The following is a 144179-nucleotide window of genomic DNA, read 5'->3' on the forward strand; positions in this document are numbered from 1 at the left end:
CCTCCCCTTTTGTAATATATAACGTAGAGCTTTGTGCTCCTAAACTGACCCTTTTATAATGCTCCTTCCATTTGGTAATGAGGGTTATGACGCTATCACCACAAGGGACTCTGTTTGTGCTGAATATGAAGGGTGTTCAAATCTCCTAAGCTGTCTTGGCTAAGTGAAAGGAGAATTGAAAGGCAATGTGATATCCAAATGTGGTTCTCATTCCAATTCCAAATTTCCTTTCACTAGTCAAAACAGCTAAGGAACTTTGGACTGTCAATTACAACCGAAAGGCAACACTCATCCCCCTTTTTGTAATATAACGTACAGCTTTTCTATTCAGTTTGTATGTATGTGCAAGTAGACTAAACTAACCCTTCCTTCCACTTGGGTTGTACTCGTGGTACTCTAAACTTGGTAATGAGGTTTATGATGCTGTCAAAACAAGGGACTCTGTTTGTGCTGAATGCATCATAAACCTATCACCATGTTTAATGTTGTTGTTACGATATCAAACCGAGTGGAAAGGAACATAGTAAGAGTATGGCTAATGTACATACATATCCCTTTATGTAGAGCTTGTTATTCAGTTCGTATGTATATGTATATTCTATCTAATCAAAATATATCTTATCATTTGCAAGCCATATCAGTACATGCAATTAGCCTAAATTTACCCTTTAATACATGCTTCATACATGCTTCATAAACGAATTGCATTCAGAATCCTTACTTATCATCATATGTCATGTTCAAATAAAAATGAGCCAGTTGAGTTCATAACATTTTCAGCTTTAAGAGTATGCCTAACATGCTATAACAAGTAGACAACTTATTCAAGTAGACATGTATATTCAAGTGAACATGCTATAACAAGTAGACAACTTATTCGTGCATGTCTATTCCTTACTTATTCAAGACAACTTATTCCTTACTTATCATCATAGGTCATGTTCAAATAAAAAAGAGTATGGTGATATCTTATCATTTGCAAGCCATATCAGTACATGCAATTAGCCTAAATTTACCCTTTAATACATGCTTCATACATGCTCAATGACCATTTTACAATGTTCCTCTAATACTTGATGCATGATGAATAAGCTACATGCCCAAATGAACAATCGTACACATACTCATACAGAACCTCAAACATAAACATCATACATAAACATGTTTCATACATATACACATACTCAATCGCTTCTAGTAGTATAACTCATAGGTGTAAGAGTAGTGCCAATCTCAATGAACATCCAAAGCTTTAGAGTATGCCTAATCAGCCACATGCTCAATGACCCTTTTACAATGTTCCTCTAATACTTGATGCATGATGAATAAGCTACATGCCCAAATGAACAATCGTACACATACTCATACAGAACCTCAAACATAAACATCAACATAACATCATACATAAACATATTTCATACACATACACATACTCAATCACTTCTAGCAGTATAACTCATAGGTGTAAGAGTAGTGCCAATCTCAATGAACATTCAAAGCTTTAGAGTATGCCTAATCAGCCGCATGCTTAATGATCATTCATACATAAACTCTATGAGTCCTAGCTTCCTAAACAGTTATATCTAACCAATCAGTTCATACCAATCATTTCATCATCCCCCACAACATCATACATATATGTAATCGTTCAGTTCAAACCCACATAACAATATATATACTAAATCAGGCTAGTTTCCTAAATCAATGAGTTCTAGGTTCCAAAACAGTACATCAAACATACACAATCACTTCTAAATGCATGACCAATCAGTTCAAACCAACATAACATTAATATATATTCAGTAAGTTAAAGAAATCTTCCCATATGCTAAAGGCATGAACCGATTGACAATCTCTTCAGTCAGCCTTCCCATGTACTGAAGCATTCTTACTATCTCTGCAAATAGTGTTCAAATAAAAAGGAATTAGATGAGTTCATACCATCTACTGTATCAGGCACTGTCTTGCCCTAGATTAAAAAAGATAAAGACCCAAGCTTTACATCAGTGAATCTAAATACAATAAAATCAGTGTAGCTAAGCGAGAGATCTAAACCTTTCAACGATAGGTCTGAAAATCACAAGATCATTATACCAGCTGCTGAAATCGACATACACCAAAGTAAATCGGATGAGGAAAAGATAGAGTAAGGAACAATGATACTCTAATACAGCTAGGAACGAAGAAAATATGGCTTACCAGTACCGTGCTTCGAGCTCACCCAGTGATTGCATGTTCAAATCAACCATGAAGATAGAGCGGGATGAGAGGGATGAGAGGGATGAAGCTTGCATAACCTAAATTGGGGTTTGGGATTGAGAGAGGGTTTATATATCAGCTGAAATTTCAGTCAAATGATATAGAGCGCCTAAAATTTGGTATGGCCGCGTAAGTGAAATTTCATTTGCCGCTTTTTTTGTTTTCGGCATACAATGACATTCATTTATTAGAAGTGTCATCTGTTGAGCCCATCAAATTTAACGAAAACGCGCGTTTTCTTTGGATGATAGGATTCTGTAATCGTAATGTCATCTGAGAATCGAGCGAATTTTTTTTCCCCTTCAAATGACATACAGTTAAAATACTGTCACGAAAAATATTCAGACGACACGAAAAATATCTGTCATGTATCTTGTGTCATGTGAAAGGGAAAATGACATAGTGACTTAATAATATATAAATAAAAGAATTGTATAATGAACAACCTAAAGCAAGTGTCCCAGCGGTAGTTGTGCACGCACTCCACTCCCCCTACGCCCCAGGTTTGAATCCTTCCTCCCTCATTTTCTCATTTAACTATTGATTAAAGGCGGTGCAGGTTTTGTTCTCACCTGATCCCTCCCCTATATATAAAGGTGGAGCAGTCCGGACCGGGCCAATTCGAGTTTTTGAAATAAATCCCAAGCCCAACCCATTTTATATGCGGGCTTGTACGGGTTCGGGCTTATATGTGTATGAGCGTTTTGCTTTTGGAACTTAAAAGATGATTCCCTTGATTTCAGCGTTAATATCGAGTCCAAATGAAGCTTTTGTTGGGGCTTTTATAGTGAAGCCTAGAAGATGGGTCATTTCAAAATTCCAAAAGACGGTTGGAGGGAAACTCTCCTTCTGTCTTTTCATCCTTCGATTCTAATACAAAAGCTTTCTGTGGAATAGCTTTTCCTTCTGTCCACAGGAGACATCACGCTTCTGATTCTATTGGAAGCAGTCTGGTGGTTTGCACAATTATGGTAAAGATTCTGAATTGTCCAGAGGGACAAGCAGCATGTTGCTTGTACTTCTTTCCTGATATAGAGGTGCAATGTCAGTGTGAAGAGTCAACGTTGATCTTCCTTGATTTGGTTTGATTCTTGTCTTTCAGAACACTTAATCTTCTGGGCTTGAGATAGGCTTCTGGATTCTTCCAGCTATTGGGCCAGAATTAAGTCTTGGGCTTTTAGCCAACCTTAAGCCCTTTGCTTGAGTTCTTTTCTTTCTCTTATTTAATCAAACACAATTAACAAACAATTAGTCCAATTAAATCAACATTTAATTTCTATACTTAAACTATTTATGGATTTTTTTTGAAACAATGGAATATTAATTTTCTTATAATATTTTTATCAGAATCAAAATTCAGTGTGGAAATTGTGTTTCAACACTATCCCCTAACTTCACTCCACTAACTACCAACTTCCCTTATTTTTAGTTTATTTAGTTACTAGGGAGATGGGTAGTTCAGTTGGTTAGGGTTAGAGTAGGGATAACAACTAACTTATCTATAAACTACCCATGTTCTAGGCATGTTTTCTAACTTCCGAACTTTAATTCTCCTTCCATATGGATTCGAATTCGGCCCACAAATATATTATGAATTCCTCGGGATGTCTAGTTTCTGAAACTTTTGACCTTGTGAAAAACTTTATCCGTCAGATACCCTAAAAGCTCAGTTGAAGTGACATTGGTACGACAGACATGTACTCTAACTTCAAAAATTTATTTCTTCATCCATATGCTGATGGCCTTCTAAAAATCGAGACGCCCAAAGTCATCTCATGGCCTTCTGAAGCAAGTTGATCTGTCACCAGATTCTGCTCTCTGTAAACATGGCAGAAGTTGATATTATCAAAAGAGGAGCAAATCCTTCTAATTGCCTTGACTAAATTTTGGCCCCCTAAGCACAGAGCCCTTTTATCAGAAATTAAATTGACTGCTTCGAGATTGTCTAACTCCACGAGCAGCTTCCTAATCCCCAGACCCTCTGCCATCCTAAGCCTAGAAAAGATACCCCAGAGCTCAGTAATAAACGAAGAGCCCAAGCCCAGATTCTGAGCAAAACCAGACAACCAAGCACCTCCAGCATCTCTCAAAACACCATCAGCAGCAATTCTTCCATTCTTTTTACACGACCCATCGGTATCCAACTTCACCACCCCTTCACCAGATCTATCCCAGCCTATCAGGTGAACATGTGTCCTTTGGATAGAACCTGCTAAACTATCAACTGTAAAACTCTCAACAATTGATTTAACTTTCCTGAAGAAGAACTCCAGCAAATTAGGAATGACAACTCCTCCTTCTCCCAACACCTCTACATTCCTCCAATGCCAAATTTGGTGGCAGACCACATCAAACAGAATTGCTCCATGCTCGAGCTCAACCAAAATCTTCCCTTCAACACCCTCCTTCCCTAAACCAGTCTTGTTCCGAATAGGAAAAGAAGGCAGAAGGACACTGTTCAGGCAACACTTTTATCCATACGGCCTTACTTCCAGTACAATCTCTAAGAACATGATAGCTAGTTTCCGCATGAGCTTTACATATACTATAAGCATCAGAGTCCACCAAATGTCGTCTTTTTCTTTCAACATTCGTCAGGAGCCTATTCTTAGTACAGAGCCAAAGAAAACTCATAATACGATAAGGAACCTTCAAGGACCAAATAACCTTCTAAAGGTTTGAAGGAGGAATATCCATATCCTGATTAAAGGCCTCAAAAGCAGATTTACAAGAGTAAGCACCGTTATTAGTAAACGTCCAACAGCGAGTATCGCCATCCTCCTCCATGTAGCAAACTTTAAATCCTCGGATTCTCAGGAGAGTTTCAAGGCTGAAAAAAAGATCAAATTTAGACCAATCCCACTCTCCATCCTCGGCCACAACATCCGCAATTCTCCAATTTCGAAACTCCGGAGGTGAAGGAATAGAAAAAATCTCCAACAAAGGCTGCTTCCCTAGCCAAACATCATTCCAAAAACTAATCGATCTCCCATTGCCAACTGACCATCCAATACCAGTGCAAAACTCAGAAAAAACCGCATTAACCCCTTTCCATAAAAAGGAACAAACCTGAACTTTTTCTTTATGCCCCCCAAAAATCCTATCATTCCTATACTTCCTGCAAAGGAGCCGGACGAACCCACAGAGCAGACGGAGATTGCCACATTCTCCAAAGGAGTATCATTAACAACACTTTGTTATTATCCTTAGCCTGTCTAATCCCAAGGCCACATATACCTTTAGGTTGGCAAACCTCCTTCCAAGGAACAAGATGAATTTTCCTACCTTCCACCGAGTCCCCCCACAGGAAACGCCGATTGATTTTATCTAAACCGTTAAGAACTAGTTCAGGAAGACGATTAGCTTGCATAATATGATTAGGTGTCGGGCAGTTCACTGACTGAATCAAAGTAAGACGACCTGCAAGAGAAAGTGATTTAGCCTTCCAACTAGCACACTTACTATTAATTTTGTCAAAAACATCCTTGAAAGACGCTTTAGACACTCTATCACTATGGAGAGGGATCCCAAAATAGATGCCCAAAGATTTTATAAGAGGAATGCCCGACAACTCACTTAGCCGTTTACAGAAATCATGTTCCATATTGTTAGAACAAAGCATCCGGGATTTTTGGACGTTAAGTTTTTGTCCTGAAGTATAGCAAAAACAATTGAGGATATCCATAATCACACCAATTTGCTCATCACTTCCTTCGACAAAAATAATCACATCATCTGCAAAAAACAAATGCGTCACCGGGGGCAAAACTTGTTAATGGACACGAGATGAAATCTCCAAGTGACCACAGCCTCCTGTATAAGGTGAGTCAACCTCTCCATAGCAATAACGAACAAAAGGGCTTATAGGGTCACCCTGACGGATGCCCCAAGAAGGAGTAAAATCATCGGACATATCCCCATTTATCATAACTTGAAACACTGGAGAAGTAATACAAACCTCAATTAACCTCCTCCAATTCTCCGGGATCCTATCTCTCCTCAGACTCTCAAGAAGAAAACTCCAGTTAAGCCGATGTAGGTGCCGCGGCCTCGCCCAGAAGACCCGGGGGGTGGACACCGTTGACGACAGATGCTGTGATTGGCGCCGAAAGCAACCAATCACAGAATCAAGCTGCTCGGCAGGGCCGGAGCTCGGAGTATGGAAGAGTCGCCACCCACGAATGGGAAATGAACACCTATGCCTTACGGGAGACCGGTGAGGGTTTGGGAAATTTGGGTACGAGCCGAGAAGGCTAGCTCCTTTCCGGAGAAAGGCTACTAGGCACCCCGACATCGCCCGGTTCTGAACCACCGGCCTCCTACTTAGCATGTTAGGCGCTAACGGACTAATCGCATATTTCTTTAAGTTTAAAATTCATTTGAAACCTTTTCTTTCTCGTTTTGAAAACCGTTTTGAGCATATTATGGAAAGCCATTTTAGTAAAGAATCACCCATTTACATGAATTGGGAAATGTAGAAGAAAGAGGGAGGTAGAAGGAAGAATTGATTCATTTACAACGTGAATTGTGTCTTAAGCTATACATTAAATCTAAATTAATCTCACTCCCCGAAAGAAGGTTTATTTACATGGTTCGTACCTTAATTACCATTGGAACGATTTAGATACGTTTCAAAACCCCGTTAATTTACATGTTTATCACCCGAATCGTCGTTGGAACGACTCGAGTGTTTGAAAACGTGAAGTAAGAAGTTTTAACCCAAAAAACGTGGTTAAGCATACAAGTCCATTTATTTTTTGTACAAAACCGTTTAGATAGAAAAACGATTCAAAACTCTATTATTTACAAGAAAAACGATTTTAATTACAAGGTTCGCTTAATCCGCCATTGGAACGGATTAAGGTTTCAAAACGTGATATTTTGGGAAGTCGTTTGAAAATGATAATGAACTAAAAACCTTTTATTTACATTTGGAACCTCTAGAAACCTTTAGTTTAAATAGGCAAATTGAAATCTCTTTTTGTGGTTTATTTTCCCTTTTTTTCACTCAATTAATCCTTACTTGGACATAATTACAACAATTCACAAATTCAATCCAAAAATTCACCCAACCAAACACATTTGAAATAGAAGTATTTTGGTAAAAATGGTATTTACACCTATAGATTAAAAATGAGATAAATAAAAGATACATATACTATGATAGTTAATAAGTAAAGATAATGATGAAAAATACTTTAATTAAAAAACAAGTAAAACTATGAACAAGTTTCACAAATAGAAAAATAACCTTTAATCCCCAAATAATTTTCACATAATAAGTACATAGAAAATAACCCCCCCAAAATACTAATTAATATGGTTTAAATGCATTTAAGGAAAACATATATACATACACTACGCCAAAACCCCCTTCAGATGATGGTTAAAAACCGTCGTCCCGCGAGATATAAATCTGTCACAGGGCTCGTTGCCGTCTATTGCACCTTCAGACGACGGTTAGGTTCTGTCATTTGAAGATATTATACATGACATCAGCCTAGTCATGTACTGTCCTATGAACATTGTTACGATGCATCTTTTTATTTATTAACGTCACTTTTAATGTCATCACATGACATACTAAGAATTAAAAATGTCAAGTCACTATATGGGAAATTGGCATATTGGTATTCGCGGTGACAGTTTTTATAATAATTTATGTCGTAGTAACTTGTATCAGATGGCATAGGTCTTAATCAATCATGTCAAGAGATCTGTTTTAGATGACAGATTCTTTTAATTTAATGTCTTTTTATTGTCGTTTAGATGATATTTTTTAAACGTAAATGTCACTCCTTGCCTTCTTCTTCGAATGATTCTGGAAATGAACAATAATTATCAAATGAACAAGAATTTCTGTATATCAATGATTTTAATTTTACTGGAGACTAATGCTCATAATCTGGTTACATTTGAACTACACAAAATAACTGAATGAATGTCTGATGACAAAAAAAAATATAAGCAATTAATGTACATATCCAAATCTGTATATATAGTCAGAGGCATGGTGGTGTTGATTGGAAAGCCAAATCCAACTTGAACTGAAGCATATCTAAGTCATCATCTCCTAGAATCCCCAAAGTCTTGGTGTCTGCAAAACCAATTGATGATGCTCATTAATTACACACCGTATACAGATAGACCTAATTAATCTCAATTTACCCTTTCTCCATTCTAAGACCCTTCACTTACCCACCCACATTATAAATAGGAAGAGTTTACCAATTCTCAATAGTCACCCAGGGCAACGTAACACTATACTTAAAGATTGTTATGTCGACTAGGAATAGAAGGAACCTCTATCGTAATGTTGAGTTTCAGATTGAACAACTCCGATATGAGGCACCTAGGTGGCTTGTCAATATACATGGTCCTGACCGGCAGCAATGGACTGTCGTGATGAATGGCCCTCCAAACACTCCTTATGAAGGAGGTGTATTCATACTCCTAATGGACTTCCCTGTCGATTTCCCCTCCACACCTCCAGTTGTAAGAACATGCATAAACTTGTTAACACACATAAATCAGTTCATATCTTTGTAAATACACTCATGATATTACTATTGTTCGCAGGTAATATTCAGGACCAAAATTTACCATCCTAATATCGGTCCCTTAGGGCATGTTTCTATGCCCCAGCTACTTGATCGCCCTGCCCATAGTATTGCCACGGTAAGATGTAAATCTATGTATTTTTTACCCGTAAATTTATCTATTCATGTCTGGGGTCTAGTTTATCTACTCATGTTTGGGGTCTAATTTAATTTATCTATGCATTTTATAGCTGCTGTGGAATATTTATGGACTGCTGGTAGAGCCCTTCATTGAGGGGCCATTTCTTGGCCGAGAGCGAATTGCTGAACGATACATCAGCAACAGGGCAGGTTATGTAGCAACTGCCAGGAGATGGACTGAAGAGCATGCAACGGATATATGATGTGCAAATAGCAAGCAAGGGGGGCATTATGATGTGACGTGCGAATAGCGTACAAGGGGGGGCATGATGTGCGAATAACAAGGAAATTTGGATGCTGGGCAACCATTGAGTTAGATGGTGTCGACTACTGGATGGGCATAGAGCCAATCTTGAAGAACAAAATGATTACTGATTACAAATGTACTTGGTAATCAATCTGATCTTCAATGTTGGCTCCATGACCCTCCAGTATTCGACGCCATTTAACTCTGATGGTTCCCCATCATCCCGATATCCTTGTTTACCATTTGCATATTCTTGAAGCAAGGAGATTTTGATGCTAAAGAAACACTGGAGTTGGATGGTGTGGACTACTGGATGGGCATAGAGCCAATCTTGAAGAACATAATGATTACTGATTACAAATGTACTTGGTAATCAATCTGATCTTCAATGTTGGCTCCATGCCCCTCCAGTACTCCACTCCATCCATCCAGCTCTAGTGTTTCTTTAGCATCAAAATCTCCTTTCTAATCGCGCATCACGACCCCCCCCCCCCTTGTACGCTATTCGCACATCACATCATAATGCCCCCCTTGCACGCTATCCTTTTTTGATAGGCAATACAAAGTAGACAACTTATTCAAGTAGACATATATATGTATATTCAAGTGGATGATAACATGCTATAACAAAGTAGTCAACTTATTCATTTATGTCTATTAAATTGAATCAGTTCTACTTCCTAACACATAACATGCTAAATAGATATGAAACATATGTCTATTTTTGAATCAGTTACTTCATAAACAGAACATAAAACGAGCCAACATATGTCTCATCAGCATAACTCATGTTAAAATAGAAAAGAATCAGGCAAGTTCATCATTTTCAGCTTTAAGAGTATGCATGATCAGCTACCTTCCTAAACATAATATCAAGTTCATAACTTATGCTGATAGCATCGAAAACCCATCAACATCCTGAATGGTTTCAATCAGATAACAAGCCAAGTGGAAGGTATATTGTAAACTTATCTCATCACTATCCTGAATGGTTTCATAACATTTTCAGCTTTAAGAGTATGCCTAACATGTTATAACAAATAGACAACTTATTCGTGCATATCTAAAACTTGGTCTCATAGTATCATAAAGCCACCACTACGTACCTTCCACTTGGATTGTACAGTTCATGATGAAGTTAGCATGGTGATGAAGTGTATGATACTGTCACCACAAGCTTAGTCATAAACTTGTGTTGTTAGAATCATACAACTTCATCACCATGTTAAACACTTTTCCATAAGCATAACAAGCCAAGTGACATGATACATAGTAATGGAGATTTAGGAGTATGCCTAACATGCTATAACAAGTAGACAACTTATTCAAGTGAACATGCTATAACAAGCATACAACTTATTCCTTACTTATCATCATAGGTCATGTTCAAATAAAAAAGAGACTGGTGATATCAATTAGCCTAAATTTACCTTTTAATACATGCTTCATACATGCTCAATGACCCTTTTACAATTTTCCTCTAATACTTAATGCATGATTAATAAGCTACATACTCATACAAAACCTCGAACATAAACATCAACAGAACATCATACATAAACATGTTTTATACACATACACATAATCAATCACTTCTAGTAGTATAACTCATAGGTGTAAGAGTAGTGCCAATCTCAAAGAACATTCAAAGCTTTAGAGTATGCCTAATCAGCCACATGCTCAATGACCCTTTTACAATGTTCCTCTAATACTTGATGCATGATTAATAAGCTACGTACTCATACAGAACCTCGAACATAAACATCAACAAAACATCATACATAAACATGTTTCATACACATACTCAATCACTTCTAGCAGTATAACTCATAGGTGTAAGAGTAGTGCCAATCTCAAAGAACATTCAAAGCTTTAGAGTATGCCTAATCAGCCACATGCTCAATGACCCCTTTCCAATGTTCCTCTAATACTTGATGCATGATTAATAAGCTACATGCCCAAATGAACAATCGTACACATACTCATACAGAACCTGAAACATAAACATCAACAGAACATCATACATAAACATGTTTCATACACATACACATACTCAATCACTTCTAGCAGTATAACTCATAGGTGTAAGACTAGTGCCAATCTCAAAGAACATTCAAAGCTTTAGAGTATGCCTAATCAGGCACATGCTTAATGATCATTCATACATGAACTCTATGAGTCCTAGGTTCCAAAATAGTACATCAAACAATATATATACTAAATCAGGCTAGTTTCCTAAATCAATGAGTTCTAGGTTCCAAAACAGTACATCAAACATACACAAGCACTTCTAAAGGCATGACCAATCAGTTCAAACCAACTTAACATTAATATATATTTAGTAAGTTAAAGAAATCTCCCCATATGCTAAAGGCATGAACCGATTGACAATCTCTTCAGTCAGCCTTCGCATGTAGCATTCTTACTATCCCTGCAAATATTATGTTCAAATAAAAAGAAATCAGAACATCTTCAGCAACCAGCAATGTATTACCCTAGGTTAAAAAAGATAATGACCCAAGAATTTCATCGGTGAATCTAACAATGAATACAATAAAATCAGTATATAAGCAAGAGATCTAACCCTTTAAATCATAGCTTTGAAAATCAATAGATCCTTATTCCAGCTGCTGAAATCGACATACACAAAAGTAAATCGGATGAGGAAAAAAGAGAGTAAGGACCAATGCCAATCAATAGATACTTACCAGTACCGTGTTTATAGCTCACCCAGTGATTGCATGTCCAAATCAGCCATGGCGATAGAGAGGGATGAGAGGGATGAAGCTCTTGCGTAACCTAAAATGGGGTTTGGGGTTAGAGAGAGGGTTTATATATCAGCTGAAAATTTCAGTCAAACAAGAGCGCCTAAAATTTGGGGATTGACCGCGTAAGTGAAATTTCATTTACCGCTTTTTTATTTTCGGCAAACAATGACATTCATTTATTATAAGTGTCATCTGTTGAGTAAGTGAAATTTAACGAAAACGCGCGTTTTCTTTAGATGACAGGATTATGTAATCGTAATGTCATCTGAGAATCGAGCGCATTTTTTATTTCGCTTTCAGATGACATACAGTTAAAATACTGTCACGAAAAATATTCAGACGACACGAAAACAATTGTCTATCATGTATCTTGTGTCATGTGAAAGGGAAAATGGCATAGTGATATAGTCTTTACAAAACCAAATTAATGAAAACAATACCCAAATGATAAGTAATCATTAGTTATATCCCCCAAAAATAATTTTGATAACCATATTACATATTTATACATATATATATATATATATATATACAAGAATAAATGTCAAAAAGATAGAGAAAAAGGTTGAAAAAGACATTTTTTAAGTTCCAGCAGCTTTACCGACGGAAAATCCGTCCCTAAACTGCTTTTAGTGACAGAAAAGACAGAATATCAGAAGCAGTCCCCCAACTTTCCAGATTTATTAAAAGGCTTTAGATTTACTCTATTCTATCATTTTGGTCCCCGAACTTCCCAAATCGGGTCATAGTCTATAGCGGAGCCTCCCAAAACAATGTTTTATTTAAAAACGTTAATTTAAAACATTTTTTTTAAATTCTATATTTACAACGTTTTAGTCCCGAACTACCCTTAAATCAGGTCACGGTTCGTGTTGGGACTTTAAAACGAGGTTTTTTATTTAAAACCAAAACGTTTATTTAATGTGAGACGAGAATTAAATAAATACGAGAAAATAAATAAATGTGATCAAATAAATAAACTAAATAAATAAACCAAACTAAAAATAAAATAAATAAACGAAATAAATTAAACGAGTCTAGTCCTCAGATAATACCTCAAGATCGACATTGACAGTCGAAGTCGGTTGATTCCACGATTTGTGATTTTTTGGTGTTTTTGGTGTTTTTTTTTGTCAAATATTTACTTTTTGGAAATTTCAATTTTTTAGGAAAAAAATGTTTTTCCCAAAAATTTACTTTCTCTCTCTAAAATAATTTTTTTTAGAAAGAGAAGCTCCCAAAATTCCTCCCCCAAATGCATGGGGATCCGTGCCTTTTATAAGCACGGATCCTGAGGTTGGGCGTGCGCCCAACAAGCGTTGGGCGGACGCCCAACCTCTGTTGGGCGCTCGCCCAACAGACGTTGGGCGGATGCCCAATGCAGGTTGGGCGATGCCCAACAGACATTGGGCGGACGCCCAATGCGGGTTGGGCGACGCCCAACCTCAGTTGGGCGCTCGCCCAACGCTGTCGGCCGTGCACCCGACACTCGTCGGGCGCACGTCCCACGTCCGTTGGGCGACGCCCCACTTTCGTCAGGCGTTTGCCCAAAGGGAGTTGGGTGGCCGCCCAACGAGCATCGGGCGTGCGTCAAACGCTCGCTTGGACGAGCGCTTGACGCGTCGAGTGCCGTGTCTGGCGTTCGTGGGACGTTCGCCCGTTAGTGGTGCGCTGTTAGTTGCCTGCTAACCGACACCCAATCCTCCGGGGCTTTCTTGTGATTTTTATTTTTAAACCAATGGAACCAACCGCTTTAACCGTCCGTTGTGGGTTTTCGTCATAGGTCCTCCGACTCGGTGTCTACAGCCGATCATAGGCTTTCTCCAGATCAAGTTTTAAAGCCACAAAATCACGCTTTCCCTTTTTAACTTTTATTGAGTGAACCATTTCCTATGCAATAACGACATTATCCATCATATATCTACCAGGCACAAATCTACCTTGATTTTGGCTGATAATATTCGGGAGAATATAACGGAGTCTATTAGCCACAATTTTGGTGACAGCCTTATAATTATAAAGAACATTGCACAAACTAATCGGCCTCATTTGTAAGAAAGATGAAGGATTCTCCACCTTAGGTATCAGAACAAGAAGAGTTTTATTAACCAGTCTAATATCCTCAGATCCTCTAAAAACCCCCTCGACAAAACTGCAGACCCCATCCTTAACTGTTTCACAATGTTTATGATAAAACCAGTCGGGAGCCCATCAATAGCTGGAGCTTTGGTAGCCCTGATACTAAAGATAGCTTGGCCAATCTATTTATAATTAATCGGGTGAAAGGCTTCAAGAATCTTCTCCTCACTAATCGAAGGAAAAGTAGCCCTTGTCTGAGCTCTTTCTAAATCCACTTGATCCTCCTGAAATAACTCTTTATAGAAATTTAAGGCCAAATGACAAATCTCCTCATTCTCATAAACCTACTCTCTATTAGGATTTTTTATAGCATCAGTCCGATTCTTTTACCTTCTAATAATCATAGAGAGATGGAAATACCTAGTATTTCGATCTCCGTCCTTAATCCAAGCTTTCCTTGATTTTTGAAACTAAAGCAACTCTTCCTGACGCAACACAGCTTTCAACTTATACTGAAGAGACCTGAGTAAACAATTTATGCTATGGTCAAACCTGATCTCCAAGGAACGTTGAATCCCAACAATCCTACTTAGAATTTTATGCTTCCTTCTGATAATGTGGCAAAAAGCGTTCTTATTCCAGCCCACAATGTTGCTTCTAAAACCATCCGCAACTTGTAAAACATTAGACTGAGGCTTCCAATTGTCATGAATAATTTTTTTGAACTCTGGGTGAGAATCCCAAGCCACCAAATACCGAAAAGGTCTCACCCCTTTAGGATGAGGAGCTCTAACCAGTCTAAATAAGATAGGACATTGATCAGAATGATGAGAGGGAAGATTCAGCACTGCCGCCTCCAGAAACCGACTGCAAGCCGTGATATTAGAATAGACTTTGTCCAGGCGAACAAAAGTGATATTACGTTTCCGTGTAAATTTATGACCCGTCGCACCAAGATCCGACACTCCACACAAATCCATATTCTGTTTATGGTTCAGACATCGATTAATATAATGATTACCTCCACCTCTTTAATCGCTCATAAAAGCAATATCATTAAAATCACCAGCAACAAACCAAGAATCCATCATTCTAGCACTAATACTATATAAAACCTCCCAAAGCTCTTTACGGTTGGCGAGGATAGGATCAGCATACACGATGGTGAGAAAGAAATGGTCTTTACCAGGACATATGAATTTATCATGAATAAATTGCTTATCCATCTTCACGATATCGAAATGAATAAGATCAGGCTTCCAGAAAAGCCAAATCCCACCAGCACGGTCAATAGCCTCCGACCGAACACACATCCAGCTTCTAAATTTCTTAACTACATCATCTGCTTTAGCTCCACTAATCTTAGTCTCCAGTAAAGCAAAGCAACAAGATTAAATAATTCACATGGAGACGGGTAGCGTTGCTTGCCGCTCCTGTTACATTCCACACAATAAATCCATCAACAAGGAGGACAACAAAAAACAGACCCGCCCCATTAGGCCAGATATTTATTAGGGGCTCCTATGAGCCTAGAAGAGGTCCCTGCCGCCCCCCGTTTCTCTAAGAATCCAAAGGAGTTTTGGTTATTCTTATGAGTACCTTTGAGTTTTTTCATACTCATCTTATTAATTCCAATGGCTTTAACATTCCTGGATTCATTGATAATTTAGGGATGATACCATCCCTATTCCTTTCAGTCTCCTGCAGATTTTGAGTCTGAGGACATCCCTGGACCTCTTCTTTAGACTCAAAAAGGGGGTTTACTGCATCCACGTTTCTCACCAAAGGTTTAGCAGGTTCCAAGTCTGGCATGCCCAGATTCAACTGCTCAGGAGGTAGACTAGGATCATCAACCAATCATTCATTTCCTTCATCCACAGGAAGAACCCCACATCTCGACCCTGAACTGAAATCCATAGGGCTGACATCAAGCTCTTTTGCCTTCAGGCTAGATATAACATTTCTACCATTACTAGTTTGAATCAGAATCTGTTCTTTATTAATGTCAGGCGGGATATTTTGGGTCACAGACGCACGCGTCCTCCGTCTCCCAGATCTTCTAGCAACCATCCAAGGGCCAAAATTATTACCCTCCCTCTGGATACCATCACTCCTAATCTCAACAAGTTCCTGCAAACCCTTGTTCACCTTTTTCTTGCTAGGACAACCTTCATAAGTATCTCCAAACATTCCACACTGATAGCATATATTATGGATTCCCTCATACTCAATATAGTAAATGGTATGTTGTAAGCAAAATTTCGATAGTAGAGGTTTAGATAGGTCAATATCAATGCATACTCTAGCAAACTTCCCCCTTTCCGCTCCAATAGTTGTCTTATCCAGATCAGTTATACTGACTTTCCCTTTTTTAGCCCACTGAGCCTGAATCATTTGTGCAAAGTATTTGAAACCAATTCTTTTCCCCAGAACTGTCACAATTAAAGACAATTTCCATTTTGAATGCAGGGAACGTTTAAAAGCCGAGAACAGACGAATCACAGGGCACAGCGGATCATCCTGCTTCTCATCCTCAATATCAGAATCAGACGAAATATCATCCAAACCTCCCTCCTTTGGACCTCCGTTCATAGATGTCGCTTCCTCTACCACTCCCATCACTATATCTCTGCAAGAAGTTTTCCTACTACACGGAAATTGCACAGAACCATCAACGGAATGAACGTCGACCACCGGATCGTTGCCCATCCCATTAGTCAAAACCAAATCTCTGTCTTCTACTAGAGAAACCAACGCCGACGACCTAAGAATAACACCGGTCAGACCTGAAGGGAAATAGGCAATCATAGGGAAGCAGAAATACAAATTTTTTTACCTATTTCCTTGAACCAGGATCCGTTAATCGTTATTTCATACAAAGAAGGATAGAAGGAAATACCTTTTAGTGATGAACTATCTACCATTGCTAACGAAGTGCCCTCAACTCTAGTTCCGAGTTCACGAGCACAAACAAAACACAAGATCAAAGTAAGTTAGAATCTCAACCAAGAAAACAATCGATAGAGATTGTCTCTAATAAATCAACACAAGATCAAAGAGAAAGAGGACGAGATAATATTAATCAAATGGAAGCAAAGCGGAGCGATTCTGTCGTCTACGGTAGACTTGGCCGAAATCTTCATTAGAGGGGGTATAAATAACCTCTTGTATCTAAACCCTAGTTAGATAGAATTAGGTTACTTATTAAGAGTTTATTCTAAATAATACTCTATAATTATTATCTATAATTATATCTAAATATAAAGATAATAATAAGTTATTTGATAAGATAATAATTAGAAGTAATTTAATCACATTAAACCTTCTAACTTAATTATCTTATAATTAATTTAAGGGTAAATTCCAAAAAAAAAACCATGTGGTTTTATGGATTTCAAAAAAAACCCACGTGGTTTGTTTTTACAAAAAAAGGACAGTGTTATACGCCGTTACCAGAAAAACGGAAAATGACTTAACACTGTTAAAATTGATGACGTGGCAAAGGGTAAAATTGGAAAAACAAATTTACAATCTGTCTCTCCCTTCTCTCTCCTTCTTCTTCCATGGTTCTTCTTCTTCTTCCTTCTCTCCTCTCTCCTTCTTCCATTCTTCTTCTTCTTCCTCTTCCTCCCCATTTCTTTTCTTCTTCTTCTTCTTCTTCTTCCTCTCTCTCTTCTCTTCTTCTTCTTTTTTTCTTCTATTTTTTTTAAATTCTGATGAAACGGATTCTGGAAATTTCCAGAATCTGTTTCAGCCATCACCGTCAACCGCCCCTGATTCTTCAACCGCCTCCACTTTTTCCTCCATTCCTTCTCCTTTAATTCCTTTACCGCCAGTTCCGTTTTCAACTCCACCGCCACCACCGCCTCTAATTCCGTCGTTCCCTCCATTACCACCGCCTCCACTTTTTCCTCCATTCCTTCTCCTTTAACTCCATTCCCGTCATTCCCTTTCCTTCCATCTCCTCCTCGTGTACCCGCCATTCTCTTTTCCTTCTTTCTGTTCTTATTTTTTCCTATAAAGATTATGATTCAATATGTTTGTCAATAAGAATGGAAGAAGAAGAAGAAGAAGAAGAAGAAGAAGAAGAGAGAAGAGAGAAAAGGAAGAAAAAGATGAAAGAAGAAGAAGAAGAAGAAGAAGAAGAAGAAGAAGAAGAAGAAGAAGAAGAGAGAAGAGGAAGAAAAAGATGAAATAAGAAGATGAAGAAGAAGAAGAAAAAGAAAAAGAGAGAAGAAGAAGAAGAAGAGGGAAGAGAGAAGAAGAAGAATCCATTTTAATTTTCATTTTTTATTTTTTTAATTTAATTCGGAACCAGTTTACCCTTTGCCATGTCATCAAATTAATGGTGTTAAGTCATTTTCCGTTTTTCGGGTAACGGCGTGATAACTGGTGTTGAACTCTTGATCGGAATCCTTCCTTGCGGGGGGCGTCGTTGGGTTCGACGGGGGGAAGCTCCGATGCCAAAGTCAGTATATAGTAATAGGAATAAACTGTAATGACAAAGAAGGGTTTAAGAGAGCGTGAATGTGTACCTCAATAGCTTGGGATACAAGCTATTTATAGTCATATAGTAGTAACTCCAAGTAACTAGAAAGTCTCCATTAATGCCTCATTAATGGCGGTTACTAATCTTATTCAAGTATGACCATTAGCTCATTAATGGTTCATTAACGTCTTTATCAGGAGTCAGCTCAGCCGCTCATTGGGCGGATCGAGGCAGGATGGCGGGTCTCCCATAGGTTTGACTATGGATAGCGTGTAGAGGAATCTCTGTGATCCGCCACTTTGGTATCTTGCTTGATACGCCATAACTTTCCCGATCATCCGAATACGCGGTTGTTTTGGTTAATATCCCTTTCGGTCCCGTAAATAATATCTTGATGTTATCAGAACCCCCCCCCCCAAAGTAACGTTAAAGTCCTTTAGGGCTTTTGCACTTCCTGGCGTGCCGTCATGATGCATCGCATTAATTACCGCTCTGTTCCAGACCATCCACCGCGCGACAGGTGTCCTGGACACATCGCTCGAGGTGAGTGACGCCACCTTTTCAGACTCTTTCTTTCTCTTTCTTCCTCATTTGCTAATTTTCCTTCGACCTTTGCTTGCATTTTTCCAGAGCTTTTCCTTTGTCAAGAATCTTTGAAGCTTCTGATTTTCCATGTAAGTTGACCTTCTTATTCTGTTTTTGTTGTCATCTGGGTTTTTATGAGTTCTTCCTCTAGTTCTACCACTGAACTCTTCGATTTGACTACCTACTCTGAACCTTCATTTAGTTGGACTTCTTCCGAGAACTTAAGTTCCTCTGAAAGTACCCCTAGTTGCGATTTGTCAGAGTTGCATAATATGGTGAGGGAGCGTAGGAATCATTGCCCTAGTTTAATTGAAATTCAGAACCCTTCCACCGCGGTAGCTTTTATTATGCCGGCGATAGACCTTAGAACTCTTTCTGGAATGGAGGCTTCTCCTTCAACCCCGATTAGAAAAAAGAAACCTCGTGCAGAGATTACTTCATCTCGTATGAGCCCCGCGGATCTTGTCGACTTGGCAGATCATTTTCCTTGGATCAAAAATTATGAGACCGCATTGGCGGCTGCCCATCAGCGACCCGCCTGTCCCCCTAGGGGATATCTTTCTGTATATAAAAGCCATGTTGAGAGGGGATTCCGCCTTCCCCTTCCCCTGATGATGGGGGATATTTTGGAATTTTTTGGGATCATTGTCAGCCAGCTACATCCGAATGGCTGGTTGGACATAGCTTTAGATTGCTTTCTAGCATCAAATCTGGGGGTAACTTGTACTCCCCGGGTCTTCTGATCTCTTCACAAGCCTTCAAAACGTCAAACCGAATCTTTCATCACTTTTGCCAAATTCAAAAGTTATTCGCCCTTTTGTGATAAAATGTCAAACGTCCATCTCTGGGACGAAAAGTTTTTCTTTGTCAAAGTGGAAGAGAGCGGATCTCTTGGATTCCCATTGAACTGGAACTTTAAGCCTCAACATATGGCTAGAGATTTGTGTATACTGACTGATGTAGATGAAAAAGTGGCAAATCTCATGAAGAGCATCAAAATGGATTTCTGGACATACGCCGATGCTGGAATTTATGATGAATGACATTCCCCTAGTCCGTCGAGTGGGGACCGAGATTACTTACGTGAAGTTTACTCAACTTGATGAAGGTAACCTTGTTCTTTCCTTCAACCTTGATTATTTTGTTGTTCCCTTGTCAGGGATTTGTCTGAAGCCAGTCGCGCCCTTGTAGAGAGGCGTAAGAAACAGAAGGAGCTAGAGGCTCAAAAGAACGCGCAGGTGGCGAATCCCAGCAAGAGGGACAAGAAACGCCCTTTAGAGGGCGCTGCGAACCCCCTAAGTAAGAAGACGATATCAGTCGCTGCCGGTGGAGAGAAATTACTGGCAAATGCTTTGAAAGCCGGGAAGCCTAGGATGGACTGGTTGAGTTCCAACCAAGAGCAGGTACGACCGCCTTACTTTTCCTTGTTCTTCGGCTTATAGATTCTAATCTTTTGCTTTCTACGTGTAGGTGATCAAACCTGATTTAGGGAAGTATTGGTCCTCCAAGTATGGTACCAAGGGGTCTTTGAGGAGCGAGGCGGTTGTGAATGACTTAGATGAAGCCATTGGCCAGCTTGGAGAGGTTAAGGAGAATCAGACCAAATTCTATGGGTCTGATCATGCCAAGATGGGGAAAAGGGATCTTCTTTCAGTAAGCTTTTCTCTTCTTGTTTTACATTTTTGGATGAAAGAGTGATCTCTATGAAAGAGACTTTGTTTCTAAATGGGCTTCTTACCTTGTCAGGCTTATGCTCACATGCGCGCAATAGAGGCGGATCTTCTCCAGGGAGTCGCGGATAAGGCTACTATTAAGAGGCTGGAGAATGATGTAGATGTTGCTAATGCAAATGCGGCTGCCACCATTGCCCTTAATCAAAGTAAGGATGACGAGATCCGCGAACTAAAAGAGAAGATGGAGAAGGACGCGGAGGATCACAAAGCTACACTAATGAGTACGGAGCTTATGGCGGGTAGTCGAGCGTATTATTATGGCGAGCGGATCATGGCTTACGTCAGAGTCGCCTACCTAGAGATTGACTTTGTGGATCCGGAGTACATGGTCCTCGAGGTTGAGGATGCCATTAGATATGACAGAGTGCCAAATCCCCGTGACTTCATCCGTGACCAGGTTCGGAAAGAGCTGAAAGGATCAGATGAAGAAGTCAAGCCAATTGTCAACCTTGACACGGATGACCTTGGTGAAACCTCTAAGGAGTCAGGGGATCAGGCGGGTGTAGCGAAGATCAATGACGTGGCTCCTCAAGCGGGGGTTGTTGATAAGGAGACGGAGGTCCCTTTGAAGGATGCACCTCTTGAGAAGGGATCCCAAGAGGATAATGTTGTGAACAATTAATTTTATTGTAACTAAGTACAGTTTTTGTTGAAACTTTTTGGTCCTTAATTTTAACTTCTATGCTTTATATCTTTCAGCAAGTAAATTGTATTTAGGACTTATTTTGCTAGTTCGAGGTAGGTGGCTAGCCATACCTCGGAATGTGAGCCTTTTTGGAGGCTTTTGAAGCTTTTTATTCCTTTTGAGGAAGTTAAGCTGCCTTAGGCGATCAATTTGCTTCCTATCTTTGGGGTGAATCGATCCGCCACCAGGTCTTGAAACTCTTCTTTGGGAAGAACATTTGAGGATGTAAAGATCTCACGTCTGAGAAATTTTTAATCCTTCTCCGATGGCGGTTAATCATTTCCTATCTTTGAGGTAGATTGATCCGCCATCCGAGTTTGATGCCCTCCTATCTTTGAGGAGAAGGTAGATGTGCTATAATAGCGTTGTTCTACCATGGGAATGCTTTTGTTGCCTCCCCATTTTTGAATCTGGAATATTTATATTTCTGCAAAAAGATACTTAAGAAGGAAATTGTAAATGAAAATTTCTCTTTATTGAATGGCGATCCGCCTTATTACAGCAAATTGGTCTTATGTGTGAGCCTTATTAAAACCTTTAATAAGAAAAACCACATGGGATAAAACCTTACTAAAGGAAAAAGAGTACTCAAGACCTTGGTTACATTTTACTCTCTGGCGAAATACTTGCGGAGGTTCTGAATATTCCACGTCCGTGGCAGTAAGTTCCCCTCCATATCTTGGATCTTGAAGGTGGCGGGTCCAATTTTGGTGACTATCTTGTATGGTCCCATCCAGGTGATTCCCAACTTTCCTTTGCCCTCCGTGGATTGAATTTTTTCCGCCTTTCGGAGCACTAGATCTCCCGGATTCATATCCACGAGCTTGACGTGTCTGTCATGATAGGCTGCAATCCGCTGTTTGTAGGCGGCCATTTGTGCATACGCTTTTTCTCTTTTCGCTTCTAGTTGATCGAGACTTTCCCTCAACCTTTGATCGTTCTTGTCTTCGCAATAGAATAAAATTCTGTCGCTAGGGACCTGGATCTCTATGGGGATCACAGCTTCTACGCCATAGGAGAGGGCGAACGGCGATTCACCTGTTGCTGTCCGAGGAGTGGTCCTGTATGCCCATAGGACATTCATCAGCTGATCCGCCCACTTTTTGTTATGCTCCCCCAATCTCTTTTTCATGCCTTTGACGATTGTTCGATTTGTAACTTCAGTCATCCCATTGGATTGAGGGTAGTATACTGAGGCGAACCTGTTCTGAATACCTTGACTCTCGCAGAATGCTCTGAACTCCCCACAATTGAACTGCGTCCCATTGTCAGTGATAATTGTGTGAGGGACTCCGAATCTTCCGACGATATTATCCCTTACAAACTCGACCATCCGCTCTGCGTTTATGGAGGAGACAGCTTCGGCCTCTACCCACTTCGTAAAGTGATCAACAGCTACTATCACATATTTCCTTTGTCTCTTGGTAGGAGGAAAAGGACCGATAATGTCGATACCCTAGATGGAAAAAGGTCGTCCCTCGATGATGGGATTTTGTAAGTGTTTAGCCGTGTGAGACTCGTTTGCATGGATTTGGCAATTATGACAGGTCTCTACCAGCTTCTGAGCATCAAGTTCCGCCGTAGGCCAATAAAATCCAAATAACCTGGACTTTTTCAGAATGGAGGCGGATGCTTCATGGGCTCCGCAAGCACCTTCGTGTAATGTCCCACCCAACCCTAGACGACCTCAATCGGCATCGGGCGTGACATAGACAGATCATAATCAATACTTAAGAGTCTCCAAATTATCCAACGCCATTATATTACAATTGAACTACCAAAGTTCTAACCATAATTCTCACAATAAGCAGCCAACTTCCAAACCCCGCCTAAACGGTCGGTAACCTTCTCTATATCCTGTACTTTCTCACCTAAAAACATTAACACATTTAAAAACGTGAGACAAAAATCTCAGTAAGAATTTATACCAAAATCAATCATAACCGAAAACATAATCCAAATGAACTTAAAACATTGAATCCATCATCGAGTTTCTCCCCTTAAGTATCAATACATAACCACATATATAATCGAGACGTCTCTTAACATTGCCTATCCCATATGGTCTTACCCAACACTTCGCTGCCATACCCAATAGGTCTTAAGACTGTGTACACATGACATGTCCCTCACTGAACATGGTCTTCAAATATAAAACCACCGATCCGGATAACTCTCGATGGATATAAAATCATAAAATCATAACGTGCTCAAATTTACACCTAAACCCATCAAATTAACTCCAAACTTTTTCCATAGCACCAAATTAACTTCACACACCCAATAATTATAATATATACTAATATCAAAATATAAATTTGAGAAATTTAGACACGGACGTGATATGTAACTCCTTGAGGATCTCCTGTCCCTCTTCTATCGCAACACACTTCAACCAGGGATGTCCAAAAGATTTCCTGTATAGGTGGCCGTTTATTATAGAGAAGTAAGCTGCTTTTCTTACCGTCCGCCTGGCTTCTTCTTTGTCTTGAGGCAAAGTTCCGTCTATGAGATACTGCTGGATCGGTGATCTCCAATCTCCCACGGCGAATGTAAGGAGAGCTACGACTTCTGGGGCGAATGCCGGTCTAGTTTTTACCTCGAATGGGCATTGCAGGTCCACCCACTGATCTTTGCTTGAAGCCAGTTTAGCCAGGTGATCCGCTTCTGTGTTTGATCCTCGCAGCATATGGACTAGCTCCCATTTGGTCTCTTTGATTTCCAGGAGGTTTAATAACTTTTTGACCTCCTCTACATATTTGACCAGAGTTTCATCTTTTACATCAAAGTTTTTGATCACCTGGTCGACCATCAGCTTGGAGTCGTTATAGATCACAACTCGCTCTGGCGTAATCTCCTTCAGCAGGCGTAGCCCCAATATCAAGGCCTCATATTCTGCGGCATTATTTGTTGCAGGGAACTCTAACTTCGCAGCATAATGTAACTTGATGTAATGAGGCCCCTTGATCACTATGCCTATCCCTGCACCTTCCGCTGAAGAAGCGCCATCGGTGTACATCGTCCATTCCTCCACTTTTGGCTTAGGAAGGTTCACGCCCTCTTCAGTGAATTCGTTCACAAAGTCTGCCAAGACTTGGCTTTTCAAGGCGGATCTGCCTTCATAACGAACATCAAATTCGCCCAGGCGGATTGCCCACTCCATCAACCTCCCTGACGTTTCTGGCTTTTGTAATACCTTTCTCATGGGTATGTTGGTGTGGACGATGACTGTATGAGCCTGGAAATATGGTCTATGGCGAATCGAGGTAGTGACCACAGCTAATGCCATTTTATCCAATCTCGAATACCGAGTTTCAGCATCTTTCAGGACTTTGCTTACATAATAGATTAGATATTGCTGACCATCTTCTTCCTTTATCATGACAGTACAAACTGCTTTATTTGTAACAGAAACATACATGTATAGATTCTCACCTTCTAAAGGCATGCTCATTAAAGGTGGTTCTGAGAGGAAGCACTTGATCCCTTCCAAAGCTTGCTTGCAATCTTCATTCCACTCGAATGCTTTCTGTTTTTTTTATCACTTCATAGAAAGGTTGGCATCTACGAGTAGAGCATGAGATGAATGGACCAAGTGCTATGATCTGCCCGTTGAGGCGTTGCACTTCTCTGATATTTTACGGCGCCTTCTCTGATGGGTAGTGATAACATCGAGTTATAACACGGTCCTTTTTTTGTAAAAACAAACCATAGGTTTTTTTTTTAAAATCCATGAAACCACAGGATTTTTTTTTTGGAATTTACCCTTAATTTAGTTCACAATTATAACCTAATTACAATTGTCTAAAATTAAATTAATTCCCACATGTGTGTTTACCACATGGAATTCGCCCCCCTCCCTTATTGGGCCTTAGTGGACTAAGTTGGGCTTCCATCTATTAATTATTATTCATTCCTCTTTTGATTCTAAGTCTTATGTGTGACCCATTAGGTTCTTATTGCTACTAGCCATATACAACCATTAAATTAATTTTCCAAAATTACATTTACTCTTTGTATAACGGAATGAGTGGGTGGACTGTGAATAGCAGAACCGTAAACATTCCCCAGAGCTATAAGAAGACAGGTTGATTCCGTCGTTGACCTTTTCGTATTAGTTGCAGTATAACTCGATCCTTTATCAACTACATCCTTGAACAGAATCTTATGACTATGGATTATGTCAAGTCACATATAGCGAGACGTTCGTTTTACTTGTACAGGTCGTGTTAACTCCGAATAGATAGGTTAAGTGAAATCTCTATTTCAATTCTTAAGCTATCACATTGCAAGGATTTAGAGTTAAGACTTCCACAAGCGATCCTTGGACATATCTCCTATTTATCAGGAGTGATAAATGTTCAATCCAATGTAAACTATTCGGTAATTACTTCCTGTGATACCCAATGCCTGCCCGCACACACCCTAGAGTCATCTCTGTTATGGATCGTATTTGAACATAGTCAAAGTATCACATTCCATAATCTAGAATCACTAATTAATATTACTTTGAGTCTGAGCATTACTTATACCTATTAATACCAATGTGATGAACAGGTGACAGGATAAATCCATTCATCCTGTTATCTCAAGTCGGGTCCCCAATCCTAATGAACTCTTTCACCGGATTCATGTAACTGTCCAGATATCCACATATCTGAAGCTTGTGAGATCAGCTCTCTGTCTCGACAGAAAACATTGTTACATGCAAGTCTCTACAGTATTATGTCAATCCCTATTCAAAACATATTACTTGACTTGGGGTGGTTTTAAGTTTATTAGTTTATTATAATGTTTTGTCTCACTTCATGCTTGTATGAACACTTTATAATCACTTTAAATAAACTCAGGGATTTCCTTTTATTAGACTTGTTTAGTTCTTAAAAGTAATTGCCTTTATACAGTTTGAAAACCATATCTTATTAAAAAAATGATATAAAGAACAATTCATTTACAGCTGGTTTATATCCTAGAACAATTGACTATAGGACACTAAACCCCAACAAGACCTTCAAGCCGCTCCCCGGATCTCCTTCCCTTGCCGCTGGACAGATCACAAAAACACTCCTCCACCTGCATGCCGCCGGCCGATTCCACCCCGCCACAGTCGCTCAGCCGAATCATATAATCCTCAACCGATCGCCCTTCGACGACCGAACATAGCGCCGCGGAACGAAGCACACCCACCAGATCTTCGCTTGTCCCACCCGTCGTCGATCCCCGTATCACAACCGCCGCCAAAGATGGCCCACCATCGCCCGATCTGGATCTCTTACGATTACGATCTCCTGCAGAATCACTATCCAACATCGCCTTCGCGAAACGAGTCTCACCCACCAGGGCCCCACCCACCGTCGTTCCTCGTCTCGCCGCCAGCGTTGTACCGCCGCCGCCAGATCTGGATCTTTCACGGTTCCTCACTCCAAGACTTTCGATCTCTATAGACGCTCCTCTAAACTGAAGCAAAATTTGGCGTTTGATGGCAAAGAGAGGTCAGAACGCAATCCAAAGAGAGGTGCTGGTGACAGATCGAGAGGGAAAATAGAGGGGTGAGGGGCTGGTGACACATATCGAGAGAGCAATGAGAGAGGAGTGGGGCTCTGGACATGCAGATCAAGAGAGAAAGAGGAGAGCGGTGAGGCGATATATTTCTTTATTACTACTGATTCAAAGAGAAATAGAGAGGAAAAAAAAAAGGAAATAAGGGTATTTTTGTTAGAGCAAAAAAAAGTGTAGATTAGAGAGGTGAAGGATAAGAAGAAGAAGAAGTGCAAGTAGTGTTAGGGCACATGAATATGCATAAAAACGAAGCTAAATCCAACTCACTCACCCACCAATCCACCATCCCGAATAAACTTCACCTTTTCCAACTTATACTCTCTCTTTCTCTCTCAAATATACAAACATTACATAATATAATATTAAACCTCCTTATATACCTAAAACCCATACCTCTCCACAATCACAATCGCAATCACAAGAAATGCCTTCAAATCCTCCCAAATCCTCCCTCCTCCTCCACCGGATCAATAGCAACGCAACCAACTCTTCCATCGCCACCACGGCTTCCGGTTGCCACAGACGCTGCTCTCCTCTTTCTTTCTCCACACCTGTTCCTGACAACGTCGCGCGCTATCATACTCACGGAATCGGCCCCAACCAGTGCTCTTCCGTAGTCATCCAGCAGATCTCCGCTCCTGTCTCCACCGTCTGGTCCGTCGTCAGACGATTCGATAATCCTCAAGCCTACAAACATTTCGTCAAGAGCTGCCACGTTCTCGTCGGAGATGGTGACGTCGGTACTCTCCGCGAGGTCCACGTCATATCCGGACTCCCCGCCGAGAACAGCACCGAACGCCTCGAGATCTTAGATGATGACCGCCACGTCATCAGCTTCAGCGTCCTCGGCGGAGATCACAGGCTGGCTAATTATAAATCGGTCACCACTCTCCACCCTACTCCGGCGGGTAACGGCACCGTGGTCATCGAGTCTTACGTTGTGGATATTCCTCCCGGGAACACGAAGGAGGAGACGTGTGTATTTGTGGACACCATCGTACGCTGCAACCTCCAGTCACTCGCTCAGATCGCCGATAACTTGGCCAGACGCCTAAATCCAATTCGCGAGTGAAAATCGTTAATTATTCATCTCTTATAATTAGTGTTAAAAACATCAAATCAAGACAAAAATGTAGGTTTTGGTAATACACGGTCGTTTTTGTGAGTAATGAGTTTGCCAATCGAAAACCTTTAATAGCTTCTTCCTTTCCCTGTAATATATCATCTGCACTTTGATTTTATTTTATTCAACTTTTATGATCAAGTTGTGCAATAGAATATAGTATATTGTATTGTATTGTATGATGACAAATTCCATTAATTCTACCTTTCTCTTAAATATCTTATCTTTGTTATCTGTCGTCATTACCGGCGGTTATTTTTATAATAATAATTATACCACATTAGGAATATGAAACTGTTTCCAAACCAAAAAAAAAAAGTGATTCTCATAGTAAAGGTTAAATTAAGAAACGGTACAATTTGTCGGAGATTGAAGAAGCAATAATAATATAAGTATATATATAGAGGTTGGTTCAGTTCAGTGCATGTGCTTGCCTTTGGGACCGCCGCATAAGTTAAGGCGTTTATGGCGGCTGACGACGGCCGGGTATTGGTGTTAGTTGCGGATTTCTAGTTGGGAAACCCCTTAAAAAGGGAATAATTATAATACAAAATTGACTTTTTTTTATTTTTTTATTTTTTTATTTTTGAAAAGAATCACTTTATTAATGAATAAAAGAGCCATCTTGAACTAAGATGTTTCGAATGAATACTCGACTAAAAGCTATGTAAAAAAGAATTAGCATAGGAACGTGTGGCATGAAATGCACCATTCGCTAACATTGAAACAAAATTCACCCGATATCTAAGATGATCTAAAAGAAGTTTTCTAATATCACTAATAACCTCACCATATTTTGTTAGATCCGTACGATGTGACGAGACAGAATCGATAACCGTCTTTGCATCCGATTCAAAAATAACCGAATTATAGCCAAGTGACACAACCCATCCAATTCTTTCTTTAAGTGTGAGAGCCTCAGCCATTTTTGCCGAGACTTCTCTCTTTGTATGTGTAGAGAAGCCTTGGAGGAACTTACCGTGCAATCTCGAAGAATCGCTCCTGCACAAATAAGTCCATCATACACAAATATGGCGGCGTCACTATTACATTTGACGGTGTCGCACGGAGGTGGCTTCCATATTTCCGGTGGTCTTCGTTCCTTGTAAATCCCACGGTGAACATGTTCATCGTTGTCGTTTCTGGTTGAACTAGAAGGATGGAAACCTCGAATCAGAGGGATGTTGTGATGCTCTCTCTGATCTTGGGCTTCACATGCGGTGCGCCTCTGTTGTGAGGGCTGTCTTTCTCCATTCTCACTGTCCCCGGGATAACCCGTCTGGTCTTACCGTCGTTGCACCGCTTGTTCGCCAAAGCCGTGTAATCCCGTCCGCTGGTTGTGCTCGAGTAAACCGCAGCCGACACTACCAATCTCGTGGTTCAGAATCTGCTGGTTGGTATCAGCACCTGCAGTTCCGTCGTAGAGTATGGCCGAATTGCTAGAGCTGCTGCCCGGCCTTTCTCTGATCGACGTCGTACGAGAGCCTTGCCTGTAACAGGTGCTGTCACCGATCCTTTCTGTAGCCGAAGATGTACCTGCAAAACAGAGCGGGTTAGATATAAACAGTGACTCCCTCCGCCCCTCCTTCAACCCGAACCCCTACCTCTCTTCCTAATTCTGCACTTCTCGCAGTCCTAACTGGGATTTCTTCTAGTTCCGGCCCCCTCCTCACTTCCAACGACCCAATCTCCTCTCTAATAATACCTGAACGACCCGTATCAGTTTCAAGGATCGAATTGTCCCCTTCATCGGTTTTCTGCTTAGAGGCATGTGCTTGTAACCATTCATCAACAAAACGGACAACCAGGTTTGTGTTTTCAGCGGGTCTACTCACTTTCTGGTTCCACAGAGCGTCATTCCTAGCCTTCCATATCGCCCATATAACTGTAACGCTTTTCTGGGCTATAACGGTTGTTGAGGATGCTAGCATCTGTAGAGCCCAGTCCTCAATATATTCCCATTCTTCGCCAGGAGGTGGTAATCCTACACTCTGCCAACACATCTTTGCGAAACCACAGCCTGCAAACAAATGCCAGCCATGTTCAACATCGTTTGGGCACAATAAACAACTAATTGATATAGGGATTCTTCTACTGGCAAGTCTAGGCCTCAACGGTAGTATGCCCGATGTGAGTTTCCACATAAACAATTTCAGTTTTGGCGGCAGAACTAGAGCCCATAAGTTTTTCCACCCTTCCTCTACACTACGAGAGGCACGAGCATCAGTTTGCAAATTATAACCAGATTTGGATGAGTACACTCCGTCTCCGGTAAAATGCCATATAAGTCTGTCATCTCTAGAAGAATAAAGGATGACCATCCTGCTAATTGCCTCTACAATATCCTCAGTAAAATAACCCGCCAACTTGCCCCAATCCCAGATTCTGGATCCTGGTACAAAAAGCTCGCCCACCAGTATGTCTTGACCCCCTACATTATTAATCGGACCGGATCTTAATCTTTCCTGACTCCAAATCCATGTATTCTGATGGGCAACAACTTTATCCCCTCTCCCAATACACCACCTCAACCCTTCTCTCAGCAGATTAATAGAACTCCAAATACTTCTCCAAAACAAACTGGGATTAGTGCCCAATTTGGAGGACAGGAAAGTGTCTCTAGGGTAGTATTCATACGACTTACCAAAGTGTAAGGCTCATTAATCAGCTTCCAACCTTGCTTCCCTAATAGGGCTAAATTGAAGTCTCTTAGATCACGAAACCCTAACCCACCTGTGCTTTTTCTCTCACACATATGATTCCAGTCAAACCAATGAATCCTGCTACTTTCATCCTTCTGAAGCTCATCACATGTAGATTTAGACAGCAAGAATGTGCTCATACAAAATGTAGGCAGTGCTTGAGCTACAGATTTCAATAGGACCTCCTTCCCAGCAGCTGACAGAAATCGGAAAGTCCAATTACTAAGCCGTTTCATCAACCTCTCCTTAAGAAAACCAAAAATGGACCTTTTGGATCTCCCAATAAGCGAAGGTAGGACCAAATATCGTCCCGTATCCAGAGGTGCATCCACCTGAAGGATAGTACTAATAGCTCCTCGAAGCTCACTTCTCACATTTGAACTGAAAAAGATTCCTGATTTGCTGAGGTTAACTGCTTGACCTGACACTCTTTCATACTCAGTAAGTAGTCCCTTGATCCGGGTCCCTTCTTCTTCAGTAGCATCAAAGAACAGGAAATTGTCATCTGCAAAAAAAAATAGGTGTGAAATGCTTGGTGCCCCTACACAAATTCGACATCCTTTGATATTACCCTCCAATTCTGCTTTGCTAATCATCTGGGAGAGTACCTCAGCACATAGTAAAAATAAGTACGGGGAAAGTGGGTCACCTTGTCTGAGTCCTCTTCCTGTAATAATGGGACCAACAATATCAACATTAATTGAAATAGAGTATGACACTGTGCTGACATAAAGTATAATCCACTTCACCCATTTGGCATAAAAACCCAATCTACACATAACTTCCCTCAGGAAACCCCAGTCCACTATGTCATAGGCCTTGCTTATATCAATTTTGAGGGCAACTTCCCCCTTGGCACCTCTATTTTTCCTCTTCATGTAGTGTATTAATTCAAAAGCCACTTGCACACTATCAATTAAGGATCTACTAGGGACAAAGGCAGATTGGCTCTCCGAAATCACCTCAGGCAGAATTAATTTAAGCATATTTGCAAGCACTTTCGCAATCAACTTGTACATCACATTACATAGAGAAATTGGCCTAAGTTCTATCATCCTTCATGGATTTTCACATTTGGGGATCAAGGTAATATTAAGCAATTTCCGCAAGTGCACGACTTTCGCTTGTAGTAATTAAAGATATCGAACCCACAGGGAACGCTTATTATAAAAAACTTATTTATTTTGATTAAATTCGTTTTCTCTAGGTTTAATTAGAAAATCGTTTATTGGTTTGAACGGAATAAATGGTTGTGATTCAGAATCCAATTCTGTCAACAGTTTGGATTACAATTACAGAAATTATGTTTAAGAACAAGTAGAATTCAAGACTTGCACACACAAAGCAAGAAAGCAACTTATAACTTTGATTAGATTATTAGTGTGTAACAATTTATCGATTAATTCAATTACTGGGCTTTGAACTGCAGACAATCTTTCTACGATCGGAATAGATTGTTACCTTAATCAAATTGGTGTTTTATATTTGATAAATCGTGGTCTCGCAGATACCAAACATAAATCCTAATTCTTTTAAGTGTTTAACAAAGTTTCCATTGAAATGTAATTTGTGTAAAAAGGTTTTTATTGAAAACACCGATTACTTTTAAGAATATCGCTAGATCAGACTCGAAAATAACAACAGTAGAAATGAATTGTATTGAAAAGATAATTTATAAATGTATTGTGAATCGTCACAAGTTAACAGAGAAGAAGAAGCTTGGATAGCATTTTAACTAATTTGAGTTCCGGGTTGTCAATCATTTCCTCAAACTTCGTAGGCTTGTCAGACCCTAGGGCGCTTCACCCACTGGTTCTTCTCGTTGAATCCTCGAAATAGAGACTACGATCGATCTTCTATAGAGTGTAAACTCGTCTTCGAACAATAGTCGAACTTAAACTATAGTATCTGTGTTTGTATCTAAACTAATTGAACAACTTGTGTACAACAAGTTTGCTTTTACAGAATTGTAAACTAGAATCTCTAACTATCTAACTCTCTTCTGAATTAGAAAGTATCAACAAAATATCCAACCCTAAATTCTGAAATGTGTGCTCTATTTATAATTGATGAAGAGTCTTGTTGAAGTGTTGTGTGATGTAAGAGCGCCTACAGTAGATCGGTAAACTATCGTGTGTGTGTTACGGTTAAGATCTTTCTACGTGTTTTAATTCTACTAGACGCTACGTAAGGGCAAGTGTACCCCGTCGTATCAAGTAATAAATCCGGTTAAGACCGGGTATCGAATCCACGGGATTTATAACTACAAGTATTAAACTACTCGGTTTTACACGTTATCTAAGCGATGAATACTTTAGACTTGACTTTGGTGACAACTACAAACTACTCCTAAACTATGGTGAAACAGATTTGTATAGTTCAAACTCTAAGGAAGTGATACGGGTGACGATAAGTTACAATATATAATAAACAATAATTCAGAACATATACGAATGACAATTTGCTTTTGTAAAGACGACTACGTGTAGACCAATCGACCCGTGAAGTGCTTAGATTACATGGTTTCTCCTAAAGGCGTGTCTAATGCGTGGGATCAGAAACTAGGGCCCGTAAGTTTCGTGGCTTGTCAATTCCTAAGGTTTCCGGTTTGTCAACTCCAGTAAGGCAACTCCTATATGATTCCCAAAGGGTTTCAGAATTCGTATCCCCCTACACAATAGTCAATTACAAATATCAAAACAAGCAATAAAAATCAACACGTATAGAGAAACTGAAATTGCAAATCATATATTATGAATGTGGAACGCGTAAATGCGAAATACAACCAATCCTAGTACATAGGAAGAGTGCAAGCTAATTAACAAGTAGAAAGGGAAGAAGAATCGATCTTTGGAACTAGCTAACCGGACTCAAAGCTGTCTCGTAGGACTTGGAGGTGGAACTCTCGAGCTTGGTGGAATAGGATGGAAAGGAACTTCGACGGAGTAACAGAATAAATGTACAAGCTCTCAAGGTGGTAGAGTTTTAGTATACAAAATCTGAATTTGATAGAGTTTTATTACACAAAAATCTTCATATCTAAATGAGTGCCAAACACTCCTATTTATACACAAATCAAGCTTGGGTCATAATTATAATTACATTAAGTAAGAAGACTTTGAATGTGGAGAGAAGACTTTGAAGGTGAAGGGAGACTTTGAATGTGAATGAAGACTTTGAATTTGATGTAAAAGATGGGCCCCACACAAAATAATGAAGCATATGATGCTTCATTATTTTCCTATTTTCTCCATTGCACACCTTGTCCCTTTTTTCTTGCCTTTTCCCTTGACTTGGGTGTCTTTTTCTCTCTTTGGTCTAAAAAGTTTATTCGTCGTCGCTAAAAGTCATTATTCTGTCGTTGAAAATCAATATTTTTTCGCTGAAATGAATTGTGTCGTCGCTAAAGATGGAGCTGCTGAAGTTCATCAATAATTTCTCAAGGTTCCACGCTCCGCGTGGACGTTGGAAATTAAACTTGTTTTCATCGTGTTTTCCGTCTCGTATATTTATCCTGCAAAGCACAACTATGAACACCGAGATTACTTGATTTATTTATTTACTTTATTTATAACAAAATGAGATTTAAAATGACGAAAATTAACTAGAGGTACATAATTTATTTATTTCTTATTGATTTATTGAAATATGAATAAAACTAACACTAAACCTAATAATTTAGCTCAAAAATAAACCGTAAATTATTCCAAAAGATAGGGATAAAATGTCCTTATCAACTTTCTCACACTTAAAGCTTTACTTGTCCTCAAGTAAACTAAACCAAACCCGTAAAAGGACTAACCAAACTAGCAAACCACTTGATTTAACTAAGTGACCGACCCCAACTAAGCATTTGTACAAATAAGCATTTGGAAAGCAAATATGTAAACAATGCTTAAGAAGCCGCAATCTGATTATCAATATTCACATTTTAACTAGAAGAGACATATTTAACCGAACAAACTTGAAGAGGATAGTATGTAAAACACCTCACAAATGGTGGTTCACTCAATCACACAAATTTTTTTTTGGGGGGGGGGGGGGGGGGGTCAGTGTTTATACTCTCTTCTTTATACTTACTCAAAATCATACCGAGTTTGCATGTTAATCCGGGTTTTTCCATTCTTGTTATGGTTTGACAATATTAAAAATGAGTTCGGATTGGGGTTGTAATGAAGGTGAGGCTTTTTAGTGGTTAAAGGTTAATTTCCGGGAACTCAAGTTTGAATGACGAATTGGTGGGTGCATCGAAATTTTTATTGATTTCCCTAGCAAGTGGAGATAATCTTGAAATTGCTCGGTGGAGCTTGAGAATGCCTAAAACTCCTTTTTTTTCCTTTTTATCTTGAGAGAGGCACAAAAACGATTTCAATGATGATTTGCATTTTCTTGCTAGGGGTTTTGCTTCTCTCTTTTTTCGGGTTTTTGATGCACTTGATTTTATTTGGTATTCGAACGAGAGGAAAAAGGGTTAAGTGTTAAATGGGTGTTAGCAAAGAAATTGATTAATAGGCTCGAGGGGGCTTCCTAAGGGTTTATGAAAAACGAGAAAAAATCAACAAGAAAGAATTAGACTAAGTGAGCTCATTTTATCATCTATTGTTCTTTTACCAAACGAATATACTTAACTCGGTATTTAGTGCAAACTCTGTGAATTGAGTGAAGCAAAAGCACACAAAATGTCAAGAAAAGTAGAGCTTTTTGATGTTCGCTCTTTAGGCTCAAAAATAGCTCGCATGATATTTAGGTTCTTTTGTGTTTTTCAAACTTCCCTAAAAGTTAAGGTTCGATAGTATATGCCTTTAATAGTTAACATATGAATTAAAGAATCGAACATAAGCTAATTATCACAAAGTAAACTTAGTGCAATCCTAGTGTTTTAAGTGTATAAATAACATTGCTCGGGTCTTACACTAAAACTAGTTGGCATGCCAAATCCAAGTTCGAGTTTAAATCTACATAAAGAGCAAATAATGAAGCTTAATTTCGGACGAAGTATACAAATTTATTTTTTATTACTTTTTTGTCTTTTTTTTAAACACTAAACTAATTTTTTTTTCTATTTTTCTATTTTTTTTTATATATGTGGGTTGTCTACCCTACTCCTCCTCACACTTAAAAACGCAATAAGTTCCAACATTGCGGAATTAAAATTTATGCATAAAACGAAAGGAAATAAGTAGGGTGGAGAAGACTCCCTCTATTGTCGCTCGCTGGTGGTGGTGGTCGTGGCCATGGGAGATCGAACCATTGGCAATAGTCCTCTACCACATATTCGATGTTGGACAAGCGTCGTCTTATGTCTTGGTGGAATTGAGTCGTGTTTTGGCACAATGTTTGGACTAATTGATATGTGTCGACATGGAGGTTTCTCATGCACTATTGCCATTTCGATTCCTTACAAACGGTCATTATCCGTGGGGATATTGTCTGTATGCACCTCTTCCTCTTCGGTTTCCTCTCTACGACGTCTTATTTTCCTTCTTCTTTGGCTACCCTCGCCTCTAACCGTTGTGTTATGTGTTGCTTCATGTGTTCCTTGATTTTCTTCCTACATAAACTGATTAAACGTGGTTCTAGAAAGAAAATTCTTAGTCATCATAATTGGTCCAAGAGAGAGAAGACCCTCAAAATTTTCATTTGGGAGCTCATCCATGACAAGCAAAGTAATAATATGACCGACAAAAGATCGTATCCTAGAGGCCATTTCACGAAAAGTTTTAAAAATAACACTAACGGTATTGGGAATTAAATCTTGTGATATACAATATAACATAAAAAGTTCAGATTCATTGACCCGACTACTTTCCTTTTTTCCCAAGAAGGCATGTGCAATGAATTTATGAAGGATGGCGATAGCGGGGTCCTGAATAGAACGAGCGAATGATTGACTCGCATCATAATCTGTTTCCGCCGTGAGCTTTTGCCACGCGGTTTCCCGATTGACCCCCTCCGGCCAAGTATGAGTGATATTTTCCCTTGCTACGAAACTAAAGCGAGTCGAAAACCAATCAATCCTTTTATTGTTAAATGGCCTACCACAAAGCCTAAAAGAGTACTTAGGGACCTCGGGTACACCGAAAACTTTCAAAGTGCATAGAAATTCATTTGTTAGCGTCAGGTACCCTTTGTAATTTCTTCGAGCGAGGTTGAACCAATTCATTTTTTTCAATATATTTATTACTCTAGTCCCATACTCAACACTTTCCAAGAATTCTATATCCAATGTATATAAGGGAATGTGTTGCAATGTGGAGTAATAAATATAATTTTTTCCCTCATCATCATTTATTAACCCAAAAGGACACGAATACTTACCTTGAAGGCGGGGATCAAATTGTTCATCCGCCTCTTGTTCCTCGTGTGCCGTTGAGGATTCCACAATCGTCGTCTTCTTTGTGCTCTTTTTCCTTCCCATTTTGTTAGAGCAATAGAAACTTGAAGATGTGTTAGAGAGATTGAAGATGAGGTTATGGAAAGGATGAAAGTTTAAATAGAGAGAAAATGAAGATGGAAGAGCAAATTTATTGAAAAAAAATGGGTTTGAATGTATTGGGAATCTAAATTTATTGGGAAAAGTGGATTTGGATGTGTTGGAAAAGAACATTTATTGAAAAATAAAGGTTTAAATGCATTAGACATGAAAATTTATTAAGAAATGATGTTTGAAAAAAAACTTATTTATTGTTGAAACATGTTTTTATTTGATTTTTATTTTTTAAAAAAAATTTGTTATTTTTAATTTTAATAAAAAAAATTTCAATTCGACGGGCCACGTAGCAGCCCATCGAATCGAGAGCAGGGGCAGCGCTGGGCGCCCCTGCTCCCAGCACAGCGTGCTGGGAATTCCAGCATGTTGTGCTGAGGAGCCAGCACGTTGTGCTGGGGCAGGGCGCCCAGCATGGGAGCCCCTGCCTCCCAGCACAAGGTGTTGGGAATTCCAGCACAATGTGTTGGGCAATGTGCCCAGCACATAAAAATAATTAGGATCGGGTGAGTAATGAAATAATTAGGACAAAAGTAGGGGTTACATCTATTGAAAATAAAATGAGAGAAAATCGACTAAGGTGGTTTGGCCATGTGAGACGTAGAGCGCTTGATGCGCCGGTTAGGAGGACCGAAGAGTGGCAAAGGGATGTAGTGGTGAGGGGTAGGGGAAGACCTAAGCAAACTTGGAGGAGGGTGATCGAGAGTGATATGAGTCTACTGGGAATTGAGGAAAATATGGTAGTGGATAGGACGGAGTGGAGGGAGCGAATTTGTGTCGCTGACACGACTTCATTTTAAGGTTTTATATGATGGTTCATGTTAGCCGATCCCGAATCATTTCGGGACTAAGACTTTGAAGTTGTTGTTTTTGTATTGCTATGGTAAAATAAAATGAAAATAACATAAATATATACATTTCTTTTTTATATATTTTTTTCTACTTTTATTTTTTTTCACTTTTTATTTTATTTTTGCTAACGTCAATACTTACTATTCTCTTCCAAATTGACGCGAAACTACACAAACATCTACTTCTTCCAAATCGTCACACCGAATCGACATGAAACAACATGAACACCTAAAAAACATGAGAAAAAAATAATAATCAAACACACAAAAATAACTTAAATGTAAAAACTTAAAAGGTAAATAAAAAAAATTAAAAACATAAAATTAAACTTTATTCGAGCTTGGGTTGCCTCCCAAGAAGCGCTACTTTATAGTCGGTGAGCTCGACTTAGAATTTCCTCCTAGGTATATGCTTCCATTCGCGTTAGGAATTCAAATTCTTGAATAAACAACCCGTACCTGCAAAACGGGTTATTAGTTTCAAAGAAATTTAACAAAAACCAAAAACTATATTTAAAGAAATTATTGAAAAGTTTAGTTTGCTCCCTTTTTGACTCTTTTGGTAGTTCAAAAAGAGTGAAATATTCCGAGCTAGAAGGAAACTCAAACTCTTCTAATTTTGGATTCTTTTCCATGGGTTCACACTCAACTGGCTCATCGATTAGAATCTTCGTTTCCTCGCAATTGAGACAACCTTCATTATTTGGAGAATTCTCTTGAGAAATCTCAATTAACTCGAGCTTTTCATTTTGACCAATCGGGTTGGCATCTCTAATTGATTCGTCCGCAGTTGAATCAATAGGAGACTTCAATCTGGCGATTTGATTTCCCAAATCCTTGCAATATGCCTCAATGTTAGATAATCTCACAAGAATATCTTTAAGCATAGAGATTACCACATCAGATTGCGATGTTGATTGTTGGTGCGAACATCCGTCATCCTTATGGTCATCCCACAGATGACGATTATAAGACATCATACCATGAAAAAAATCATTAGTAACAACAAGAAACAAAATAAATTATTCATAAAAAGAAAGTAATATTTACAAATGCTTAGACTAACAATAAAACATTTTTGTCTAATATTGTAAGAAAATATAAATCCCCAGCAACAGCACCAAAAACTTGATATGAAGAATATAGTAGGACGGTAAACTATTGTGTGTGTGTGTGTGTTACGGTTAAGATCTTTCTACGTGTTTTAATTCTACTAGATGCTACATAGGGGCAAGTGTACCCCGTCGTATCAAGTAATAAATCTGGTTAAGACCGGGTATCGAATCCACGAGATTTATAATTACAAGTATTAAACTACTCGGTTTTACATGTTATCTAAGCGGTGAATACTTTAGACTTGAGTTTGGTGACAACTACAAAGTACTCCTAAACTATGGTGAAACAGATTTGTATAGTTCAAACTCTAAGGAAGTGATACGAATGACGATAAGTTACAATATATAAACAATAATTCAGAACATATACGAATGACAATTTGCTCTTATAAAGATGACTACGTGTAGACCGATCGACCCGTGAAGTGCTTAGATTACGTGGTTTCTCCTAAATGCGTGTCTAATGCGTGGGATCAAAAACTAGGTCCCGTAAGTTCCGTGGCTTGTCAATTCCTACGGTTTCTGGTTTGTCAACTCCGGTAAGGCAACTCCTATATGATTCCCAAAGGGTTTCGAAATTCGTATCCCCCTACACAATAGTCAATTACAAATATCAAAACAAGCAATAAAAATCAACACGTACAGAGAAACTGAAATTGCAAATCATATATTATGAATGTGGAACGCATAAATGTGAAATACAACCAAGCCTAGTACATATGAAGAGTGCAAGCTAATTAGCAAGTAGAAAGGGAAGAAGAATCAGCCCTTGGAACTAGCTAACCGGACTCAAAGCCGTCTCGTAGGACTTGGAGGTGGAACTCTCGAGCTTGGTGGAAGAGGATGAAACGGAACTTCGACGGAGTAACGGAATTAATGTACAAGCTCTCAAGGTGATAGATTTTTAGAATACAAAATCTGAATTTGATAGAGTTTTATTACACAAAAATCTCCATATCTAAATGAGTGCCAAACACTCCTATTTATACACAAATCAAGCTTGGGTCATAATTATAATTACATTAAGTAAGAAGACTTTGAATGTGGAGAGAAGACTTTGAAGAAAGACTTTGAATGTGAAGGGAGACTTTGAATGTGAAAGAAGACTTTGAATTTGATGTAGAAAATGGGCCCCACACGAAATAATGAAGCATATGATGCTTCATTATTTTCCTATTTTCTCCATTGCACACCTTGTCCCCTTTTTCTTGCCTTTTCCTTTGAATTGGGTGTCTTTTTCTCTCTTTGGTCTAAAAAGGTGATTCGTCGTCGCTAAAGGTCATTATTCTATCGATGAAAATCAATATTTTGTCGTTGAAACGAATTACGTCGTCGCTAAAGATGGAGATGCTGAAGTTCATCAATAATTTCTCAAGGTTCCACGCTCCGCGTGGACGTCGGAAATTAGACCTGTTTTCATCGTCTTTTCCGTCTCGTACGTTTATTCTGCAAAGCACAGTTATGAACGACGAGATTACTTGATTTATTTATTTACTTTATTTATAACAAATTGAGATTTAAAATGACGAAAATTAAATAAAATTAACTAGAGGTACATAATTTATTTATTTCTTATTGATTTATTGAAATATGCATAAAACTAACACTAAACCTAATAATTTAGCTCAAAAATAAACCGTAAATTATTCCAAAAGATAGGGATAAAATGTCCCTATCATCGTGTCCGCTGGTGAAGAGTCGTCTCTATCTGGATGAATAGACGTGTCGTTTTGAATTAAAAACATGTAAAATATGTGCTGTATTCTTGCTGTTTATGTCAAGATAATGAGAATCTCGGCCGTGTCTTTGGATTGAGGGAGATAACCGCACGAACTCGCGTTTCCTTTTCAGGAAAACGCGTGTCGCGATCGAGATATTGGGAATCTCGGTCGCGATAGAGACTTTTGTCTCTATTCCAAGGTCGTTCCCAAGTCCTTCGTCACGTCCTCTAAATCGTACGTGCCTTTTAACTTGTAAATGTGATTTCTCTCTCATTTTAGCTCCTATTTGGATTTTTCCAAATAATTTAGTACCTTGCACAATAGAAACAAATATAGACGTAAAAGTATTCTAAATAAATAAAATTAACATGATTTCAATACGAAACTGACGTAATTATTGATGTTATTTTAGGTATATTTTGGGCTTATCAGGTAACAATAGTATCATTCAATTGAGCAGGAAACTCCCCTCTGCCCAGCCAATCAACACAAGCCAGATACAGGTCGTTCCCAATCAGGGACCAGTAATGTTGAAAAAAACCCGGGTTCAGCCCGCCAGGACCAGGTGATTTGTCCGGGTGCATCTGATTAATTGCTTGTGTAAACTCCTCAAAAGTAAAGGATTGGATCATGTTGGGGTTTAGTGTCCTATAGTCAATTGTTCTAGGATATGAACCAGCTGTAAATTAATTGTTCTTTATATCATTTGTTTTAATAAGATATGGTTTTCAAACTATATAAAAGCAATTATTTTTAAGAACTAAACAAGTCTAATAAAAGGAAATCCCTGAGTTTATTTAAAGTGATTATAAAGTGTTCATACAAGCATGAAGTGAGACAAAACATTATAATAAAGTAATAAACTTAAAACCACCCTAAGTCAAGTAATATGTTTTGAATAGGGATTGACATAATATTGTAGAGACTTGCATGTAACAATGTTTTCTGTTGAGACAGAGAGCTGATCTCACAAGCTTCAGATATGTGGATATTTGGACAATTACATGAATCCGGTGAAGGAGTTCATTAGGATTGGGGACCCGACTTGAGATAAAAGGATGGATGGATTTATCCTTTGTCACCTGTTCATCACATTGGTATTAATAGGTATAAGTAATCCTCAGACTCAAAGGAATGTTAATTAGCGATTCTGGATTATGAAATGTGATACTTTGACTCTATTCAAACACGATCCATAACAGAGATGAATCTGGGGTGTGTGCGAGCAGGCATTGGGTATCACAAGAAGTAATTGCAGAATAGTTAATATTGGATTGAGCATTTATCACTCCTGATAAATAGGAGATATGTCCAAGGATCACTTGTGGAAGTCTTAACTGTAAATCCTTGCAAGGTGATAACATAAGAATTGAAATATAGATTTCACTTAACCTATCTATTCGGAGTTAACACGACATGTACAAGTTAAACGAACGTCTTGCTATATGTGACTTGACATAATCCATAGTCATAAGATTATGTTCAAGGATGTAATTGATAAAGGATCGAATTATACTGCAACTAATACGGAAAGGTCAACGACGGAATCAACCTGTCTTCTTATAGCTCTGGGGGAATGTTTACGGTTCTGCTATTCATAGTCCGCGCACTCATTCCGTTGTACAAAGATTAAATGTAATTTTGGGAAATTAATTTAATGGTTGTATACGGCTAGTAGCAATAAGAACCTAATGGGTCACACATAAGACTTAGAACCAAAAGAGGAATGGATAATAATTAATAGATGGAAGCCCAACTTAGTCCACTAAGACCCAATAAGGGAGGGGGCGAAATCCATGTGGTAAACACACATGTGGGAATTAATTTAATTTTAGACAGTTGTAATTAGGTTATAATTGTGAATTGAATTAATTATAGGATAATTAAGTTAGAAGGTTTAATGTGATTAAATTGCTTCTAATTATTATCCTATCAAATAACTTATTATTATCTTTATATTTAGATATAATTATACATAATAATTATAGAGTATTATTTAGAATAAAACTCTTAATATGTAACCTAATTCTATCTAACTAGGGTTTAGATACAAGAGGTTATATATACCCCCTCTAATGAAGATTTCAGAAAACCCTAAATAGGAGAGAGAGAGAGAGAGAGAGAGAGAGAGAGAGAGAGAGAATTCGGCCAAGTCTACCGTAGACGATAGAATCGCTCCGCTTTGCTTCCATTTGATTAATACTATCTTTTCCTCTTTCTCTTTGATCTTGTGTTGATTTATTAGAGACAATCTCTATTGATTGTTTTCTTGGTTGAGATTCCAACTTACTTTGATCTTGTGTTTTGTTTGTGCTCGTGAACTCGGAACTAGAGTTGAGGGCACTTCGTTAGCAACGGTAGATAGTTCATCACTAAAAGGTATTTCCTTCTATCCTTCTTTGTATGAAATAACGATTAACGGATCCTAGTTCAAGGAAATAGGTAAAAAAATTTGTATTTCTGCTGCCCTATGATTGCCTATTTTCCTTCAGATCAGTGCTTCGTTCATCTCAACCGACACCTTCGTAGGTAAGAAGTCGATTGCATCATAATTACTTTCCTCACTGCCTTGGAACACTTGTTCAAAGTAATGCTTGACCACTGTTCTTATCCCCTGCTTCCCTGTGACTTCAACTCCCTCATCATTGTTAAGACTCAAAATCCGATTGGATACTTTCCTCGCCTTAACATTACATGGAAAAACTTAGAATTGCAATCACCCTCTTTCAACCAAAACACTTTCGCTCTCTGATACCAGTAATTCTCCTCTTGCTCCAATAAAACATTGAGCTTGCTTCTGGCCTTTAGATACCTTTCCACACTCTCAGGGTCAGTTCTACACTATGCCATTTTCCCTTTCACATGACATACATTTGTTTTCGTGTCGTCTGAATATTTTTCGTGACAGTATTTTAACTGTATGTCATCTGAAAGCGAAATAAAAAATGCGCTCGATTCTCAGATGACATTACGATTTCATAATCCTATCATCCAAAGAAAACGCGCATTTTCGTTAAATTTCACTTACTCAACAGATGACACTTCTAATAAATGAATGTCACTGTTTGCCGAAAACAAAAAAGCGGCAAATGAAATTTCACTTATGTGGCCATACCAAATTTTAGGCGCTCTTGTTTGACTGAAATTTCAGCTGATATATAAACCCTCTCTCTAATCCCAAACCCCAGTTTAGGTTACGCAAGAGCTTCATCCCTCTCATCCCTCTCTATCTCCATGGCTGATTTGAACATGTAATCACTGGGTGAGCTATAAACACAGTACTGGTAAGTATCTATTGATTTTCATTGTTCCTTACTCTCTCTTTTCCTCATCCGATTTACTTTTGTGTATATCGATTTCAGCATCTGGAATAAGGATCTATTGATTTTCAGAGCTATGATTTAAAGGGTTAGATCTCTCGCTTAGATACTGATTTTATTGTATTCATTGTTAGATTCACCGCTGAAATTCTTGGGTCATTATCTTTTTTAACCTAGGGCAATACAGTGTCGGTTGCTGAAGATGTTCTGATTTCTTTTTATTTGAACATAATATTTGCAGGGATAGTAAGAATGCTACATGCGAAGGCTGAATGAAGAAATTGTCAATCAGTTCTTGCGTTTAGCATATGAGAAGATTTCTTTAACTTATTGAGTATATATTGTTGTTATGTTGGTTTGAACTGATTGGTTGCATGTATGATGTTGTTGTGGGTGGTGCTGCTGAGATAGGTTTGCAATATATCTTCCACTTGGATTGTTATCTGAATGAGTATATGTATGTATATGAACATAGAACTCATTGATTTAGGAAACTAGCCTGATTTTGAGTATATATATATTGTTATGTGAGTTTGAACTGAACGATTACATATATGTATGATGTTGTGGGTGATGATGAAATGATTGGTATGAAGTGATTGGTTAGAGATAACTGTTTAGAAAGCTAGGACTCATAGAGTTTATGTATGAATGATCATTAAGCATTTGGCTAATTAGGCATACTCTAAAGCTTTGAATGTTCATTGTGATTGGCAATACTCTTACACCTATGAGTTATACTGATAGAAGTGATTGAGTATGTGTATGTGTATGTGTATGAAACATGTTTATGTTTGATGTTATGTTGATGTTTATGTTTGAGGTTCTATATGAGTATGTGTACGATTGTTCATTTGGGCATGTAGCTTATTAATCATGCATCAAGTATTAGAGGAACATTGTAAAAGGGTCATTGAGCATGTATGAAGCATGCATTAAAGGGTAAATTTAGGCTAATTGCATGTACTAATATGGCTTGCAAATGATAAGATATCACCATACTCTTTTTTATTTGAACATGACCTATGATGATAAGTAAGGAATAAGTTGTCTGCTTGTTATAGCATGTTCACTTGAATATACATATCTGCTTGAATAAGTTGTCTACTTGTTATAGCATGTTAGGCATACTCCTAAATCTCCATTACTATGTATCATGTCACTTGGCTTGTTATGCTTATGGAAAAGTGTTTAACATGGTGATGAAGTTGTATGATTCTAACAACACAAGTTTATGACTAAGCTTGTGGTGACAGTATCATACACTTCATCACCATGCTAACTTCATCATGAACTGTACAATCCAAGTGGCAGGTACATAGTGGTGGCTTTATGATGCTATGAGAACAAGTTTTAGACATGCACGAATAAGTTGTCTATTTGTTATAACATGTTAGGCATACTCTTACCGCTGAAAATGTTATGAAACCATTCAGGATGGTGATGAGATAAGTTTACAATATATACCTTCCACTTGGCTTGTTATCTGATTGAAACCATTCAGGATGTTGATGGGTTTTCGATGCTATCAGCATAAGTTATGAACTTGATATTATGTTTAGGAAGGTAGTTGATCATGCATACTCTTAAAGCTGAAAATGATGAACTTGCCTGATTCTTTTTTATTTTAACATGAGTTATGCTGATGAGACATATGTTTCATGTCAATTTAGCATGTTATGTGTTATGTGTCTATGTATGAAGCATGTTGGCTTGTTTTATGTTCTGTTTATGAAGTAACTGATTCAGGAATAGACATATGTTTCATATCAATTTAGCATGTTATGTGTTAGGAAGTAGAACTGATTCAATTTAGTAGACATAAACGAATAAGTTGACTACTTTGTTATAGCATGTTATGATCCACTTGAATATGCATATATATGTCTACTTGAATAAGTTGTCTACTTTGTATTGTCTATCAAAAAAGGATAGCGTGCAAGGGGGGCATTATGATGTGACGTGCGAATAGCGTACAAGGGGGGCGTGATGCGCGAATAGAAAGGAGATTTTGATGCTAAAGAAACACTGGAGCTGGATGGATGGAGTGGAGTACTGGAGGGGCATGGAGCCAACATTGAAGATCAGATTGATTACCAAGTACATTTGTAATCAGTAATCATTCGGTTCTTCAAGAATGGCTCTATGCCCATCCAGTAGTCCACACCATCCAGCTCAGTGTTTCTTTGGCATCCAAATCTCCTTTCTTCAAGAATGTGCAGATGGTAAACAAGGATATCGGGATGATGGGGAACCATTAGAGTTAAATGGCGTCGAATACTGGATGGGCATGGAGCCAACATTGAACATCAGATTGATTACCAAGTACATTTGTAATCAGTAATCATTCTGTTCTTCAAGATTGGCTCTATGCCCATCCAGTAGTCCACACCATCTAACTCAATGGTTGCCCAGCATCCAAATTTCTTTGCTATTCGCACATCACGCCCCCCTGTACGCTATTCGCACGTCACATCATAATGCCCCCCTTACTTGCTATTTGCACATCTATATCCACTGCATGCTCTTCAGTCCATCTCCTGGCAGTTGCTACATAACCTGCCCTGTTGCTGATGTATCGTTCAGCAATTCGCTCTCGGTTAGGAAATGGCCCCTCAATGAAGGGCTCTACCAGCAGTCCATAAATATTCCACAACAGCTATAAAATGCATAGATAAATTAAATTAGACCCCAAACATGAGTAGATAAACTAGACCCCAAACATGAATAGATAAATTTACGGGTAAAAAATACATAGATTTATAGCATCATCTTACCGTGGCAATACTATGGGCAGGGCGATCAAGTAGTTGGAGCATAGAAACATGCCCCAAGGGACCGATATTAGGATGGTAAATTTTGGTCCTGAATATGACCTGCGAACAATAGTAATATCATGAGTGTATTTAAAAATATATGAACTGATTTATGTGTGTTAACAAGTTTATGCATGTTCTTACAACTGGAGGTGTGGAGGGGAAATCGACAGGGAAGTCCATGTCGACTATGAATACACCTCCTTCATAAGGGGTGTTTGGAGGGCCATTCATCACGGCAGTCCATTGCCGCCGGTCAGGACCATATATATTGACAAGCCACCTAGGTGCCTCATATCGGAGTTGGTCAATCTGAAACTCAACATTACGATAGAGGTTCCTTACAAGTCTATCCATGCTCGAAATAATAAACTGTAAGTATAGTGTTAGGTTGCCCTGGGTGACTATTGAGAATTGGTAAACGCTTCCTATTTATAATGTGGGTGGGTAAGTGAATGGTCTCAGAATGGAGAAAGGGTAAAAGGAGATTAATTAGGTCTATGTGTATACGGTACGTAATTAATGAGCATCATCAATTGGTTTTGCAGATATCAAGACTTTGGGCATTCTAGGAGATGATGACTTAGATATGCTTCAATTCAAGTTGGATTTGGCTTTCCAATCAACACCACCACGCCTCTGAAAGATTGACTACATATTAACAAATTTGGAGATGTACATTAATTGCTTATTTTTTTTACCTTACTAGATTCAGAAATTTGTGTAGTTCAAATGTAAACAGATTATGAGCATTGGTCTCCAATAAAATTAAAATCATTGATATACAGAAATTCTTGTTCATTTGATAATTATTGTTCATTCCAAAATCATTCGAAGAAGAAGGCAAGGAGTGACATTTACATTTAAAAAAGTATCATCTAAACAACAATAAATAGACATTAAATTAAAAGAATATGTCATCTAAAATAAATCTCTTGACATGATTGATTAAGACCTATGCCATCTGATACAAGTTACTACGACAGAAATTATTATAAAACTTGTCACCGCGAATACCAATATCCCAATTTCCCATATAGCGACTTGACATTTTTAATTATTAGTATGTCATGTGATGACATTAAAAGTGACGTTAATAAATAAAAAGATGCATCGTAACAATGTTCATATGATAGTACGAAACTAGGCTGATGTCATGTATAGTATCTTCAAATGACAGAACCTAACTATCGTCTGAAGGTGCAATAGATGGCAGCGAGCCCTGTGACAGATTTATATCTCGCGGGACGACGGTTTCTAACCGTCATCTGAAGGGGGTTTTGGCGTAGTGCTATCTCGAATTTGCTCCAGTATTCTCTTGCAGCTTTGAAGCTTTGTGTCAAATCTGGCCTTGAACCTACAACCCATTTTTGCCATAGTCGCACAACATAATCCCAATCTTTTAGGAACACCGATTAGGTGATTCTTCTTCCAAACTTTAGTGACTAGCCCATCAAAATCAATCTCCTTAGTCCAGGCTCTGTCGAACCTAAAACAGTGCTGTTTTTGCATCTTGCCCATGGCTCTAGGCTCAATAAGGATCGGAGAATGATCCGAATAACCGGAAATCAAATTTGAAACCACATAATATGGAAACTTGATGCACCAATCAACTGAGCCAAAGGCTCTATCTAGTCTTTCTCGGATCCATGCATTTGTTCTTTTGCCTTTCTCCCATGTATATGGGCTACCCTTCATATTTAGCTAAGTTAGGATGTGGAAGTAATAATCTCACGGAACTGCCTAATTAGCCCTTGTGGGTAGGCCAAGCCTCCCACTTTCTCCTTCTGGTCCAGAACACAATTAAAGTCTCCAATCACTAACTAAGGAAGTGAAGGTGCACATGCTAGGCTCCCAAGAAGGTCCCAGGATTCTTTATGTCTACTTCCGTCCGCATAGCCATAGAACCCTACCAATCTCCAATCTCTTGTTTCTCCTCCCTGCACCACAGCTTTGATGTGGTGATCCGAATATGATTTCACAGTGACCTCCTTCACTGATTTCCAAAGGAGGACAAGACCACCACTACGCCCTCTGGCATCTACTGTAAAACACCCTTCAAAACCAAACTTATTGCGTAATATTTCCATTCTAGCCATATTCACCAGTGTCTCAATTAGAAACACCATTCTCGGGGAGTGAGCTTTCAATAACTCACTTAAAGATCGAACTGCCATAGGGTTCCCCAGACCCCGACAGTTCCAGCTTAGGCAACTCATTGGTCCCGTCGAACCTGCTCCCCAGGTCTTACCGAATCAGTATCAGTGGTAACAGACTTATCCATAGGTTGTTTAGAAGAGTTTGTCTCCGTTTTAGATCCTTCTCCTCCTTCAATTTTACTATTTACATCGACGTTTTCTTTCTCTCCTCTCCTCCTTTTTTTGGCTTCTACAAGTTCCAAGATCCGCTCCTCATCCATCGACACGTCCCCCTCTGGTTCCTTCTCCAACTCTCTCAGAATAGGTCGTCCTCCAAATCCCCTTCATTGGGATTCCCCTTTCCAGCTCCCTACACCCCTCGATCTCAAGTCAGGGCCACCAGCACTGCTACTCCCACTAGGTTCACGGAGCCATCTGGAATCCTTGGTGTCGTTGTTCCTTCGAGTAGGTGCCTGGAGCCAGTCCCCCCCATTCTCTCATGATCTCCTCAAGGGCAAGTCGGAATAATTTCTCGCAGAATGTGTCTGTGTGACCCAGATGGCCACAAATACAGCAAAAGTTATAGAGACGTTCATACTTGAAATGAATGAACGACCACTCTGTAGAAGATTTCTTAATTTTCTTGCATCTCTTTAGTGGCAGCCTTGTGTCAATCGCCACTCACAGACGCATAAACTGGCGGCGCACCCCGCTATTGTTATTCAGATCATATTCTCTAAATGAGCCAAGGAAGTCCCCTAGTTGTTTCCCAATACCTTCAGTCATACAGCCAATCGGCAGATCATGCACCTGCACCCATATATCCATCCAATTCAAATCCACATCTTCAGGTAAGAAGTATGTCTTCCATTCTGTTACTACCAGCATGTTACTGTCAAAAGACCACGGGCCTCCAGCTATCACACGGTCCTTATCAACTTTATGGAAAAACTCAAAGATGAATAAATTAGCCTCCACCTCAGTAATAGCCACTCCCAAACCTGGCCGCCAAATATCAGCCAACTTCATCTTCATGGCTATAAAGTTCAATCAGAGACAGTTCATTGTCTGATGTCAGTCCATCTTGACTTCTCTCACTAAAGTCAATTGTGTCAACCTCATCATTTGACAATTTCAATCCTCCAAACTCAGCCTCCATTCTAATTAACCAAAGATCAAACAAGCACCAAGATAATCTAGCAACAAAACACACAATCAAAGAAAAGAAATGACACAAAACTAACTCTGAACAAGAATTGGTCACCAACCAGCCAGATAGGGAAATATATGAATCCAATCAATAAAGAAACAGCTCCAAATCGAAAAGAACAATAGGAATCGAAAAGAACCCACCCGACCCTTTGCTAACACTGCTTCCTCAATCAAGAACAATAGGAATAAAAAGAAAGTCGGAAATAATGTGAATCAAGGAAGTGTTGGAGTTTAGTGTCCTAAAGACAATTGTTTTAGGATATAAATATTAATGAATAAATTGTTTATTTAGTCATTTGTTTAATCAGATATATAGCATTAAAATGTAACTATATTTAAAGGCACTAATCTTTCATAAAGAAAGTAACCCTAAGTTTGTTTAAATAGTTATAAAGTGTTCATATAAGCATGAAGTGAGACTGTACTTTATAATAGATCAATAAACTTAAAAACAACCCAAGTCAAGTAATATGTTATAGGGGTTGGCATATTACTGTTGAGACTTGCATGTAACAGTATTTTCTGTCGAGACAGAGAGTGATATGGACGTTGTGTCTCTATCTTTTAGCGTGATTTACGGTTTATTTTTGAGCTAATAATTAAGTTTGATTACAAAAATAAGTATGTTTTCAAATAAATAATAAAATAAAAATGAAGCTTACACTTTTAAGTATTTCCTCTACTTTTGATCAATTTCAGAAAAATAAAACATCAAGCTAATTTGGTGCTCGTAAGTCATATTTTGCAGGTATGGGATAAAACGAACAAATAAAGGATTGGTGATTCGAAACACACGGGGCGTAGAACGCCTCACACGTGGTGTGCCTTTCAGTTGTACAATTCCCACCAATTCACGGCAGTCAACCTGTGCATTCCCATAAGGTCAACACCAACCACGCGGGGCGTGCAAGGTGTGAAACAGTGACCATAGATCTAGAGACTCAACTACGCGAGGCATACAGGAGAAATGTTTCAATCTGGAGTTCCAGAGACTCACCCACGCGGGGCGTCCCCTGGTCTACGTGGAGCATGGATGAGTCAACTCTTCTGAATTCAGTCCACAAGTAAGAGAAATCTTCTACGGGATGGGTAATTGCTAGACACGCGAGTCGTGCTCCCAACCACGCGGGGCGTGCCATGTGAAACATGCATTTACAATGTGAATTCTTACTTGTAACTTGTGTATTTACGATTTTACCCCTGAACTTGATGTGTATAAATAAGAGTGATTAGCACTCATTTCATTCATTCAAATTTTATGTAACAAAACTCTACCACCTTGAGAGCTTGTTCGCTTATTCCGTCACTCCGTCGAAGTTCCGTTCCATCCTCTTCCACCAAGCTCGAGAGTTCCACCTCCAAGACCTACGAGATGTCCTTGAGTCCGTTTAGCTAGTTCCAAGGGCCGATTCTTCTTCCCTTTCTACTTGCTAATTAGCTTGCACTCTTCCTATGTACTAGGCTTGGTTGTATTCCGCATTTACGCGTTCCACATTTATAACATATGATTTGCAATTTCTGTTTCTCTATACGTGTTGATATTTGTTGCTTGTTTTGATATTCGTAATTGATTATTGTGTAGGGGGACGCGATTCCCGATACCTTTTGGGAGCCATATAGGTGCTGCCTTACCGGAACTGACACACCGAAAACCGTAGGAATTGATAAGCCATGGACATTACAGGCCCTAGTTTCTGATCCCTCGCATTAGACACGCCTTTAGGAGGAACCACTTAGTCTAAGTACTTCACGGGTCGGTCGGTCTACACGTAGTCATCTTTGCAAGAGTAAATTATCAATCGTATATGTTCGGAGTTATTGTTTATTATATTTATAACTTATCATCACCCGTATCACTTCTTTGGAGTTTTGATTATATAAATCTGTCTCACCATAGGTTAGGAGTAGTTTGTAGTTGTCATCCAAACCAAACTAAAGTATTCACCGCTTAGATAACGAATAGAACCGAGTAGTTTAATACTTGTGGTTATAAATCTCGCGGATTCGATATCCGGTCTTAACCGGATTATTACTTGATACGACGGGGTACACTTGCCCCTACGTAGTAGCATCTAGTAGACTTAAAGCACGTAGAAAGACCTTAATCATAACACACACACACAATACACATAATAACCTCATCACTATACTACTAGGCGCGCACTCATCAGAGAGCTGATCTCAGAAGCTTTAGATATAGAGATATCTAGACAGTTACATGGATCCGGTGAAGGAGTTCATTAGGATTGGGACCCGACTTGAGATAACAGTATGGAATGATTTATATAATGTGTCAACTGTTCATCTCATCGATATTAGTAGGTATAACTAATCTCAGACTCAAACATTCATTAATTAGTGATTCTGGATTATGGAGTGTGATACTTTGATTCTGTGCGAACACGATCCACTACAGTTGACTGCCTGAGGTGTGTGAGAGTAGGGTTGGGTATCACATAAAGTAATTGCAGAATAGTTAATGTTAGATTGAGCATTCGTCACTCCTGATAAGTGGGAGATATATCCAAATGGCCGCTTGTGGTGAATTAACTGAAATCCTTGCAAGGTGATACAGTTAAGAGTAGAAATAGAAATTTCACTTAACTTATCTTTCAGAGTGAATTCAACCTGTAAAAGTAAAACATACTCTTCGTTATATGTAACCTTGACACGTTCCATGGTTATAAGGAATTGACCAAAATGATATAGTTGATGAAAAATCGTATTATACTGCACCTAATGCGGAAAGGTTAACGTTGGTTATCAACCTGGCTTCTTATTTGCTCCGGGGGAATATCATAGGTTCTGCTAGTAACAGCTCGCGACGGTATTCCGTTATATATATGTTGGAATTAATCAGGATGAATTAATTTCAAAGGATATATACGGCTAGTAGCAATAAAGGATCTAATGGGTCGCATATGGGACTTGGAACCAGAGGACGAAACTGTAATTAGTGGGACACAATACATGGGCCAAAATTTAGAGTATTAATAGGGATATTTAATTTGATTAATAATTATAATTAGATTATAGTTGGGAATTAAATTAAAAGATTATCTGATAATATTAATTAGAGATTTTAATGCGATTATAACTCTAATTAATTATCCCTAACCTAAATAACTAATTAGATTAGTGTTATTGTTATTGTCTAAATATAATTAGTTATTATTTAGATAATAATTAAGTATTTATTTAATTATCTAATTAGTAATTCTATTCCGAATTGAATTCTAATTAATTAATTAAATAATACAACTAGGGTTAGGATTTGAGGAGTCTATAAATAGACCCCAACCCTAGAAATTTCAGCCAATACATACAAAGTGGCTAGAGGAACCGTTCCGAAATCGTCCCGGCTAATTTACAATCTTACTTACTCCCTCTTTGATCTCGTATCGATTCCTTTAGAGGTAGTCATTGCAATTGCTATTATTAAGGTTGATTACTAATAGTTATTCTTTTCTGTGTTGAACAAATCGTTCGTGGCTCACAAATTAAATCTAAGAAGTTATGGGCACTTCGTTTGCAACTGTAGATAGTCCGTCAGACAAGGTATTTCATTCTATCCCTCTCTGTATGAAATCACAATTAACAGATCTTGGAAAAGGGAAATAGATAAAATTTTATTATTCCGCTGCGCCTAGGCTTATCAGAGCCTATGTTAATCTGTTATTTCATATATGTAAATAAAAGTTTTTCAATCAGATTGAATGAATATTTATTATTAGGTTAATTAATAAATTGATTTGTTTAATTAATCTAAAGATAAATAAGTTTTGATTACTTGATAATTAAAACTGATTATGCAAAGTTCCTAATTAATTTGGTTGATAATCATTGAAACGGAACTAAAGGTTTTATAGTTAGATGAATAAATGCTTTGGTTTTATAAAATCTAAAAGATAAAATAGAAAATTTAAAAGTTTCTGATATTCTGAAAATTGTCTTGAAACTGTTTTAAAACACTTATATATATATATATATATGAACAGCAGTTCGGGGTTACTGCCGCGAGGCAGCAACCTCGACCCTACTGTTGTGGGTTGCTGCCTCGCGGCAGCAACCAGCGACAGCAGGTCACTGTTGCCGCAAAGGTAGCAGCGTCCTGCTGCTTGCTGCTGCCTTACGGTAGCAGCTGTTTGGCATGGGTCGGACTGGTTTAAATCGGCCTGGCTCGATTGGTGACACGTTTTTAAAAGGGTTTTTAAAATAGGGTCGTTTTAAATATATATATATATATATATATATGTATACGTTTCGGAATATAAAAGTTTTGTTTGATTATCAAACTAAAATGAATTTATTTAAAAGTTTGTTTTACCTGAATATTTTGTATAAGTAATTCAAAGCGTTAAATGAATTATACAAATTAATTGGGATATGCATAATACTGATTTTGTATAGGTTATATTGATCTAATATGTACTTGCTACAATTTGATTAGATTAAATATAAAGGATACAAAATTAATGAAATTAAAATTGGATGAAAATTAATTTAAGATGTTAATTTGATTAACTTAAATATTACATAAATAGTTTATGTAATCAATTTGAGTCTTTGCATGTTTGGCATTATGGACATATTAGACCCCTCTATAATAGTTATATAGTCTTTTGGTAATTTTTGAAATAGGGTCTGCGTGTCTTGCCTCTCTTACTCTCTATTGTATTTCTCTTCTCATCCAAATCCCTTCAATTAAGTTGAAGTTTTCTAGAAATTGAATATTGTTGTAATTCAAGGCGCCAAGGAAAAGATGGAAGACTCAAAGGAGAAATATGTAATAGTTAGTATTTCTCTAAGTTTGACCTTTTATTCCGTTTCTGTCTCAACGGAATAAATTTAGAAATATGTCCATGATTGTCAATGTAAAATGTATGAGTGTCTGGTGTATGCTAATGCAAATCAAGACTAGGTTAGATTATGAGACTTTAAAATTAAAATCCCTCACTAATCAAAAGGTTAAGTCAATAAGTAGGTTATTAAAATCGGTTGTCCCTCCCTAATATTATAATTCAGCCGACAGTATCTAGGGACTTAGGGTTGTTGAGTAAACTCAAGCTCGGGTCTTATGGGTAACACCTGAATTATTGAAAAATGTTTCGTGAATAAAGGGGAATGACTTAAATTAGATTAGAATAATTGGATGGGTAAACTCATGTTATTCTAAACTAATGGGAAATATGGTTGGGATTAATTGTTGGGGTTTAATGTCCTATAGACAATTGTTCCAAGATATAAACCTACTGTAAATGAATTGTTCTTTATGTCATTTGTTTTAATAAGATATGGTTTCATAACTGTATAAAGGCAACCACTTTTAAAGAACGAAATAAGTCTAAATAAAAGGAAATCCATAAGTTTATTTAAAGTGATTATAAAGTGTGCATACAAGCATGAAGTGAGACAAAACATTATAATAAACTAATAAACTTAAAACCACCCCAAGTCAAGTGATGTGTTTTGAATAGGGATTGACATAACACTGTTAAGACTTGCATGTAACAATGTTTTCTGTCGAGACAGAGAGCTGATATCACAAGCTTCAGATATGCAGATATCTGGACAGTTACATGGATCCAATGAAAGAGTTCATTAGGATTGGGGGCCCGACTTGAGATAACAGGATGGGTAGATTTATCCTTGTCACCTGTTCATCTCATTGGTATTAATAGGTATAAGTAATCCTAAGACTCAAAGGAATGTTAATTAGTAATTCTGGATTATGGAATGTGATGCTTTGATCCTGTTGTAACACGATCCATAACATGGATGGCTCTGGGGTGTGTACGGCAGACGTTGGGTATCACAAGAACTAATTGCAGGATAGTTAACATTGGATTGAGCATTTGTCACTCTTGATAAATGGGAGATACATCCAAGGATCGCTTCTGGAAGACTTGACTCTAAATCCTTGCAAGGTGATAGCTTAGGACTTGAAATGAAGTTTCACTTAACCTATCTAATTGGAGTTAACTCAGCATGTACAAGTAAAACGAACGTCTCGCTATATGTGACTTGACATTATCCATAGTCATAAGATTTTGTTCAAGGATGTAGTTGATAAAGGATCGAATTATACTGTAACTAATACGGAAATGTCAACGACGGAATCAACCTGTCTTCTTATACCTCTGGGGGAATGTTTCGGATTTGCCAATCACAGTTCGTGCACTCATTCCGTTATACAAAGATTGAATGTAATTTTGAGAAATTAATTTAATAGTTGTATACGGCTAGAAGCGATAAGAACCTAATGGGTCACACATAAGACTTGGAACCCAAAAGAGAAACAGATGTTAATTAATTGACGGAAGCCCAACTGAGTCCACTAAGGCCCAGTAATAGATGGGGGACAATTTTCATGTGTAGGGACACATGATGAATTAATTTAATTTCGGACAATTATAATTAGATTATAATTATGAATTAAATTAATTATAGGATAAATAAGTTAGGAGGTTTATTGAGATTAAATTGCTTCTAATTATTATCCTATTAATAAGTTATTATTATCTTTATATTTAGATATAATTATAGATAATAATAATAAGAGTATTATTCCAAATACAACTCGTATTCAGTAACCTAATTCTATCTAACTAGGGTTTAGATACAAGAGACTATATTAACCCCCTCTTATTGTAAATTTCGGCCAAGCATATACTATCCCGAAGAGTGAATTTTCGAGCCCCCTACCGTAGTGGATCGATTCTCATCGCTTGCTTCCGAATCAATTGATTTCATCTCTTTCTTTTATTCCTTGATCTTGTGTTGATTAATTAGAGGCAATCTATCTTGGTTGCTATTATTCGGTTGAGTTCTAATATCGTTTGATTTGTGTTTTTGTTTTGTGCTCGTGAACTCGGATTAAGAGTTGAGGGCACTTCGCTTGCAACGGTAGATATTTCATCAAAAGGTATTTCCTTCTATCCCTCTTTATATGAAATAACGATTAACAGATCTTGGTTAAAGGAAATAGGTTAAAAATTTTATATTTCCGCTGCCAAACGTTTGCCTATTTTCCTTCAGAGGTATCAGAGCCTGCGTTAAATCCGTTATTTCATATATGAACATTAAAAGGTTTTTCAATCAGATTGAATAAATATATATTGTTAGGTTAATTAATAAAACTGTTTTGATTAATTAATCTAAAGATAAATAAGTTTTAATTAATTGTTAATTAAAATTGATTATGCAAGAGTTCCTAATTGTTTTGGTTGATAATCATTGTAACAAAACTTGAGGTTTTATAGTTAGAGTAATAAAAGTTGTTTTATTGATTCTAAAGATAAAACAGAAAATTTCTGAAAGTTTCTGATATTCTGAAAACTGTTTTAAAACCGTTTTAAAACAAAGGTGTAAATATATGTTTTAAAATAAATAAAAAAAATATGCGAGCAACTCGGGTTTTCTAACGCGAGGCAGAAACCCGATCTACCCGCGACTCTAGGCTGCTGCCTCGCGTCAGCAACCCAGGCACAACGAGCGGCTGCTGCCGTAAGGCAGCAGCGCGCCTGCTACGCGTCGATGCTGCTGCCGATAGGCAGCAGCGACGGGTAATGGGTCGGGTCGTTTATCGGCCCGACCCGACTGATGTCGTTTTTAAAAATAGTTTTAAAAATTTATTATTTTAAAATAAATATATTTATATGTTTTCAGAAATAAAATAGTTTTTGTTTTGATTATCAAATAAAAGAATTTATTTAAAAGTTTGTTTTACTTATTATTTGATATTTGTAAATCAAAGATGTTAAATGAATTAAAACAAAATCAATTGGGATATGCATATTAAAAGAATTTGTATAGTTATATTAATCTAATATATAATTGTTACAGTTTGATTAGATTAGATATAAAAGATACAAAACTGATAGAATTAAAATTGGATGAAAGTTAATTTGACAAGTTAATGTGATTAACCTAAATATTACATAAATATTTTATGTAATCAACCAATTAAATTTATTTAATTGAGTCTGTGCATGGTTGGAGTTATGGACATATTTGGACCCTCTATTTAGTCTTTTGGTATTTTGGAAATAGGACATGCGTGTCCCGTTTATCTACTATCTAATGTAATTTCTCCTCTCATCTAATTCCCTTCAAATTAATTGAAGTTTTCTTTAGTATTATAGAAATTAATATTGATGTAATTTCGAGGCGCCATGGAGAAGATGGAGGACCTATAGAGAAATATGTAATAGTTAGTATTTCCCTAGGTTTGACCTTTTTATTCCGTTTCTGGCTCAACGGAATAATTTAGATAATATGTCCATAACGCCAATGTAAATGTATGTGTCTGATATATGCTAAAGCAAATCAAGACTAGGTTAGATTATGAGACTTAAAATAAAAATCCCTCACTAATTAAAAGTTAAGTAAATAAGCAAGTTATTAAAATCGGTTGCCCCTCCCTAATATTATAATTCTGCCGGCAGTACTGCGGGCCTTTGGGTTGTTGAGTAAACTCAAGCTCGAGGTCTTATGGTAACACCTAAATTATTGAAAATTGTTTTCATGAATATGGGGTAATACTTAAATTAGATTATGATAATTGGATGGGTAAACTCATGTTGTCATAAACTAATGGGCAATATGGTTGGGATTAATATGAATACATATTAGTTACTAATGTGGTTAGTAACCCAATAACCTAGGAATCGCATTGTTGATGTGATTGATTACACGACTCTACCTAACAAATGGGACTAGCTTGTTGAGTAAACTCAAGGTGAAATTTCAGGAGTTAGGATCCTAGCTCACTAAAGGATTTGTGAAATTCTTCGAATTAATATGGAGGGCTATTAATTTGGCAAAATAGTGGGAACAATTTAAAATAAAATTAAAAGACTTATAAATTTTAGATTGATATACTTTAAAGCAAATGAATAACATACGTTTACTCTTTCTCACTCTCAGGTTAAATTAAAACACTCGTAAAATCATGACTAAAACCAATCTGCAAAATATACTTATCGATAACAAGTTGAACGGTTCAAACTTCACCGACTGGTATCGCAACCTCAAAATTATTTTGAAGTTCGATAAGATAGGGTATGTACTTGATACATCGATACCCCCTACCTAGCTGATGATGGTCCCATCGAAGAGATCGATGCTTACCAGAAACATAAGGCTGATGACGATCACATGGGATGCATCATACTTGCATCGATGACACCGGAATTGCAAAGGCAACATGAGGAGATGGATGCCTATTCCATCATCGTGCACGTGAAAGAGTTGTTTGGGAAACAAACTCGGTGTGAATGCTACGAGATATCAAAACTATTATATCGTTGCAAGATGCAAGAGGGCACATTTGTAATGACACATTGTGTCAAGATGATAGGCTTTATTACCAAGCTTTCTAGTATTGGATTCGCGATGGATCACGAACTAAGTGTGGACTTACTTCTTCAATCCCTCCTAGAGATTTATTCACAGTTCATCATGAACTACCAAATGAATGACTTGCAAACCTCTCTTGAAGAGCTTGCAAACATGCTCAAGACAGTTGAGCCCAATATCAAGAAAGACAAGGCAATACCGGCTCTTGTCATTGAGGGATCAAAGAAGAGGAAAGGGAACTTTCCCAATCCTAAACATCCCAAGAAGGGCAAGAGGGCCATGCCCACCAAAGCAAATGGGAAGAAAGTGAAGAAGCCCAAAGGAGAGTGCCACTTCTATGGTAAAGAAAGGCACTAAAGAAGGAACTGCAAGGAGTACCTAGCCTCCCTCAAGAAGGGAAAAGACGGTGCTTCAACATCTGGTATGTTTTATATTGAAATAAATACAATTTCACAGTCTGAATCTTGGGTATTGGATACCGGATGTGGATCTCATATTTGTACGAATATGCAGGAACTAAGACGGACTAAGGAATTAAAGAAGGGAAGCATAAACTTGTGAGTAGGAAATGGAGCAAGAATTTCCGCGCTCGCGATTGGAGATTATGCTTTGAGTTTGCCCTCTAGGCTTGTAGTAGAATTAAGAAACTGTTTGTATGTTCCAGAGATGTCCAGAAACATTATTTCTATTAGTTGTCTTGTTGATGACGGCTTTCATATTTCAATAAAGAACAAGTATTGTGAGTTTTATAGAAATGAGATTTTCTACTTTTCAGGAATATCATTGAATGGCATTTATGTGTTAGATGATAAAATTTATGTATTCGCAATTGAAACCCAAAGACATAAGCTAGATAATTCAACTTACTTGTGACATTGTCGTTTAGGCCATATAAACAAAAGACGCATGCTTAAGCTACATCAAGATGGGCTTATAGATTCAATTGATTGTGAATCATTGGAAACATGCGAAGCTTGTTTAAAAGGAAAAATGAAAAATACACCCTTTAGCAATAAAGGTGAGTGTGTATCAGACACTCTAGGATTAATACATTCAGATGTATGTGGTCCTATATCAGTCCAAGCAAGAGGAGGATTCAGATACTTCATTAGCTTCATAGATGACCATACCAGATATGGTTATGTTTATTTGATGAAGCACAAGTCCGAAGCTTTTGAGAAATTCAAATGCTTCAAGAATGAAGTAGAAAATCAAACAGGAAAGAAAATTAAGATACTTCGATCTGATCGAGGTGGTGAATATCTTTCAGATGATTTTTTGAGTTATCTAACTGAATGTGGAATATGCTCACAATGGACGCCTCCTTATACACCACAACACAATGGTGTATCCGAAAGGAGAAACCGTACCTTACTAGATACGGTACGATCCATGATGAGCGTAGCATCACTTCCAAAGACGTTCTGGGAATATGCCTTAGAAACTGCCCTCTTTACCCTAAATCGAGTACCAACTAAATCCGCCAGTTCCACACTATATGAATAGTTCATTGGTAGGAAACCCACTTTCTCATTCATAAGAATATGGGGTTGTTCAGCATTTGTCAAACGCATAGCATCAGATAAATTGGATGCTAAATCTGATAAATGTTTCTTCATAGGATACCCTAAGGAAACTACGGGGTATTACTTCTATCATCCAGATGATCAGAAAGGAATAGTATCCAAGCATGCAACATTCTTAGAGAAAGAGTTTCTCGAAGAAACACAAACGGGAAGCATGATTGAACTTGATAAAGTTCAAGAAGAAGAAACAACAGCTGAAACAACAGAGGCGATAGAGGAACCCGAAGCAGTCCCATTAGATGAGACTCAAGTGCCACCATCTACTCGTAGATCACAAAGAGTTCGTGAACTCCCAGTTAGATACGGTTTTCTAGTGGGAGATGATGAAGAGGTTCCCATGTTAGACGACGAATCCGAGAACTACGAAGAGGCTCTCACCAGTCCAGATTCTAAAGCATGGCTTGAGGCCATGGATTCTGAAATGGATTCCATGTACACTAACCAAGTGTGGACTTTGTTGATCCACCCGAAGGGATAAACCCCATTGGGTGCAGGTGGATCTTCAAGAAGAAGACCGACATGGAAGGAAAGGTTAGCACCTACAAAGCTAGGTTAGTAGCGAAAGGATACCGTTAGAAACAATGAGTTGATTATGACGAAACTTTCTCTCTAGTAGCCATGTCCAAATCAATCAGAATAATGCTCGCTATTGCCGCTCACTACGATTACGAGATTTGGCAAATGGATGTGAAAAAAGCTTTCCTAAATGGAAACCTGCTTGAGGATGTATATATGATGCAACCTGAAGGTTTCACGTCAAAGGATGCAACCAATATCCATTTATGGACTCAAGCAAGCATCAAGAAGCTGGAACAAGCGTTTTGACGAAACCATAAAATAGTTTGGTTTCGAACAAAATTGCGAAGAAGCTTGTATTTACAAGAAAGTTAGTGGGAGCTCAGTAGCATTTCTCATATTATATGTGGACGATATATTATTGATGGGAAATGACATAGCTCTGCTACAGTCGGTGAAAGTATGGTTATCAGGTAACTTCTCCATGAAAGACCTTGGTGAAGCAGCTTATATACTAGGGATAAAGATCTATAAAGATAGATCAAGAAGACTACTTGGTCTTTCACAGGCTACATACATTGAAAAGGTGCTAAAGCGGTTTAGCATGCTTGAATCCAAAAGAGGTAACTTACCCATGGTACATGGGGTAAAGTTAAACAATCATCAATGTCCTAAAACAGAATATGATAAGAAACGCATGGCTGTAATTCCGTACGCCAACACGATTGGTTCGATTATGTATGTTATGCTTTGCACTAGACCTGACGTAGCATTCGTGTTAAGCATAACAAGTCGCTATCAAGGAAATCCGGGTGATGAGCATTGGAATGCCGTCAAGAACATTCTTCAGTACTTGAGAAGGACTAAAGACATGTTCCTAGTGTACGGAGAAGGGGATCTGAAAATAGAAGGATTTTCAGATGCCAGTCATCTCACAGATGAGAACGATTTTAGATCCCAATCAGGATACCTGTTTATCTTGAATGGGGGCACGGTCAGTTGGAAGAGTTCCAAGCAGGGAAGCGTGGATTTCTCTACGACCGAGTCTGAGTACATCGCTGCTGCGGAGGCATTAAAGGAAGCAGTTTGGATTAAGAAGTTCATTACCAAACTTGGTGTGGTGCCTGACATTATGAATCCCATTACTCTGTAATGTGATAACAATGGAGCCATTGCACAAGCAAAGGAACCACGGTCTTATAATGCATCCAAGCATTACCTTAAGCGATACCACCTTGTAAGAGAGATTGTTGCAAGAGGAGATGTGAGAATAGAAAGATTACCTACAGAGGACAACGTAGCAGATCCGTTGACAAAGCCCTTAACCTAGAAAGTACATGATCGTCATTTGAGTTCTACTGGGATAAGTTGTAGAAACAATTGGCTTTAGTCCAAGTGGGAGTATGTTGGGGTTTAGTGTCCTATAGACAATTGTTCCAGGATATAAACCTACTGTAAATGAATTGTTCTTTATGTCATTTGTTTTAATAAGATATGGTTTCATAACTGTATAAAGGCAACCACTTTTAAAGAACTAAATAAGTCTAAATAAAAGGAAATCCCTAAGTTTATTTAAAGTGATTATAAAGTGTTCATACAAGCATGGAGTGAGACAAAACATTATAATGAACTAATAAACTTAAAACCACCCCAAGTCAAGTGATATGTTTTGAATAGGGATTGACATAACATTGTTAAGACTTGCATGTAACAATGTTTTCTGTCGAGACAGAGATCTGATCTCACAAGCTTCAGATATGCAGATATCTGGACAGTTACATGGATCCCATTACTTTGTACTATGATAACAATGGAGCCATTACACAAGAAAATGAACCACGGTCTCATAATGCATCCAAGCATCACCTCAAGCGATATCATCTCATTAGGGAGATAATAGTCAAAGGAGATGTGAGAATAGAAAAAGTGCCTACTGAGGACAACGTTGCAGATCCGTTGACCAAGCCATTACCACAAAGAGCTCATGATAGACATCTTAGTTCTTCTGGTATTAGTTTCAGGAACAATTGGCTTTAGTCCAAGTGGGAGAATGTTGGAGTTTAGTGTCCTAAAGACAATTGTTTTAGGATATAAATATTAATGAATAAATTGTTTATTTAGTCATTTGTTTAATCAGATATATAGCATTAAAATGTAACTATATATAAAGGCACTAATCTTTCATAAAGAAAGTAATCCTAAGTTTGTTTAAGTAGTTATAAAGTGTTCATACAAGCATGAAGTGAGACTGTACTTTATAATAGATCAATAAACTTAAAAACAACCCAAGTCAAGTAATATGCTATAGGGGTTGGCATATTACTGTTGAGACTTGCATGTAACAGTGTTTTCTGTCGAGACAGATAGCTGATCTCACAAGCTTTAATATAAAGATATCTAGACAATTACATGGATCCGATGAAGGAGTTCATTAGGACTGGGACTCAATTTGAGATAACAGTATGGAATGATTTATCTAATGTGTCAACTGTTCATCTCATCGGTATTAGTAGGTATAACTAATCCTTAGACTCAAACATTCATTAATTAGTGATTCTGGATTATGGAGTGTGATACTTTGATTCTGTGCGTACACGATCCACTGCAGGTGAGTGCCTGGGGGTGTGAGAGCAGGGTTGGGTATCACATAAAGTAATTGTAGAATAGTTAATGTTAGATTGAGCATTCGTCACTCCTAATAAGTGGGAGATATATCCAAATGGCCGCTTGTGGTGAATTAACTGAAATCCTTGCAAGGTGATACAGTTAAGAGTAGAAATAGAAATTTCACTTAACTTATCTTTTAGAGTGAATTCAACCTGTACAAGTAAAACGGACTCTTCGTTATATGTAACCTTGACGCGTTCCATGGTTATAAGGAATTGAACAAAAGGATATAGTTGATGAAGGATCGTACTATATTGTACCTAATGCGGAAAGGTTAACGTCAGTTATCAACCTGACTTCTTATTTGCTCTGGGGGAATATCATAGGTTCTGCTAGTAACAGCTCGCGACGGTATTCCGTTATATATATTGGAATTAATCAAGATGAATTAATTTCAAAGGATATATACGGCTAGTAGCAATAAAGGACCTAATGGGTCGCATATGGGACTTGGAACCAGAGGACGAAACTGTAATTAGTGGGACACAATACATGGGCTGAAATTTAGAGTATTAATAGGGATATTTAATTTGATTAATAATTATAATTAGATTATAGTTGTGAATTAAATTAAAAGATTATCTGATAATATTAATTAGAGATTTTAATGTGATTATAACTCTAATTAATTATCCCTAACCTAAATAACTAATTAGATTAATGTTACTGTCTAAATATAATTAGTTATTATTTAGATAATAATTAAGTATTTATTTAATTATCTAATTAGTAATTCTATTCCGAATTGAATTCTAATTAATTAATTAAACAATACAGCTAGGGTTAGGATTTGAGGAGTCTATAAATAGTCCCCCAACCTTAGAAATTTCGGCCAACACATACAAGGTGGCTAGAGGAACCGTTCCGAAATCGTCCCGGCTAATTTACAATCTTTCTTACTCTCTCTTTGATCTCGTATCGATTCCTTTAGAGGCAGTCATTGCGATTGCTATTATTAAGGTTGATTACTAATAGTTATTCTTTTCTCTGTTGAACAAATCGTTCGTGGCTCACGGATTAAATCTAAGAAGTTGTGGGCACTTCGTTTGCAACTATTGATAGTTCGTCAGATAAGGTATTTCATTCTATCCCTCTTTGTATGAAATAACAATTAACATATCTTAGAAAAGGGAAATAGATAAAATTTTATTATTTCATTGTGCCTAGGCTTGTCTATTTTCCTTCAGAAAGAAGCGACCAAAGAACCTGGTAAAGTGCACTCTATACAAACCGGCCCATCCTTTCAATCGGAGATACGGCCGCACCACTGCCTCCACCGAACCAGGTGAATCAGAAACACAAAAAACACCAACAACGACCAGCGACACACCACACGATCCAATCGGAAGACACACAAACGAAATCACCGTCGTCTAGGGGGAAGAACCAGCGCCGAACACACTCTCACACTGATTCTGATGAAGAGACGACTCTCACGTATATACGGGGGTTTTGTTTCGCATACGGAGAGAGGGGGATATATTATTTATTTGATATTCTCGAATTATACAAAATTGACTTAGTACATCATTTGCCTCTAAACTTGTCCAAAATGTTTGTTTGACCTCCTAAACTTTCAAAGTGTCTTGATAGCTCCCTGAACTTGCATGAATTGTTCAGTCAGCCCCTTAACTTGCATAAAATATAATCAATTAATCATTCGGTTGTAAAAAAGTAAGTCAAATGTGGAAGATATGTTACACGTGTCTTAGAATGTTATTACATACTTCACAAAATAGATTAAAACATGTTAAAAAAGAATTTCTTGCTTATTCAACTATAAAACATTTTCTTCTCTAATATTATAATCGCATACCCCGATCTTGGTCGTTTTACTTTTTTAAGATGCGTGCAGCATATCTTCCGCATTTAACTTACTTTTTTACAACCAAGTGATTAATTGATTACATTTTATGCAAGTTCAGGGGGCTAACTGAACATTTTATGCAAGTTCAGGGGCCTATCGAGACACTTTGAAAATTCAGGGGGCCAATCAACCATTTTGGACAAGTTCAGGGGGCAAATGATGTATTAAACCTACAAAATTTGAATGAGTTCTTGATAATTGTTTGAAGCATATAAAAGGGAAAATTACAAAAGTAGACCCGTAGAGAAGACCATTTACATATTTAGACTCATTCCATAACATGCTACCAAACTAGACTCTTTCATACATTTTTCTAAAAATACCCTTACAAACTTTTCATCTTCCTCAACCTATCTTCTTCAACCTCATCTTCTTCATCAACCAATCTTCTTCAACCCCATCTTTTTCTTCAACCTATCTTCTCAATGTTTAGAGTTAATTTTTACAACCTAAGAAAACAGAAACTAAACACAATGAAGAACAAATATTATTTCAACCTAAGAACAACGAAAAAACAAAAACTAAGCACAATGAAGAACAAATACAAGTAAATTTTGAAAACCTCTTCTTCTTCTTCGACCTACCTTCTGCGTAATTTTAAGTTTTAAAGTAAATTTTATGGATCGCATTTTATGAATTTGGGATCGCATTTCATAAAATGCTAATAGCATGAAAATGGTGATTTAGATTTTCAACCAAAGCTTTTTTAATATGAATTGCACTAGCTAATAGCATGAGAACCCATTGGAATTATAAACATGAATTTGAGGGTGAAAGGGGATGGGAATCTGAAGATCGGTTTATTTAGTTCTGGTATTCTTACTTTTTTTCTTTCTTGAAGTTCAATTTTCTGATGTGTTTCTTTTTCATTTGAGTGCCTAATTTCATTTGAAGAAGAAGATGAGGTTGAAGAAGATTGGTTGAGGAAGAAGATGAAGTTGAAGAAGATGAGTTGAGGAAGATGAAGAGTTTGTAACGGTATTCTTAGAAAAAAGAGTAATTCCAGGGATGAGGAAGTTGATGGTTCGCCAAAACTCCACCTAAAGAACTTTGAATAGTCTTCTACATTTGATGATTTCACCCTAGCTACCCTAGTGTCGAATTTCCCCGAATTCACACATCTTGAAGTTAGGGTTCCTTCTATGGACTAGGTGATAACCGAAGCATTGGAGGAAGATCTGGGCTTTTATGAGATTTTCCTTGAGAATAGGGTGCACCTTCCTTTTTTGACAGCATTCTGAATGTTTTGGGAGAACTTGGGATATGCACTGCTCAGCTATCTCCAAATCCTTGGCTCGAGCTTTTAGGTTTGGCCAAGATTTGTGAAGATTTGGAGTATGCGCTGATGGGGCGTCTCTTTCATCATATTTGGACTCCTCTATGTCGACAAATTAATGATGCTCTGCATACTTCTAAGCTTCCTTCCAGGATGCTTTCTTTGTGAGCGACAAACCCTCTAACAATAAAAACTTCAAACCCCACTGGTTTTGGACTTGTCTATCTAGGGATGAGGTTGGGAAGATTTTGGGAGATTCCCTTTATCCTCTTGATTTTCCTTTCTGCTGCTCTTGGAATCCCGTGGCTATGGTAAAGGAAGCCTTCGAGGTTCAGCTCTCCCTCCTCTTTCTACTGATGAAAGGGGTATTTTGGATATTTTGCTCATTCTGCACCTTCACTTCTCTAAGGATCAGCTACCATTTGAGGAAAGGACAAACTACATCTACAAAACTAAGGAACCAGAAGTTGTCGGTCAACTAGTCAGAAGTCTGATTTATGTCTACAGCCCTTTCCTAATTTGTGCCTTGTGACCTTTGGAAGAGAGAAGGCAAGACAGACCACAAGAGCCAGAAGCTCTGTCAGAAAAATGTCTCTCTCACTTAACCATTTGAGGAAAGGACAAATAGCGTCTGCAACGCTAAGGAACCAGAAGTTGCCGGTCAACCAGACAGAAGTCTTATTTGTGTCTACAGCCCTTTCCTAATTTATGCCTTGTGACCTGTGGAAGACAGAAGCCAATTTAAGCTTTCCCTCCAACGACAAAGTTCAAATTCAAACGTCTTTGGATCAAGCTTCTGTTGAAACACATTTCCACACTAATTTTGATTATAACAAAAATATTAAAGGAAATTAATATACCCATAATAAGCAACACATTAAAATTCAATAATGACTTATTTGGACTAATGTGTTTGTTGAGTTTTTTGAGTTAAGATTAAAAGAAATGGACAAAGGCCCTTCAAATATGGATCAAGGCCCATAAATCAATTTAAGCATCATAGCAAGAAGGATCCAAAAGCACCATTCCATGCCTCAAGTTAAACATCTATTGGAAGACAGAAGAATAAGGCGCAAGAGACAATATCAGACTTTGACTTTGTACAACTGACATTGTGCAACTAAATAAGGAAAGTTTCACATGCTCCAAACCGTGTGTCCCCTGGTCAACTTGTGAATTTTACCTGATTTGGTTAGACAAACAGACTGACTCTATCAAAGATCAGAAGCGTGGCACCTCGGGAAAAATAACGGAAAAGAGAAAGAAGATCATTGGCTTAGGACACTGGGCTCTAAGGATGAAAGGGATAGAAGAGTTGTTTCCCTCTAACGATTATTTCGAAATTCGAGTTAGCCAGCCTTCAAGTGTCACTGTAAAAGCCCCATCACTTGCTATATTTTTGGACGAACATCAACGCTGATATTCAAGAGAATCTCTATTGTAGTCCCAAAAGCAAAGCAAAAGTTATATACACACTCATTGTATTATTTGTGTAAAAAATTCTAAGATCACTTACTGTGTTATGTGATTAGAACAAAAATCATTAATTGCTTAGTTTGTTCAGAAGCTCCTCTGTTTACTTGGGTTGTAAGTAGACGGGAAGATGGGAGAATAGATAGCTGAATGTGGAGTGTAAAGGATGGTACTTTACAAAACATCTATATCTATTGTAAAGGTTTGTGCTCTACCTGTTAAAGAGTTCGCTAGTGGATTAAAGCTCAAAGGATGGTACTCTGGGGACTGGATGTAGGCAGGAGGCTGAACTAGGATAAATCGCTACGTAAATATTTTCTCAATCCTTTTACTTATGATCCAATTATATTGCTTGTTTGCGTGCATAAATTATATATATCTTGTGACTCTGATTAATATACTTGAAAGCATATCTGATTAAGATACATAGAGGTTGTTCCCAGTTGCACAATCTAAGTGTTCAAGTCCGGAAGACGAATCAAGCTTAGCTTTTGTTCAAAACAGTAAACTAAGTTTGCCTCCGATTCTAAGTGGCCTGTGCTATAAAAGTTTTGTGAGAAAAATTTATAAAGCTTTAAATTTGTTTATAGTTCCATTCACCCCCCCCCCCCCCTCTTTTGGAACTAGATTCTATCTCACAAGGGACCAACAAGTGGTATCAGAGCCCAGTTCTGTAAATTAAGATATAACTATCTTGAGTCAGATCCCTTAATGGCAGTAAATAGCACACGTTTCCTTTTTCAGGGAATGAGACTACTCATATCCTCCCTGAAGGATTGTCAATAATCTGACCCCATTGTTTTTTGGATCAAACTATACATTCTGGAAAAACAGAACGAACAATTCTATCCAAGCCCAGAACATGAGTGCCTGGCTGGCAAATAGTAAAAGGCCCATTTGAACCCACTGAAATAGTTGAAGGAGTTAAGACTCTGAAAACTGAGGATAAATGGTCAGAGGATGACTTGAAGAAGCTTTAAAATGATGTTTCGACTATAAACATGCTTCACTGTGCTCTAGATGCTGCAGAGTACAAGAAATTTTTAGGATACGAGTCAGCAAAGGAAATTTGGGACAAGCTGGAAGTAACCTATGAAGGAACCATGAAAGTAAAGTGAGGGCATATCCAATATGAAGGCCAGATTCACCAACATCATCAACGAACTTAAATGATGGATATTATTTCACCAATTGTACTTTTGCTACAAAATATATGGAACATTTGAAGTATAGGGCATGTTCAATAATTTACCAAAAAATGATGGATGAATTGGGTAATTAACCAGACAGACACAAATGCATGAGAAATGAGGCGAAATAGAACGTGGTTTAGTGGGAGAGAAAATAGTTGGGAACTTGTAGTCTTTCAGTTATGGAGCAACCTTAGTAAATCACAGATCTTTCTTGTGAAAGGGTGGAACTTCCTTACTAAATGTGGAGTGTACGTGTAATCATGAGAATCTAATAATTGAAAATGGCTTGAGTTCAGGAGTAGTGGGAAGTGGCAGTTATATGTTCCAAGAAGTGGGAAATTGTATTTAAAAGGAGAGCTTTCGGAATAGAAATGATACATAAAAATCACACAGACAAAACCAGACAGAATTCCAGAAATTCTTCAATGGCTATTTAGTTCATTTATTTTTCGGCAAACTTAGTTTTTAATAATTCGTTCATTAGTTCTTGTAAGTTCTCGGATTTTCTGTTATCTTTTTATTCAATTTCTGATTATTCGATCTTACATTCAGTTCTTGTCATTTTTCAATTCAATTAATCTCGATCTCGTAGGTTTAATTGCGAACTCTAACCTTTTTAGTCCTTTAAGTTTTTTCACAATCTAAGATATGAAGCAGATTTAATGATATGTTTTTCTACAAAACTTCTGGCACGTTCGGACAGGAAACAAAAAAGACGAAACAATATACACTAACATTTCTATATTTAAGTATATCAATGTTAGTGTATATTGTTTCGTCATTTAAGTATATCAATTATATGTGGTGAAGCTCTTAGCCTAGTGGTTGAGAGCTTACCTATGCCTTGGGAGGTCATGGGTTCGAATCACATCCGGGTCTGGTGGGGATTTTTCTTTCTTCTTTAATGTAAGCGCATTGCGCAAAATTAAAAAAAAAAGTATATCAATTATATAAAAAAAATTATATTATTTACTCTCTTGACTTGTTATTATCATTTTTATTTGTTGTTTAATATAATATATTTAAACTAACATTACATATAATAATAATATATTTAAACTAACATTACATATTATTATGAATCTTTTATAATTTTTCAAAAAAAATCATGTTTTTTATTATTTTATCTATAAAATTTATTAGAGATAAATAAAAAAATCATATTTTACAATTTTATATAATTCTATTCTTATTTTGGTAATTTTAAAACATCTTTTACTCATTTATTTAATGAATTTATGCTAATAAATAAAGCTCTATAATTATATAAAAATAAATAAATAAATTATTTAATATTAGAGAAATTATGATTATGTATGAAAAAAAAATTAAAAACTAGAGGTGGCAAAATGACACACGACCCGATTACACGACACGAACACGACACGGATTTTTAGTGTTAGTGTTGAGCTTAATAGGTAATGGGTCATTTTTGGGTTGACACGAAACTGACACGCTAATTTTTGGGTTGTGTTAGTGTTGATATGTGAACCCGAAAACGACACAAAATGACACGGATATTGAAAATTATTGTTATATTCTCTCGTGTTTTTTTATGTCACTTTATGAATAAAGAAAATAAAATTATAATTATTAATTGCAAATATTGAATTGAATTTCCTAAATTGTTATAAACACATTATATGACCCTCTAACATGATATTATCGAACTTTTCGATAATTATTGTTAACATACTAATCTAAAATGTTTAAAAACAGTACCATATCTTCTTATATTTTTAAGAGTTATTATTAATATATATGCATAACAAAATTACATGTAACCCGAAAACACGACACGGAATCGACACTAACCCAAATAGGTTAACACGACTTTAACACGAAAGTTTTTGGGTTGGGTTTGGGTTTACTCTTTCTGACACGAACCCGAAATGACACGACACGAACACGACTCGAACACGATAATTGCCAGGTCTATTAAAAACTATATATTTTATCGTTAAAACATAAAGTAAAAGGATAATATTGAGATTTTAAATCTACTAGTCGAAGACCCGCGCATTGCGTTGATCATATAACATGTAACTATTTTGATAATTAATTATTTATTATTATATTATAATTATTGTAATTATTATTATTATTTTAATAATAATATCTGGATTATTATAAAAATGTTATTATTTTTTATACTATTTTCAATATATGATATAAAAAATAAAAAATACACGTCAAAAAATAAACATGTAATAAATAAGTATATTTATAACAATAAAACAATAATAAAAACACTCATATTTTAAATTTAAAAATTTTATAACACGCATCACGTTTATTCATATAAATGAATACTATCATCAATAGATTTTTCATAATGTCAATATGCTTGATTTAACGACATATCAACTAAGTAAGAATGCAGCAAATACAGCCGCAGTCCTATAAAACTTAATATCAAATGAACAACAATTATGATTTTTATTAGGAGAAGTATCAAATCCATGAATAAAAAATTAAAGCAAATGATTATAATTTGATTCTAAAAGTAGACTGCTTATGACATATCTCTATAGTTGTTTCACTCGTATTTTAATTTGGGCCAATTTCGTTATTAATTACTTAATTCAGCCTAAATTATGTAAGTTTATGGGATTCGAGCCGATTGGGTAATTTTACCATTTATTCTGGCTTGAATTTGTAATTAGTTTATTAATTACTCTTTCCGTCAAAATTTGTGTAATATTTGAAGTTTTGGACTGATTTAGTAATTTACCAAAAGTTCTGACTGAAACATATGGGTTAGCGAGGGAGAGCAGTTACGAGCAACCTTGCTTTGTATTTACAGAACTTCCTTGCTGAAACATGAAAATTTCTTACTGAGAAGTTTCATGCATATTTTCTACAGCAGAAAAATAGGTTTTGGCAGCATAAAAAGGACTCAACAATCTCAGAAAAAAATCTTTACAACAATCAGACTCAATTTTGTCTATTTCTTTCAATTTCCTGTCATTAGCTCTTCAATCTTTCTTTTTCAATCCCTAGTTTCACATTTTCAATTCCTATATTTGTAATAATTCAATTTTAATCTCAATTTCAAGCATTTTTATTCTCAATTCCGGCATTGTTTCCTTCAACTAATCTCAATCTCGTATATTTAGTTGCGAATCTTAACCCTTTTCATCCTTTACGCATTTACACAATCTTTTGATTTAAAAGTCAGATTTCAAATTTTACCAATTTTGTAATTTTTCTACAAAATTACTGGCACGCTCATCCAATTCCAAAAAAGGCGAAACAATAACACACATGCATCAATATCAATCCACTTAAAAAGTTATATCAAGAGACAATAAATAAAAATGATATGACGATTCAATTAAATAATTTTCATTTGAAATAAATACAAATTACGATTAATAAATTTTAGGAATTGAAGATAGAAGTGAATCTATGCAGATGTTAAAGTTTAAGTCATATCATTTATGGTACACATAAAACTATTATAAAACATAATTACTAAACACTACAAAAAAGTGGTCTATTACGACGCTAAAATTTATGGTTTAACGACGCTTTTCGATGTCTCTAAACACTTACCCACGCTTTTCAAAGCGTCGTCACAAGCATCATTAAATTGTGTGTCGTTAATTTTAACGATGCAAAACACCTTGTGTGGGTAAATGAAATTCGACGACATTTCACATACAAACGTGGTCAGTTGCCAATGCTTATATTTTAGGCGTTGTAATTTTAATTTTCAAAATTTTTAGTACGTTTAAATAAAGTGTCGGAAAATTATCGCCCCATAACTTTTATTACGTCTTTCATAGCGTCTTAAAACACTATGACACTGTAATTTAAAAGCATAGCTAATTTCACAACATTTAATTATATAAACGTTTGTCCTAAATCAAGACACTTCAAGATGAATTCTGTAATAAATAAAAATATTTCCATCATCATTATTATTATTATTGTTGTTGTATTTTAAGTTATGAAATAATAAAAGAAACCTCCAAATTGCACATTAATAGCAATATATATATATATATATATATATATATATATATATATATAAACAATTGTATGAAGTATTCAAAAGTCAATAAACAATGCTCAATTTTATTAAACCACTTTAAATACATACAAACAATCATTATAGATATCTTAAAAAAAACTAGTTAACAAATATACTACTTAAGAATGAAAAAAAAAAGTACATATTCAAATAAATAAAATATCAATCTACAGATATAAAAAAATCTATGTTAACTCAAGCTAAAACCAACAATTTGCTCCAGTCATCTCTTTCTTTCCTCGGCAATATCAATCTCTATTTTATCTGTTGAAATGCAAAATCGAAAGTCAGACTCATAGATTAAGGCGAGAGCACGAAAGAAACTAAAGAAAAAAATTGTAACAATAAAAAAGAAATAGAAGAGAAATCATTAGTCGAAAAATTCAAAGAGAGTGATACATACCATGAGTAGAAAATGTGAAATCGATTTTGCCTAAAACGAGAAGAAACCATAGATGAAAGCTGGAGAAAATTATTCGTTGATTAAAACAGAGAAGATGAATAAGATCAACATCTTGAGGGAGAGGGACCAGCACGAGGGATAGGGGAGAAAGCTTGAAGGCATGAGTTGTGATAAAGATAAAAAAACTAATGTTAGTTAATATTTTATTGATAAGTGATTAGGTGTAGTTATAGGCCACATTTTCACAAACCCACAATCCACTTCCCACTTAGTTTCATTTTTTTAACACCCACACCCATATTAGGCTATTAAAATGCTAATTTTAGTTATTGTTTTTAAATATTTTTTATTTAGATGGATAAGGAGGGTCTTCTTGTTTTATTTATTTTTTAGAGCAAGGAACCAAATAATATACATAACTATAAAATATATCAATTAAAAAAGAGAAATAAAATTTTCTCAAATTTTTTTTATGCTTATGTTGTATAATAACGATATTTAACATTAAAATATAATATTTTTTAAATAAAAAATAGTAATAATTTTCTAGAAATATAAAGATTTTTTGAAAAATAAAAAGTTCCTTCAAATTAAAAGATATCAAAATATTTTTTTATCGGCATAAATTCTAAAAAATCTTTAATTGAAAAAAATATTGTTCCAAATTTATAGTAAAAATTTTAAACATGTCAAAATAAGAGTTAAAAGCGTTATTAAGTGATTATGAAACGCAACATATATAGAAAAAGTGTGGTTGAATGTCTAAATACGATGAATAAACTAAAAGTGTCTTCAGATTAAAAAAAATTGGAAACTTTTTACTAACGTAAAATTTAAATCGTTTTTAATTAAAAATAAATACCAACACTTTTTTCTAAATGGGTAGTTAAATACGATGAATGAACTAAAAGTGTCTTCAAATAAAAAAAATTACCTTAATACTTTTTAGGGACACAAAATTGAACACGTCTTTAACTTTTAAAAAGTACTGATGCTTTTTTCAAAATGCGTAGTTAAATTTTTAAAAATCTCATCACAATAATTAATAGCGTCATTAAATGATTATAAAAAAATATTCAAATAAAAAATACTGAGACACTTGTTCACGATACAAATTATAAAAAATAAAAAAAATATTCAAATAAAAAAATACTGAGACACTTGTTCACGATACAAATTATAAATCGTCTTTAATTTTAAAAAGTGCCAATGCTTTTTTCAGAAACGTAGTTACTTTTTAAAAAATGCCAACGTATAATAAAAAGTGTCTTTAAGTGACAGTAAAAACTGACACAAATACAAAAGCATAGGTGATTTTTAAAATATGGAGACACATCCTACAAAACGTCCCGAAAAAAGTGTCCTAATAGGCCATTTTTTGTAGTGAAACCACTAATTTAATAACGTAGGAATATGAATCAGAGAGTCTGTAAGAGATTAAGTGATCTCTCAGGTATTCCTCTTACTGATTCTCTTGGAAAGTATCTGGGCGTTCCCCTCCACAGTGAGCGTGTGTCTAAAGGCTCCTTCAAAGAGACTTTGGATAAAGCTAATTCGAAGTGTGCCACTTGGAAAGCCAAGACTCTGTCTCTCGCTGGCCGTCTCACGTTAATTCAATCTGTTAATTGTGCTGCTCCCAATCACATCATGCAGGCTTGTAAGCTTCCGGATCCTGTGCTTAATGATCTTGACAAGATTAACCGTAGGTTCCTGTGGGGGGAAGCTGCAGAGGGCAGGAAGATCCATCTTGTGCCTTGGAGTGAGGTTTGCCAGCCTAAAGATTCTGGGGGTCTGGGTATTAGGAAAGCAAAGGACAATAATAAAGTTTTATTAATGAAACTCCTTTGGCGTATGTGGCAAAACCCCTCCTCTCTTTGGGTTCGCCTCCTTTGTGGTAAGTATCGGAAAGACAAAATCTTCGGGGGCCCGAAAGAGAGAGTTGCTAATTGTTCCTTCCTCTGGAAAGGACTTAGTGCTGTGTTTGATGAGTTCTGCTCGGGAGTTGGCCTGGAGGTGGAGAATGGTAAGTCCATTAGTTTATGGTTTGATAACTGGATTGGGGATAAACCGTTAATTGAGGTGTGTTCTTCCCCCCCCCCCCCCCCCCCCCCCGCCTAGTGATATACGCAACTGGAGGATTGCCGATGTGGTTGACTCGGAAGGGGACTGGATCTGGTCAAAGTTTGATACTTTCTTTAGCCTTGAGACTCTCCTTAGAATGCGGGGAGTGAAGGTGAGTAATCAAGAGGAAGACTTGGATAGGCACTGCTGGGCGCTGACTAACAATGGAGTTTATTCTTGCAAATCGGCCTTTGAAGCTTTCTCTCTCTTTAGATCTGATCCTCCCTCGGATGTGTGGAAGTCGATTTGGACCCTTAAAGTTCCTTTCCGTATTAGGAGTTTCCTGTGGCTGGGCGTTAAGGACAGGCTTCTTACTAATTCGGATAGGCACAGAAGGCATTTGGCTGATTCTGGAGCTTGCAGTAGATGCAGAGGCCATGTTGAGACTTTGTGCCATGCTCTTAGAGATTGCTCTAATAGTAAAGAGGTTTGGAGGAAAATTCTCCCACACCATATTTTCTCTTCCTTCATGGCACATTCTGATGTCGACTGGTTCTCTGATGGTGTTAGAGGAAGTTGCTTCCATACATGGAGCATGGTGATATTTTCTTTGCTATTATCTGTCACCAAGTTTGGAAATGGAGAAACGATGAGATTTTTAGAGATAAAACTGTTTTTATGACAAACTTAGCTGATTTCTTCTCGAAAAAACTTTTCTCTATTATCGATAGTTTCAAAGGAGAGTCCCTTGCCAGAGCCTCTCAGTATTGTGATGTCCATCTCGTGGGATGGAGCAGGCCAAGAGAGGGGGTTGTGAAGCTGAATACTGATGGTTCCTGCCTCAGTAACGGTAAGATTGCGGCTGGAGGTGTGCTTAGAGATGCAGGGGGCGCCTGGCTTTCTGGGTTCTCCCAGAATTTAGGGTTGGGTTCTTCCTTTTCTGCGGAGCTCTGGGCTATTCTTACTGGAATCAATCTTGCTAAAAGGCTGGGTGTTAAGAGGCTCTCTGTGGAGTCTGATAATTTGGAAGCAATCAAAATGATTTCTGAGAATCATTCTATGGGTCTTAACAGTCGCAACCTCATCAAAGCTATTAAAAGGCTTTGCTCCTCCTTTGAGTTCGTAGAGTTCAGACACATTTTTAGAGAGCAGAATCGTGTTGCTGATCGCTTGGCGGCGGCGGGCCATGAAGGGACGTTAGGCGTTACTACCCTTTCTGTTTCCCCTAGTTTCATCTCTCCTCTTCTCTTAGAAGATAGAATTGGGGTTAGCTTCCCTAGGCTAATTCCTGGGTAGTTTGTTGTTGTTCGTTTTTCTTTTCCTTTTCTACCAAAAAAAAAATTTAACGTAGGAATGTCTTTTTGTTCTCCTTCAAAAAATACCAACTTGATACATTGGTTCATCAGAAAAATTTCTTATATAAACTAATAAAAACTCTTGAAATACTTTGTACAACCCACAATACAATGATTAATAACTATAAAAGTCAGTATTGCAAAAGTAACTGACTCAATATCCCATAATTATTCTACATTTTAGGATTTTAAGCATCAAAAATTATATTTATTTATCTTCATTTTGAGTTCATATCTAGCATAATCTAAATTGCTTCAACAATAAACATCTCATCAAGTCTATTAGACGCTTACAATCTCTTCGTCTAAAGGATTGAGCAAAAAATCTCAACTTTTTTTATAATAATAATATAGAATCCATCACTAAAAATGAAAAAAAAAACTTATAATGGTAATCATGATAAAACATGATTTATAATTGAAAATAAATTTCATTATAAGTATAATGTTTCAATACCTCTTTAATTATTTTCTTCAATATGTCTCAAACTTCAATAAACAACTATTGTGTGAAACTTTATATCTATTTGTACCAAAAATGCATAAAAAAAATCAATCCATATGAGGTAGATTAACCCAAGTTAAAAAAAATCAATGGACTTCACCAGGTTCTGAATTTGGAAAATTAATCTAACTCCAATTAAACTTAACAATTGAGTTCATATAAAGCCGAAAATCCAAATTTTAGTTAGAGTTAACAATCGAAACGATTACACCTAGCAACTTATACTAAAAAAGACCGAAAATATACAAAATCTTTATTTAGTCATTTTGAAAAAAAAAAGACAAATAAAAAAGAAAACATAAATAAAGCAGCGAGAGGTGTGGAACAACACAATTGAGAACAAAATAACTACTACATATGAAAAAATTGAATAATTACCTTCAAAAATATAACGATTTCCTATAATTTTTTACGTATTTGCTTTTTCCGATTTCAGTTGTTCATGCATCTTCTATTTACATCAGATTTCTTCAATTGGAGATATCAAAATCTAAATTCTCCAAATTCTTGAAGAAAATACTATTAATATATTTATTAATGGAAATCGCTCTTAAATAAATCTGAATCTCTTAATGAAGTAAAAACAAAATTATAAGACTATATTATTTGAAGTAGGAACAAAATTATAAGATTAAGGACAAAACTAATACATAATCAAACTTAAAGGTTGACGAGTTCTTTGATTTTCGATGGCCAATGAATATAATGATGAAATACTATATATATCAAACTTTATAGATAGGTTTATTTGTGACTTTTGGATTTCCTTCGCTTTGTGTTTTTTCATCTTCCTGTAACTCTTACTTTCTTTTATTACTTTAATTATTGGGCTAATAATTGATAATAAATAATGTGTTAATATAGTACTCATGGTATAGAGATAATTAAAACTCATTTATTCTCTTTGCTCCTACGGTGTCAACTAAGCCAAAAAGCCTCTAAAACACTTCTTTTAAATTATCTCTGCTTCCGCTATTATATATAACTAGTACTGTGCCCGCGCATTGCGCGGGTAAATAAATTTTTTGGACATAAGTTTAATATATTTTAATTATATATCATCTGTATATAATGATATTAATATTTTGTTTCAAAATAATTTTAAGTTTAACAAATAATAGTTTATAATTTCTCTGTCGAAAAGTAAAAATATCGTAAAATCACTTAAACCTTGAGCTACTATCTTGAGCTCATATCTACCGATGTGAAAGAAAAATATATCCTTATAATATTTTTAATATTGAATGACAAAACATTGTTATTTTATTATTAAATTATACATTGGAATTGCAGTTCTTGGTTTTCGGTCACATTCCTCACACCAAAATGTATCATCATTTGTCTTTGCTTTCTTTCAGAAAATTTCACATGTTAAATAGTATCATCTGAATTTATCGTTGATACTTTTTTATTGTAGTAGCCATCGTGAAAGTCTTCACTTGTCAAATTTTATAATTATTACATTGTATTATTTTATTTTTAATTAAACTGCATAAATGACTTTTCAATTTTGATCCAACACTAATACACAGGGAATGATTTCAATTTATTATTACTTATATATATATATATATATATATATGACTTTTCAATTTTCTTTTGTTACTATTTAGACAACTCATCAAAAATACCTACTTTTTGTTTATTTCTCTATGCTTGTATTATTATATATAGTATAGATATGAGGAATGAATACATGACTTTTCAATTTTGATCCAACACTGTTAGAACAGGAACTGGAAAACACAGAAAATGACCGAAGAAAAAAATGGGCAGAGTCGCAGACTAAGTTGCTTTCTTTAAGACGTTCGCGGAACTGCCGAGAAATTGCAAGCAGTGTAATTTCCGGTCACCTCCAGAATAAAACAGCCCTCGTATACGAATTCGCATTGCACCGTACGAATTCGTTTCTGTCTACACTCAATATAAATTGCTCAGTTTCAGAAAATCGAAATGAAAGTGAATTGTAATTCTGTGTTTTGGAAAGACAGTCTCACACCTATTTATACAAGGAAAAAAGAGTTTTTGAGCTCTGGTTTAATGGAGAAGAAGGTGGGAGAGAAATCAGGGAAGGTGGGGAGAGACTGGTTCAGAGAAAGACAAGATAAAAAACATAGACGTTGGGAAAGACTGATTCTGAATGTAAATAATTAAATAAAAAATAAATACCGAATTTATTAAAAATAATAATAAAAAATATTATTAATTTTTTCAATAAAAAATTATAGAGTTTATACCACACCAACCCAATCCGAGCCGACTCGGATCGGACGGCGGCGGCGGCACGCGCGCGTGTGGTGGTCAAACATGAGGTAGGTCCTCACCCTTTCACAAAAGTGGGGTACCTCTTAGGGCACACCCAAGTGTGTGAGGACCTCCTTTATAAATACCTCCACCAAGTGCTTTGAAAGCAATGTGGGATACTTACCACTCCATTTGACAAAGACTTGGGCTTTTTCACAAATTCAATATTGGGCCTAGCCCAAAAATCCCCCACTAGAATTTTTAAAAACGTTTTACTGAGCAGTTACATAAGGTCAGACATAAACAGATGTATCTTTCGATTTGAACCTTTGCGTAATGAGTATAATTCAGATTTTACTAGAGTGACTGGTAGTCTTGAACTCTATCTCCGACATTATACCATGCCATAACCTTTTTAGAGTGTAGTTCTAGTAGCCCGTGCGTTTATGGCCATACACGTCTATCCCGGTATAATGAATGCTCTAGAGTTTTGCCCTAAACTCATAGGAAGAGGCCTCACTTCCACATTCATATAGGTGAGTCTATCAAAAGTACTCTTGTAGCTATGTACTTCACTCCAAACAGAGTATAGACTTCATTAAGAGTTTCTATTATCTTAACCTAACATCACTTCAGGATATTCATGCTTCAAAATGCATGATCTAACATATATTACATAACAACTTGTTATTACCCATTGAACCTATTTCTTGGGATCTCCAGTCTATAGGTTGGGTTACCATTGTGTGTAACTCATCACTGTAGGGGCATAAGTCACATACTCTTTGTCGTATTTTGGACTTTCTCTCTAGCTAATCCTTTCATCAAAGGATCGACTAAATTCTCTTCTGAGCATATGTGATCCACTCTAATAGCTCCTTTAGTGAGTAGCTCTCTAACTGTGTTGTGCTTACGACGTATCTGTCATTTCTTATCATTGTAATAACGATTCTGAATCTTAGCAATAGCCGCGGTACTATCGCAGTGGATCAATACTGCTGGAATCGGTTTTTCCATAAGGGAATCTCAGCTAACAGACTTCTCAACCAACTTGCTTCTTCACTAGCCACAGCTAGTGCAATAAGTTCTGATTCCATAGTTGATTGAGCTAGAATAGTCTATTTCTTAGACTTCCATGAAACAACACCACCGGTTATATTGAAAATATAGCCACTAGTAGCCTTGGAATCATCTGAAAGGGTATTCCAGTCAGCATCACTATATCCTTCAAGGACTGCTGGAAACTTTTGATAATGTAATCCAAGTTTCATGGTTCTTTTAAGGTATCTCGTGACCCTTTCTATAGCATTCCAATGCTCCACACTAGGTCTACAAGTAAATCTGCATAGCAATCCCACGACATACGCGATCTCGGGTCTAGAACATTCAGTGGCATAACGAAGGCTGCCAATTATGCTAGCATACTCTGATTGTCTTACACTGTCTCCAGTGTTCTTAAAAAATTTTATACTAGGGTCATAAGGTGTACATGCAGGTTTACACTCAACGTAATTATATTTCTTTAGAATCTTCTCAATGTAGTGAGATTGATTTAAGCAAAATTCCATTTTCAGACCTAGTTATCTTGATGCCAAGAATGACGTTTGCTTCTCCTAGATCTTTCATGTCAAAGTTTTCACATAGCATTGACTGAACAGAATTCACAACATGAATATTAGATCCAAAAATAAGCAAGTCATCAACATATAAGCATATAATGGTGCAAACATCATTTTCATATTTGTAGTAGATGCATTTATCACTTTCATTCACCTTAAAGCCATTTGAGATAATCAGATTATCAAATTTTGCATGCCATTGCTTAGGTGCTTGTTTTAGGCCATATAAAGACTTATCTAACTTACATACCTTATGGGCTTGATCAAAAACTACAAAGCCCTCAGATTGATCCATATAAACCTCTTCTTCTAATTCACCATTCAAATATGCAGTTTTAACATCCATTTGGTGCACCATAAGATTGTGTATAGAAGCAATAGCAATCAAAACACGAATTGATGTAATTCTTGTAACTGGTGAATATGTGTCAAAGAAATCAACATTTTCTCTTTGTCTAAAGCCTTTAGCTATAATGCGAGCCTTATACTTATCAACTGAACCATCAGGTTTCAGTTTCTTTTTGAGGATCCATTTACAACCTATTGGTTTTCAATCTAGTGATAAGTCTACTAAGTGTCAAGTTTGGTTTGACTCAAGTGAGTCCATGTCATCATTAATGGCTTTTTGCCATAAATCATCATCTGAGGAGGTTAAGGCTTCTTCAATAGTAAGTGGATCATCTTCTATTGTGAATGCATAAAAGTCAAAACCAAAGTCTTTAGAGACTCTAGGTCTCTTACTTCTCCTAGGTTCAGATTCCTCACTCTCCTTTTGCACTATAGGTCTAACAGTAGGTATGTTACTAGATGATGCACCCCCACTATTTCTCGATTTAAAAAGAAATCTATCTTCATAAAAGTCAGCATCATTTGATTCCAAAATAACATGTGAATTCAAATCATAGAACCTATATGCTTTGCTATTCACAGCATACCCAATAAACACACATTCATAAGCCCTACTAGCAAGTTTGACTCTCTTAGGGTCAGGAATCCTAACATAAGCCAAACAGCCCCAAGTTCTAAAATAGGATAGGTTAGGTGTTTTATTTTTCAAGATCTCATAAGGAGAGATTTTGCTTTTTGACTTAAGGAGTCTATTTAGCACATAGCAAACAATCAATAAAATTTCTCCCCACCAATGGGAGGCAGCATTTGAACTAAGCATAATAGCTACTATAGACTCGGTCAATGTCCTATTTTTCCTTTCAGCCTTTCCGTTCATTTCTGGTGAATAGGATGCAATGGTTTCATGTATAATTCCATGTGATTTATAAAAATCAATAAACATGCTAGAACCATATTATGTTCCTCTATCAATACGAAGTCTCTTAAATTTCCTATTGCATTGATTTTTTATTTCAACTATGAACAACTTAAATATGTCAAATGCTTCACTTTTATTTTTCATCAAATAAACAAAAGTAAAGTCAGAACAGTCATCAATAAAGGTTATAAAATATCGTTTATCATTTCTAGTCAATTTTCCATCTAATTGACATATATCAGAATGAATTAACTCTAGAGGTTCAGAATTCCAAACAACAGATTTATGAGGTGTTTTGTGATTTTTGCCTGACTACAATAATCACATTTAAGAAACTCATTTAAATTCAATTTTGGAATTAACCCTAAGTTACTCATGTTCTTAAGGATACGCTTATTAACATGACAAAAATGAGCATGCCAAACATTAAAAGTACACAAGGTATAAACAGAAACATTCACTTTATTAATTTCAACATTCAACTTAAACATGCCTTCAATTGCATAACCCTTTCCTACAAACACATTATTCTTAGTCAAAGTAAATAAATCCACCCTTATAGTCTGTGTGAATCCGGCCTTGTTGAGAAGATAGCCTAAAACCAAATATTTTCTCATTTCTGGAGTATGCATCACATCCTTCAAAGTTAAGGTTTTTCCAAATGTGAAGTTCAATTCCACATTACCAATTCCAGCAACAATAGTAGTGTGGGAATCACCCAACAACACTTTCTTATCTTCGGTCACAGCAGTGTATGTTTTAAACATACTTCTATCATAGTAAACATGGTGAGAAGCACCAGTGTCTACCCACCACCCATCTGATCCACCTATGAGGCTGATCTTATAAATCATAGCAACACAATTATGTTGTTCTTCAGTTAGGTTAACACTAGGAGTAGTGTTTGGCCTGTTCTTGCACTTATGTGCCATATGGCCTGGTTTTCCACAATTAAAACAGAGGAAAGCAACATCATTCCAAAGTGGTTGTTATTGTGGCCAATTTTGGTTCCTTTGAAGGTTCCAACTCAGATTAACTCGGGTGTTGCGGTTTTGGTTTGGTTTGCGGTTCTGATTCTTAAAGTTTTTTTGACCGGGTTTCAGAACAGCAGTGAATCTTTTGATGTTATTTGAAACAATAAGCACTTCTTCTTTTAAATCTTGTTTTCGAGCTTCCTCCTTAGTTCAGAGGCGAGTAATCAAACTTTCCATTGAAAATTCTTTTGTTTTATGCCTCAAAACATTTTTAAAAACTTTCCAGGAAGGAGGCAATTTGTCAATAATCACAGCAACTTGAAATTGATCATTGAGAGGCATGTATTCTGAGATAATTTCATGTGCTATTTTTTGGAGTTCGTGAGATTGAAACTCCACTGATTTGTCATCAGTGATCTGAAATTTGAGGTAGCGGCTGACATCATATTTTTTCGACCCAACTTCCTCTGTGTCATACTTCCTTTGCAGAGCTTCCCAAATTTCTTTGGTAGTTTTTTCTTCAGCAGTATAGTAATCATACAAATCGTCTATTAACCCATTGAAAATGTAATTTTTGCACAGAAAGTCTGTTTCTATCCATTTTTCAGCAGCACGAAAACGTATTTCGTGTGTATCTCACTGGTGGTTTTAAAAAACCTCGTGAATTGACTTGGGTTACAGGCGTAGTTCTTGCTGTATTGACGGCATCTTTTGGTGTAACTGGTTATTCCTTACCTTGGGACCAAATTGGTTATTGGGCAGTCAAAATTGTAACAGGCGTGCCGAAAGCTATTCTTGTAATAGGATCGCCTTTGGTAGAGTTATTACGGGGAAGTGCTAGTGTAGGACAATCCACTTTGACTCGTTTTTATAGTTTACACACTTTTGTATTACCCCTTCTTACTGCTGTATTTATGTTAATGCACTTTCCAATGATACGTAAGCAAGGTATTTCAGGTCCTTTATAGTTTATAGAGAGTAATTTCACGAGAATATTGATTCTAGATATTTGTAATCAACCATTGATTGCTTGGGGGAGGAAAAAAAATAGTATTTTATTGCTACAAATATGGATTATTGAAAAGAATAAGACATGTATTTGGATATTTCCCTTCAACGCTAAAAATTTTTGTTTTTTATATTTAATATGAATAGTTGAAGTGAATTCTCCTGAGAGAAAAATGGATTATGGGAGTGTGTGACTTGAACTGTTGATTTGGCCGTGCAGATATATGCCTTTAGCTTTATCTGCCATATTGGAATTAATAACCAAATGTGTCTTTGTTCCAACCACTGCGTAAGCCCCATACAGAGATAGGCTGGTTCACTTGAAGAGAATCTTTTCTATGATCCGATTCAATCATGTTAAGGAAGGCTCCGTAAAACCCAGTAGAATAAGTAATGCGGTAAAATCTATATTCTATTTTAGTTTAGTTATTTTACTTATTTCTTTAATTACTTAATAGTTTTATAGTAACTTAATAGTTTTATAGTATTGAAATGCAGTCATTTCCTCTGTATTGACCCGATTTATGATACTATCGGAGTGAAGTGAAATAAGGGATCTAGATCTAAAGAATGAGAGAGGCTAAATTTTCTTGGTAACAAGTAAATCCTTTGTATGTATAAGGTCTGAGACGACCCAAAAAGCACTTGATCATCTTTTATTTTAGGCCTACTTGGGTATTGAGCATTTCCCTGTAAGAACGAATTCCTTGCAATTATGAGCATCAGTAGCATCTTTAGGAACAACATGCTTCTCAAAAATAAGAACATAAGCCACTTTTTTATGGTGAGGTAGAATAGCATCTTCTGTCTCCACCTTCGGAAGTGAGCTCTTTCAAACCGAAATTGCTTGTTGATTTCATCAATCCTATTTTATTGTTCGGTGGCCATAACAGTAGTAATGAATCGTCTTAAAATTGTTAGAACATGAACTGGAAAACACAGAAAAATGACCGAACAAAAAAATGGGCAGAGTCGCGGACTAAGTCGCTTCCTTTAAGACGTTCGTGGAACTGCCAGAAAATTACAAGTAGTGGCCTCTAGGATAAAACAATCCTCGTATACGAATTCGTATTGCACCGTACAAATTCGTTTCTGTCTACACTCAATATAAATTGCTCAGTTTCAGAAAATCGAAATGAAAGTGAATTGTAATTCTGTGTTTTGGAAAGACAGTCTCACACCTATTTATACAGGGAAAAAGAGCTGTTGAGCTCTGATTTAGTGGAGAAGAAGGTGGGAGAGAAATCAAGGAAGGTGGAGAGAGACTGGTTCAAAGAAAAAGACAATAAAAAAATATAGACGTTAGGAAAGACTGATTCTGAATGTAAATAATTAAATAAAAAAAATAAATATCGAATTTATTAAAAATAATAATAATAAATATTATTAATTTTTTCAATAAAAAATTATAGAGTTTACACCACACCAACCCAACCCGACCCGGCTCGGATCGGACGGACAGCGGCGGCGGCGCACTAATATGCGGGGAATAAATGCAATTTATTATATATATATATATATATATATATGGCTTTTCAATTTTCCTTTGGTACTATTTTAACAACTTAAAAAATACCTTTAAATTTTACCAAAAAAAAACCTTTAAAACGTCTTTAATTATTGAAACGTCTTTGATAACCATATTTATGAATACTTAATTATTGAAATGTCTTTGATAAATTTTTCATTTTCATTTCATTTAATTATTTTGCATATGTGTTTCTAAGGCCCTGTTTGTTTGGAGGAAAATATTCTGCAGGAAAATATTTTTCCAATTTTCTGGTGTTTGTTTGGGCAGGAAAATAAGTCAAAGGAAAATAAGTGGCAAGTGAATGGAAAAGGAAAACATACGCGTTTAGAAAAAAATAGGGAAACCGTTAAAAAATGTAAAAATAAAAAAAAATATGAAACACGAAAAAACATGAATAACGTGAAAATGTTACAAAACACGAGAATATGAAAAAAAACCCGCAAAAAACATGAAAAGGTGAACAAACGTGAAAAACACAAAAACGCAAAAAAAACAAACACTTGAAAAGGCACAAAACATGAACAACGCGAAAAAGTGAGAAACTGCGAATTATACAAAAACGTGAAAAATACAAAAAACACGAAAACGTGAAAAAATACGAAAATGCGAAAAATGCTAAAACACACAAACGTGACAATAAGTGAAAAACGCAATAAACATGAAAAGATAAAAAATGCAAACAAAACACGAAAACTTAAAAAACACGAAAACGTGAAAAGTACGAAAAACATGAATAACACGAAAAAGTAACAAAATGCGGAAAAAACGCCAAAAATGTGAAAAAACTTTTTTCATGTTTTTAATATTAATTTTTTTCACATTTTCGTGTTTTTCCACTTTTTTCCATGTTTCTAATATTTTTTTTACTTTTCGTGATTTTCGCATTTTCCACTTTTTGTGTTTTTAACAAATTTTCACGTTTTTTTTTTGTGTTTTTTCATGTTTTTAGTGGTTGAAAAATCTTTTCCAGTGTTGTAGCCAAATACCGAAAAATATTTTCCAGTGTTGTTGCCAAACACAGAAAAATATTTTATTTTCCTACACAATATTTTTCCTTCATAAAATTTTTCAAGACACAATATTTTCCCTCAAACAAACGGGACCTAACTCTTGATATTTGTATCATTGATTTTGTACATAAATTTGTTAGATTCTCTTATTTGTTTCTAGTTTTTCAACTATAATACATTTGTATATATCAAAATTATATAATTAAATATTAGATTTAATAGATTTAATTTTCACTAACTGCAATTCTGAATTCATTAAGTTGAACTCGTCCCATAAATTAATCAATTAAAACCAATAATTTTATAAAAGCAACTCCATGAACTTGGATACTGCTATAACTAATAGTCTTCATAAACAACAACAACAATAATAATAATAATAATAATAATTTTTTCAAAAAAATAATAATAATAGACTTAATATATTAATCGGCTAAACTTGTCCAGAAAAAATTAATTGGCCTTGAACTTTAAAGGGTACCATGTTAGTCTCTAAACTTGTTTAAAGATCTAAATATAAATACTTAATATGACAATAAAAAGCTTGAAATGGAATATAAAAATCATCAAATAAAAACATGTCATATCTATATGAATTTCATTCTCTCATCTTTCATTACCATCTTCATCTTCTTGCTCTTTCATCACCATTAACGTTTACTTTTAACAGATTAACCATCAAATATTTATTAGTTTTAATAGAAGAGAAGAACACAAAGAGGTATTCTCATATTTGCTACAACCTTATTGATTTGAAAAAGAAAAATGACAAACAAAAAATGATCCAACAAATCCAAAATCGTAACAGTGTATAAACGCAATCAATCACCCAAGAATTAGATAATCATAAATACAAATTCATTATAATGAAGTTAATGTAGGAGAAAAAGAATAAGAATGATCCTCAATAGCAAAAGTGTGTTCTTCTTCTCCTCCGCTTCAATTACCACCACTGTTAGCTGGAAATATACCACTTTATCGCCTTATTTTGCATGTAATCAGCTAAATATAATCACCCACCGGTAGCAGATTACCATTTTCAAGAAGAAGAAGATTGATTAGGAACATAAAATAAGTCAATTGTATCTGTTAATAGGAATTCCCTAAATTCATAAAAATCTTCATCAAATAATGAAGAAACGACAGAGTCAGAGAATGAAGAGTAACACAAAGGTGAATTAGTAATTAATAATGAAACAATAATTTTGAGAGATTCAGAGGATGGATATTTCAATTTGCATATGAAAAATGAGATGCTATTTATAATTCAAGATTTTGAATTGATGAAACTATTTGATGGAATTTGTAAAGGCGGTGTAATTAATGATTTTTTTTAGAAGCCAGCACATTGTATTATTAAGAAATAATGTCAGGAAGAATACAAGATGAAACAAAAGCAGTAAAACTATTAACTAAAACCTGAGGGGAGCATAAGCTAAGTCCCCATTCACTACAAGAAATTAACAGTTTACCAACGACACAATGTCGTCGGTAATTACTGTATTTTCGTCGGTAATCGCAATTAGCAACGACATACAAACGAAATATACATCGAAGCCAAATCGCTTGTTGGTAAAATAAATACCGACGACAGAATCTGTGTCGTTTGTATTTGGAACGACAGTGTCATTTGTAAATTGTAGGTGATCAGCCAATATGATTATTGCCCTTATTAATACCCACGACTATTGTCGTTGGTAAGTTGTTAGTAAATATTTTTTTGTCAATATATCAGTGAAATTGACATCAGCAATGTCGTGTGAATGGTCGGTAAACTGAAAGTTGTTGCTAAGTTGTTGGTATTGGTGTCGTTAATATGTCCTTGCTAACATATATATAGTTGGTAAGTCGTTGGTAATTGTATCATCGTAAGTCGAAGCAAGCATACGAATCCTCTGCATGCCGCCACTAAATTATATATATATTATATATATATATATATATATATATATATATATATATATATATATATATATAAATGCTACAATATAAATTGGTACATATTACACTTTTAATCAACAAGCAAATTATAAAGAATGTTTTTTTCTTTTCAAATCCCAATAATTATCGTATATCACTCATATGATTGGTTAGTTACATGAAAAAATTGAATATGGCAATTTTTCATTGTTCAAAATACATCATTCGGCACAATAATTATCGTATATCACTCATATGGTCTATTTTCTTAGGAATGTGATACATGGGAAAACCGAGTAGATAAACCTTTATCAATAGTTATTAGAAGCTTGTCGTAGACCATCAAAGTCTTCACTCTTTATGTTCCATTTCCTTTGGCAATGACCTTTCCATCTACGTCGACCCTTGGTTGTTCTCAAATTCATCCAGGAAGTAACTCGGAAAATTGTGTTATGTTTCTATGGAAGAATATTCAGAATACATGTAAGTAAATTAGCATAGAACCTTTATAAAATAACAAATGTATCTATCCTAATATAAGTCCATTATATTTTTCTCTACACAACAAAGAAGATCAGGATGCTGCGAATTAAATATTGGACCGATCAGATCCTATTATTATCAATTAATTACATCTTTTCTCTATAAAAAAAGGTCCAATAATCTAAATAATGTATTAAAAACATTCAAGGTCCCATCCCATCTCTCCCTTCATCACATTATGTATGGCTTACTTCTTCCACTTTTTATTAAAATATCTATAACAATATAATTACATGTTATTAACAGTTTCTATAATTCAAAATAGATCTCCTCCCCCCTAATAAGCAATTGATGAAGGCTTCAAACTAAATGCATGTGTCGCTAGTAAAATAAGCAACATTTTCACTCATTTTATAAAAACATATTATCATCAGGAATGGAACACAATAATATATTGACTAATTTTATGATTGCTCAAAATATAGAACTTATTGTCCAAACTGCATTTATTGAGGGTAAGTAAATACCTTCTTCAAGAGAGGAAGGAGGTGATCAAGACTATTTGAAGATGTTATGAACTATTTAGACGGATACTTATTTGTCCTGCACCCCTATTACTCAAATTTCACCCCTGTTACTCAAATTTCACATGAGCCAAGCAAGTTCTCCATGCCAATCCATCACAGAGAGCCCAAGTGCTGATAGCGAATGATTAAACAAATAATCTTCATCTATCAGTTGGTCCTCTAAACTGCCACCATAAGCTACATCACCACACTCGCCTTGCACCACCAGACACGATCATTTGGAACCGTTAATTAACAATGAATTTATCTTCAACTTTCAATCCAACTGATAAAGCATTACTTAAGAGCGTTAATGAGAAACCAGTTTTAGAAAACAACATGACTTTCTAGGCTTGTACTACTGATGAAAACGGTAAAGCAAAAAATACCAACAAACATGTAAAACTAATTTAAAGCTCCCAACTTACGTACCATACATCTGAACATTGTTTTGTTCACGCTTTTGTAGCCGACATAGGCACACCACATAGAACTTCAACAGATCTTGAAAACAAAAGAACAAATGAAAAAATGTTTGTTGAAAATCTACAGTTGTTCCCTGCATATGTTCCACTTCGAAGTCATTACCAACCAAATGAAACTTCTGAAATTTGAAACATTATACTGAGCACATAACAACTATTGAGATACCTTTTGTGAATGAAGAACAAAAATTCTAGATATAAGCCAGTGAACAAATTAAAGAAATTGTAATAAGGATGTTATAGAAAAAGAAAGAAAATCTAATACAACTACCTGTTAGGGAAATCTGATCAAAAGATCATATCATGGAAACACTGAAATTATTGTGCAACTAGGCACACATACCATTAGCAAGTAGAAGTAGATAATTGTTTTTGTGTAGTTCATAGGAAGAAAAGAAATAGTAGTCAACGAAAGCACATATGGGAAAGAAGAGCACTTCAAGCCTCTGATTTTGGGAATCCAGAGCAAGAAAGCCAAAGATAGGTGTTCTAGCTAGTGAAAGCAACTAGGCATTAACGAATGAATCAATCTGCACACTTTCCTTTGGATTCTTTTGTTTAATTCGGGAGTATACAATTTCCAACTATAAATAATCACATGAATTGTTCAACCCATCTGAATCAAATGCATGAATATACCTTAGACAATGGAAGAGGAAAAAGTAGATCTAGATATCTGATTTCCATGATAATGAGAAGGCCCGAGATCTTCAAACTTTTGAGTGATAGGACCTGACTCTGAAAGATCAGAAAAATAGAAAGTTTCTTTTTTACGGCTCCTTCGCTTTCGGGATAGAAAAAGTTATTTTAGACAATTCATATTCTTTATTCGATATGTTACATATATTTATATAGTATTTCAGAGACGACCTGGCTAGACTCTTACTGAAATTTCGTATGGATAAAATGTATTCTTCAGTTCTATCCTCTCTCTATCTTACGTTCACTTAAGGTCTACCATGCACCAGTTTCAGTCATCCCGATAAAAGCCCTGACATTCATCGTGTGTAAGAAATTTCCCCAACCTATGGCGAAATTCTTACCTTAACACTATCTTGGCTAATAAAGTAAGATCTCTAGTATGATAGCTATGGTTCATCTTTCCTTTATTTACCTAGCTTTGACTTACTTTATCAAATCTATAGCAAGAAAATGAAAGCAACAAAATGGCAGATAAAACAAAACAAGGAAGGCTTACAAATTAAACCCATTATTTTAGTTCTTCAAATTGTCGAACCATTTGTTTCTAATAAGTTTTTGCTTTTTGCACTTTCTTCTTGTGATATCTCCTATGAATTGAGCCTCAATTATTCTCACCATAACCCAACAAGTTTCCACATGAGCCTCAGTTCTATCTTATGGGAATTCTTCCTCGTTGGGAATAATTTAAGAAAACTGAGGAAAAACAGAATTTAAGTGCTGTTGAGAGCTAGTTGCTCAACTATTAGGATAAGACGAGCATATAATATGCTCGAAGGAAAAAACGAAACCAATTCAAGCAACCAGATATATACTGTAACTACACATTCTACAATCAAATTCTGCTGACACAACCTAATCCTGCGCACAACATTTTTTAAGCCAAATTTATTAAACAACCCTTATTTCTGAAATAAATAAATAACCCTAACATTATGCTAGTACAAACATAATTAATTGACAATATGCTCGTAGAAGAATAATTAAGAATCATAATAGCTCAATACACTTTGCTAGAATTCAAAGACAATTATATAGAACCTCAAAATACCTGAATATAAGTTGGGCATAAAAGAATAAATAATTCATTCAGACTCAGATGCCTCCACCTTCGGACCTAATAATTCAAAAACTGAATCAATTAGAGATAATGAAAGAAAAAGTTTCATCAGTACCAAAGAAAAAATACTGTGAAGAGAGACATGACGATTGTCTTTGCCCCAGCCAATCCCGTGGGTGGAATCAAGATACTGTTCAACGAGGTGGTGGCACTTTTGAAGGTGTTTAATGACTTCGATATCGTAGCACCACTTGACTTTCTCCCTTAAGATCCAGTCTTTCTCTATGTCGATCCACTTCTCTGTTGCAATGTGCTCCCTCATCTCGGCATCACAACCATGTTCTTTTACGGATCTGATGCATCAAAGTCATACGACCCCAATTCCTTGAACTCAGCTACTCCATTCTTCCTTCCCATTTCGCTTCTACCGTTACTCTATAATTTCTATGCAAACCCTTCTGCCCTTGCCGAGAAAGTGAGGAAATGGGGATCTAAAATTAGAAACCGTCTTACCGCCTAAGAGCTTGTTCGAGAAAGGTAAGACATGGAAATTGAGAAAATCAAAGAATGGGGAAATAGAGCCACAAAAACTTGGAGAGAGAAATTAGGGTAAGTAGAAAGTGAGAGCGAATATGTGAAATAAGCGGGAGATGGAAATTTTGGGAAATAAGTGGGAGGGAATTAGGATTTTTGTTTTTTTTTTTAATTTTGGAACAAAGATTTTGCAATATGTTGTTGGTATATTGTCTTTAATGCCAACAACATGGCGTAGACACATATTGAGATTACAATTGCAGACGACATAAGTCGTTGGTAATAGTTGCCGTTGCTAAGTCGTTTGTATTTTCTTGGTATATTCATTTATAATGTTGGTTTAATTTTTTTTGCAAGTAAGTCATAGGTATGTCCTCACTAATAACTATGACATATGTGTCGTTGGTAAAATGTCGTTAGTAAACTGTTATTTTCTTGTAGTGATTTAGCGAGCTCATGGGCATCAGAATTATAGACCCGACTTTCAAAGATGAAACTCGAGTCCAAAAAAGAAGCAGCAGCCTCACAGATCGCAACAGAAACAGTATCCAAATATGTAACATCATGCGCTTCATTAATCAATTCAATTGCCCCTTTACAATCTGAAGCAATAACTAGACGACCCACCCCAAATTCCTTAACGAATTGCACACCGTTCAAAATAGCCAACAGTTCGGCATGAATAACAGACCAGCATTATCTAGTTGGGCATGCTCCGCTCATTTGCACTTTCCCCTTCCAATTTCTTAAAATAAAACCCGCAGCACCTTGCTTAGATCGGATGGAGAGCGCAACATCACAGTTGAGCTTCATCACGTCACGAGGAGGCGGAGACCATCTGTCCATTCTGCTTGAGATTCCCCGGTGAACAGGCAGCAGCTATAGAGATGTTGATTCCACCGTACCTCGGGCGCCATTTAAGACAACCAAGTCCCCAAGTGGCCTATCTCCGTGCATTATACGGTTATGGTTATACCAGGTCATCCAAACAACAGAGCAAAACAATAAGAACTCATTTGAATTAAGGGAGAGGAACACATTCTCAAACCATTCAGCACAAGAATTCCCAATAGCCTGGTAAACCTTTACTAAAAAATCCCCACATTTCCACAACCGTCTAGAGACCCAGCAGATTTCGAATAAATGAATCAAGGACCCGTCATTCACCCCACAAAAACAGCAAACAGACGACGCACTAATGTTGCGGGCAATCAAGTTTGAAGCTTTTATCGTCGTAATTCATAACATTTTTAGTATTTAATTACTAGATATTTTGTACCATTTTAATACATTTTAATAATGGTTTTTCTTTATTTTCTTTATTTTATGTATCTAAACCACTTTGTGTGTTTTTTAGTCACTTTTGCAAGATTTTCGGCACAAATAACCAAGTCGGGGCTTAAAGCGGCAATTCGGGAGTAAGAGGGACCAGAAAAAGGAGTTTTAGTGACATCCAGCATGCACTTTGTCATGAATAGGTGCTGTAAGATAAAAGTCTAATTGTTCACACTAGGACAGATTTGACACATTTTTGTATTTTCAACTTATCTCCCTCATACAGACACGGATTTAGGCGATTCAAAATGCATTGGAAAACTAAGAGAAAGATGAACAAATGACTGATAATAATCATCTCCAAATTCGAAGTGTCTTAGGCCCAGAAAATTATTCAAAGTTAATGAACATGTTGAAGCCTATGATTCCTTTCCTAACTTTACACATTTCTCCTAAATTGTCAAAGTCTTCCACCACCCTCTCTTAAAGGATGAATTCAGAAGATTAAGGAGTGGGAGGCCATAAGGAGATTTGGTCTTTGGAATTATGTGTGTCATTTTATTATAAAAGGAGACCTTGGGAGCTATTTGAAGACACACCAAGCTTAGGCTTAATTCTTCCCTCTATAATGTTATTTTGCTGATTTTTCTCTTCAAATATCAGTTGTATTTCTTGTTGTTATTGTTCTCAAAGTGTTGTTTGTGCAAAGTTCATCCAATAAAAGTAAGTTTTAAGTTACCGAAGAAGTTCGTTCGGCAATCGTCATTACGGTTTCTTCTAAACTTCAATCTATTTTATTACTATGAACTCCATTATCTATCTTTCTAATGTGTGGTTTAATCTAATTATGGGCTAAAACCCCCTTAACTAAGGCTAAAAGCGGATCTTAACCTTAATTATATGGTAATTACGTTTAACCTATTTAAGCTATGTTTATCCTTTTTGAGAACTAACTTATGATTCCTAATGGTTGTAAGTGATGAGCTTAATTCCTACTTGAATATAATTAATCGTTTATATTGACCGTGATTAAATTGATTAATCGAAATTCATAAGTTGGACCTAATGACCATTTAGTGTGGCTTATTAGTTTTCCAAGGTTTTTCATGAATCTTATTACAAATCTTAGATGTATTACTTGAGCCGGACCAAGGGAAAGTAATAAGTCGAAGGTTTTGATAAGCCCAAAATATACCTAAAATAACATCAATAATTATGTCCGTTTCGTATTGAAATTATGTTAATTATATTTATTTAGAATACTTTTACGTCTATATTTGTTTCTATTGTGCAAGGTACTTAATTATTTGGAAAAATCCAAATAGAAGCTAAAACGGAGCAAAAACGAGAGAGAAATCACATTTAAAAGCTAAAAGGCACGTACGATTCAGAGGTCGTGACGAAGGAGTTGGGAAAGATCTTAGAACAGAGACAAAAGTCTCTGTCGCGACCGAGATTCCCAATATCTCGATCGCGACACACGTTTTCCAGACAAGGAAACGCGCGTTCGTGAATTATTCTCCCTCAATCCAAAGCCGCGACCGAGATTATTGAAATCTCGACAGAAACAACAACTTTCCTGCACATATTTTACATGCTTTTAATTCAAAACAACGCGTCTGTTCATCCGGATAAAAACGGCTCTTCACCAGCGGACATGACACTTCAAACAATACTCTTCAGCAATTATAAATAGAGGACATATTTTCAGAATCCAGGGTTGGATATTTTGTTGATAATTCTCTAATTCAAAAGAGAGTTAGATAGTTAGATTTTAGTTTTCAATTCTGTAAAAGCAAACTTGTTGTACACAAGTTGTTCAATTAGTTTAGTTACAAACACAAATTTTATAGTTTAAGTTCGAGAATTGTTCGAAGACGAGTTTACACTCTATAGATGATCGATTGTAGTCTTTATTTCGAGGATTCAGCGAGAAGAACCAGCGGCTGAAGCGCCCCATGGTTTGACAAGCCTACGAAGTTTGAGGAAAGGATTGACAACCTGAAACTCAAATTAGTTAAAATGCTATCCAAGCTTCTTCTTCTCTGTTAACTTGTGATGATTCACAATTCATTAATAAATTACCTTTTCAATACAATATATTTTCTACTGTTGTTATTTTGAAGTTTAATCTAGCGATATTCTTTAAAGTAATAAACTGGTGTTTTCAATAAATAAAACCATTTTACACAGAATATATTTCAATGGAAACTTTGTTGAACACTTAAAAGAATTAGGATTTATGGTTGATATGATCGATAGGTCGACTTATCAAACATAGAACACCAAATTGATTAAGGTAGCAATCCGTTCCGGTCGTAGAAAGATTGTCTGCAGTTCGAAGCCCAGTAATTGCATTAATTGATAAATTGTTACATACTCATAATCTAATAAAAGTTATAAGTTGCTTTCTTGCTTAGTGCAAGCAAGTCTTGAATTCTTCTTATTCTTAAACTTTGTTCTTGTAATTGTAATCCAAACTCTTGACAGAATTGGATTCTGAATCACATCAATTTATTCCATTCAAACCAAACAAAAACGATTTTCTAATTAAACCTAGAGAAAGTGAATTTAATCTGAATTAAATAAGTTTTTATAAAATAAGTATCGGGTTCGATATCTTTTATTACTACAAGCGAAGCCGTGCACTTGCGAAAATCGCTCAACAGGTTTGAAATTAAGAAAACTTAATACTTCTTTGGATTAATTACTTGAGCCATACTAAAGGAAAGTAATTAATCGAAAGTTTAGAACTAATTACTCGAGCGGTTTTTCTTGAATCTTAAGTAATCACTTTCCCAGACCAAGGTAAAGTAGGTTAAAAAGGTTTAGATTAATAAAACTCAATGCTTCTCTAGATTAATTACTTGAGCCGGACCAAGGAAAAGTAATTAATCGAGAGTTTAGAGCCAATCTCGAGAATCTATTAGTTAATAAGAAAAATCGCCATATTAAAAAGGATAAAATAACTTAAAAGGGGTTAAGTGGTATTACCAAGTAAATAGGTTAAGTGAAGCTAGAAGCCTTAGTTTCTTTCATTACAAGTATTCTCTCATCTAATTTTGTACAATTTTCATCGCACTTTTTAATTAAATCTTAACTTGGTTGTCCAACAAACCCTACCTTTGGATTGTTTAAATAATAGATAATAAGCAAAAAGATTAGTACTTATAATCACAATCCTCATGGGAACGATACTCTACTTTCACTTTATTACTTGATACACGACTAGGGTACACTTGCCTTCACGTGCATGTATACGTAAAACGCGCATCAGAAGAGCAAGGAACAAATTCTTTACAACATGACCAAATTAGATGAATTACCTTGGGAGGCAGTTTAAGCTTTCAGAGATGCTTCCAAAACTTAGTAAGACCATCTGATGAATCCAGGAATCTAGAGAAAACCATATTTCGTTGAAGAGCAATCGCATATCCAGACTTTACCTCATATTTTCCATACCTCGAGAACGGCCAAAAGAAAACATCCATAGCATTCGGCCTCAATGGGATTCATATCACTTGCTTTGCATCATCATCAAAAAAGCACTCACGCACAAGCCTCTCATTCCAACGATCCGTACCTTGTAACACCAACGATGAAACGAATTCAGATGGAGGTAAATGCTTTATTGCCAGAGGCCTACAGCATGGGACACCAGGAAGCCATCTATCCTTGCTAATTCGAATATGTTCCCCATTTCCCACACGCTATAGTCCTCCCTCAAGGAGAATCGACCTCACACTAGCAATACATCGCCACGCATAGCTATCCTCAGCCCTGCAATTAAAATCGACCCAAGCATTAGATCTTAAATATTTAAATTGAAATACTTTAGAGCACAAAGAATCCGGCCTATTAATTAGCCTCCACAACTGGTTAACAAGAAGGCAACGACCAATCCTGAAAGACCACTCTGTCGTCTAAGGATGCCTAACTGCCGCACCGAAAAATCAGGGGGCGGGGCGGGACACTGCGAGGTGGGTAGTTTATATGGGGCGGATGCCTCCTAAAGAGTAACGAAGGTGTGTGAAGGTAGGCTCAAGCTAAGATTCTGCTCGTGAGCGTAATGGTATAAGCCTGCCTGACTATGAGACCGACTGGTCAAACAAAGATAGAAGTCAGCCATAGTGATCCGGGAGTCCCGTGTGGAAGGGCTCTCACTTAATGGATCAAAAGTACGTCGGGGAAAACAGGTTGATGACTCCCAAGAGCTCTTATCAATGGAGTCGTTTGGCACCTCACTGGTTAAAAGAATATAAATGATCCCAAGCCCCCATCTTCCTTAGGAACACAGAGCTTGTCCCACTAAGCCTAGTGAATATTTCGTTTAACTTGAAAGCACCCCACCAGTAACTGGAAATAATCGATTACAACTCTTCACAAAACGTCTTTGGCACCAAGAAACAACTCATCACATACTGCGGAATAGCCAACGCAATAGCCTTGATTAGTACCTCCTTGCCACCCTGAGATAGTAGCCTCTCGTTCCAACCCTGGAGTCTTTTACAGAGCCTATCCCGTAAGAAAGCAAAAATCCGATTCTTGGATCTTCCAAGAATTGTGGGTAAACCCAGATATCTTGGAAGAGCAGCAACTTCTTTTACCCCCATATGTCCTCTCAACATCGCTTTAAATTCGCCCCCCAAATTTGCACTGAAGCTAATATTTGACTTTTCCAAATTCACACACTGTCTAAAAGCCAGTCCATATTTTACAAGGATGTTCTTCACAACCACCATCTCTTCAAAGGAAGCTTTGAAAAATGTCAACGAGTCATTTGTAAAAAATAAATGAGTTATCATAGGGCCACTCGACCCAGGAACAATATCATGAAGACAGTTGTTAATCTCCGCCTGCTTTAACAAAGATGAAAAACCTTCAGCGCATAATAAAAACAAATAGGGTGAAATAGGATCTCCCTGACGAAGACCCCTGCTAGGCCGAATTAAACCTTTGGGCACCCCATTTATAAGAAATGAAAAAGTAGGCGAAGAAATACATTGTAACACGGTATCAACAAACTGACCGGGAAAACCCATACACTTCATCGTAGCCTCGACAAACGCCCACTCAACACGATCATATGCCTTACTCATATCAAGCTTTAGAGCACAATACCTTTTCCTTCCATAACACTTATACTTTATTGTATGAAACATTTCAAATACAATCAGGGCATTATCCGTAATGAGTCGTCCAAGGACAAATGCATATTGCGTTTGACTAATAATCGACTCAAGACAACCCTTCATCCTATTCGCCAACACTTTAGACACCAGATTGTAAATGACATTACATAGACTTATCGGCCTTAAATACTTCATAGTGGAAGGTGAAGCAACATTGGGTATTAAGGTAATAAATATATGGTTAAAGTTAGGAGGGAATGCCTTGACACTGAGGATATCAAGGACAACATGAGAGATGTCTTCACCAATACTGTCCCAATATGTAGAGAAGAAAAGAACAGGCATACCATCAGGCCCTGCCCTGGAGCCTTTAAAGGTTGCATTTGATCAAGAGACGCCTTAACCTCATCTTTTATATACACAACACTCAACATCTCTGCATCAGACCGCTCAATCCTCGAATCCACTACAGAATAGACATCCATAATCCCAACATGTGATGAGGAAGAGAAAAGATTTTGGTAGTACGAGACCATAATTTCCTTAATCTCCTCTTCATCATCACACCATTTCCCACTTGAATCCTGAAGTCGATGTAAACTGTTAGCTTTCCTCCGAGCGCTATATTTCCCATGAAAAAATTTCCTATTTCTATCCCCTTGGGAGAGCCATAAAATGCGAGACCTCTATTTCCACATAGCCTCTTCCCTATCATGTAATAAACCCAATTTTTTAGTAACCCTATCCATTTCCTCATCCACTCTCGGGGAGCTAGCACACATCTGGAGTTGATTAAGATCCACAGTCAGGTCCTTGATTTGTTTACCAATATGCCCCAATTCTTCATTGCTCCAACTAATTACTTTATTACCACATTGCATGATTTTACTCATAACGTCCATATTATCCCTATTTTGACTGGCCCCCTAAGCATCGGTAATAACCTGTCTACATCCATCTTCCTTAACCCAAAATGCCTCAAAGCGAAAAGGTTTCCGCCCTTTTGGACTCTTACTGGCAGTATCAAACAATAGAGGCGCATGATCCAAACACACCCGAGCCAGATGATAGACAATAGTAGATGGAAATAAAGCATCCCATGCAACCGACTGAAGGAAACGGTCCAACCTTTCCATAATTCTTCCATCTCCCTTCCTCCCATTTGACCATGTAAAAAGTGCACCCTGAAATCCGAGATCAAACAAATCATAGTCATTGATACAGTCCCTGAATGCCTGTCGCATTCCGTAACATCTTGTTCTCCCCCCTTATTTTTCAAAAGAAAATAAAACCTCATTAAAATCCCTAAAGCAAAGCCATGGGGCCTGTTCTTTTAAGTAGAGATCCCTCATCATGCCCCAAGTTCTGCACTTATTGCTTCCTTCCGGCCAGCCATACACCCCTGACCCCCTCCAACAAATACCACCAGCCTTATTTATAAGACCAAAATGTATACAGTGATCATAATAGCCTAAAATTTGGATAGCTAGACTCTTATCCCATGTTAATATAAGACCACCAGACCTCCCAACAACAGAAACCGAAAATAAATTATGCTTCTCAAACTTTACCCTCAACCTATCCACCTCCTTTTGATGTAATCGAGATTCCATTACAAACACCAAATCTGGGCAATTATGACTCATCAAACGAGCCAAAGCATAGAACGTTTGGGGGTTACCCAGCCCCTGAATGTTACAACTAATTATTTTTATAATTCTAGGCGGGGCTGTCCCACAACTACAACCTCCGCCTTTGCATTGTTTGAATTATAACATTCATCAGTACCCTTCGTCTTTTTTGATGAAGATAACCTATCAGTTTCCAACCACATTATCTCATCCATATCCTTTTTTTTCCTCTTGGAACCACCACTCAACGGAATTCCTGCTTCGGATTACGGACTCTTTTAGGCTAAACCAGTTGTCCCTCTTCTTCCTCTAGCAAGCTTTTTCATACTAAACTTGTTGCCCCTCGATGGTAAACTAATGGCCACCTCCTTCTGTTTAGATGCATTGAATTCAAACGGAGATGCCTTAAACCCAAGACTATCAGTGCTTGCATCAACAATCTGAGTCACAGGTTCATGCACAGCCACATTCTCCACAATTTTAGCACCCACCACCTCTGCAACATCATTACCCTTCGGTAGAGCCAACTCAACAATCAGAGCACACACCACTTTCTCCCTTGATAAATTGTCAATTATATTTCCAGAAGCAGTCAGTTCCAACCCTTCCAAGGAGTAGTTGTGTCAAGGGGGTTGCTATTTTGGAAAAGTCCTTAATGAACCTCCTATAGAAACCCGCGTGACCCAAAAAACCCCGGATCCCTATCACATTAATTGGTGGAGGCAATTTTTCGATTACCTCAATCTTGGCCTGATCGACCACGATTCCCTCCCCGGACACTTTTTGTCCCAACACTATACAATCTCATACCATAAATTGACACTTCTCCCAACTAAGAGCGAGATTAGTGTCCTCGCATCGTTGAAGGACTCTATCCAGCTTACGAATAACTCTTTTCTTTCCAATCCCAGCCTCAACAATTGGCTTACTAGAATTAATAGCCACCTTCACAGAGCGAGCTTTCCAGGGGGACACATGAAGTTGTGGACCAAATGGCCAATCCACACCATCAAACTCTTCATTCATATCTTTGCAATCGTCATATCCATGCCCCACTTTCCCGCACCAGTAGCAAAAATTAGGTAGGCGTTCATATCTAAATGAGACCCAAACCTTCTCCCCCACACTATTTTTCACCACCACTCCCCTAACACAAACTGCTCCATGAGTCTATGTCCCCTTCATCTATAGCCACCACAGTACCGATTCGCCCAGCCACTGCAGAAATAGACTCAACATCTCTACAATTAAGAGGGAGGTTCCCCACGTGTACCCAAAAGTCACACGAATTCATTTGTACCTCATCTAATTGTTCATGTCCCTAAATTTTATGAAATACAACCAATTGTCGTTCGAAGTGCCAGGGCCCCTCATTTAAAACTTTGTCCAAATCCTTTTTGTTTTCAAATTCGCACAGAAAAATTCTATCCCTAAACTCCTTCAATTGAAATCCTTTGATTCTCCAGCCAATACTGAAGGCGTTCGCCATTCCTTTAAGATTAAGCGGTTTGTGTGATAGTACCCTCCCGATCAAACCAAATTTGGCTGGAGGAGCGTCCTCGTCGCCACGCCCAGTTCCTAAATCAAGGAGCTCACCTTCGATCTCAGACAGAGCCATTTTTTGAATCATCGCTTCTAATTGTTCCGTCATAATCACGAGAAGAGGAGATCACAAAAGGAATACCAGCAAATCAATAGATAATACCAAGAAAAGACCAGATCGGCACAAAAGAAATCTCACAACGAGCCCTAGTAGAGGAGAGAACCATGACAACAATCAAATGTTGTGTAATTAATACATTTATTTTAACGATAAAAATGAAATAGTATTTATAATATTAATATAGTAGTTATGATATTTCAATTTCTTAATTACTATTAATATAGATAATTTAAACTTGTATATTCTCTCTTACGATGCTAACTAAGCGAAAAGGCCTATAAAACACATCTTACAAATTCTCTCTGCTTCCGCTATTATATATAGTATAGATATAGATTTTGACCATTGCCTTAAACATAAGGACTAAAGGGTTGGCGAAATAAAAATTGAGGAACTACATAATTATTTCTAAAAATATAAGGATTGAATAGTGTGTTAGATAAAACAATAGAACTTTATAATTATTTACCCTTAATTTTATACCAATAATTACACTATTTTATAGATAATAGGTACTAAGAAAAAGGAATAAGGCTCTATAAAAAAAATTATAAAATTGAATTAAATGGAAGACCATTTATATATTTAGACCAGTTAACCAACCTATTATATATCTATACTATATTTTTCATTTTTTTCCAAATTACCCAACCAATTAACCAAAATATCTCAAACTTTTCATTTTTTTCCCCTTTCTTTCTTTCTATATTTTGGTGTTCCATTTTTTTGTAATTTTCCAAAAAAAAAAAAGAAGGAATAAGGTTGGGGATAATAGGTATAACAAGAAGGAATAAGGTTAGGGCAAAATTGACATTTTATCCCCAATATTTCAGATCCATTTCACCAGCCAATCCAGGTTTGCATGCTTCTTTCTCCTGTCGTTTGTTTCCATTTTTTCAAAAAGTTGTCAATTCGCGTAGATCTTTCGCAGCAGGTCGTATGGAGGCTTATTAGGTTTATATATGTTTCTGTTTTATTGTTGGGCAAAAGGAAAGGAATGGGTTATATTGGTGCACATGGAGTAGCAGCACTTCACAGATACAAGTACAGCGGAGTTGATCACTCTTATGTTGCTAAATATGTTCTGCAACCATTTTGGAGTCGATTTGTTAACTTCTTTCCTCTTTGGATGCCGTAAGCTCTTCACTTTTGTAATTACGCGCTAATCGACCATTTTTTTCTTTTAATTTGTGTGAAATCTTGTATGATGATTTCTCGGAGAGTCAAACTCATAGTTCCTGTCCTAGGTCAAATGCGATACATGGGTTGTGCTATTTCATCTCTGATGATGGGGATTTTCCATCCAACTATATAGAATTTGGGGACAGGAGAGATGTAAGAAAAATTACCAACTTGACCAAAAATCCCATTGCTTTGGGAGCAGCCCTAAGCGCATGCAACCCTACACTCAGAAAGGCCTTTGGCCCAGTTGATGCTCCAGGGAAAGATGTTGAATTTGATTTTTGAGTACTTTCTGTATTTTCACTGTGCTTTTTCTAGTTTGTTCTTTTGCTTAATTGAGTTGAACTCATTCAGTCTTTTCGTGGGGTGATGTTGGATTAAAATTAGGCGGAGAGTACTTTATCTACTGTAGAGAAGTGGAAATTGAATACTGTTTTCAGTGATATATCTTTGGGGAAGTAGCCTTGTGCATTTTTGAATTGGTTCACTGGACAAGGAATTTGGTCTGATTAGTGTGCTCTAGTTAGTAATCTTATTGATGAGAAATGATTATATTATAGTTATGTAATTGTTTAATATGTATAGTGCAAGCAATTTTTGGGTCCGGTATGAAACATATGATCATAACCCAGTTTCAGCTTGCATATAAAATTTAGAAATTGCTGTCAACCCGTTTGATATTTCACTCTAAGTTCAACCATCCAAATTCAGAGTAGAAGTTGAAGAATTATATAATTCATGAAAGTGATGAGATGGTCTCCTCAGTTTGATATTCTTACAGTATTTAGTTTGGTGCTAATCTGGATGTGCTTTGGTCTTCCTGGTTATTATATTAAAAATGATAAGGTATATTTACTTCTAATCCATTGTTGCTCCATCTGATAACTTAAGCACTCTATGTAATTGCTTTTTTCTTTTTCTTTATCTGGGGCAGATAATCCACACAGCCATTCAGGATTATGGCTTGGTTTTTGTTCTACTGGTGTTTGTGACGAACAGTTGGAGTTTTTCCTTAAAAACATTGCTTGATTTGGTTGAACATTGGTTTTAGAGAAAATTCATGTAGGATCATTTTACTATCTGTAATGGTCATTTAATGTCAACCCAAGCACTTTCGAATTCTTTTACTATTTTATGATCATTAGTAAAAAGAGTTGTCAGTCATGTATAAGCGTGTTTCTTGTCTTTCTTTTGTGGTTTATCAATTATTGTCATTATCCATGATGTGGATGGTGGTAATAGATGGATTATTACTTGTCATATTCGGCATCGCAAAATCAAAAACCTCTATCTGCTTTCATAGAGAATCCTTCAGTTCATTACTTTGAGGAGCATTTAATCCTTATAGTCATATTGAATTTCTTAAGGAATTCCTTTACTCGATTTCTGGCATTCTCTAATTGCTTTCTTTTGCCCTCTTTTCTCTTTCCGGATGCATATTTGTATTTGGATCTCCTTCAGGCCAAATATGGTAAGATGTATTTTTTTTTGTTTTGTCAATTTGTGATTTTAAGTCGCCCAATGGTTACTTTTCTTTTTGATGTCTAATAACTTCTGGCTTTTGGGTGTAGATCACTCTTATGGGATTTATGTTCTTAGTCATTTCTGCACTTCTTGGCTATGTAAGTAGTATTTTCTTTGTTGACAGGTTTGTAGAAGAGTACCGTTGGCTTTAGTAATTTTTTCTTTTTCAACAGTTTCAAACTTATGCTTTCAATCTCTCAGATATATTCACCTCATCTAGATTCACCTCCACCAAGATGGGTTCATTTTGCACATGGGTTGCTTCTATTTTTATATCAGGTATGAGTCTAATTCTCATCTGCAGTAATTATACCTTTCGTGTTTCTATTGGGGCTTTCTTTGTTTTTTAAGATGGTGTTTGCTGACCTCTTATTAATTTCGTAGACTTTTGATGCTGTTGATGGGAAGCAAGCGCGACGGACAAACTCCTCAAGTCCATTAGGAGAACTTTTCGATCATGGTGATGTTATTGTCGTTGAATGAGTTACCAATTTTTTTAATACTTACATTGCTGAGAACCACTGAATTTTTTTTTCTCAACAATTGTAGGATGTGATGCGCTTGCTTGTGCGGTATATGTTTTTCCTTCTTCAGTTCTTGAATTCTAGCAAGTGGAGTTCATTTTAACATATATTATGGGTATTTCCTCAGTTTGAAAGCATGGCTTATGCAAGCACTGCCATGTGTGGAAGGGACAGTTTTTGGTTTTGGGTCATTTCAGCTGTACCCTTTTATGGTGCAACATGGGAACAGTAAGTGATATTGAAATGTCCGTTATTTATTTTCCTTTAAGTGAATTGAGTAGTTTGTACTGTATTTCCATCCTCAGTGAGAGTTGTTGTTTTCTGTTTTTTTCCAGATGACCATTGGATTTATTTTTATATTTTTGGGTTCTCATTGTGTTTCAGTAGCTTAAGTGTTTGTCGCTGTAACTTCTGTATGTTATACTGCTAATGTGGACCTTTTTCTGCCTTCAATCCAGCTTCTTTACCAATACACTTATTCTTCCAGCAGTTAATGGACCTACTGAGGGTCTGATGTTAATATATGTCGCTCATTTTTTCACAGCAATAGTTGGTATGGTCTTTCTACCACCCAGACACTTGAAATAATTCATCTATTGATTTCTGTAAAATTTTCACTGTTCTTAAATTAATAATCATTTCTTAGTTTTCCTCTATCTTTGCACTCAGCTATTTTTATTGATGTCAACTTAGTTTTTGTTTTGGTAAGGTGCTGAGTGGTGGGCTCAGCAATTTGGGAAGTCTCTTCCCTTTCTAAGTTGGGTGCCAATCATAAGTGGTAAGAATTATGAATTCCTTGTATGTAATGTCTGTGCTGATTGCTAATCTTGTTGAATGACTAGTTTTGACTATCTTTTGACATTAAAAATATGAAATGTGTTTATATTTTTTCCTTGATGTGATCTTCTTTACTTTTTTCAGTTGTCAGAATGGCTATGAATATTATCCTTATAGGCTTTTGCACATGTTTTTGTAATAATACTAGCACGAAAGGATTTGTATTTATAAAGCGATTTGATAGATATCGCGATGATGAGATATGGAACATAGAAGATGAACAGAGTTTATTTAATACATTGAAACTAGAAAGAGTATTTCCCAACAACAAATCAACCAAACAGATAGAGAAACACCAGGAATAGAAAGATCAAATCAGCAGAGAAACCTACTGCCTAAACATACTATTGCTATTAGTGAAGAAAACTCCACTGCCCAAGCATAGCCAATTACTAACTAAATTCCCGAACATGTCTTTCACCAACTAAACCCTCACATATATATATATAACCTATAGTCCTTTCTCCTCTCCCAAAATAAATTCCAACTAAGCCCATAAACTGCATGTTCTTTAATTCTTCCAATATCATATTCTCTATCAATATTCCCCCCTTGAAACCGTCTTGTCCTCAAGATTGGAGTCAAGAGGATTGTCTGTTTAATGTCGATCATACCTCCAAAAGGCACATTCCAATCCCGTAGGCTTCCAAACAATTAACCATTGAAACACTGTCCATACTTTTAAGTAGTAGAGAAACTGTAACTTCCAAATCACACTTTCCCAGTCTTGATTGCAGAGTTGTTCATACAGTTCCAAGTCTAACAATGAATTAATTTCCTTAGCATCCAAAACAACAAGGCTAACTTCTGCAATGAATAGCCAAAATTGACTATGTGATATGGAAAACATGGAGCTTTGGCTGCAAAAACTTAATGATGTTGCTCTAAGCTTGAAACCTGGCCTTTGTCAACTAAGAGAGGGAGCATAGGGTAAGAACTTCCAACGTAACTGGTATAGCCTTGTCGTCAAAATGCTCAAAATTGTCAAACCTTGCTTTATCCCATCCATAACCCACAACTCAATCATATCTGATACCATGGCCAGCTTCCACATCTCATCATTCACAAATCCAACCAAAACTTTCTCCCTTATTTCCACAAGCTTACATTTTTGTGCAATACTCACTTGGTACCCAGTCCTCAATTTACACTCCATCAACACCTCCATTAACTTCTTCATAGCCTCAATTGTAAAGAATTCCTTGCAATACTCACGTGAGTAGCGGATCCCTTCATATGCATGATGCCGTCTCATTTTGTGAGAACGCAATTCTCCCTTCCTATCTTAGATCCACCACCGACAAACGGGATTCCTTCAAACAGAAATTCAGGGGCAAAAGATGGATGCAAATGAACGTTTCAATATCTTGTGGTCTCTCCAAACTCTGTATTTCTGCTTTCCATTTTTCAACAGCTTTTCAAAGGTCCCAATGAAACAATTGATTTTAATGCTTCCTTCTGATGTCTTTCATTTTCCCCGACCTGAAAATCGGTGACCATTCTCTAGCAATTTCAAACCATATCAGTGATGGAAACCAAATTGTCTTCAACAATGGTTTGACCCTGCACAACAGTAGATTTGATTTTGACAATGAAAAAATCCTTGAATTCCTCAACCTCCACCACATACTCATCTTGCATCAATAACATGGTCTGTTGTAGTTCAGTCATTGGGAATCGAGTTTCTGATCTTGAATGTCTAATCTAGCTTCTACTTCCTCCAATTCCTTCATTGTTAGCATTTCGCCGTTCCGCGTTTCGAATCCGGCAGGTAAAGCAACTGATAAATATCGCGATACTGAGATATGGAAAATAGAAGATGAACAAAGTTCATGTAATGATTTGAAAGTAAAAAAATGTATTTACCAACAACAAACAGAATAGAAGAACACAAGGAATAGAAAGATAAAATCAATAGAGAAACCTACTGCCCAGTCAGTGGAGAAAACTCCACTGCCCTAAGCATAAGCTGAGTATAACTAAATTCCCAAACGTGCCTTTCACCAACTAAATTCACACACACACACACATATATATATATATATATATATATGCTGTTAGTGGGAATCGAACATAGGCTCTTCCATCTACACTCCACGAGACAATTGCTTCTCTTGTTCATTATATCAAGCGCGCTGCTTAATATACTATTGTGCTAGTAGCTTCTATTGTTTAATATTTGACGCATGCACTTATTAATATCGATTAAATATGCATAATAATGAATTATTAATAGAAAAAAAAGAAATGTGCATAATAATGAATTATTAATAGAAAAAAAATCGAAGAACATGCTCTAATTTCTTATTTATTTAATTCCTTTATATTTTTGTAATTTATGTTATATAAGAAAATATATTTTTTAAAACATACGTTAGAACGAACTATGAAGTTTAGAACGTACGACACATTTTTTAGAACATACGTTATATTTTTTAGAACATGTGTTATGTTTTTTCGAACATGAGTTATAAATTATATTATAGAACAAATGAAAAAACGATCCAGATATCTACTGATTTTTTAGAACATTATACTTAATTTTTTGAACACAAACTATATATTTTTTAAAACATACGTTAGAACATATATTTTAACTTTTAAAACACGAACTATGAAGTTTAGAACGTACGCCATATGTTTTAGAACATACGTTATGTTTTTTAGAACATGTGTTATGTTTTTTCGAACATGAGTTATAAATTATATTGTAGAACAAATGAAAAAACGATTCAGATATCTACTGATTTTTTTAGAACATCATACTTAATTTTTGGAACACAAAATATAAACTTTAGAACATACGTTATGTTTTTTAGAATATGAGTTATAAATTATAATATAGAACAAATGCAAAAATGATCCATATATTTAGTATTTTTTTAAAACATTATACTTAATTTTTAGAACACAAATTATAAAGTTGAGAACATATGTAACAATGTTTAGAACATCGTCCTTAACATTTTAAAACATAAATTACAAAAATATAGAGGAATTAAATAAATAAGAAATTAGAGTATGTTCTTGGATTTTTTTCTATTAATAATTCATTATTATGCACATTTTTTTTTTCTATTAATAATTTATTATTATGCGCATTTAATCGATATTAACAAGTGCATGCATCAAATATTAAACAATAGAAGCTAAAAGGATAGTGGTATATTAAGCAGCCCGTGATATAATACACAAGAAAAGCAATTGGCTCAGTGTTAAGCATGAATAGTCCAAGGTTCGAACCCCATAAGCAGCAGCGTTTTTTTTTAATTTTCCTACTCAAAACGACGTAGTTTTGAGTGTTCTCACCATAAGGAAGTGTCCTCACCTAAAAAAGGGTTCTCACAAGAGCCCTCTCCTATATATATATATATATAACCTATAGTCCTCTCTCCTCTCCCAACAAACTCCAGCTAAGCCCATAAACCGTGTGTCCTGTAATCCCCAATTTACCCTTTTTTTCCAATATCACATTCTCTATAACTATTTCTATGCATGTTAAGCTTTTCCTTTCGTTCCTTGCGTATATGAATATGCACTAAACATGTTATGAGTGTTTCAGTCTTTTCCTTGATACTTCATCATGATTTTCAGTCGGCATCCTTGCCTTCTCGCTATCTTGGCTAGGTTTCTGGTACTTTCTTCAATTGCCTTCTGTATTCCTGCTCGCCTTCTTCGTCGCTTCCCTCGCATTTCTTGCCTCATCTCGCTCTGCTGATGGATTGCTACTTCAAGTTACATGGACTTGTAATATGATTTTGTTCCAGACGGACTTCTTCATAGTATTCTTTTGTCTATATATATACATACCTCACGATAATCTTTTGTCTCTTCAAATGAAAACTCTGTGATCTAGTCTTGTTTTCTGATGGTATTGTTTTTCATTTGTTAAGAATTTTAATGTTAGTTAGTTGGATGTTGCTAGTTATATTTTTATTTGCTCTATGATTTTTGAGTTTTGTATGGTATTTCCTTGGGGTAATCCTTTAAATTGCTCTATTTGATCTGTGATTCATCTCTATCTTGATGGCTCAACTCTGACAATTGTTGATAACTACTTTCCTGCCTCGTATTTTGTGTGCTCCTTGCCTCTTTGTCTTATCATTCCTATTAATGACCACTTAAGCTTCTATGTGTTTCATGGTTGGCAGAAGTGAAATTTCACACCCTCTCTTTTCTTTTTGAGCTCAGAAATCACAACTTACAAAGCTGTGCTGTATTCGATGATATCTTTTGCGGTTATACCAACAATTGCATTCAAGTAAGTATTTAAATTTTCTTCTGATTATATTGTTTTCTGCGGTTATTTGAACTTTTAGATTTATGCCCCTGGTGTAAATTATTAATCCCTTGTTTAGCTGCTTAGCACTGTATTTTGGATCAGAGTTTAATTTGTTAGTGCTGTATCTTTCTTCTGTCGTTATGGAAATAATAATTGTGTTCTCTCTTTCTCTGACTGGGTGATGGGTACAGTATGGGGAATTTTGATTTTAAAGTTAGTGTATTCACACATGACCAACTGCTTTGCATGGCATATCCTGTTTATATTGTTTCCATGAGGTTCTATTTGAGGTCATATCTGCACATAATTGCAGCTGTTAGTTTACAATAATAATCTTGATTCCTGTTAGAGGAGGCATTTTTATGTAATTTGGCCTTTCTGCAGCGTCACTAATGTCCACAAGGTTGTCCAGGCAAGAAAAGGCAGTATGTTATTGGCATTGGCTATGGTAATTAGTGACCTTTGCTATAACCATTCATTGATTGTATGCTTTATTGATGTCTCATTTTTTCTCTTGTTTTTTTCAGCTTTACCCGTTTGTTGTGCTTATGGGAGGTGTCTTGGTGTGGTATGGTTCATCCTTCCAAATTATCTTGCACGTGATGGAATTGAAATCTTATGGTTCAGTTTTGTATTTATAGAGGACCTGTTATCTTATGCAGGGATTATTTGTCTCCATCTGATATAATGGGAAATTATCCTCATTTAGTTATACTGGGAACTGGACTTGCATTTGGGTTCCTTGTGGTAAGATGCCCTTGCTCTCTTTTTCTGCTTATCTTTTAAATTTCTAATGTGTGCTTGCATCATAGTTGTCAAATCGAGATTCAACTCGTGAATTGAAACCCACATTTTGTGAATCATGACTCGTGAATTCGGTTCAAGTTCTTAATATTATAAAAAATAAAATATTTACCGTGTTGAACTCAAAATATTTTATTAAATATTAGTCCAGAAATGCAATTTTAATGTCAAAAAGAAATCATATCAATCAAGTACTTAAAATTCAAATCCAATGTAAATGCAATCCTAATAAAACTAATTCACAAATCGGACTCTGTTTAATAACTTAGTGGAGATGGAGAGTTTGAGCTTCTGACTCTGTTTCTTTGCCTGTTGTGAACTTGATAATGATGGAATGGAACTAGTTTGAGTTGATAACTTGATAATTAGCAATCGGACTAGAGGAGAGTGGGTTTAGTGGTGTTGAAGTTTTTGATGAACGGTGATGAAGATCCGGCTCGAAATAGAGCTGAATCGAATGGAATCAAATGATTCGAATCGCGAATCCTAAGATTTTATTAGATTCTCCCTATAGATTCGGCTCGAAATTCGAATAGTAAGATTCTAATAACAGTGGCTTACATATATACTTCATTACACTGTTTCATATCAAATATTTTTATTTATTGATATTGAGGGGATTGATTGCTTAACATGGATTACTGTCCAGAGCAAGTTTTTCTATGTAGACAAACTAGAATAGACACTGATGGCATTTCTAATGAATAAGTATTCATTCCTCAATAGTGCAATTCTAGTAACTTCACTGAAGTCATACAAAAACATAGCAGGAGAAACTACTTTCTATCACTGTAAATGGATGCTGTCAGATATGATAACTATGCTTTTGACCATGACAGCAATATAATGGTGTTGTATACATGCATGACCTCCAGATACAGGTCCTCACTTAATGCTGTGATGTGCACTTAGCATACTCATGTGAAAGTCATGATTCATAAAAGAAATTTGAAATTTGTAATATGCAAAGGAAACCTTTCATAAATACCGAACTGAACATTCCGTCATCATAAATTTTGTGCATGGGGGCACCTCACAATATGTTCGGATAAGGAGTTGCTAAAATGCTTTTCAGTCTTGAGTGACATTGGAGGACACCTGACGTTTTCTGAATGTTATGGACATCTTATAGCACCATATGCATCTTGAAAGGACCATACGTTTTCTCTTGCACATGTTGCTATTGTGTTAGCATATAATTAATTGAATCAAGAACATTTTGCATAAATGCCAGGTTGAGATTGGTCTTTTTCGTGGTCATTTATTTTTGGGGTCAAGTCAAACTTTACCCCTAAATCCTTTGTTTTCTGTTAGGTTAGGGCTACTAATGAGTTGACTATGAAGATTTTTTTTAGCTTGCTTAGTTTTTCTCCCCCCCAACACAAAAAAAATCCAAAATAGATAACGAAGAAATTATTTTTGTGATGTGAAGACTTTCTGTAAATTTTGAAGTTTGAAATCAAATTGTAGGCTGTTTGTGTTTGCTGAGTCATGATGCACATGATACTAAATTTGCTGTGTTTAGAGCATGTTAGAGTTGAAGTTTGACCTTAATTGGTTTTTTTTTTTTGGCATATTCTTTCAGATTAATAATTGCCAACTCTGGTTCGAAATGTCCTAATTTTACTTTTGGTTTTCTGTATTCAATTACTTAAGAGGGTTGTGTGATCTCAGTGCACTTATGGCTTTTGATATAACTGCTGTTGTTTCTTATATTAGCACAAACTACAATAGGGAATTAAGTATTTGTATCGTGTTTGATAGGGATTATTATTTTTGACAGGGAAGAATGATCCTTGCACACTTGTGCGATGAACCAAAAGGATTGAAAACTAACATGTGCATGGTATGTAGCTTTGGTTTCTCTACTCTAATCTCATTCACTAGTGGCAAGTTTTTTTCCTGCTCTGTAAAATGTCAGATGCAATGTTAACGTGCCACCCAATTACTATAGGTTATGTGCTTCATTGTAGTGGAAATATGAGAACTGCTCTTAGCAAAGTAATTATGTATTTATTCGTGCTTTTCACTTCTGACAGATTTATAAAGTACACATGGTTTATCCTCCAGTATCAAATGTTCTGCAAAATTTCTTCATCACTGATTTACATTTCATATTTTCTTCATGGATGTCTTTAATATCAGATATTCAGGTAATTATTGAATGGATAGGGAATAACTAAGTTGTTTGGATTTTTAATTTTTGCAGTCATTATTATATCTACCATTTGCCATAGCAAATGCACTAACAGCCAAACTGAATGATGGGTACGTGGTAATTTAATTGTAGCTGCTGATAATGGATACTCATTGAAATTTTAATTAATTGAATGTCATGGTAATTTCTTGCAGAGTTCCATTGGTTGATGAGTTCTGGGTTCTTCTTGGTTATTGTGTATTCACAGGCATGTCAACTTTATACATTATTTTGCGAAATCACGTATATTGAGAATACTAGGTGGATAATATAACTATTGAATACACATGTGCAAGTGACTCTTTTGGTTAGCTGTCATCTTCTTATATTGTATTTCTTATTATTCCCTTCTCACCTCAGCTGGGCTCTATCTACACTTCGCCACATCTGTCATTCACGAAATCACAACTGCCTTGGGAATCAATTGCTTCAGGTGATGATTTGGTTTTATTGAATTTATTGTACATAGCTGCCTTGTTCAGGTTTTATGTATTTTGAGCATTTGGGTTTCAAATATAACATATAGAATCTGTAGTGATTCGTTTTAAATGGCATCAAGACACTATGTTCTATTGAATTTCTTTTCTTTTGTTATTGTTGTTAAGAAAAGATATATTGAGTTTACTTGTTAGAAAGCAATTAAAATGAACAAAATACTACATTTTCATGTACGTTAGTACACTATGGTAAGGTCCTCAGTTTTTGTATGTGCTACATTTTACAGCATGAAAGAGAGATTTTTTTTTTGAAATCAATACAACGTCAATGTGAGACTGTCACTGTAACTTTCACATGGTGATTGGGTATTTGGTTTACTTAATTAATTCTGTATCGGGAGTTGAGGTTAATGTGTATATGTTTGTTAAGCACAATATTTTCCTTGCTAATTGTTTCATCTCCTTCAAATTGACAGGATAACAAGGAAAGAAGCTTGAAAAATGCAGGTCCAGATTGAGGGTGCGTCCATTAATCTTGTTATTGACCTAGGTATGCTTATTTTGGTATGCGGTATGGTATATATAGCCGAAATTTTGGAGTTAATGGTGCATAGGTTAAATATCATGTTACTGTCAGATGGAGCGATGAAGCAATATTTGATGATTGGGTTGTATCGGGCAGAACGCTAGTGTTGGAGATTATTTACTCAGGTCGAAATGAATGTAGGGTAGGGAAACGAGGAATGCTAAGTTATTAGTGTTTTGAATTCTTAAAGCTGCTTGAGCTTGAATACGTTGTACTTGTGTTTGAAACAATGTTGGATTAGTTTAGTGTGGTACAAATTGGTTATGTTATATAATAGTTTGAGCAATTAAATGCGTGGTGAGAGATCTGTGTGTAGGGGCATCGTGACTTGCTAAAGATTTTTGGTTGACTTATTTTCCAAATGCAAACAAACACCAAAAAATCAGGAAAATATTTTCCCGCAAACAAACGAAGCCTATATTGCACGGATTGATAACAAACAACTCAAGTGAACCAACATTAGGAGTGATAATGTGATTAGTAATTAGTAGGCTGAATACATTAGGTTCTTGAACTTGGTCCAAAAATCTAATTGGCTCCTTGAACTTTAGAGGTATCTCATTAGCCCCTTGAACTTACATAAAATGACTCATTACCTCTTGAATTTGCTTAAATAATATATTGGTCCTTTGAATTTACTAAAAGTGACTTATCGGCCACCTGAATTTTGTCAAAGTGATGCGCGTTTTGAGTTGTCGAAAACTTCTCTTGCGCTGCCATATAGCAATATAGAGTTAATCATGTCAGATTAAGAAAATTTAGGAGGTTAATGATATATTCTTAAAGTTTAGCTGTCACTCGGTTTTCTGTACAAGGGACTTCTAATGTATTCAGCCTAATTAGTTGTTTAGAAGCACAAATTGGTAAGGTCGTCTCTTGCATCCTTTTTCAAACTTGGATTTGAATCCACTTTGTTGTTGATCTTTTTCAGCACGAGTTATTTTTGAGACAAAAACAAAAAAAAACCTGCAGATACTGATTGACAGAAACGTGAAATCGCAAATTTTTTTTTTTTGATATTAACCCTTTCTTTTAAGAACTATTTATTGGATAGTATTGGTTTATATTTTCACATTTTCGTTCATGAATGTCAATCCTTTTATTTTGACATTTATTACTTAAACAGTTCCGGAGAAGAAAGAGATAATAGAAGCTAAAATCAGAACTTTTATCAATCTCATTTTATTTAAATAACAGTCAAACCGACTCCTCAAATAAGATTGATTTGATTGTTATTTGAAATGAGATTGGTAAAAAGTTATGATTAGTAATAGTTTTTTTTTTAAAACAAAAAAAGAATTTCATTAATGAAAGTCATGGCTATACTATTCGCAGAAGGGCTAACAAAATTGACAATAATATTATTTAAAGAATTTAACTGAGATTTGCACTCTTCTAATATAGACCTAAAAGGCCACTTTCTAAGATTAACTATCGTAGCAGCATCCGATTCAATCTCACATCTTCTCAGACCTTTATTTATTAACCAACTTAACGCTTTTCTTATACTCATTGCTTCTTTATCTCTGATTTGATAGTTGTCTGGAAGAAGCTTAGAAAACGCACCACAGAACTGGCCTTCACTATTGCGAAGCACAACCTCAATTTTTTGTTTAACATTGTTCATAGACCAATCTAATATAGAACAAGTCGTTTGGACTAACATATCGGCAACATTGATTACAGACCGCTTGATAAAAGATACATTACTATTCTTAAGATCCAATAATATGGATTTACAATCACACCCAAACTAGAAACAGACACATCTTGATAATGTAAAACATTTATTAGGAGTTGTGAGTCTGTTTCGATAATAACTGAGACCACGATTTTTAACCAACTAAGGACTTTCCTCATGCTAAGATCCTCGACAAGTAAATGGTCCACATGACAAGAGATGATAATATTCTTTGTTGCCACAAAAATGTCAGATGAGTTGCGAAGAACACAACCTTTTCAAGTCTGCCACATGAGATTTCGCATCTTGCTCCACACTTTCAACTCCCAAAATCTTTTCCAAAAACTAGTTGGATGGTGTGTATTCTGATGTAGGCTCATACTATATCCACTTTTTATCCTATATTTCCCATAATGCTCCGGAGCCCAGAATTAAGACTCCATCCATCTCTTTATTGGCAGATAGATGAATAGCCAAAATGTTATTGCAATCCTCACAGACCTCCATCATTCGCCGTTTTGGATGATAACTACTCTTTCCATTTTCAAAATTGCCACTTGATTCCATTCTTTAAATGACTCCTCATTAATAATAGTAACTGTCATATTTATTGCTCCCCTTATTACGCTTTTAATTAAGCGGTTACTGCCATCAGAACTACCAATTCCGCTTTTAATTGAGTGGTTGCTACCATCATAATTACCAGTTACGCTTTTAATTGAGTAGTTACTGCCATATCAATTACTCTTTTAATTGAGCAATTACTACCATCATAATTATCAATTACATGGACTATCTCGGTCGGACCCGAGCTATCCACCACCATTGGGGAACTACCGCCATAATCTCTAATACCAACATCATTGACATGCCATCGATCACCCCTATTTTGAGGTTTTCGTCCAGTTTGGGCAATCATTTCAATAAAGGACCAACGAAGATCTAGATGATTAACATTGAGATCTTCATCGTGTACAGCAACCCAAGATTCTCTGCATCTTCCAACGAGAGATCAACATATATCGAATGAAGATTACTTGATGATGTCATAGATGGAAAAAGAACTCTTGACGCAAGAATTGAAAAGAAAAGAATAAATTTGTCAAAGGACAAGGCAAATCAATTACTTGATAATGCCATAGATGAAAAAAAAACATTTGACGCGAGAATTGAAAAGAAAAAAAGAAACTTGTCAAAGAACAAGACAAACCAAACTTGTCAAATGACAAGACAAACCAAACTTGTCAGAGGACAAGTCCAACTAAATCAGAGTGGATTTGAGAGATTAGGATTTAGTCACTTTCTTAGTCCACTCTCTAAAAATAATAAACTATTGACTCTTAGTAATTTGAGGAGTGACCACTATGCCATTTTCCCTTTCACATGACACAAGATACATGATAGACATTTGTTTTCGTGTCGTCTGACGTGACAGTATTTTAACTGTATGTCATCTGAAAGCGAAATAAAAAATGCACTCGATTCTCAGATGACATTACGATTACATAATCCCGTCATCCAAAGAAAACGCGTGTTTTCGTTAAATTTCACTTACTCAACAAATGACACTTCTAATAAATGAATGTCATTGTTTGGCGAAAACAAAAAAGCGGCAAATGAAATTTCACTTACGCGACCAATCCCCAAATTTTAGGCGCTATTGTTTGACTGGAATTTCAGCTGATATATAAACCCTCTCTCTAATCCCAAACCCCAGTTTAGGTTACGCAAGAGCTTCATCCCTCTCATCCCTCTCTATCTCCATGGCTGATTTGAACATGCAATCACTGGCTGAGCTATAAACACGGTACTAGTAAGTATCTATTGATTTTCATTGTTCCTTACTCTCTCTTTTCCTCATCTGATTTACTTTTGTGTATGTCGATTTCAGCAGCTGGAATAAGGATCTATTGATTTTCAGAGCTATGATTTAAAGGGTTAGATCTCTCGCTTAGATACTGATTTTATTGTATTCACTGTTAGATTCACCGCTGAAATTCTTGGGTCATTATCTTTTTTAACCTAGGGCAATACAGTGCCGGTTGCTAAAGATGTTTTGATTTCTTTTTATTTGAACATAATATTTGCAGGGATAGTAAGAATGATACATGCGAAGGCTGGCTGAAGAGATTGTCATTCAGTTCTTGCGTTTAGCATATGGGAAGATTTCTTTAACTTATTGAGTATATATTGTTGTTATGTTGGTTTGAACTGTTTGGTTGCATGTATGATGTTGTTGTGGGTGGTGCTGTTGAGATAGGTTTGCAATATATCTTCCACTTGGATTGTTATCTGAATGAGTATGTGTATGTATATGAACATAGAACTCATTGATTTAGGAAACTAGTCTGATTTTGAGTATACATATATATATATTGTCATGTGGGTTTGAACTGAACGATTACATATATGTATGATGTTGTTGGTGATGATGAAATGATTGGTATGAACTGATTGGTTAGATATAACTGATTAGGCATACTCTAAAGCTTTGAATGTTCATTGTGATTGGCAATACTCATACTGATAGAAGTGATTGAGTATGTGTATGTGTATGAAACATGTTTATGTTTGATGTTCTGTTGATGTTTATGTTTGAGGTTCTGTATGAGTATGTGTACGATTATTCATTTGGGCATGTAGCTTATTAATCATGCATCAAGTATTAAAGGGTAAATTTAGGCTAATTGCATGTACTGATATGGCTTGCAAATGATAAGATATCACTATTCTCTTTTTTATTTGAACATGACCTATGATGATAAGTAAGGAATAAGTTGTATGCTTGTTATAGCATGTTCACTTGAATATACATGTCTGCTTGAATAAGTTGTCTACTTGTTATAGCATGTTAAGCATACTCCTAAATCTCCATTACTATGTATCATATCACTTGGCTTGTTATGCTTATGGAAAAGTGTTTAACATGGTGATGAAGCTGTATGATTCTAACAACACAAGTTTATGACTAAGCTTGTGGATACAGTATCATACACTTCATCACCATGCTAACTTCATCATGAACTGTACAATCCAAGTGGCAGGTACATAGTGGTGGCTTTATGATGCTATGAGAACAAGTTTTAGACATGCACGAATAAGTTGTCTATTTGTTATAACATGTTAGGCATACTCTTAAAGCTGAAAATGTTATGAAACCATTTAGGATGGTGATGAGATAAGTTTACAATATACCTTCCACTTGGCTTGTTATCTGATTGAAACCATTCAGGATGTTGATTGGTTTTCGATGCTATCAGCATATGAACTTGATATTATGTTTAGGAAGGTAGCTGATCATGCATACTCTTAAAGCTGAAAATGATGAACTTGCTTGATTCTTTTCTATTTTAACATGAGTTATGCTGATGAGACATATGTTTCATGTCAATTTAGCATGTTATGTGTTATGTGTCTATGTATGAAGCATGTTGGCTTGTTTTATGTTCTGTTTATGAAGTAACTGATTCAGGAATAGACATATGTTTCATATCAATTTAGCATGTTATGTGTTAGGAAGTAGAACTGATTCAATTTAATAGACATAAACGAATAAGTTGACTACTTTGTTATAGCATGTTATGATCCACTTGAATATACATATATATGTCTACTTGAATAAGTTGTCTACTTTGTATTGCCTATCAAAAAAGGATAGTGTGCAAGGGGGGCATTATGATGTGACGTGCGAATAGCGTACAACGGGGGCGTGATGCACGATTAGAAAGGAGATTTTGATGCTAAAGAAACACTAGAGCTGGATGGATGGAGTGGAGTACTGGAGGGGCATGGAGCCAACATTGAAGATCAGATTGATTACCAAGTACATTTGTAATCAGTAATCATTTTGTTCTTCAAGAATGGCTTTATGCCCATCCAGTAGTCCACACCATCCAGCTCAGTGTTTCTTTGGCATCCAAATCTTCTTTCTTCAAGAATGTGCAGATTGTAAACAAGGATATCAGGATGATGGGGAACCATTAGAGTTAAATGGCATCGAATACTAAAGGGGCATGGAGCCAACATTGAAGATCAGATTGATTACCAAGTACATTTGTAATCAGTAATCATTCTGTTCTTCAAGATTGGCTCTATGCCCATCCAGTAGTCCACACCATCTAACTCAATGGTTGCCCAGCATCCAAATTTCCTTGCTATTCGCACATCACGCCCCCTGTAGACACCGAGTCGGAGGACCTGTGACGAAAACCTGAAACAAGACGGTCGAAGCGATTGATTCCGGAAGTTTTGAAAAATATATAAAGAATAATAAGCTGAGGAAAATTAACGGCACGGCGCGGGCACGCAACGGCATCCCGCACGCGGACGACAATGGTCGAACGCCCGCTTGACGGCTCGAGACGTGCGCGCGGCGTCCGTCGGACGCACCGCGAGTGGCACGCTCTCAACGCCCGGGGCAATGCCTGGGACCGCTGGCGGTGCCCGCCCTCGTGGGCCGTTGAGCACACGTGCCTAGTGGCGCGAGTTCGGCGGCCGCGACGCGCGAGCGTCTAGCTGCGCGAAACGCGCGCTCGGCGGCCACGGAGTGCACGCGTCCGACGGCGCGGGGCACGCCCCGGGGGTCGCCGGGCGGGCACCCAACCACGTCGGGCGAACGCCCAATGCGTCGGGCGGACGCCCGACGAGGGTTGGGCGCGGGCGCCCAACGCCGTTGGGCGATCGCCCAACATTGTTGGGCGGCCGCCCAACCACAATGGGCGACGCCCAATTTTTTTTGGGCGTCGCCCATTGTTTCGGGATCCGTTTCCCTATATAAGGGCACGGATCCCAAGGTGAAGGGGAGGCTTTTTGAGGGGGAAAACTTTCTCACTCTAAACATTTTTAGAGAGAGAGAGAGAGAGTGGATTTTTTTTGAGAAAAATATTTTTTTTCTCAAAAATTCCAAATTTCCTAAGTTCAATTTTTACTAAATTTTTATTAATATCGGGAGCTCGCGGTTCGTGGAATCAATCGGCTTCGACTGTCAGATACCGAATCAAAGGTATTATCCGAGGACTAAACTCTTTATTTCATTTAATTTATTCTCTCCTTCTATTTATTTTTTTATGCTATAGTTTTTATTCCTTTAGTTATTTATTTATTTTGTCACGTTTTATTTAATTAACGTATTTATTTAATTTTCGTTTCGTGTTAAATAAAACTCGGGTTTTGTTTTAAAATAAAAACCTCGTTTTGGATATCCCAATACGAACCGTGATCCGATAAAAAGGTAGTTCGGATATCGAAAATGTTGTAATTATAAGTTTTTAATTTAAAAGAGGTTTTCAAATAACGTTTTAAAATAAAAACATCGTTTTAGGAACTTCCGTTTTCGACTATGATCCATCTTTGGTAGTTCGGAAGTCCAAAACGATTGAATTAGATTTAATTTAAAGCTTTTGAATAAATCTGAAAAATATTGGAGTGCTGCTGTAATTTGCCAATTCTGTCACTAAATGCTGTTTACCGACGGATTTTCCGTCGGTAAATCTGCCAAAATGTAAAAAATGCCATTTCGGTCCCTTTTTCTTAACTTTTAGACTTTTAATCCTTAGTATATAAATATATAATAATGTAATATATTCTTTTCAAATTGTTTTAAAACTTCAACATATATAATTATTTTAGGAGATTGGTATTCCATTTTTTATTCTAATCTTTGTATATGTACATATTACTTTCTTTTTATTATTATTCATTTAAATTACATTAAATTCTATTTTAAATGTTATTTACTTGGGCATTTTGGGAGATAATTAGTAGATATTGGGGGATGAACATATAGTCTTTTTGACATTAGGATTATATTAGTTATGTATATATATATAATTTTGGGGTATATTTGGGTTATCTTAATTATTGTTAAATAAAATTATTTTGAGTGATAAAGGCTATTTTCCTATTTATGAATTTCATTCACTATTTTCTTATGTTTAAAGTATAAATATATTATTTTCATTATTCTTTCTTATATATGTATTAAATAATATATTTTCTTTTACTCTTATTTTATGTCTTTTGGGCTAAAATGTGTAAATATATATCTATATTATTTTCTTTATTTCTTTTGGTCATTTATAAGTCGATGTTTCAAATGGGCTTCACTTGGAAAAATTAAATTTTGGACCTAAATGTGTTTATTGATGTAATTATAATGGTTAGAGAGTCCATTAAATAATTGGGGAAAATAAGTCACAAAAAGAGAGTTTTCAATTAAATTATTTAAGCTAATGAGCTTTCTTAAATCTCTAATGTAGATAAATAGAGTCATTTTGGTTGATATTTCAAATCGTTTTCTAAACACCACATTTTAAAACCTTAGTCCGTTCCAACGACGAATTAAGCGAACATTGTAATCAAAATCGTTTTCTTTGTTAATAATGGAGATTTTGAATCGCTTTCTTAATGAATTTGTACAAAATAAAATTGACTTGTATGTTTAACCACGTTTTCTTATTAAAAGGCTTTTACTTTAACGTTTTCAATTACTCGAGTCGTTCCAACGGCGACTCGGGTAAGCTTCATCAAACGGGGTTTTAAAACGTACCTAAATCGTTCCAACGGCGATTAAGGTGCGAACCATGTAATAAACATCGTTTTGGGGAAATAAGTTAATGTAGAATAGACACACAACATAACATTTAAATACGGTTGTAAATAAATCACTTCTTTCTTCCCCCTCTCTGTGTATGTATAAACATAAATTGGTGATTCTTTACTGATGTGGGTTTTCAATATCATATGCTCAAAATGGTTTCCAAAAAGAGAAAGAAAAGGGTTTCAAATGAATTTTAAACTTAAAGAAGTATACGATTAGTCCGTTATCGCCTAACATGCTGAGTAGGAGGCCGGTGGTTCATAACCGGGCGATGTCGGGGTGCCTAGTAGCCTTTCTCCGGAAAGGAGCTAGCCTTCTCGGCTCGTACCTAAGTTTCCCGAACCCACACCGGTCTCCCGCAAGGGATCGGTGTTCATTTTCCCATTCGTGGGTGGCGACTCTTCCATATCTCCGAGCTCCGGTCCTGCCGAGCAGCTTGATTCCGCGATTGGTTGCTTTCGGCGCCAATCACCGCTTACGTCGCCATGAGGTTGTCCACCCCCCGGTCCGCCCGGGAGATTAGGCCGCGGCACCTCGTCTAACAAGTGGCGACTCTGCTGGGGAAGCGAGAAATTTGATTCCGGAAGGCATGCACTAAGCCCTTAATGGGGACGGATCATTTTACTTCTTTTCGTATGCATTCACGAGCATTATTGCAAACCCTTTGGGTAATTTCCGCGAAACCTCTAGCGAGAGTCCATTCGTCGCTCGAAAGAGGATATCGTAAGTTCCCCCTTACAGTAAGGCGCCAGAGGGTCCCCATCCATTCGTTAGGGGCGAATCTGTGCGGTCCTGTGAGGTCCCGCGATCAGCCGTGTCAGCATATAGTAGCCTTAGAAGTTTCCATAGGATTACCCGTTACTATTTTTTGATGTGATAAATGAATCAGTTCGTGTTTTCAAACCGCCATGATACGTGTCTAATCCTAAACTATGTAAAGAAAATGAGACGATGCGTTAATATATACTCATGAATCGACATACTAGTTACCCTAAAACATCGAAACGATTTGAACTAAAGACGACTTAGTCATCTCATATGAATGAACATGTGCGACCCACCTTGTCCCTTTCGGTGTCCCGACGAAGGCACGTGTTCAGGAAATACGTTATGATGTAAGCACGTATTAGTATGAATCGGTTCGGTGTTAAGGATAGTTACATTTCGATACAAGAGACTATATTAACGGTAGCCGTTATTCACATTCTTTAAATAAATTGGGATAAAACGAGATCACGACGAAGCGAAAACGAAGAACATTTCTGTTTCGAACGACCTTGTTGTAACGTGAAAAGTTTCGCACAAGTAGCCCGTCCCTTCCGAATAAAAGACGAGCTTTTACGTTATGCCTTGCGTCATTCTTAAGAGAAATGGACGTGTCCGCAAAAGGTGACTAAGAAAAGAAAAATGAACTAAAAGACCAAAATCATTCCGAATCTGCGATATATGTCAATCCCGAGAGTAGTTAAAGAAAATAAACCAATACCGTTGAATACGTGCCTCGAACGAGTGTATACCCCGTTTAAAATCTCGAAGCCGAATCAAGCCAAACCATATAATTGCGCCATATGGATGAGATTGCGGGTTTTGACTAACGACTCGATCATTTCGACCGTTACCAAAACTGCAAGAAATATGGCCCGATGTACGTGTTTGCTTAAATCGTGCCTAAAGGAAGGAAAACGGTGATATCCTCGCTTCGAATAAACACGCGATTCAACGAAACGTTTATTTTCTATAACCACACTGAGATGATATATCCCGTGGAGTGGGAGGAACAAAGAGTTGTAATTAGCCGAAAGATTATCGTGCGCTCAAAATAAGACTCGCCGTCTTTTCACGTAGCAAAATGAGCAAACGGATCCTCGACGCTAAGAACAAACGCGTTACGCGATGAGTCCGTTCCCTAAAATAAAATCCAAAAGTGATTCCATCACTAAATAAACACGTGGTTACGTCTCTCGATAGATCCAAAAGGTCCCGTTGTAATCCAAAAATCGAGACACGAACCCACGCGAACAAAAAGGAATGAGTCATTGACAATAACGAACGATTGGACTAGAAGAATAACTCGAACCACGTCTAAAAACTGAGATGCGCTCAAAGGGAGTCAAAACCCGAATTAATGCGTCTCACGAAAGGACGACATACGAGTTATTCTGAAAGAACAATCCAACTTGGTCGATTTCTTAGTCACTGAACGCTGATACGTCAAAACGAACTGTATTGTCTGATGAATGATTTATTTTCCCGCAATAATCGACGGCATCACGCGTCCCCTGGACCGCAATGTGAGCCAAAAAACCAAAATCCTAAGAAAGAGACCTGGACCAACGAGTGTGTGGAGGAATAAGGGTGGAAGAGAGATGTTGTGATACATGTAAATAGAACTAACGTTTGTTCTTCTTATCTTATAATCGTAAATAAATAAACGCACACACCACGAATCATGCATATGAAATCATGCATACATACTAATGGATACCGTTCGCGCAGACGTCATCATTAAGCGGTAGTGGTTTCGCGAGAGTAATCGGCTTGTCAGACAGTTTGATCAGCTGCGAGTAGACAGTTCCGAATCAGTTGTTGTGGCTCCTGAATCATCTTCATCCGAGTATACTCAGTCTTCCGTCAGTATGTCTGCAACCGATGAGAAGGTGGCTGAATTAGAGAATTCTGTGAACAATATCAACGACCAGCTGGCCGCAATCTTGGCCCAGCTAGCTGAGTTAGCACTGAAGGACAACAAGAGTGGTAGTAAGCGTGCTGAGAATGAGGTGAACGATGGCCCTCGCTTTGGGAATGAGGAGGATTATCAGGATTATGTCCGAAAACAGTTAGAGAAGGAGAAAGCTAAGGAAGAGGAGTGGAGGCAACACATCACACAGGAAGTGCAGGACTCGCGCGGAGGAAGCTCCGGAAGTCAGGATTTCTATAACTTGAAGAATTGCTTGACAGCAACAGCTTTGCCTCTGAAATTTCGTCTCCCCGACATGAAAAAGTTCGATGGAACTGGAGATCCCACCTCTCACATGAATCAGTACGTTGCGGTAATGAAGCACACGATCCTGACCGAGGATCAAGTCTTGGGGCTGTTTAACACTTACCTGGAGGGGGCTGCCCTCACATGGTTCCATGCGCTGCCAATGGTGACAAAGAAGGATTGGAAGGAGTTAGCGAAGTCATTCATCGCTCAGTATAGTTTTAACACCATGTTGGAAGTCACTTTGAAAGAGTTAGAGAGCACTAAGCAGCAGGCTGGGGAATCCCTTTCAGACTTCGTAAAGAGATGGAGGGCTAAGGCCGCGGTCATGAAACAGAAGCCGCTTGAGCAAGATCAGATCCGAATGGTGATTGGCAATACGTTGCCGTATATTAAGAATGAGTTGAGATATATGCCGTTCACAGATTTCAATCAGATGTATAGTTGTGCCTTGACTGTCGAAGGCGATGGGGAGCTGAAGAAAGCTTATACCAAGTGGACGAAGTCTGGATATAGTGCCGGAGGGCCTAGCGCGAGTACGGAATCTGCGACAGTGAAAGTGGTTGATCTTAATGCTATCGAAAAGAGGCGGTTCGCCAAGTTCGATCAGACCTATGCGAAAGTTTTTGAACGTCTGCAGAAGAAGGGGTTGTTGAAAGCCCTTACCCCGTACAACAAAGCTCAACCTACTCCGCAGATTCAGGCTAGAGGGTATTGTGAATTCCACAGCAGTTATGGACATACGATTGAGAATTGCGAGAGGCTGAAACACGAAATCCAAGATTTGATTGAGGAGAAGAAGATAGCTGATCCTTCGTCAGCAAACCCTTCCGTTAGGCGCAATCCATTGCCTAATCATAGGGTGAGCGTGATCGGAGTGGGTTTGACGGAAACTGTAGTAATGGAATCTTTTGAGGAAGATGTAGAGGAGTTGTTGGACTCCGTCGAAAGAAGCAATGTGGGAAATGGTTTGTATGTGTCCTTCTTGGGTGAGGAACAAGAGGAAGAACCAATGGAGGAGGGATCAGATGGTGGAGCACCATATGACGAGGATAGTGCCGAAGAGATCGGTGAAGGGGCGTCTCGGACTATCGTGCCAAATTTGGGTTTGTTCAGTGGAGGAAGGGATCCCGAAGTGCATTTGCGTGAGTATATGCATGACATGTTTATTGAATCCTTCGGGGTAGATGAAATTGCTCAGTGGTTCCACCATTCGCTGGTAGGTGAGCCTTTGCAATGGTTCCATTCATTGCCCGACTCTTGCAAGCACGATTGGGATCGGTTGTCGGATTTGTTTCTTGAAAAGTATCAGAGAGCTGAGGATAGAACCGCGGAGCACTTTGCAATGCAGATTGGACCCATCAAGCGTCCATTGCCAAGGGTGAGCAAGTATAACGGCAATAAGGACCCTATGGAGCACCTTCACTTCTATTTGTCAGCTATGACAGCCTTGAGTTTCAAAGAGGAAGAGATCACTAGCTTGTTTTGTAATTCATTGATGGGTGAACCGCTGATGTGGTACATGTCGCTGCCGATGTATGTTAAGACCGATTGGGCAGCTATGACGAAGAGATTTATCAAGGAACATACGGTATGGATGCTAGCAGAGCAAACTCCTGATTCCCCGTCTTACCAAACACCTGATGCGGTGTTAGCAATGCCTAGGTATGGTGGATACCGGGATCCTGTAGAGCATGCGAGGATATTCCGCGATCATATGTATAACGCTGGATTCCCACAGTGTGAGTTGCATGAACATTTTTCGGAAACCTTGATGGGAGAAGCCTTATTGTGGCATCAGGGTCTGTCGGAGGAAGAGATGTGTCATTGGGTACCACTCAGAAATGCCTTTGTGGCGAGATACGAAATGTACATTCCGTGGACGGGATCCCTGGATGATCTGGACAAGATTAGGCAATTCCCCGAGGAACATTTGGTGGATTATGCTAGAAGGTGGAGGCACCGTTATGAGCAGTGTAATGAGACAATGAGCGATAAGGTGCAGCTTATGTGCATACAACGAGGCGCTATTCCGTTGGCCGCAAGAAGAATGAGTAGAGTGTCCCTCCGTGACTATGATGAGTTGATAGGTTGGGCCTTGTACGGATCAGCGGATCCCTTTTTCCTGAATCCGAGTGTTCCTCACGTCATGGATTTAATGGTCGTAGACATTTGGGCGAGTTCCTCGGACGAGGAGGATGCCAATCGAAGGGTTCCTATTAACATTTGGGACGAGTCGGATGACGAGCCGGAAGTCACGGTGATGACGAGATCAGGTCGTGTGGCCGAGGGAAAGGCACCAATGGCAGAGACTGAGATTGGAGAAGGGTCGGCTCCTAAGCCCGATGACCAAGTTCTTGAACAGTTGAAGAAAACGCAAGCTAAGTCTACGGTCTGGGAAGTTTTATGCCACTCTAAGTACCATCGTGAGAACCTGATGAAGGAGTTGCAGAATTTGGTGATCTCCACCGATACCGAGCCGACAGCGCTAGTAGGGGCGATTATGGCTCGAAAGAGGACTGAGATCACATTTACCGACGAGGATCTCCCAGAAGAGGGGAAGGCTCACAATAAGCCATTGTATATCCGAGCGGAAATCAATGGGAAGAAGACTAGCTGTGTTATGGTCGATGATGGATCGGCCATTAATGTTTGTCCTTTGAAACTCTTGTCCAAGTTGGGAGTGGAGAGAGGAGATTTGACAGCTTCTGAAACAGTGATCAGAGCATACGATGACAGTCGTAGGCATATTGAAGGAGTTTTCAAGGCCAAATTGAAGGTAGGGCCGCATGAGGAAGAGACTGAGTTCACAGTATTGGACATCCCGGTAACTTTTGCTGTGTTGTTGGGACGCCCTTGGTTCCACAAGCTGGGAGGTGTACCCTCCACGCTCCACCAAATGATTAAGTTCCCCTTCGGGGAGGAGATAGTTACAATTAGAGCTGAGAAACTAAGCTCGGTGGCAGCATTGGGAATTGAGCCTCAACTTTTCTCCGGATTCCAAGTCTCTGGGATTTACGAGTCGAGCATGACCACCGATGTGGTGAAGATGATGAAGGGAGGTTTCATCCCGGGAATGGGATTAGGAGCACACCATCAAGGGTTGTCGGAGTTTCCGGATTTTAAAAGTCAGAAAACCCGGAGGGGTTTGGGATATGAGCAGGGGAGTCCATCCAACATGAGTGCAGAAGGAAAAATAGGCTTGAGGAAGCATTTTGTAAGCGAGGGGCATGGAAAGCCATATTCGGGAACCTCCGAGTCGTGGACTAGCACGGAAGGAAAGATTCTGCCAGGGTTTGAAATCTTCAATGATGTCGCCGACTGGGGCAAAGGAAAGGCAAGCTGCTTTGTCGAGGAGATCATGATGCTGGATTCAAATGCCGAGGAGAAGGTCATTACCATTGAAGCAACTACAGGAGCGAGAGATGAGCCTAGTACCTCCAAAGTTCATGAGAAGCCCGAAGATATTGAGGATGAAAATTGTATTACTGCTTTGTTTGAGTCTGATGATGTAATCACCCACGCTATCAATGAAATGAATTCTGATTTTGCTTACTTGCTTGATGTTGATCATGATCGTTCCATGCATTCTCATTCATATAACATGCCTACATTTGAAATCAATACAATAGAAATGTCAACTTTCAATCTTGGTACGGATGAAAATCCTAAACTTATACAAATTGCTCAAGAATTAACTATTGAAGAGAGAAAAGAATTTGAGAGAATAATTAAAAAATACGAAATTGTATTCGCGTGGACATACGAAGACATGCCTGGAATCGATCAATCAATCGTAACTCACCGTATTCCAACATATCCCGAGGCGAGGCCCGTAAAGCAGAAGCTCCGACGTATGAGACCCGAATGGGCAGATAAGATCAGAGAGGAAGTGAAGAAGCAGTTAGAAGCAGGATTCATCGAAGTGATCGACTACCCCCCTTGGGTCGCAAATGTAGTGCCCATTGCGAAAAAGGATGGCAAAGTGAGGATGTGCGTGGATTACAAAGATCTTAACAAGGCATGCCCCAAGGATGAGTTCGCCTTGCCTCATATCGATGTATTGATCGACAGTGCAGCGTCAAGCGTCTTACACACAAATGTGGATGGTTTCATGGGCTACATGCAAGTTCAGATGGCCGAAAAGCACAAAGCGAAAACCTCGTTCACAACTGAGTGGGGAACATACTGTTACAGAGTGATGCCGTTTGGTTTGAAAAACGCCGGGGCAACCTATCAGAGAATGGCCACGGCACTGTTCCATGACATGATACACAAGGAGGTAGAAGTCTACGTGGATGACATGATGGTCAAATCAGAGACAAGAGAAGGGCATTTTGCCGCACTCGAGAAGTTTTTGGCCCGAATTGCAGAATTCAAGCTAATGTTAAACCCGAAGAAGTGCTTTTTCGGCGTTTTGTCGGGGAAAATCTTAGGCTATGTAATCGGAAATAAGGGAATCGAGGTGGATCCCGATAAAGTGAAGGCTATAAAGGAAATGCCAGCGCCGAGAAGTGAGAAGGAAGTGAGGGGGTTTCTGGGGCAGGTTCAGTATATCAGCAGGTTCATAGCAAGACTCACCACAATCTGCGAGCCAATCTTTAAGTTGCTAAGGAAAGACCAACCCGTCGTTTGGAATGATAAGTGTCAACAAGCGTTGGAGAGTGTCCGAAGTTACTTGTCTAATCCGCCAGTGTTGAGACCACCTAAACTGGAAAAGCCACTTCTCCTCTATGTAGCAATTGAGGAGCGATCTATCGGAGCAATGTTGGCTCAAGAGGGAGACACCGGGGTGGAGCACGCGGTGTATTATTTGAGTAAGAAGTTCCTGGAGTATGAGCTCAAATACAACATGATCGAAAAGACATGTGTGGCAGTGGTGTGGTTGACGAAGAAACTGCGGCACTATTTCCAATCGTATAAAGTGATCATTATTTCTCGGATGGACCCCGTGAAGTATCTGTACCGAACTCCATCCTTGACCGGGAAGTTAGCCCGATGGTTGTTGCTTTTGTCCGAGTTTGACATTGAATATGTGACGAAGAAGGTTATCAAAGGAAGGGCCGTGGCAGAGTTTCTGGCTAACCAACCCCTGAATGCAGAAGAGGAAGAAGTAAGCTATGATTTCCCCGATGAACATTTGAACGCAATCGAGTCATACCATGGAAAATGTTCTTCGACGGAGCGGTTAATTCGAGTGGAGCCGGAGTAGGAGTGCTACTTATCTCACCGGAAGGAGAAAGAATCCCGATGGCGAAGAAGTTATCCTTCCCCCTTACCAACAATATGGCCGAATACGAAGCATGCATTTATGGTTTGGAGTCATTAGCAGCACTGGGAGCGTCATATGTCGAAATTTGGGGTGACTCCAAGTTGATCATCGAACAGGCACAAGGAAACTGGGAAGTGAGAGAAGAAAGGCTGCGTCCATATCTAGATCAGCTAGAAGGGTTGGCACGAAGATTCAAGGAATGTCGTTTCTATCATATTCCTCGAGCACAGAACCAGGCGGCGGATGCCTTGGCTACTTTGGTGTCAGTTTGGGACAACCCCCGGAACCTTGCTTCGAAACCATTGGTATTGAGAAGATCTCACAAACCGTGCTACGAAGACGTAATGCTGTTAGGGGCAGATGAAAAACCGTGGTATTTCGATATCATGAACTTCATGAAAGATGGAACATATCCGGCAGAGTCAGAACCTAGGGATCAAGCTGTGATTAGAAGGCTAGCCCGTCAGTTCGTCATCCACAACGACTTGCTTTACAAAAGGCACGTTGATGGATTACAAGTAAGATGCTTGGATGCGGGGGAAGCCCGCGAGGCGATGGAATCAGTACATTCGGGAATTTGTGGAGCCCATATGGGAGGAGCAGTACTAGCTAAGAAAATTATTAGGCAAGGCTTTTATTGGCTCACCATGGAAAGAGAGTGTAACGAGTATGCGAAGAAATGTCACGATTGTCAAATCCACGGCGATTGCAGTCATCTTCCGGCCATGGAATTACACGTGCTAGCACCTATTTGGCCATTCGCTGCTTGGGGCATTGACATCATTGGCGAAGTAAGGCCTAATGCTTCAAATGGACATAAGTTTATTGCAGTCGCCATCGATTATTTCACCAAGTGGGTAGAAGCAGAGTCGTTTAGCAAACTGGGATCCAAGCAGATGAGAAAGTTCATTGAAAAACACTTGATCACCAGGTTCGGAGTGCCTCATCACATAATCACGGATAACGGAGTCCAGTTTCAGGGGGAAGTAAGGAATCTTTTCCGAGAATATGGCATTGAACATCACAGGTCTTCTCCGTACCGTCCACAGGCTAATGGGGCAGTAGAAGCAGCTAATAAGAACCTTAAAAGGATCCTCGTAAAGACGGTAGAATCACATCGGAACTGGCATGAGCACCTCCCTCTCGCGTTGTGGGCTTATCGCACGACAGTCAGAACCTCGACTGGGGCAACACCATTCTCTTTGGTATATGGCACAGAAGCAGTTTTGCCGATTGAGATTGAAAAGCGATCGTTGAGAATCGCAGTGGAAGCAGAAATTCCCGAGACGGAATGGGTAAAGAGGCGATACGAGCAGTTGGCTTTAGTTGATGAGAAAAGGATGGAAGCCCTTTACCATGTACAGTTGTATCAAAGAAGGATGGCTCGGGCTTTCAATAAAAAAGTCAAGACCAGCCCTATCAAAGAAGGAGATTTGGTGCTGAAACAGATCCGTGTGACGCACACCGACCCGAGGGGGAAGTTCAGGCCTAACTGGGAAGGACCATTCGTCGTGAAGAAGATACTAAGCAAAGGAGCGGTGAAGTTAACCACAATGGACGGCATGGAATTCTCCGAACCTACCAATCTGGATAGGCTTAAGAAATACTTTTCGTAAAAAAAAAAAAAAGAGAGAAAAATAAAGAAAAATTCCCGATAGGTCGAAAACCCGCAAAGGGCGACCTATGCAACAATAAGGGAAATCCCAATGGGTGAAAACCCGAAAGGGCACTCATTTAAAAATTTCGGGATAGTAAAAGGAGAGAAGAAAAATCGCCGGGATCCGAAAACAGAAAGGCGGGTCCTGGTAACAATAGTTATGACTTGAGCAATTACAAAAACAATGTATAAGAGACTAAGTATTTCTGTTGTTTGTAAATAAATAAAGGCATGAATATATTTGACGAGAATGATTGGAATCATCATAATCTACTGAATGCATGGTAATATGAATCACGAGTTATACATTTCCTATCCTACTTTTCACAAAAAGCCTACCTACTATCCACCCAACTCCCTATACATCAGCTATACATCGGAGAAACCCTAATAAAAGCTACAAAGCAACAATGAAAGCTACGAGCCTAATACGGAGGGAGGTCCCAATAGTTCTCAAAGTCTCTCAGGTGGGATGCCCGCTCCGCAGATAGTGTCTCCTCGGCAGCACGCGCTCTCTCATCAGAAACTCGCGCTCTCTCATCAGAAACCCGTGCTCTCTCATCAGCAGCTCGTGCTCTCTCCTCTGCAGCAAGGCGTCTGATCGACTCATCACGCGCCCTCTCCTCGACGGTAAGGCGACCCTCAGTCTCCTGTCGCATCACTCCCGACCAGTGGTCGTTCCTCTCTTGATACACACGACCAACTCGGGCATCAGCTTCCCGCACTAGCTCACTCTGTCTCCGCTCATGGGCATGAAGATCACTCTACAAGAAAAAAAAAAACAAACAAAAAACAGATAAGAGGCAGCATAGGCAAAAACATAAATCATACATACATGCATACATTTCACTACACTAAAGTACAATAATGATACATACCAGGTGGTCGGTGCAGCGCAAGCTGAGGCAATCTCGTAGGAAGCCGGATAGATCCACGTAGTCTGTACAGGTCTCCCTAGTGGTCAGTGAAGCGTCCGAGGGATCAAACGGGACCCTCGAGGAGAAGATAGGAGGGGCCGCCTCAAATCCCGCATAAGGTGTCCCAGACTCGTCATAGCGGATCGTAGCATAATCCCTCCCGTAGCCTGGTATAGGCACGCCTATGGACGATCTCTCCGGTCGGGCTGCGCTGGAGGACTCGCCGACGAAGTAGGGCTGCTCGCGCGCTGGTGTCTGAGTCTGAGTGCCATCAAAAAAATCAGATAAGTGGGCACTCCTCCAAGATCCCTCCTGCAAAAAAAAAAAAACACACAATAAAACCTCCGAGCATATCGTAAATCAAATGAAGGGGGAACGGAATCACTTACCGGAACCTCCGCCTGACCAAAGACGGCCTCGACCGCCTCTCTCGAAAACACGTCCGCCACTGGATCTACCTCCATCGCTGCCGCCGGGGCATCCCTCGCGCTCAGCAAAGTAGACAAATAAGGCTCGCGGCCCCCGGTATGAATCCAGACCACTCTACCGACAAAACGGCGGGTCAGATCTCGACGAATGGTCGATAAGGGCAGAGTCCGTACCGCGAACATAGAGATGGGGATCTCACCCGGTGTCCAATGAGCGTCTCTAACCCCGGTAATGCCTCGATCCCCTAGATACCACGCCCGCACGCAGGGGCCGGTGAGCACACACTGCTGCTCCTAGATCATCGACACGTATGCATACTCAGGGCCGAGGTCGAGGTCATCCCACCTGAACTGAATCTAAAGCAAAACACACAAAGAGAAAGTCAGAAAGGCTCAAACCAAAATCTGGCACGATGGGGCAAAATCTACCTGACTCAGGGTCAGCGAGTCGATCCGATCCAGAAGCCGCGACACTGTCCGACTCCTCTCAGCGCTCAAGTCGAAGTCCCTCCATCGAGTCATAAATGGCAGCCTCGGCACTCTCGGTCGAGGTCGAGACCGGCTAGGAAGGATGTGTCTCTCGTATGCCCACACCTGCGGTAAAAATAAGGACTAGGAGTGTGAAAAATGCGAAAAAGATAAGACGGATAAGTCAAGAAGGCGTCACGTACCAGCAGGGCAAAGGTATAACCGCCGAAGTCCTTGTGCTTCCGGTAAGTCAGATCCAAGAACTTGTAAAGAAAGGCTAAGCCTGCCCCGGCCCAATCATAAGAAGCCGCTGCATCCAGATCGCTAAGTGCCTGAATAAGACCTGCGTGTACCTTCCCACCCTTCGTGCGGAAAATCATCTCACTCAGAGCATATACTAAGAAACTACGAACCGCCAGGTCGGTAGCGTCAGTCTCGCAGAAATCACGTCTACTCAAGAGGCTCGCGGTAGAGACAAACTTCGCCGGAGTAGACTTGGCGCATAGACGAACTCCCGGTCCAATCAAGGTAGCAAGCCTAGCGGGGTCGACCCGTGGTCGCATCATACCAAAGTAGAAAGGGACGGGAGTTTTGCTCCCTCGCAATCCTGTCAACAGCGAAAAATCTCGAGGCGAGATGGTCATCTCCCCAAAGGAAAGGTGGAAGGTGTGGGTCGAGTCAACCCACCGCTCGCATAAGGCCCGTAGGCCAAAAGGATCGCATACCCCGTTGGTGCGGGGCAGCGCTGCAATAAAAGGCTCGAAGCCCAACTCGCGCACGCGGGCTCTCGCCGCGGCACCTAGCCTATCATACCATGAGAGAACCTCGGCGGTGGTCCCCGAAATCTCAATGAACTAAAAAGGAACAAGGTAAGAAAATTTAAATACAGCTCCTAAAGCAGGCAATTGAAAAGAACGCGTTAAGACTAGGTATTCTTCCATTTTCTAACCTAGAGACATCCGGTCAGTTAGGACCAATTTTCTGCAAAAAAATCTCTCATGTAGGGTCCTTCACGTAAGGTTGAGTCAATTCTTTGATCCACTCTCGTCTGCGGCGACGAGGAGCATAGATTAGGTTCTACTATTCACGTGCATTAGCTAAGTTTTTACTATTCACGTTTTCACTATTCACGTGCACTATTCACGTGCGTTAGCTAAGTTTTTACTATTCACGTTGTCACTATTCACGTGCACTATTCACGTTTTTACTATTCACATCGTTTTTACTGTTAACATGCATAAATTCGTAGTGTACTATTCACATGCATATAGCGCGCATTCTTACAAAAACAAACAGGTGTTACGTGTAAATAAAGGAATTCACGTTTTCTAGCTAAAGTCCTCTAAGGCAGTCTAAGAGTTAGCATGCAAATCATGTTCGTATAGGAGTGCTAAATCCTAGAGTTCAAATCAAATAAAAGTGAGAAACCACTTACCTCGTTGCAGCGTGTCCTGCTCAAGTGTGTTGTAGGGTCGTGGAAGGTATCCACTCTATCCAGGTTTACATAAACCTCGTCCATGCCTCGGGTGCCTCCCATTCGTCTAAATCCATCCCGAGAATAATCCAAATTGAAGTCTAGTGAGAGAAAGATGAGAGAGAAGGTGTGGGGTTGAAATGAAACCCCACCACCTTATATAGGAAAAGGGAATGGCATTCCCGTAAATAGTGAAAAAAGTACGATTTGACATAAAGGTAAAAAGTAAATAATTAATTACCAGGTGCACAGACCTCCGATTTGCAGTCCGTTTCAGCCTGCATTTCTCCCAGACAGTGACTAACATTGTCAAAACATCAATTCCAGACAACAGCTAATTTTTACAGAACAGTGACACCAGTCGAAATACAGACGACAGTCAATAGAAAAACAATCAGTAGTCTATTTCATTTCGGACTCAGACGTGTGCCCATCGAATCGTCGAGATGATAGCTCTAGTGAGAAAATACAGACAACCGTGTGGTAAGAAAATCCAGAAACAGAACCCGCTTTTTTGCCATTTGACTCACGGTCGCAGACCGGAGTTGCTTTTGAGCCATTTGACTCTCGGTCGCAGACCGGAGTTGCTTTTGAGCCATTTGACTCTCGGTCGCAGACCGGAGTTGCTTTTGAGCCATTTGACTCACGGTCGCAGACCGGAGTTGCTTTTGAGCCATTTTACTCTCGGTCGCAGACCGGAGTTGCTTTTGAGCCATCTGACTCACGGTCGCAGACCGGAGTTGCTTTTGAGCCATTTGACTCTCGGTCGCAGACCGGAGTTGCTTTTGAGCCATTTGACTCTCGGTCGCAGACCGGAGTTGCTTTTGAGCCATTTGACTCACGGTCGCAGACCGGAGTCGCTTTTGAGCCATCTGACTCACGGTCGCAGACCGGAGTTGCTTTTGAGCCATCTGACTCACGGTCGCAGACCGGAGTTGCTTTTGAGCCATCTGACTCACGGTCGCAGATCGGAGTTGCTTTTGAGCCATCTGACTCATGGTCGCAGACCGGAGTTGCTTTTGAGCCATATTTACCTAAGACCGTTGAAATAGGGTAGCTGTTTAGCCATTATCCCCGTGATCTTGAAATAGGGTAGCTGTTTAGCCATTATCCCCGTAATCTTGAAATAGGGTAGCTGTTTAGCCATTATCCCCACAGTCGTAAATCAGGGTAGCTGTTTAGCCATTATCCCCGCGATCTTGAAATAGGGTAGCTGTTTAGCCATTATCCCCGTGATCTTGAAATAGGGTAGCTGTTTAGCCATTATCCCCGCAATCTTGAAATAGGATAGCTGTTTACCCATTATCCCCACAGTCGTAAATCAGGGTAGCTGTTTAGCCATTATCCCCACAGTCGTAAATCAGGGTAGCTGTTTAGCCATTATCCCCGTGATCTTGAAATAGGGTAGCTGTTTAGCCATTATCCCCGTGATCTTGAAATAGGGTAGCTGTTTAGCCATTATCCCCGCAATCTTGAAATAGGGTAGCTGTTTAGCCATTATCCCCGCAATCTTGAAATAGGGTAGCTGTTTAGCCATTATCCCCACAGTCGTAAATCAGGGTAGCTGTTTAGCCATTATCCCCGCGATCTTGAAATAGGGTAGCTGTTTAGCCATTATCCCCGTGATCTTGAAATAGGGTAGCTGTTTAGCCATTATCCCCGCAATCTTGAAATAGGATAGCTGTTTAGCCATTATCCCCACAGTCGTAAATCAGGGTAGCTGTTTAGCCATTATCCCCGTAATCTTGAAATAGGGTAGCTGTTTAGCCATTATCCCCGCGGTCATAAACTAGGGTAGCTATTTAGCCATTATCCCCGCGATCGCGAACTAGGGTGCAGCCCGAAGCAGAGTCTGATGCAGTCAGAGAGCAACGCCAGAGCGCGGATCGCAAAGGTCAGGTATGTTTCCTCCTACTCGTTACGTGTCTTTTACTTTTATATGTTTTATATTGCATGTGTTACGTTAGCAAAAACGTTTTCGAACCACACACATCACTGTCAAAATAGAAAAGTAGGGGCAACTGTAGACACCGAGTCGGAGGACCTGTGATGAAAACCTGAAACAAGACGGTCGAAGCGATTGATTCCGGAAGTTTTGAAAAATATATAAAGAATAATAAGCTGAGGAAAATTAACGGCACGGCGTGGGCACGCAACGGCATCCCGCATGCGGACGACAATGGTCGAACGCCCGCTTGACGGCTCGAGACGTGCGCGCGGCGTCCGTCGGACGCACCGCGAGTGGCACGCTCTCGACGCCCGGGGCAATGCCTGGGACCGCTGGCGGTGCCCGCCCTCATGGGCCGTTGAGCACACGTGCCTAGTGGCGCGAGGCGCGCGTTCGGCGGCCGCGACGCGCGCTCGACGGCCACGGAGTGCACACGTCCGACGGCGCGGGGCACGCCGGGCGGGCACCCAACCACGTCGGGCGAACGCCCAACGCGTCGGGCGGACGCCCGACGAGGGTTGGGCGCGGGCGCCCAACCTCGCGTTGGGCGCTCGCCCAACGAAAGTTGGGCGATCGCCCAACATTGTTGGGCGGCCGCCCAACTCATGTTGGGCGGTAGCCCAACACTAGGTTGGGCGGCCGCCCAACCACAATGGGCGACGCCCAATTTTTTTTGGGTGTCGCCCATTGTTCCGGGATCCGTTTCCCTATATAAGGGCACGGATCCCAAGGTGAATGGGAGGCTTTTTGAGGGGGAAAACTTTCTCACTCTAAACATTTTTAGAGAGAGAGAGAGAGTGGATTTTTTTTGAGAAAAATATTTTTTTTCTCAAAAATTCCAAATTTCCTAAGTTCAATTTTTACTAAATTTTTATTAATATCGGGAGCTCGCGGTTCGTGGAATCAATCGGCTTCGACTGTCAGATACCGAATCAAAGGTATTATCCGAGGACTAGACTCTTTATTTTATTTAATTTATTCTCTCCTTCTATTTATTTTTTTATGCTATAGTTTTTATTTCTTTAGTTATTTATTTATTTTGTCACGTTTTATTTAATTAACGTATTTATTTAATTTTCATTTCGTGTTAAATGAAACTCGGGTTTTGTTTTAAAATAAAAACCTCGTTTTGGATATCCCAATACGAACCGTGATCCGATAAAAAGGTAGTTCGGGTATCGAAAATATTGTAATTATAAGTTTTTAATTTAAAAGAGGTTTTCAAATAACCTTTTAAAATAAAAACATCGTTTTAGGAACTTCCGTTTTCGACTATGATCCATCTTTGGTAGTTCGGAAGTCCAAAACGATTGAATTAGATTTAATTTAAAGCTTTTGAATAAATCTGGAAAATATTGGAGTGCTGCTGTAATTTGCCAATTCTGTCACTAAATGCTGTTTACCGACGTCGGTAAATCTGCCAAAATGTAAAAAATGCCATTTCGGTCCCTTTTTCTTAACTTTTAGACTTTTAATCCTTAGTATATAAATATATAATAATGTAATATATTCTTTTTAAATTGTTTTAAAACTTCAACATATATAATTATTTTAGGAGATTGGTATTCCATTTTTTATTCTAATCTTTGTATATGTACATATTACTTTCTTTTTATTATTATTCATTTAAATTACATTAAATTCTATTTTAAATGTTATTTACTTGGGCATTTTGGGAGATAATTAGTAGATATTGGGGGATGAACATATAGTCTTTTTGACATTAGGATTATATTAGTTATGTATATATATATAATTTTGGGGTATATTTGGGTTATCTTAATTATTGTTAAATAAAATTATTTTGAGTGATAAAGGCTATTTTCCTATTTATGAATTTCATTCACTATTTTCTTATGTTTAAAGTATAAATATATTATTTTCATTATTCTTTCTTATATATGTATTAAATAATATATTTTCTTTTACTCTTATTTTATGTCTTTTGGGCTAAAATGTGCAAATATATATCTATATTATTTTCTTTATTTCTTTTGGTCATTTATAAGTCCATGTTTCAAATGGGCTTCACTTGGAAAAATTAAATTTTGGGCCTAAATGTGTTTATTGATGTAATTATAATAGTTAGAGAGTCCATTAAATAATTGGGGAAAATAAGTCACAAAAAGAGAGTTTTCAATTAAATTATTTAAGCTAATGAGCTTTCTTAAATCTCTAATGTAGATAAATAGAGTCATTTTGGTTGATATTTCAAATCGTTTTCTAAACACCACGTTTTAAAACCTTAGTCCGTTCCAACGACGGATTAAGCGAACATTGTAATCAAAATCGTTTTCTTTGTTAATAATGGAGATTTTGAATCGCTTTCTTAATGAATTTGTACAAAATAAAATTGACTTGTATGTTTAACCACGTTTTCTTATTAAAAGGCTTTTACTTTAACGTTTTCAATTACTCGAGTCGTTCCAACGGCGACTTGGGTAAGCTTCATCAAACGGGGTTTTAAAACGTACCTAAATCGTTCCAACGGCGATTAAGGTGCGAACCATGTAATAAACATCGTTTTGGGGAAATAAGTTAATGTAGAATAGACACACAACATAACATTTAAATACGGTTATAAATAAATCACTTCTTTCTTCCCCCTCTCTGTGTATGTATAAACATAAATGGGTGATTCTTTACTGATGTGGCTTTTCAATATCATATGCTCAAAATGGTTTCCAAAAAGAGAAAGAAAAGGGTTTCAAATGAATTTTAAACTTAAAGAAGTATACGATTAGTCCGTTATCGCCTAACATGCTGAGTAGGAGGCCGGTGGTTCATAACCGGGCGATGTCGGGGTGCCTAGTAGCCTTTCTCCAGAAAGGAGCTAGCCTTCTCGGCTCGTACCTAAGTTTCCCGAACCCACACCGGTCTCCCGCAAGGGATCGGTGTTCATTTTCCCATTCGTGGGTGGCGACTCTTCCATATCTCCGAGCTCCGGTCCTGCCGAGCAGCTTGATTCCGCGATTGGTTGCTTTCGGCGCCAATCACCGCTTACGTCGCCATGAGGTTGTCCACCCCCCGGTCCGCCCGGGAGATTAGGCCGCGGCACCTCGTCTAACACCCCCCTTGTATGCTATTCGCACGTCACATTATAATGCCCCCATTGCTTGCTATTTGCACATCATATATCCACTGCATGCTCTTCAGTCCATCTCCTAGCAGTTGCTACGTAACCTGCCCTGTTGCTGATGTATCGTTCAGCAATTCGCTCTCGGCCAGGAAATGGCCCCTCAATGAAGGGCTCTACCAGCAGTCCATAAATATTCCACAGCAGCTATAAAATGCATAGATAAATTAAATTACACCCCAAACATGAATAGATAAATTTACGGGTAAAAAATACATAGATTTACATCTTACCGTGGCAATACTATGGGTAGGGCGATCAAGTAGCTGGGACATAGAAACATGCCCCAAGGGACCAATATTAGGATGGTAAATTTTGGTCCTGAATATGACCTGCGAACAATAGTAATATCATGAGTGTATTTACAAAGATATGAACTGATTTATGTGTGTTAACAAGTTTATGCATGTTCTTACAACTGGAGGTGTGGAGGGGAAATTGATAGGGAAGTCTATTTGGACTATGAATACACCTCCTTCATAAGGGGTGTTTGTAGGTCCATTCATCACGGTAGTCCATTGCCGCCGGTCAGGACCATATATATTGACAAGCCACCTAGGTGCCTCATATCGGAGTTGGTCAATCTGAAACTCAACATTACGATAGAGGTTCCTAACAAGTCTATCCATGCTCGAAATAACAAACTGTAAGTATAGTATTAGGTTGCTCTGGGTGACTATTGAGAATTGGTAAACGCTTCCTATTTATAATGTGGGTGGGTAAGTGAAGGGTCTCAGAATGGAAAAAGGGTAAAAGGAGATTAATTAGGTCTATCTGTATACGGTATGTAATTAATGAGCATCATCAATTGGTTTTGCAGATATCAAGACTTTGGGGATTCTAGGAGATGATGACTTAGATATGCTTCAGTTCAAGTTGGATTTGGCTTTCCAATCAACACCACCACGCCTCTGACTATATATACAGATTTGGAGATGTACATTAATTGCTTTTTTTTACCCTACATTCATTCAGTTATTTGTGTAGTTCAAATGTAAACAGATTATGAGCATTAGTCTCCAGTAAAATTAAAATCATTGATATACAGAAATTCTTGTTCATTTGATAATTATTGTTCATTTCTAGAATCATTCGAAGAAGAAGGCAAGGAGTGACATTTACGTTTAAAAAAATATCATCTAAATAACAATAAAAAGACATTAAATTAAAAGAATCTATCATCTAAAATAAATCTCTTGACATGATTGATTAA

At 37.5% G+C, this 144179-nt stretch overlaps 2 protein-coding genes across 6 annotated transcripts; both read left to right on the forward strand.

Moving 5' to 3' along the window:
- The first annotated feature begins 27404 nt into the window (after nt 1-27404).
- LOC136205128 (abscisic acid receptor PYL4) lies at nt 27405-28408 on the forward strand. Its single transcript, XM_065995613.1, has one exon. The coding sequence runs from the start codon at nt 27569-27571 to the stop codon at nt 28214-28216; it is 648 nt and encodes a 215-aa protein (XP_065851685.1). The 5' UTR covers nt 27405-27568; the 3' UTR covers nt 28217-28408.
- A 22019-nt stretch (nt 28409-50427) lies between these two features.
- LOC136205247 (choline/ethanolaminephosphotransferase 1) lies at nt 50428-116707 on the forward strand. Of its 5 annotated transcripts, XM_065995762.1 has the most exons (19): nt 104894-105165; nt 106675-106684; nt 106785-106835; nt 106939-107016; nt 107122-107197; nt 107287-107309; nt 107389-107489; nt 107720-107814; nt 107971-108039; nt 112290-112359; nt 112765-112828; nt 112908-112948; nt 113043-113127; nt 114968-115030; nt 115394-115452; nt 115537-115589; nt 115742-115814; nt 116295-116368; nt 116456-116707. In XM_065995762.1, exons 1-18 carry the CDS (start codon nt 104894-104896, stop codon nt 116314-116316), a joined length of 1305 nt encoding a protein of 434 aa, XP_065851834.1. In that variant the 3' UTR covers nt 116317-116368; nt 116456-116707. The 5 variants fall into 5 exon arrangements, with proteins under 5 accessions (XP_065851830.1, XP_065851833.1, XP_065851831.1 ...); XM_065995758.1 differs by lacking the exons at nt 104894-105165; nt 106675-106684 and adding an exon at nt 50428-50433 and having other exon boundaries at nt 106784-106835; XM_065995761.1 differs by lacking the exons at nt 104894-105165; nt 106675-106684 and adding an exon at nt 50428-50433 and having other exon boundaries at nt 106784-106835; nt 116295-116338.
- The last annotated feature ends 27472 nt before the right edge of the window (nt 116708-144179 follow it).

The sequence above is a fragment of the Euphorbia lathyris genome, chromosome 9 (genome assembly GCF_963576675.1).
Source record: "Euphorbia lathyris chromosome 9, ddEupLath1.1, whole genome shotgun sequence".
Classification (NCBI taxonomy): domain Eukaryota; kingdom Viridiplantae; phylum Streptophyta; class Magnoliopsida; order Malpighiales; family Euphorbiaceae; genus Euphorbia; species Euphorbia lathyris.

Excerpts from the sequence above, each read along its gene's own strand:
- LOC136205128 (XM_065995613.1), top strand. The coding sequence starts at position 27,569 with ATGCCTTCAAATCCTCCCAAATCCTCCCTCCTCCTCCACCGGATCAAT.
- LOC136205247 (XM_065995762.1), top strand. The coding sequence starts at position 104,894 with ATGCTTCTTTCTCCTGTCGTTTGTTTCCATTTTTTCAAAAAGTTGTCA. Across the intron at positions 107,490-107,719 it reads TATGGTGCAACATGGGAACA|CTTCTTTACCAATACACTTA; the intron begins GTAAGTGATATT and ends CCTTCAATCCAG. Across the intron at positions 113,128-114,967 it reads TTGCATTTGGGTTCCTTGTG|GGAAGAATGATCCTTGCACA; the intron begins GTAAGATGCCCT and ends TATTTTTGACAG.